Source organism: Gobio gobio, assembly GCF_949357685.1.
Source record: "Gobio gobio genome assembly, chromosome: 8".
NCBI classification, from domain to species: Eukaryota; Metazoa; Chordata; class Actinopteri; order Cypriniformes; family Gobionidae; genus Gobio; species Gobio gobio.
The window spans coordinates 51330357-51474535 of record NC_137114.1 but is presented as its reverse complement, the minus strand read 5'-3'; the positions used below and the strand labels follow the sequence as shown (position 1 = coordinate 51474535).

General features: G+C 41.0%; 4 protein-coding genes and 1 long non-coding RNA gene across 5 annotated transcripts in view; all 5 read right to left on the bottom strand.

The window, feature by feature from the left end:
- cwf19l2 (CWF19 like cell cycle control factor 2) overlaps nucleotides 1-49617 on the bottom strand; it is a 61942-nt gene extending 12325 nt beyond the window's left edge. The window contains 13 exon segments of the mRNA XM_079822832.1: nucleotides 4846-5058; nucleotides 18694-18831; nucleotides 25732-25947; nucleotides 26083-26185; nucleotides 29017-29783; nucleotides 31703-31818; nucleotides 33296-33389; nucleotides 33951-34070; nucleotides 38773-38883; nucleotides 39043-39144; nucleotides 39147-39167; nucleotides 41501-41611; nucleotides 49513-49617. Coding sequence (XP_079678958.1) covers nucleotides 4846-5058; nucleotides 18694-18831; nucleotides 25732-25947; nucleotides 26083-26185; nucleotides 29017-29783; nucleotides 31703-31818; nucleotides 33296-33389; nucleotides 33951-34070; nucleotides 38773-38883; nucleotides 39043-39144; nucleotides 39147-39167; nucleotides 41501-41611; nucleotides 49513-49605 — 2205 coding nt within the window. The 5' untranslated portion in view covers nucleotides 49606-49617.
- A 19734-nt stretch (nucleotides 49618-69351) lies between these two features.
- On the bottom strand, nucleotides 69352-84945 carry LOC307130822 (uncharacterized protein). Its single transcript, XM_079824036.1, has 4 exons — nucleotides 84908-84945; nucleotides 80869-80941; nucleotides 74819-75034; nucleotides 69352-71935 (listed from the first exon to the last, which is right to left on the bottom strand). The coding sequence occupies exons 3-4, from the start codon at nucleotides 74901-74903 to the stop codon at nucleotides 70980-70982; spliced, it is 1041 nt and encodes a 346-aa protein (XP_079680162.1). The 5' UTR covers nucleotides 74904-75034; nucleotides 80869-80941; nucleotides 84908-84945; the 3' UTR covers nucleotides 69352-70979.
- Nucleotides 84946-92867: 7922 nt separating this feature from the next.
- LOC307130517 lies at nucleotides 92868-99086 on the bottom strand. Its single transcript, XR_013817048.1, has 5 exons — nucleotides 99037-99086; nucleotides 98518-98599; nucleotides 98083-98133; nucleotides 94144-94378; nucleotides 92868-93883 (listed from the first exon to the last, which is right to left on the bottom strand). It is a non-coding gene; the product is annotated as an uncharacterized lncRNA (long non-coding RNA).
- A 7131-nt stretch (nucleotides 99087-106217) lies between these two features.
- LOC307130734 (uncharacterized protein) lies at nucleotides 106218-117249 on the bottom strand. Its single transcript, XM_079823864.1, has 5 exons — nucleotides 117218-117249; nucleotides 116660-116751; nucleotides 115933-115983; nucleotides 109927-110157; nucleotides 106218-107504 (listed from the first exon to the last, which is right to left on the bottom strand). The coding sequence occupies exons 4-5, from the start codon at nucleotides 110009-110011 to the stop codon at nucleotides 106618-106620; spliced, it is 972 nt and encodes a 323-aa protein (XP_079679990.1). The 5' UTR covers nucleotides 110012-110157; nucleotides 115933-115983; nucleotides 116660-116751; nucleotides 117218-117249; the 3' UTR covers nucleotides 106218-106617.
- A 2531-nt stretch (nucleotides 117250-119780) lies between these two features.
- LOC307130129 (uncharacterized protein) lies at nucleotides 119781-123495 on the bottom strand. Its single transcript, XM_079823024.1, has 4 exons — nucleotides 123439-123495; nucleotides 122717-122767; nucleotides 122320-122554; nucleotides 119781-121193 (listed from the first exon to the last, which is right to left on the bottom strand). The coding sequence occupies exons 3-4, from the start codon at nucleotides 122402-122404 to the stop codon at nucleotides 120427-120429; spliced, it is 852 nt and encodes a 283-aa protein (XP_079679150.1). The 5' UTR covers nucleotides 122405-122554; nucleotides 122717-122767; nucleotides 123439-123495; the 3' UTR covers nucleotides 119781-120426.
- Nucleotides 123496-144179: the final 20684 nt, after the last annotated feature.

Sequence of the window (144179 nt, the reverse complement as noted above, 5' to 3'; positions counted from 1 at the left end):
TGAGTGAGTGCGTATGTGAGCATGTGTGGGCACAAGTGTGTGTGAGCGAGTGTGTGTGTTTCTGTGTGTGTGAGAGCGTGTGTGTGAATGAGTGTGTTTGTGTGTGCGTGAATGAGTGTGCCTGAGTGAGTGCGTATGTGAGCGTGTGTGGGCACAAGTGTGTGTGAGCGAGTGTGTGTGTTTCTGTGCGTGTGAGAGCGTGTGTGGGCGCAAGTGTGTGTGAATGAGTGTGTTTGAGTGTGCGTGAATGAGTGTGCCTGAGTGAGTGCGTATGTGAGCGTGTGTGGGCACAAGTGTGTGTGAGCGAGTGTGTGTGTTTCTGTGTGTGTGAGAGCGTGTGTGTGAATGAGTGTGTTTGTCTGTGCGTGAATGAGTGTGCCTGAGTGAGTGCGTATGTGAGCATGTGTGGGCACAAGTGTGTGTGAGCGAGTGTGTGTGTTTCTGTGTGTGTGAGAGCGTGTGTGTGAATGAGTGTGTTTGTGTGTGCGTGAATGAGTGTGCCTGAGTGCGTGCGTATGTGAGCGTGTGTGGGCACAAGAGTGTGTGAGCGAGTGTGTGTGTTTATGTGTGTGTGAGAGCGTGTGTACGTGAATGAGTGTTCACATACACACGCGAGTGTGCGAGTGAGTGTATTTGTGTGTGAGTGCACGTGTGTGTGAGTGCACGTGTGTGTGAGTGTGCGTGAGCGTGTGTGTGCGAGTGAGTGTATTTGTGTGCGAGTGCACGTATGTGTGAGTGTGTGTGTGCGAGTGAGTGTATTTGTGTGCGAGTGCACGTGTGTGTGTGTGTGTGTGTGAGTGTGAGTGAGCGTGTGTGTGCGAGTGAGTGTATTTGTGTGCGAGTGCACGTATGTGTGAGTGTGTGTGTGCGAGTGAGTGTATTTGTGTGCGAGTGCACGTGTGTGTGTGTGAGTGTGCGTGAGTGAGTGCGTATGTGAGCGTGTGTGGGCACAAGTGTGTGTGAGCGAGTGTGTGTGTTTCTGTGTGTGAGAGAGCGTATGTGGGCGCAAGTGTGTGTGAATGAGTGTGTTTGTGTGTGCGTGAATGAGTGTGTTTGTGTGTGCGTGAATGAGTGTGTTTGTGTGTGCGTGAATGAGTGTGCGTGAGTGAGTGCGTATGTGAGCGTGTGTGGGCACAAGTGTGTGTGAGCGAGTGTGTGTGTTTCTGTGTGTGTGAGAGCGTGTGTGGGCGCAAGTGTGTGTGAATGAGTGTGTTTGAGTGTGCGTGAATGAGTGTGTTTGTGTGTGCGTGAATGAGTGTGCCTGAGTGAGTGCGTATGTGAGCGTGTGTGGGCACAAGTGTGTGTGAGCGAGTGTGTGTGTTTCTGTGTGTGTGAGAGCGTGTGTGTGAATGAGTGTGTTTGTGTGTGCGTGAATGAGTGTGCCTGAGTGAGTGCGTATGTGAGCGTGTGGGCACAAGTGTGTGTGAGCGAGTGTGTGTGTTTCTGTGTGTGTGAGAGCGTGTGTGGGCGCAAGTGTGTGTGAATGAGTGTGTTTGAGTGTGCGTGAATGAGTGTGCCTGAGTGAGTGCGTATGTGAGCGTGTGTGGGCACAAGTGTGTGTGAGCGAGTGTGTGTGTTTCTGTGTGTGTGAGAGCGTGTGTGTGAATGAGTGTGTTTGTCTGTGCGTGAATGAGTGTGCCTGAGTGAGTGCGTATGTGAGCATGTGTGGGCACAAGTGTGTGTGAGCGAGTGTGTGTGTTTCTGTGTGTGTGAGAGCGTGTGTGTGAATGAGTGTGTTTGTGTGTGCGTGAATGAGTGTGCCTGAGTGAGTGCGTATGTGAGCGTGTGTGGGCACAAGTGTGTGTGAGCGAGTGTGTGTGTTTCTGTGCGTGTGAGAGCGTGTGTGGGCGCAAGTGTGTGTGAATGAGTGTGTTTGAGTGTGCGTGAATGAGTGTGCCTGAGTGAGTGCGTATGTGAGCGTGTGTGGGCACAAGTGTGTGTGAGCGAGTGTGTGTGTTTCTGTGTTTGTGTGTGCGTGAATGAGTGTGCCTGAGTGAGTGCGTATGTGAGCGTGTGTGGGCACAAGTGTGTGTGAGCGAGTGTGTGTGTTTCTGTGTGTGTGAGAGCGTGTGTGTGAATGAGTGTGTTTGTCTGTGCGTGAATGAGTGTGCCTGAGTGAGTGCGTATGTGAGCATGTGTGGGCACAAGTGTGTGTGAGCGAGTGTGTGTGTTTCTGTGTGTGTGAGAGCGTGTGTGTGAATGAGTGTGTTTGTGTGTGCGTGAATGAGTGTGCCTGAGTGAGTGCGTATGTGAGCGTGTGTGGGCACAAGTGTGTGTGAGCGAGTGTGTGTGTTTCTGTGCGTGTGAGAGCGTGTGTGGGCGCAAGTGTGTGTGAATGAGTGTGTTTGAGTGTGCGTGAATGAGTGTGCCTGAGTGAGTGCGTATGTGAGCGTGTGTGGGCACAAGTGTGTGTGAGCGAGTGTGTGTGTTTCTGTGTGTGTGAGAGCGTGTGTGTGAATGAGTGTGTTTGTCTGTGCGTGAATGAGTGTGCCTGAGTGAGTGCGTATGTGAGCATGTGTGGGCACAAGTGTGTGTGAGCGAGTGTGTGTGTTTCTGTGTGTGTGAGAGCGTGTGTGTGAATGAGTGTGTTTGTGTGTGCGTGAATGAGTGTGCCTGAGTGCGTGCGTATGTGAGCGTGTGTGGGCACAAGAGTGTGTGAGCGAGTGTGTGTGTTTATGTGTGTGTGAGAGCGTGTGTACGTGAATGAGTGTTCACATACACACGCGAGTGTGCGAGTGAGTGTATTTGTGTGTGAGTGCACGTGTGTGTGAGTGCACGTGTGTGTGAGTGTGCGTGAGCGTGTGTGTGCGAGTGAGTGTATTTGTGTGCGAGTGCACGTATGTGTGAGTGTGTGTGTGCGAGTGAGTGTATTTGTGTGCGAGTGCACGTGTGTGTGTGTGTGTGTGTGAGTGAGCGTGTGTGTGCGAGTGAGTGTATTTGTGTGCGAGTGCACGTATGTGTGAGTGTGTGTGTGCGAGTGAGTGTATTTGTGTGCGAGTGCACGTGTGTGTGTGTGAGTGTGCGTGAGTGAGTGCGTATGTGAGCGTGTGTGGGCACAAGTGTGTGTGAGCGAGTGTGTGTGTTTCTGTGTGTGAGAGAGCGTATGTGGGCGCAAGTGTGTGTGAATGAGTGTGTTTGTGTGTGCGTGAATGAGTGTGTTTGTGTGTGCGTGAATGAGTGTGTTTGTGTGTGCGTGAATGAGTGTGCGTGAGTGAGTGCGTATGTGAGCGTGTGTGGGCACAAGTGTGTGTGAGCGAGTGTGTGTGTTTCTGTGTGTGTGAGAGCGTGTGTGGGCGCAAGTGTGTGTGAATGAGTGTGTTTGAGTGTGCGTGAATGAGTGTGTTTGTGTGTGCGTGAATGAGTGTGCCTGAGTGAGTGCGTATGTGAGCGTGTGTGGGCACAAGTGTGTGTGAGCGAGTGTGTGTGTTTCTGTGTGTGTGAGAGCGTGTGTGTGAATGAGTGTGTTTGTGTGTGCGTGAATGAGTGTGCCTGAGTGAGTGCGTATGTGAGCGTGTGGGCACAAGTGTGTGTGAGCGAGTGTGTGTGTTTCTGTGTGTGTGAGAGCGTGTGTGGGCGCAAGTGTGTGTGAATGAGTGTGTTTGAGTGTGCGTGAATGAGTGTGCCTGAGTGAGTGCGTATGTGAGCGTGTGTGGGCACAAGTGTGTGTGAGCGAGTGTGTGTGTTTCTGTGTGTGTGAGAGCGTGTGTGTGAATGAGTGTGTTTGTCTGTGCGTGAATGAGTGTGCCTGAGTGAGTGCGTATGTGAGCATGTGTGGGCACAAGTGTGTGTGAGCGAGTGTGTGTGTTTCTGTGTGTGTGAGAGCGTGTGTGTGAATGAGTGTGTTTGTGTGTGCGTGAATGAGTGTGCCTGAGTGAGTGCGTATGTGAGCGTGTGTGGGCACAAGTGTGTGTGAGCGAGTGTGTGTGTTTCTGTGCGTGTGAGAGCGTGTGTGGGCGCAAGTGTGTGTGAATGAGTGTGTTTGAGTGTGCGTGAATGAGTGTGCCTGAGTGAGTGCGTATGTGAGCGTGTGTGGGCACAAGTGTGTGTGAGCGAGTGTGTGTGTTTCTGTGTTTGTGTGTGCGTGAATGAGTGTGCCTGAGTGAGTGCGTATGTGAGCATGTGTGGGCACAAGTGTGTGTGAGCGAGTGTGTGTGTTTCTGTGTGTGTGAGAGCGTGTGTGTGAATGAGTGTGTTTGTGTGTGCGTGAATGAGTGTGCCTGAGTGAGTGCGTATGTGAGCGTGTGTGGGCACAAGTGTGTGTGAGCGAGTGTGTGTGTTTCTGTGTGTGTGAGAGCGTGTGTGTGAATGAGTGTGTTTGTGTGTGCGTGAATGAGTGTGTTTGAGTGTGCGTGAATGAGTGTGTTTGTGTGTGCGTGAATGAGTGTGCGTGAGTGAGTGCGTATGTGAGCGTGTGTGGGCACAAGTGTGTGTGAGCGAGTGTGTGTGTTTCTGTGTGTGTGAGAGCGTGTGTGTGAATGAGTGTGTTTGTGTGTGTGTGAATGAGTGTGTTTGTGTGTGTGCGAGCGAGCGAGTGTGATTGTGTGTTGGCGCAAGTGTGTGTTTGTGTGTGCGAGAGAGTGTGTGTGTGTGTGTGTGTGTGTGTGTGAGCGAGTGAGTGTATTTGTGTGCGAGTGCATGTGTGTGTGAGTGTGTGAGCGAGTGAGTGTATTTGTGTGCGAGTGCATGTGTGTGTGAGTGTGTGTTACTCATTATGGTAATTCTGTATGTACGGTAATGATGTGAACTAGAGATATAACAGCCAATAAAAGCAATTATTTTCACTATTGGAAATTGTTTAAAATGCAGCATGCAGAATTTTTTGTCATGAACTGTAATATATCGTGCCTTGTTCCCGACGGCTGCGATGAGATGTTTGGGCAGTTCAGGGCTGTCGAAACAGTGCCGGCATTTCTCCATCCGGCCGGCTAACCTCCGCGTCTCCTGCACAGCTTTATTCCTCTGCCTCTCCTCATCTTGACCCGCCCTTTCTTTCTGAGCCGCACTGGACACAAACATGTCATCCAGTGTGTAGTTATCGCCGTCCGTCTTCCCCATCATCTGCAAAACACGTCCATTAAAACACATGCACACTTTAACATTAAAGGTTCACTCGATCCTGCATGTCTGAGTTTAATCTTGATTTAAAGGCTGAAAGCTGGTTCAGGACGGAGGGATGAGACATGTTTTATGAGCTCTATAAACCTCCACTACTCTTGGACTTTAACAGTAAGACAAGTGCGTTCAGTAACAGTGTATCTGTATCTTTTATTAGGACATTCTACAGTCACATCCTCAATACTGCTCCAACATACACTATCTTGCAACCTTTACATACCATTTACGATATACTATGATTCATGGCACCCTAATTATTATCTTGTATGAAAATATGCAAATTAGGAAGGAGTGATGCTATTTTCAGGAGGAACAGAGGTCAGAAAATGAAGAAATTAAGTCAGCCATACATATTAGAATTGTAATTTTACAGCTGAAATGTCCAATAAAATTATAATTAATATAATTTCTCTTAAATACTTACAATTTCTTATTTAGATTTTTAGTCATTTATAAGAAGACCAGTATGCAAATATTACAATAACTTCATCACAGTTGGTTTATCATTCTATTCATGTTAGTCAAAAGGGGATTTTCAAACTTTAAATATATTGTAATTAAATCAAGAATTATAAAAAATTATTGTTATTGCTATTTTATAGCCATGTTGATATATAAATTGTGCAGCAAACATAGATTTTTTTAAAAATAAATGACATTTTAAATTGCAGTTGGAGGCACTATGACTATAACTAATGTTATAAAGACTAATGTCTTCAGGCCAGGCCACTTATCAAACGTGAAGTTTGAGGCAGATTGGACATTATATGCTTGAGTTACAACAACTTCCTGTTTCATGACGACAATAGCATGCTCAAGGACCCAGCTAAGTGTTGCTAGCACGCTTTAGAATGTTTCTAGCATCTATCGAGCCATTTTGTCACACCTAATTCTGAAACCCATATCAGATGTAAATTTTCGCCACTTCTGACGCCTGTGCAAAGTTTCATGAGTTTTCGAGCATGTTTAGGCCCTCAAAAATGTGATTATTTTGGAGAAGAATAATAGACCGAGCACCATCACACCAACGGTGCTCGGGACCTAAAAAGCAAAAAAAAAAAAGCAATTTTTTTAGATCTCATGACCTGTAGGTGGCGCTGTTCCCAAATTTGCCATGATCCCTCAAATCATGGTTCCGATGAAGCATACCAATTTTCGCTTCAATAGATCAAAGTTGGGCCGAGATGCAGCCTCTGAACCAATTTTGGGTCAGCCTCATTAAGTTGGCGACATTTAACTTTTAAACAAAGATGGAATACTGTACTTTTCAAAATGGCCACTACTGTAATGGGCGGAGTCTTAATGCAAGATGTTGACTGTGATCAGCATGATGAGAGGAATCATTTCTCTAGAACAAAGGGTTCAAAAGTTATAACCTTTGGAAAACTAGTGGTGGCGCTATAGGGTTGATCCTAGAGACGTCAAAGTTGGTCAGATTACTATTAATGACCATCTCTACAAGTGTGCCGATTTTCATCACATTCCTATGTTCCGTTGATAGGGCTGCCATTGACAACAGTAGAAAGGGCTGATTCGATTGGTCGGCAGGGATCACGTGATCAGATTGCACAGCTGAGGTCAGGTGCGGATTTACTGCTGAATGCCTGTAAAACTGCGGGTTATTATCTAGAGCAGAATCCAGAAAACAGCAGCAGATGTGACCAGGCCGCAGGGATTACGCTAACAGAGCGCGCTCTCTTCAGACACACCAACACAACACAAGAGGCTTAGCGGCGTGGTTCAACAAGCAGACAAAGAGGCAACGTATCCGTGGCAACGGGTGATCTGTGTGGGAGGCGTGTCTGTTCACACTGGCATGTTTGATTGACAGATGGAGAGGAGCCGAGGTGAGAGCGAGAGTGTTGGAGAGTCTGGCCGAAATCAGGCCGTGCTTCAAATTCTGCATTTATTCTCTGCCTCGCTGACGTGTGAATAAAAAAAACCCTAGACACAGCAGAGATCTTGAGCTTAGTGTGTGTGTGTGCGGTTCTGCTGGTAATCGTCCGGACTACATGTACAGCGGACAGGAGATAAACATAATTATTATCTCAAGGAAATAGTAGAGCTTGCATGGGAGCAAAAGAAAAGTTTCAGGTAAATGTAGGCTTTGGCACACGTCGACCGCTTGTGAATCGGCACTGTAAAGGCGACTATTAAGGGTTAAACAGATGCAAGGAAGCAGAAAAGAGCCATCACAAGATTTACGACAGTTTAAGTTGCTCAAAAAGTAATAAATGGATCATAACTATTCATATAAATAAAATGTATGGTGGGTTGCACCATTAATGATTAATCTTAAATCTAGATTAAATCAAGGTTTATCTAATAATTCTGTTGCACCAAACTTTTAACCTTGTTTAAAAATAAGCAGGCGTACATTTAAAAGAGAGGAGTATATTTAGCAGGATGATGAGGTGACAGGGCATATACAGAACTTCTTAAGTTGAATTTAATACCTTTTTTAATACCTTCAAAGTATTTTTTAACACAAGCGCGACTACAAGCTGCAACTATAGTAGCGTAAATGAAATATCTTTCCAAATGGAATAACATATTGCATCACAATGTAACGAGGTCATTATAACTTAACATCAATGAGAATAGAAATAAAGACAGCAGAGGAAGGAGACATCTTCATCATAGATCATTAGTCAGTAAGTCTGATGTGTGAGCAATCTAAAAGAGGTGGCCGAGAAGTAAGCACAGGTGTTATTAAAATAAATTCAGCTGATTCATTTAAGTAAAGCAGAGGGATTAATCAAGATGTCACAACGGGCCTTTGACCATAGTTTAAGTATCAGAATCAGTGTAATATAAGATATAAGAATCATAATATAAGAAATATAAGAATCAGTGTCAAAAAGTAACAATTGCATAACAATGTTGGACATTTGAATGAACAGCTACGCATCAAAATTTGAACCAAATTTCCAAATGGAAACAAGAGCAATTTTCACGGCGCAATAAAGATTTTTTTTCTTTTTCGTTTTAAATCATGAATGCGAGTCAGTGGATATCACACAAAAACGCAATGTGCGCGAGAGTCGGTGAAGTCTCAAACCTGGTCAATTATTCACTACAGAAAGTGAAAGTAAAATCTGACAAGCTTTCGGCGCATATTCTCACAGAGATATCTCGTTATTTATATAAATCTGCCTTAACATATGCTGATTATGTATAGCCTATAACGGTCTGAATTTATATTATTAATATTTCTCTTGTGGCCCATATTTTAAAACAAATTAGAAGAGAAATATAGGCCCATTTCGTGTTAAACAAGTTGTTTTTTAAATATAAAGCTGCTCTTACTTTCTGATAATACTGATATTATTGTAGTGTTCTGACATATTATAGACTGATAACCATTTTAATTATAGGCCTATAATTCCTTGTTTAATTGGGCAAAATGTATTTAAATAATGAGGAGTAAGCGAATCGATCTATTCTTTTATTATGCAGCGTGTCGGTTATCCATAGCCTGCATTGATGCATTATGAAATTATCACGGGGGCAAATTAAATGTAATATCAATTTAATAATAGAAGTAAGCCTACCCTAATAATAATAATAATCATAAATTGTAAATGCTAAATCCTCTTGATATCGATAGCTGATGCATTTGATAGGCTATCTCTCTGTTATAGGTTTTTTGCGCATATTTCACTCGTACAGTGAGCAGACAAGTCACGCTCGACGATCCGCACAGTGTGAGCACATAAACCGTGAGCTTTGGCTTTACATCGCTACCAGTGTGAGTAGATAACCTTGCTGAAATCGCACAGTGTATGCCCAGCTTTAAGCAACTTGCATATATCGAAACAGCTCTCCAATGCCATCGTTCAAATTGAAAGAGCAATTGAAGAACACCACAGCACCTCAGCTCGCAATGTAGCGGTGGTGATCGGGCATAGCGTCTGCTGTCTGCCACGCACCTGTTGATGAAGCTGCTAGGACTAACGTTAGGTTAGGTTAGGGTTAGGCTACTGCTGGCAGTGGTTTGAATCGGGAGAGCAGTCGGGGTTGAGGGCAAAGCAGTGAAGGTTGGGGTCGTTGATGCATCCGTAGCGCAGAACATTGATATGGGAAGCTGCTCGCTACATCCGCGCATCTTCCATATGCATTTTGACGCCATTCACCCCCACCCAGGTTATATTAATTGTCTTCTTGCAGATGTGGCATAAGCCTCGTGACTGTTGCAAACTACTAGCCTAAGCCAGTCTTTAAATCGTGAGTCCTCCAGCCAGAGGTCCGAAAACTTGCATTTGCCCATGCTTTAATTACTGAATGGAAGCGAGCTCGCGTACATGTTTGGCAACAAGCCAGCCGCGGACCCAGTGTGTTTCAGCGCGCGCGCGCGAACGAACATCACCTCACATGATATCGCGCAGGTCCTACTCTCAACATATAAATAAATCCACGTGAATTTTAGAAAAATAGGCCTGCAAATTGAAAATGTATCTAAAAAAAATTGGGCTCGAAAATGTAATACCTCGTCAGATGACGTTTATTACTTTTTAATACTTTTTTAATGCCCTTAATTTTGGCTAATTTCATTTACTACCTTTTACAACCCCGCGGACACCCTGGGGGAGCGCCAGTGATCGCGGCCGCGCCTTGTGTTTCTCATACCCTCTCAACTCGTGGCTGCTGCGCAGCGATCAAACGGGAAGAGTGGAGACAGTCACTCCGCCAATCATGCAGGTTGTTTTGTCATTTATACATTTTATACATTTATTTCCTTTATTGGCAAGAGCTACTCATGTTAGAGAGAGAGTTTCTAGTGGTCAATAAAGAAGGAAATTGAATATTAGTATTTTTGGTGTCAATGGCGAATCCATCATGGCGGCGAAAATGTATCGTAAATGGAGGTTTTAATTAGCCTGGCTCCGCCCTCCTATGTACTTCCGCACAATTTTCATTTTCCTTCAGTACTCTGTCTGGGTATGCGGTATATTCTCTGGTTTTCTCCGAACAAATTTTTACTGGTCCAATCTGCGAACAGAGGGAGTGGCTGAGAACGATGAAGTTGATGTCGTGCGCTAGTTTGAGTTGTAGTTCAGTAATGGCGCCGGAGAAAGATGCGAGCGAAGCCATTCGGTTCGTTGTGGCAGCGCTGCCGAATATCCAGAAGTTAAAGCCGGAGCAAGAACAATCTTTGCTGAGTTCTGTTGGTGGCCATGATGTTGTGTCCCGGGAAAAGTTTGATTTTCCATCTCGCTCTGTAAGTGGTGAAGGAGTTGCTGAAGCCCCGGTAATTGTTTCTCGTGCGATCATTTACAGGGGCTAGTCAGGGATTTTATTGCCGTTCGTCTCCCACCACCCGCGTAAAAATCCCCGGCCGAATGACCCAACGTTACTGTTTTAGACAAACACCAAGGTCGTGTGGTCATTTAATTACTGTCCGAATCCACATCTGAGTTTTCAAGAATATATCACTTCAAAATTCACTGTTTATATCTGCGCTTCACTGTCATTTGGATGCATTTCTAGACTTGTATTTCTTTAAATGCTGGCGAGTATTTACAAGAGCAATACATTTCATCAACGCTCAAAAAATAAAAGGAAGAAAAGCCCGTAAACGTTTGAATTGGGCCGTTATTCTTTAATTCTTAGCATTTATTCTTATCATACCAAGCATAAGACATTTTATTTACAGCAATCATGTTATGGACCACGTGAGCAGCGCGTTCCCGATCACAAAACTCTCCCCTCCACTGTGAATAAATCACAATCCGAATGCACAAGTTTTAGGTTTTATCACTGAGGTGGCTGCACAGTCAGTTTTTTTCACGGACTTCCATATGAGAAATAAAGGCGAACGGCGCATGACGTACGTCACAACCAAACGTTAGCGGTTGGTTATGGCAGATCCAGAGGGACTCTTGGCAGATCCAATCATTTTAAACAGAGTTCCCGCCTTCAAGGAAGTAAACGCCTGTCAATGAAGAGTGGCCAGACTCTCTGTACAAAAGAAATGTACGAGAGTCTGGTAAAACCAGGCTAGGTTTTAATCGCAGGTTAAATTCTAATCCCCCATTTGTTAATCTGGGTTTAAAATTAAGTGGTGCAAGTGCAACACAACTCGATTTAAAATAAAGCCTAGATCAACAAATCCTAGATTAGCTCTAAACTGTGCTTAATATAATCCTTGTTGGTGCAACTCACCCTTAGAACCATAAAATACAAAATATTAAATAAAAAACATTATCATCATTCATCAAAATCATTTTTGTTTGTTTGTTTTTTGACCACTACGTGAAGAGCACCAGCGGGTTAAGCATAATATTTAATAAAACAGAGACGACCACAAAGAAATGGATGCAAAAAAGGAGACCAAGCACATTTCAGAGCGCAATTTCAAGAGAAAATAAACGAAACAATGCGAGGTGAGTGTTTTAAAAAATGATCTGCCAAAGTTTGAATGGAGACTGAAGTTAAGCGGCTCCAGGTGGAATGAATGCACGTCAATGAAGACGAAAACTCTCCAAAATATCAATACAATGCTACCTTGTAAGAGAGAGAGAGAGACAAATGTTGCAAAATGTGCAAATGTTGTCACTTTCATATTTCTCGTCTCCATGGCGACCGTGACGTCTTGGTTTATTATAACAGATTTTAGCAGCCCTGCCTGGTTTAAAGTCTGAGAATCATATCGGAGGACAGACTGAGAGATTGATCACACGAATTCTGCGGCCTTCAGCGCGACCATCTGCTGATGCCAGTCTGGCCCGCGACGATAGATGACCGCAGAGGAATATAAGGCTGTTTGTGCATGCCTGTGCTTCAGAAACTCACTTATGATACACTTAGCATTTCAATTTTGTCCAGAAACTACGAAACACTCAAATAAGAACGAGTTTAGGCCTACATTTAAGAACTGAACTGCATATATAATTCCCATGCATAATCAAATTTTGTCAGTCATACATGCAGGGTTTTTCCTGGGTCAAAAATGGTCTTCGGTGGTGGCTGACAGACATGGTCATCCACACACACACACACACACACGGTAAAAAAAAAATACCATACCCACGTGATCTGCAAGCGCAATACTGACAATAAATTTGAAATAAATTCAAAGAAAGTTTGTAACTTTTGCTTATCTTATTTTGATACCTTGATGTTTGTTTTTGTTCCTCATTTTTACACTATTTACTGATAATTGTTTTGGTAATCATATCAATATTAAAAAATAGTATTAAAAAAATGAACAAATAGCCTAATTTTCTGCCTTATACAATCAGCTAGCTAACAACAAATTTGTTCTGGGTTCACCTCACTCCAGTCTAAACTAAATGATTTTAGGCTATTTATTTTACTACACATTGTCCACATAAATAAGCTGAAAGACTGTTGATAATTAAAAATAATTCTTACTATCCACTCTTGCTAAATTGGGTAAGCACACTTGTGTTCTCATTTCAGATGTTCTGAGTAAATGATTCGTGAGTTCAGTGTTGGACAGATCAGTTCTAACCAGTCGTTAAAATGATTCGGTTCAAAGGAGTCATTAGGTGGCGAATCGGACATTAGCAGACGCGTTGTGTGTGAATCCCGTCTTTAGAACATTGCGAAAGATTCGTCAACACACAGAAAACACTTCATAACCGGATAGGATTTGTTTCCTGTTTATTTAAAGTGTGCTTTATGTCAGCTGGTCAGAGAATCAGTCAATGTTTTTTGAGCGCATTTCACACCCAGCGGTAATTAAAGGAAGACGTCTGATACCCCTTTTCCACCAAAGCAGAGCCAGAGCTAGATCGGAGCCAGAGTCTAGTTTCAAATCGGTTCTTTGTGTTTCCACACCCAAAGCCCCAGCTCCGAGCCAGGAAAAGTGGTTCTTAAGTAGCACCAAAACATTGCTGGGCTAGAACAGGGCTAGAAGTAAGAACCGATTACGTCAGGCGCTGGGGGCGGAGTCAACAAGACCAAGGCTGTGTTCGAAATCGCCCCCTATACCCTTAAATAGGGCACTATTTGAGTGAACATCCATTTTTAATGGTGTCCGAAACAATAGTGGACGTCTTTGAGTGCACTTATTCAATCCCACCATGCACCGCAATAACGAGTGTACAGTAGATGTACGCGCTGGAGAATATGCTTGTTCGATGCCCGATCGGCGTATGACAGCAAAGTCCCGCGAGAGCATTTCGAGAGCAAACGAGAAACAACTCCTTATGCTTTTGAATCGTTCTCTCACTCAACCAGACGGTGTACTCTCAACGCACTGTGAGAGCCGCGCCCTGATGAATGAACTTACCTGTCCGATTCGCCCTATGTACCCTCATTCTCCATTACTCCAAAAACGAGCCAACAAGCTTAAAGTTAACCCTATAACTCTTTACTTGTGTGGCACTGAACTTACTTGGAAAGGGGAATAATAAAGTAACTAATAAGCATTTAATTAAAAAAAATATATATATATTTGTAGTAGGCCTATATATTTCATACTTTATAGTAGGCTACTATTAATATTATGGGCGTCAGAAGCAAAAAAAATGTTGGTGGGTCCTTTAACAGAAATATTTTACTGGAGTAGATGCAATTTACAAAAAATATATTTAAATATATCGGCTTGTTTAAACGTCTGGTTGAGGAACACAGACCTACGGAATACACAATCTTCATCAGCAGCAATAGTGTAGGGGTAAGAGGCTTGACGATAAGATTTGACGCAAATCGATCAGAGGTTCGAATCCGCCTTTTACCAAACTCGCACTGATCCTTTTTTCCATCATATATCAGATCGGAAAGGATTTTTTTTTCTATGAATATGAAGAAAATATTAGAAAAGTGAAAATAAAGCTACTAACGCGTTTAATCAGTGTTTATCAGGGTATGTAAACAGACGTGCTCAATTAGAGACGATACAAGTGAGTGGGCCCAATATCATTGGTCTTAAAAAGTGTGTGAGTCGATGCCATCTCCTGGCGAAACGCGGGAATTCATTCAATGCACGGTGCGACTTTCACAGTGCATTATGGGTATTCTCTAGCCGTCGAGCATGCATCGGTTGCAAACTCGTTATTGTGGTGCATTGTGGGATTGTATGAGTGCACTTAATAACGTCCACTATGGTTTCGGACACCACTAAATGGCTGTTCCCTCAAATAGTGCCCACAGCTGAATCAATCATCCATCCATCTTCCGAACCGCACTGGTCCAGCCCAATATCATGCATACAGGTATAAATGATCCTTTTTAAGATGATTATTATATTGTTTGATTAAGGTTACATGCTAGTTTCCGTAGCAGAGTTCAGGATAAATCTTTTCATTATTACTGGAGCTGCCAAACAGCAAGCACAAACTGCAAAAACGGCTGCCTTTCCGGCGACTTAGTGTCCGAAATCACTCACTCGTTTTCGAAGTGGACTATATCAGTGGACTAATGTAGGGAATAGTGAATGAGGGTATAGGGGGCGATTTCGGAAACAGCCCAACACAAACTTGAGATCCACCATTTTTGAAATAGCAGCTAATGGAGCTAAAAGCTGCTGCTCGTTTGTAATCTCCTTCTATACAAATTACGGCGAACTACATGAATGCGTTGGATTCGCTGTGTTTGCGTTGTGTTTTGATGCCGATGTAGGATCGTAAAGCCATGTGAATCAATAGTAACGCAACGTTTGCATTGTTGATGGAAGGCTTGTTCGCAGCGGTGCTGTGCAGACTGATCGCCGTATGATAACGAGTCCAGCGAGAGCATATGACTCCTTATGCTTTTGATTCACTCATGCCTTTTTTTATCATACGTGGATCGGTCTGCGCAGAGACGATGCATCTCGAACAAGCCTGGTGTGTGTGTGTGTGTGTGTTTCCCGCTGCCCAGGGTTGCCAGGTTTTCACAACAAACCCGCCCAATTGCTACTCAAAACAAGCCCAATCGCGTTCCAGGGGGGGATTCCCCAGTAAAAATCACATTTGGGGGTAAAATATGTGTTTTTTGGCACTAAAATTCGCATTCCCGGGGCTAAATATCACATCATTGGGGTCGCTTCATCCCGCGGACATGAAAAAACAGCCCGCGGCAAAACCACATACTTGGCAACATTGCCGCTGCCTCGCTAGCGTTGCTGAAAGAGATGAGACGTATACAGTGACGTAAGACTGGCTCTGTTGTGGCTCTCAGCCCCTTGGAAAAGCAAACCGGTTCTTAGAAGGCTCCTCAGTCGAACCAACTATGAACTGGGACTAGCTCTGGCTCTGAATTAGCTCTAGCACTGCTTTGGTGGAAAAGGGTAATGATAGCGCCACGTCTGATAGCGCCACATGCAACATGGATTCGGTCTTCCGACCTTTTGATTTTGATTAACGTAATATGTGAAACATTAGAAAGCTAAGAATGCTTATTTTGAAGACAGAGAGTGTGTGAGCGGGGTAGGAGCTCACTGGTCGTTCTCTCTGTCACTCAGTTAACTCAAGTGCAGCAGTCATCTGTTCTACATCACTCATAAATCACAATAACTGATCAAATAAGGCTTTGGCGGGACAAAAATTTTCAATGTAGGAAAAACCCTGACATGCATAAAACTGTAAGATTTCTGTGTAAAAGTACTAATAAACACTAATAAACTGTGTTTTGAATGCACAATAACCAGGTTTATATATTTATCGTCAATAAGTCAAATTTCTTTCAATCTCATACATTTTAACTGTATACTATATAAATAAATATATATATAAATGCATATTAATATCTTTAAATGACCAGATCCATGATGCTTCTATGCAATTATGATGATCTAATTAAAATCAAATAGATGCAAAAACAAAACAAAACACAATGTAGGGTTGTGCCGATGGACGATGGCTGACCGACATCACGATGGAGCGCCACCATCGTGATGCCACGCCCCCGTTGCGAGTCTGTTGTGAGTGCGACGCACACTAATCCTCTTCTATAGTTATAGTTAAACTAAAAACTTAGTAGGGATTGCTCTGTAAATTAATTTGAGAATGTAACTAATGCATATACGCCATTTTAAATACTGTAGTCTATGCCAGATATATGTATAGCCTACATTTTGAAATCATTTGAGACTGAAACATCCATAAGCATGCGTGTTTATTTTAGCACTTCCGTCAGTGAAACAACACAGCCTATTCAACATGTAAACGATTTTCAGTAAATAATGGTAACCTAAAGAATATAAGAAAATTAAATATTAGTTAGAAAAATATTTTATTCATACTATTTCCCCGCAAAGACGTACTCTGCGCTTTGAGAGGAATGGGACAAAAGCTGGATAGACACCTTTCAAATATATCTTCGTGTTTTCTCCTGATGTTGCAAGGCAACACTTGTTGTAAAAGGTCTGAAGAGCGGATTTTATCTTCCACAAGGTCAAGACATTTAGGCAATGTTTGATTATTCACAGCCAGAGAAAACGAAACTAAAATCACCGCGGCGTGTGTGTGAAATGCGCTATTCAAATAAACCAAACTTGACGCGCATTACCAAGTTTAAAAACAAGAACAAACTGTGTTAAATAAAGTTTGAAGTAAAAAGGTATTCGTCCCACAGTGTTTTTTATACTTTACCACAGTAAAGGATGTGAATAGTTATAATCAGGGCTTAAAAACGGAAAAAAATATCAATCGGTTCACTCCGAGCAGAATCGTATAGCGTTATATTATAAACGATTATAGCGTTTCCGTTTTTGCGTTCATCAATAAACATTACTGTTCCGAAAACGGTTTGATATGAAAAAATACCGGTTAATAACGTTATTTTAATTTAGCCTATACTTTAAACAAATATGTATAAATAGACTTATTTTCACTCAATAATAATATAACGCATGGTCATTAAACTTGAATATTTAATTCATAACATTTTTAAAACCAGAAATACTTGCATTAATTACAAAGCATAAACAGCGGACCTGTTTTAATGGAGCGTTAGACAATCTAAAGTGGCCTCTTATGCCGAATTATTTTCAGAAGAGTGATAACATTCTTTGTACATCACTTTTTTTCAACACGACTTGTTTTAAAAATTGCATGAATAAAGAATAAATAAACTGGATAACCATTGCTCTTTTAATGCATCGTCAACTGCTAATTTCAAAGCAAACACTGAGCAACACGTCCTTGCACATAATCAAATTCAGTCAGCTAATAAAAGCTTGATCATTTAATGCAATATAACATACCATTTAATACGAAGCATCAACCGTCTATATAGAAAACATTGACCTGTCCTGTATTGGCAATCTGAAAGACTATAGGAAAAATGTTTGATGGATGCTAGTAGCCTACTTGGGCAGGCTTAAACAAAATCCATAAACTAGCCTAAATCAGTCTATTTGAGCTTAAAGTCCGTACTGCTTATTTAAACGTTCGAAAAGAATGTCCTCCAATACCTGCGCTTTCATTGTAGACCTCAGCGGGGAAAGAAATGTACTTGAGGCATGAAAATGCGCGCTCTATACTGACGGTAGATTCATAGATGATGGTGCGCGGGCATTTCACTCACGCTTGATAAGTCAACGTCACATGCTGTACTAATCATTTCATGATTGGTCACTGCCAAATTAAAGAGAACGATAAAATAACGTTATTAACCGGTTAATGGTCATTTCAAATTAACGTTTCTGTTCAGAACGATTCAAATTGATTTTTATTTCGTTTCTGTTTTTGTTCCTCTTAAAATTTCGTTCGTTTCCGGTTTTCGTTTTCGTTCCTTGAACAGGTTCAGAGCCCTGGTTATAATAGACTTAATTATAAGCAAACGAAAGGAAGAAACGTTTATAACGTTAATCCCCTGCGAAAATGGCGACGTGAGTGAAGATTTGGGAAAGGAAACGAGATTTCCATGTCCATTGGGATAAAATGGACTAGGCCTTTTGTTAAAAATCACGGAAAATCGAATGACCAGATCCAGATTGCAAAACAGAATGAAAAAGTGCTATCTGACCATTATTTCCTTTCTAGGCTAAACAAAGCTTTGTGCTTCACTCCTGTGGTAATATTCACGTGAAACAGCATTCACATGCGAAACACTGGGTTAGTAAAATAACGAAATCATTTTTTTAGAGTAGAAAATAGTAGGCCTATTTTTGTAAAGAGATATATTAAAATAAAAAGAGCTCAACTCTTAAGTGGAAGGAACCTATTTTTTCCCCCTCACGTGCAAACTAGCAGATGAATCATTATTTGGGTTAGTAAAAATAACGAAATTATAGTTTTAAGTAGAAAATAGTATTTATGTAAAGAGATATAGTAAATTATCTACATGATTTACAAAGATGCATCACATTAAGTTCAGTAGTTTGTTTATATTAAAATTATATGGATGTAAATTTGATATGCAATTCAAATACATAAATTTAGACAGTGGGCCTAAAGGTTTATTGAGTGTATCTCACAGGAGGCAAATCAAATGTGTAGTCATTGCATTGCTGCTCATTAGCAAAAAAAGGTCAAGATTATTGCATCGCATCACCACTCTCATAAAAACAAGAATGACCTGCAGTTGCTTTTTCATGTTTTTCTGAGCGTCCCTTTAGAATTACACGCTGTCAATCATCAATGTTGTGTGTGTGAGAAGTTCCCAGAGGAGGTCGGCGCTCACCTTGGCGGCCATGCGTGAGTAAAGAGCGTTCTGATCTTCCGCAGTGCTCATCTTCTCCCGTCTGACCATCTCTCGCAGATCCATCCCATCATCATCCTCGAAATACCTCATGCGCTCGCCGTCCTGATGCGTCTCAATCTGAAAAACACAGAAGAGGAGAAAACGTCAGCTCATTTGAAGTTATAGTTTGCCAGTGTTAATGTAAAGAGGATCTATTATGCTTGTTTTCCATGTTCATCTTTCTTTTAGGGCTGCAGCTATCGATTCTTTTTGTAATCGATTAATCTAGCACTTAATCAATCGATTAATCGATTAATCGGATACATTTTTTTCCGTGTTTTTAAACAACCAAAACAAATAATGCTTAACGAAAATGAAAAGCAATTTAATTTATTAATATGCACAACAGGTTTCATGCTGTAATCTAGCGCTGACATCAAAGTAAATATCTTTTATGTAGATTTTTACACCTGCAGCATTTACCATTAGGCTACTAAAAAATAATATATCATATGTGGTGAGCCTATTTGCTATGGTAACCTAGCAACCTGTGTGTGTGTGTGTGTGTGAGTGTGTTTGTGTGTGCGCGCGTGCGTGAGGCTTCATTGCAGTTTGGTACAGCAGAAATACATACATTCATTTTTAATAGAACGCTGCATTTGGCTTGCATCACTTGCATAGCGGTGCATTTTAGGTGAAGCATCCGTTCGAAAAATCGTGTCACAACATCACGTCCCGGTGAATACAGTGAACGCATGCTGAAATTATTGTTGCGTGGCTACATAAAAGTTTAAGCATATGTGATGCATTGCCACGATTGGTCTGACTGGCGCGCGAGAGAGAGAGGAGGGTGCATGCGTGTGTGTGTGTTACTGATTTTCTACTATCAGTTCTGCGCTAATCTCCGCGCGCGATCTTCACGTGTAAAGAGTTCTGCCTTCAGGGCGCGCTCGTTGTCAAAGACGCGACACGGCTCAACTCTCCGTGTCACAGAAAAAAGCTGAGCACTGAACGGATAAGTTTTCCGTATTGTTGTTTTTGAATAGTGCACAACCGCTTCAATGTTCAAACTGGCAAGGCTTTAAAAGCATTTACTTGACAAACTTTATGAGGATGAAAGTGAAAGCGATCTGGCTTGCGCGCGCCGCGCGTGTGTGTGTGTGGCAGCTATAAGAACGGTAATCAACTTACATAAACTGTGTAAAACATGCAGTTACTATAGTGATTCTAAGCATCTAGAATCTAAACTAAATTCAAAATGTATCACGCGCTATGGTGTGCTTCCTGAACATTGAACAGCGGTCGGTGTGAATCAGATCCTGCGCGTATAGTGCACGTCATACGAATTTAACGAGGCTTCGAGGCAGAATTTTTGCCTCGAGGAATTTTTGTAATCGAGTTAATCGAGTAACTCGATGAATCGTTTCAGCCCTACTTTCTTTAGTGTGTAATGTTGCAGTTTGAGCAGGAAAAAGCTCCAGCGGGAGTTCTTCTCTACATCAGAGTCTGTTTCTGAACTCCTGAAACGCCTCCACCATGAGTTTCTTCTAGGAACGAACACGTCACAAAATTCCTCATTTAAATCTTTCATAATAAAAGGGCGGGGCCTGTTAAGTGAGTTAGTAGTGTGTTGAAAAACTGGAGATTATGGTAAGGGGTGGGGGGTTTCCCAAACACACTCAAAGCGCTTGACCAATCACAACACACTGCTCCAGCCGACCAATCAGAGCACACTGTGCTTTATAGAGACAGGAACAGGTTTCCCGTACAACGACGTAACTCGCAGTTTAACTACAGGGCTCGACATTAACGCTTGTCCGCTTGTCCGGGACAAGTGGATTTTTTTTTTTTAAGGGGCAAGTAAAAAACAATTTTACTTGCCCGACGGACAAGTATCCTGGTTAAAACGTCAAAACAAAAAATAACTAGGAAATCACCAAAGTGCAATAATGATTCTGCATTCATTAGTGTAAGTGGAGATCGATAGTGGATAATAATATAAAACGAACTGAAGTTAACAAGTTTGAGCTGTTGAGGGTCGCGCAGCCTCTCGAGGAGAAAATCGAAAACAAATGAGCGCAGCTCATACAGAGAAACTCAGTTAACATACACAGTTAAAATTGTGCAGTTTTTATATTTATAACATATGATACAGTTTAGCAACATTACACTAACAAGAGTGTTGTTTTCCTGAATACCATCACGACTGAAAATGACACTGATTTCATACGCCAGTTCCATAAACAATTTAACATTAAGTCACTTACATTTTAGAAGCAATATGGACTGTTTTTGTTCTACTTCAGCAGCGAAAATAGTTCCAAACAAATATCACAGCAGAACCGTAACGCATCTCACAGCAACAGTGTGTGTTAGTGAATGATTCAGCGTTTTAATGAATCGGTTGAATCAAAGATTCAATGACCTATTTGTAAACGACCGCCAAATTCTTGAATGATTCAGCCGTTTCACTGAATCGACTCAATGACTCGCTCATTAAGACGGTCACATGCTGCCACCTACTGGTGGTTTAGTTTCATCTTTCCAACATTTCTTATTTGTATATTCAAAAATATTTAAAATAATCTCATAACATTATTTAATGCAGTTGTAATTTTTCAGTGTAAATGATTTCATTTGATTGGTAACAGCCTATAATGTCTTATTCTAATTTAATTTATTGGTCAAATTTAAGAATATAAAAGGAAAGCCGAAGCATATCCTATATTTAATAAGATTATGGAAAAATGCCCTTTATAAAAAGGTACAAATATGCATATTTAAATATGTCAAAGCTGATTAAACACTGGTGAGAATATTGCTTCAGTATAGATTATATTTACAAAAAAAATCCGGACAAGCAAATGTTTTACTCGAACAAGTGAATGACAGATTTACTTGTCCGTAGGACAAGCGTGTGAACAGGCTTAATGTCGAGCCCTGAACTACCATAGTTACGATGCATCGTTGAAGAAATCAACTAGCTATAGTCACGACCGTTTCTCAAAACCTTACTGTCGCAAATTTTTCGTTCAACCACGTTTGTTGATGATATCATGCGCATGGTGGAGTAATAACTTATTTCAATTAATCATTTGAGATTGAATTCATGCTATAAATTAAGACATGTCATCAGCGGACTCATTTTCATTTTGCTTTATTTCCAGATTCAATCATAGGCTCGTTCTTACGTACTAGAGCACATGCACACTCTTCAAAAACGGCGCTTTAAATCTCTTGACAAACTAAAAGACATAAATCACATTTGTATAAAGATATAGATTGCACCAAAGTCTTTATATATAGGAAAATGGTGCGCTCCGATTACTTATGAATGGGAGAAATTGCAACGCCCAATTTGGCGAATAGAGACACGCATCATAATCTGAAAACCCCGCCCACCGGGGAGCAATCAAACCATCTCTATTGACTTTGTATTGCCTCTTATAACAAAAAACAGAACAATGTCTAAAAGCTGATATGTGACAGGGTGTACAGCAAACAAGCTAAAAAAAATCCAGTTTTTATAAGCTGTTGACCCAAAAAACGAGCGTATAAGGACACGTTTAAGTGGATACAGGCCATTGAGACAGAGCACGAATATGTTATATTACACTGAGAACTACACCCACTGGAGGGAAACGTCATCAGCGACAGGAAATATCACATATAAAACTGACATTTGGATATTTGACTTAACAGTGACTAAATGTTTACTGCACACACAGGCATACTGAGCGTCAGGATCCCAAAATTGACCCATTCTTCCTGCTGAAGCTTCACGTCTTATTGCCTGTATCCACTTTTATCTCCTTAAACGTTTGTTTTTTTGGGTCGACAGCTTATAAAAACTTAGTTCTGTTTGCTGTACACCGTCACATATCAGCTTTTAGACATTGTTCTGTTTTTTGTTATAAGTCAGAATAGGGCTGCTCGATTATGGAAAAAATCATTATCACGATTATTTTGTTCAATATTGAAATCACGATTATGTAACACGATTATTTCACATGACTTTGGGAATGTGTTGCATTTATTAAAAAGACACCTTTCAACAATTCAACTGAAATTGTAACATTTGTTGTAGTTTTTGAACTATTAAAATAAATAATATAACATATTCAAATCAAAGTATAAAAGTATTCAAGTAAAAATGATAACCACAAATAAATAAGATCAACAATATGGTTCAGCTAGATATGCTTTTCAGGTTTTTCAGGTACGTCTAACATTAGTTTTCAGCTACAGAAATGTATCAAATGTAAGATTAAAAGATTAATCCTATTAAACTTACAAAAGCTATTCAATCAAGAGCAGTGAGTGATGTCCATGTCTTTTGTTGACATTAAACAGACAGCAGTAAAGGCTACTGCCCCTTTAAGACCTAAAGCATGGATATGCGTCGTCTTTCTCGACTGTGTAGAGTTTACTTAAGGCATATACAGACTATGTCTGCTAGGATACTCATCAAGATGGACATGTTGATATACGTTTTGTGTGAGTTTGTCCGTTCAAGAGCAAGACTTGAAAGAGAACTCAATATTTGCGCGTGCTGTGCCTGTGAGACGTGTGCGCGCTTTCGGATGAGCGCACAGAGACACATTTTCTCACAGCGCGCAACTTCTCATTCGCGTCTTCTGGCACTAAACCTGGATGATGACGGCGAAAATGACTGGACATATTCGAACATACGGCAGCACTCGCATGCATTGAACAAAGTTTACAAAGAGAGAATTATTTGAAAAATATGAAGGAAAAAAAGGACGTTTACACGGCATCCCTGCTCTCGTCAGTTTTTGTTTCTATATTAGATTGTCATAGGTCACTCTGTGGTTAATTTTCAAGTGGTTAAACAAATTCGTGCTGTTCCCTTGCGTTGCAGCCACTACCATGTAGCAAATCTTGCACGTAGCATGTTTCTGCTCGTCGTCTGATTCCTCGAAGCCAAACTGTTCCCAGACAACGGAGTTGGTTTTGCCTTATTTGCTCACCAAACGCTGCTGTAACTGCCCATCTTTACTCGCGCCGAGTTTTTAAATTCCAGCGGATGATATGCACACGAGTCACGAGACTCATGACCTGAGAGAGCATAGATATCCATAATAAAGGCTCAGTAATGCCTTTATTATGGATATCTATGTGAGAGAGTTTGTGGCTTCGGGAGAGGTGGATGTGCGCGTGCGCGTTTCATTCAGAACGCAAGACAAAATAAGAGTGTTCTTGCAAAACTGAACATGGCAAAATAATCGTTTTTTCTCGATTGTACTATTTTGGTGATCGTTGGGAGCCAAAATCGAAATCGAAATTCAATTAATTGCACAGCCCTAAGTCAGAAATGACAAGGAGGCGCTTCACGCATTACAAAGTCAATGGAGAGCGTTGGATTTTTGTATATATTTTTTATATTTCTGTGAGTTTAGATATGTTTAAGGTCTACATTATCTGTCTTACTAAGGAGGACTCCTATTTTGAAGGGTATTATAGTCTACGTGTAGTGAAAGGGAGAGCTCGCACTCGCAGTTTATCTGAGCTGTTTTCAGATACAAAGTTTACAGTTTATTAGCACCCCTGAAAAGGCATACGGTCTGTATATGTTTGTTTACTGTTAGTAGTTGTATGAGTGTTTTTGTGTAATTTGCTGTGTATGTTAATGATAATGCAACGGAGAGAGAGAGTTTGTGAATGAGACGTTAATGCGCAATTCTGCTTTGTTTGTTCAACTCTTACGTTGATTTTTTTTTAGTGAAAAACGATGTAATAAACTTCATAAACCATCAGTAAAGTTCAGTAAAGTCATCGTGTCACTGCAGCTGCCATTAGAGGCTGCGGTTGCTAGACGCACGCTTAAAGGGTTAGTTCACCCAAAAATTAAAATTCTATCATTAATTACTTCGCCTCATGTTGTTCGACACCCGTCAGACCTCCATTCATCTTCAGACACAAATGAAGATATTTCAGTTGAAATCTGATGCCTCTGAAAGGCCTCCATTGGCTCAATGGTACTCTTCACTCTCAAGACCCTTAAAAGCTACTTAAGACGTCGTTACAAACTCCATCTCACTACAGTGGTTCTACAATAACTTTATGAATCGGCGACAATAGTTTTTGTGCGCAAAAAAACCCTAAATAACGACTTACATAGTGATGACGATTTCAAAACAAGGCCTCATGAAGCTTCGAAGCGTTATGAATCACTGAGCCGAATGATGATTCGGATCGCGTGCCAAACTGCTGAAATTTGGCGATTCAAACCGCTGAATCGACTCACTGATTCATAACGCTTCGAAGCTTCATGAGGCTTTGTTTTGAAATCGTCATCACTATATAAGTCGTTATTTAGGTTTTTTTGCGCACAAAAACTATTGTCGCCGATTCATAAAGTTATTGTAGAGCCACTGTAGTGAGATGGACTTTGTAACGACGTCTTTAGTACCTTTTAAGGGTCTTGAGAGTGAACCGTGCCATTGAGCCAATGGAGGACTTTCAGAGGCATCAGATTTACACTAAAATATCTTAATTTCTGTTCCGAAGATGAACGGAGGTCTGACGGGTGTCGAACGACATGAGGGTGAGTAATTAATGACAGAATTTTCATTTTTGGGTGAACTAACCCTTTAAAGGAACACGGCACTTATTTTGAAAATGGGCTCATTTTCCAAATTTTCTGTAGTTACATCGTGTACGAAGACCGACGGAAAATGAAAAGTTGCAATTTTCTAGACCGATATGGCAACGACGGGCATAGTTCAAATGACTCTGTAGGCAATTGGATAGTCCTCCAACCAATCAGACCAACGATCCATCGCTTCTCTATCTGTCATCGTGTTAAACCCGCCAATAGCGCGCCAGGTGGATAAGCCAGTTTGTGATTGGTCCCCGCAAATTTGTAACAGAAGCAGGATAGAAATATATACAGGTTTCCAGCCTGAGCTGCAGGGCGAAATCAAATCTCTAACAGACCGGGCTGGGTTTACCCAGTCTACTGCAGTCTGACCGTTGCTTTAGATCTGATGTTGTGCATGTGAGTGTGTGTCTCACCGCTTTTCTCTTCCTGCGTCCTCCTCGAGGCTCCAGCGATTGCGACGGGGCATTGACAGGCCAGGCTCGTCCCGATGCGTCGGTTCTGAACAGCACCACATCCTTCTCCGAGTCTGTTGGTGCAGACGCTTGTTTGGTCTGCTCTTTTCTTTGAGCTCGGCTCTCTTTGGCTCGACGGGCAGCATCCATCTGAGCTTTCAGTTTTTCCAGCAGGGCCTGCGGTTATTCACACATTTGACAGGTTTGACATCAGCAAAACATATTTCTGTTTCTGACTAGCACACAAGAGCAGTCTCAAACACTTCCCGTTCAGACAGCATTTTCTGTCCAGGAGGATTTTGATGAGCTCACCGTGTTTCCCATGAGCTCTGCCTTGACGAGTTTGGCTCCCAGTTTATTCATCTCTTCATCCGTCAGGATCAGCTCTTCCTCCTCCTCTTCCTCACTCTCTGAACTGGAAGATCAGCAAACCCAAAGTTAACAAAAGGAAGGGTAGAAATGTCTAGAACAAATTAATTACCCTGACTTCATGACGTTTCCAATGAATCGAATACTAGATACGAATTCCTAATAATCGTGTTGATTCCCATATACAGTAAAAAAAATATGGACGTAGTGTCCGTGACGTCACTCATAGGATCCTGAAGTAGGGATGTTAACCGATGACCGTTTGACCGATGGTTGACCGTATCAACGTTAACCGATCAAAGTTGTCGGTAAAAAAAAAAAAAGTGATCTCTAAATTAGGCTATTATAGACAGTGGACTAAACGCTACTACAGTTAGCCATCTCATTCCAAAATCTTTTTGTGTGAAGTGAAAAATCCCTCACACTCAATTTTTCATAACTCGACTGTTTGTACTTAATAAACCAATAAAAACATTTGGCGCAAGGTCACAGCGTTTGGGTTTGCACGCTCACAAGGTTTGCGGTTAGAGCCAGGGCAGACGACAGTATGAAGCGTGCAAAGAAAAGTAGTGTGTGGGACCATTTCAACAAAAAGAAAGACACAGATGTAAGTTGCAACTTGTGTGATACAGTGCTTAATCAGAAGGCACACAGTGAGTTAGACCTGCCTTGGCCGGTGCGTCTTTTACGCTTTCTGAAGGTGCCTGTTTTATCCATTGGCTTTATCGTGTTGCAGTCTATTAGACAACATTCCGCATAAGATGGGCTTACATTTGGACATATATTACATCTACATTTCAGTGGTAACACATAAGGTGTTGATCTTCATCTTTCTTTATTATTGTTAGCACTACCTCGAACTAAAGCGGCGTCTCTTCGGAGCTGTCATTTTCTTAAATGAGCCGCGGCAATGTTTCAAATGAGCTTCTAACGCTAGACAAATGCCTTTATTTTCAACGCGATCACCTTGTACCCAAACCATTTCGAAACTAAGGAGCCATTTGTCCTCCGATTACAAACAAGCTCCTCGGCGCCGCGTTTGCGGGACTCATGTTTCGCGCTGTAGGGGATTTTAAAAAAGTGATGTGAGTGGAAGGCAGGCGGCGGCGCCGGGACAGTGTGTGTGTGTGAGAGCGGGAGGCAGAGCGGCAATGAGATGCGACAGAGTTGCGAAATTGCAGGTGCGGCTTGCGGCTGTTATTTCAAATAGCGCAGCATATTTTAAACTTATCGGTTAACCGGTTTCAACCGGCTAATGAGGCTCGGTGGTCGGTCAAGAAAATTTTTAGTTTTCGCCATCCCTATTCTGAAGAGCAGTTTTGAAGCGGTAGGGTCGAGCTGGCCCCGGATAACAGAAAATGGGCAAAGAGGCGGGACGTGGGCGGAGCTGAGGTGACGTGATGACTAACAGACAGTAGACAAACGGCAATCACACCTGTCACTCAAAGTGGCAACGCCCTTAATTACGCAGAACTTTAAGGCTTTATATAATGTAAACAAATGAGTTATAAAAAATTCACCCCCTCACAGTCGTCATGAAGGGCAAAATTTGCCGTATAGACCAAAACCACAATTTGTCCCAGACTGTAAACATGTGTTCTTCTGCTGTAAAGTTGGGCATTTTAACATGAGCTCAATGAGATTCTGCTCCTTCTGGAGTCTGTCTCTAGTGGCCAGTCCATGAACTGCAGTTTAAGTCACTTCCGCATTGGCTTCAAGAGAAACTGCGAGAGGTGCCACTTGGTTGATTTATACAGATTTGCTAGCAAATTACTTTTAGAACATGTTTAACCAATTCACTGAAATAGGCCAATGACACAAATTAGACATCACTATGACTTCATCTAGCATGGAGGACGTTTTACTGCGCACAACAGCAACCTGATTATATATTTGAAAGCAAATCAAAACATTACAGACTTTTCTTTGAAATTCCTTGACATTTGTAGGATTATGGCCACACGTCCACCAAAGCGTTTTTATCCTGCTGAAGTGTCTCACTGTGGGCGCTTGAGAGCGTTTTGGCAGCGGGTTTTTTTTCAGTTGAGACTCTTTGCTTGTTATGATACGGAATATCTGCGCAAGTGTTACTATATACACAATATATAGTTTGTTTCTGTACTGATTCTATATAAGAATGCCGATACAATGTAAAGTATTTGCTCTGGCTCTTGTTTTAAATGGTTTTGTTATGTTATTATACTACTTGTTTTCATCTTTTGCCGTTGTACACGCATAATGTGGCGGTTGGTCAGTATTGTATTTGTCCGCTCCTCCACTGTGATTGGACGGCAGGGTGAAAAGTGACAGTGATGAGCGCTGAGTTTTGCTCAAAGTTGTACATTCTTCAACTCTCGGCGACCAGTAAAAAAAACGCTGAGCGCTTGAGCGTGAAATACTCGCTCAGCGCCTCGTTGCGCTCATGATGTTCAAAAAACGCTCCCATTGAAAACAATTGTATACGCCAGCCAGCCGCATGAAAAAACGCTTTGGTGGACACACGGCCTATGAATTCTAGAGCACTAGAGCGTTTTTTACTGGTCGCTGATGGTACTGGTAATGTTTTTACTGGTACTACAACACAGATGTAAGATACTCTCTGTGAATGTGCAAGACTTCCGATTCAGCAGCCGGATATTGCTAAATAACTAGAATAAAATAGTGCAGTAAAGGATTTGCACAACAAACCAGTGATTAATAATAATAATTTAAACAAAAAGTTTAAAATGATGACAATAAATTAAAATAATATGGTAAGAAACACACCAGCTTTCAATTTAAAGCAGTATAACCCGGAAGCCGGGCACATTCAGTTTACTTTTATGTGACAAATAAGGTGGAAAGAGTGAACCACTTGCTCCTGTTCTTCATTCTGACCTGCTCACTGGTGTTGTTGTTTTGCTCTCTTCCTGCAGGGCGGCGCTCTTCTCTGTGTGTTTCTGCGGGGTTGGCGACGCCTTTGAGTCCTGCGCAGCACTGCTCTTCCTCCAGGCAGCTACAGCCCCACTACCACCACCACCATCACCATCATCAGCGGGTTTTCTGAATCCTGCACTCTGATTGGATGAAGAGCCCACCCTCCTCAGCCCCCGCCCTCCGCTCGTATCCTCATCGGCATCTGAGGGTTTGAGGAACTTGTCCCTGAGGCTGGAGAGAGAGGAAGTGCTGCGTCTCTGAGACTGCGGATCCTCATCTCGATCGTGTTCATCACGGCCTCGAGAGCTCCTCTCAAAGTCTTGCTCTCTTTCTCTCTCAGCAGGTGGAGATCGGTTTTGTCGTCCTCTCTCCCTCCCTTCTTCTCTATCTTCTCTCCTCCATCTCTTTGTCCCGTCTTCCCTATCATCTCTCATCCATCTCTCCATCCCGTCTTCCCCGTCATCTTTCCTCGATCTCTCCGTCCCGTCTTCCCTGTCATCTCTCCTCCATTTCTCCCTCTCTTCTTCTCTATCATCTCTCCTCCATCTCTCCCTCCCGTCTTCTCTATCGTCTCTCCTCCATCTCTCCCTCCCGTCTTCTCTATTGTCTCTCCTCCATCTCTCCCTCCCCTCGTTTCGGTCTCCTCTCCTCTCACCCCTCTCTCCTCTTCTCTCTCCATACGCAAGCTCTTCCGCCTCTCGCAGTCTCTTCTGGAATTCTTCCATGGACTACGGGGGAAAGAGAGAACCATCAAAACACATCTTAAGGCCAGTTTCCACCAAAAGCAGAACACATTCACTGGAGTTTAGTACGGGTCACCCCCGGTGTGAAACGGTGCATTGGAAGGCACTGATTACATTAAAAATATGCATATGGGTTTTAAAGAGTCGGCTTCCAGAAGTTAAAATACCCATGAGCTCCATATGTCAGCATCATTTCAATTAAATTAAAATTATGAGCTACACTACCCAGGAATCCTGAAGTAAAAAAACATTTTATTTATTACATTTACTACAACACACACACAAACATGAATGTCATATGAATATTATAATATTATAAGAATATATTATTTAATGAATACACGGACTAATAAACCTGCTGCCATCTGTGTCATTACTGTTAATCAAAGAACAAAAGAAACAGAAAATCACTCACTGCTCTTGACTGAGTAACTTTCATAAGGATTAATCTATATTTTATAGATACACCGATCAGGCATAACATGAAGTGAATAACACTGATGATCTCTTCATCAGCTGTTAGTGGGTGGGATATATTAGGCAGCAAGTGAACATTTTGTCCTCAAAGTTGATGTGTTAGAAGCAGGAAAAATGGGCAAGTGTGAGGATTTGAGTGAGTTTGACAAGGGCCAGATTGTGACGGCTAGACGACTGGGTCAGAGCATCTCCAAAACTGCAGCTCTTGTGGGTGTTCCTGGTCTGCAGTGGTCAGTGTCTATCAAAAGTGCCCCAAGAAAGGACCAGTGGAGACCCGGCGACAGGGTCATGGGCGGCCGAGGCTCATTGATGCTCGTGGGGAGCGAAGACTGGCCCGTGTGGGCCGATCAAACAGACGAGCTACTGGAGCTCAAACTGCTCAAGAAGTTCTGGTTCTGATAGAAAGGTGTCAGAATACACAGAGCATCTCAGTTTGTTGTGTATGGGGCGACACAGCCGCTGACCAGTGCCCATGCTGACCCCTGACCCCGCCCAAAGCACCAACAGTGGCACGTGAGCATCAGAACTGGACCACGAGCAATGGAAGAAGGTGGCCTGGTCTGATGACATCACGTGGATGGCCGGGTGTGTGTGTGTGTGGCTTACCTGGGGAACACATGGCACCAGGTGCATTATGGGAAGAAGGCGAGCCGGTGGAGGCAGTGATGCTTTGGGCAATGTTCTGCTGGGAAACCTCGGGTCCTCCATCATGTGGATGTTCCTTTGACACGCTCCACCTACCTCAGCATTGTTGAGCCCATGTCCAGCCTTTCATGGAGACGGTTTTCCCTGCTGGCTGTGGCTCTTTCAGCAGATAATGCGCCGACACAAAGCACAAATGCTTCAGGAATGAGTTTGAGGAGCACATCAACGAGTTTGAGGCGTTGACTTGGCCTCCAAATTCCCCAGATCTCAATCCAATCGAGCATCTGTGGGATGTGCGGAACAAACAAGTCCGATCCATGGAGGCCCCGCCTCACAACTTACAGGACTTAAAGGATCTGCTGCTAACATATTGGTGCCAGATACCACAGCATATCTTAAGGGGTCTAGTGGAGTTAATGCCTCGACGGGTCAGGGCTGTTTTGGCAGCAAAAGTGGGACCAACACGTGTTATGCCTGATCGGTGTATAAAAAGAAAACTATGCAGTGTTATTTTACATGCTAATTTACTTATTTGTTCTTATTGTATTACTGCGCATTTCCTTGTCTTAAATAATGTTTGAATGTATATTAGTTAGTCTAGTTTATTAGTTGGTTGTTCTTGACAATATTGCATCCTTATTGGTTGCACTGAAGATACAGCATGACCAGTTTCATGAATGAACGGCTCTTCTTCAATCGCAGGGGAAGCAACCTTACAGTGTGTTGAAGTACAGAGAGATTAGCACTGCCGTGTGTGTGTGTGTGTGTGTGTGTGTGCTCACCCCGTATCTCTCCGCCACCACGCTCTCCACACTGCGCTGCTCTCTGTCGGCCTGCTCTTTCATCCTCTGATAGGACTTCCTGAGCCAGCTCACCCCTCCATCATTCACCACTCCAGCTGAGGCAGAGAGAAATCTGTGTAAAACATCTGTGAAATAAACACTTCCCGCTCGGCGTGCACAGAGCACAGATAAGAGCGACTGCACTGTCAGCTTATAGTCAACATGAAACGCTCCATTCTAATAACGTGACAAATTTCTGAATGAAACAGTGCATTGACATGACAAGAAGATGATGCAGGGAATCAATCATGAAAAATGAAAGAGGGCGAGAGCAGCTGGTCGGCTTTAAACTCTCTCTCCAAGAGTCACAGCCAACAAAGCTTTTAGCAACTCGGGTTATATTATTAGTTTCACATAGTGCAGTTTTAACTTGAAGTTTGGTCCAAATTGCAGCTTGTTTGTCCAAAAACAGATCTCTTACAAATCAAAAGGTTATCTGATCGACAGGGTTATTAGCGTTACAAAATAATATGAAATAATACAGAAAAAAGTTAACTAAACGAAAATGTTATATGTTGCCTTGGCAATAAATTAAGTTTAAGCACTAAAATGATTCAATGGAAATAAATTAAAATTAAAACAGAAATAAAAATAAATTAAACCTAATTAGCAATATTAAAAAAACAACAACACAAAAGTTCATAACAAAAAAATTACTAAAAATTTAACTAAAATTACATAAAAAAAATGAATAAAAGCCAATTCAAAATATTAATACAATTATAATAAAACATAAATAAACAACACTGACATCAATGTGCCTAAACATAGTTTTCATTTTGGTTCATATTCACTCATCTACTCGCCTGTATATATTTTGCATCATCAAAAAGGTGTAAACTGAATTTAATCTTTTACTATCACTGTTTTAGTACATTAAGGCACTTTAAAAGGTGTGTTGCACTAATTATTATTTAGTATTTATGGGTAGTTAATCTGTGTTTAAAATGAAGTGGTGCAACACAACTCTATTAAAAATAAAACCCAGATCAACAAATCCTTGATTAGCGTTAAACTTTGCTTAATTTAATCCTTATTGGTGCAACTCATGGAGCCCTGGAGGGCAAAACAGCCATAGAACTGCAGTACAAGCTTATCAATTTTCCATCTTAAAAACAAAAAGATGTGAACAAGATGCAAGTTTTGGGCACTTATGATCCATTTACAGCACCTGCCACAGTACTTCAATCACTAAAAACTGTGTGACGTTGTTAAAACGCTTGGTGAGTTGCACCAATAAGGATTAAATTAAGCAAAGTTTAACGCTGTATATGGTGACAAGTCCATTATATGGAGAAAAATCCTGGAATGTTTTCCTCAAAAAACGTAGTTTCTTTTCGACGGAAGAAAGAAACACATGAACATCTTGGATGAGATCGGGGAAATGTTCATTTTGTAGTGAACTAATCCTTTAAATTAAAGTGTTACCAAGCATTTTCATGTCAGTTTCTGCCTTTTAAAAAAATCCTGATTTCCTCACTTTTGATGTAAGGGACAATCCATGGCATTTTGGATCAAATCTAATCAAAATACCTCTTTTAACCGCAGTACTGGAGGTGTCCTGTGGGGGCAGACCACTTCCTCCATCCTTCCAGTAAGGGTTCAACTCTAACTTGTGAAGACCAGCCTGAGAGACAGGGAGACACGAGAAACACACACAATCATAAATGTGTCTAGAGCATCAAATCATCATATTAGAGTGATTTCTGAAGGATCATGTGACACTGAAGACTGGAGTAATGATGCTGAAAATACAGCTTTGATCACAGGAATAAATTACACTTTACTATATATTCAGATATGATAATGAGCACTCTGACCAATCACAACAGACTGGGCCGTCTGTCCAATCAGAGCAGCTCTCAGAAAGGCGGGGTTTAGAGAGACTGAATCTTTGAATGAACCGTTTCAGACACTGAGAGAAAAGAGCTGATGCTGCAGTGGAGATTATGAGAGAATTAAAGTGTTTTACGACCTTGGATGTATGGAAACCTGTTGTAGGAGAGGCCAAAACAACATTATGAGCCTTTAAAATAGCATAATAGGGCTATTTTAATTAAACATTACTTTTGAACATTACTGTAAAGGTGGATCTTCACCGAATAATAAAAACGAATGTGTCAGTTTTGAGTGCCCCGAATAGCATTGATGTCACACAGTGTTGTCTGAAGACACAAACGTCGCTCACCTGTTCAATAGACTTGGCTTTCTCCCTCTCCGCCTCTTTCTCTGCTTCTTTCTGCGCTCGTTTCTCCGCCACGGAGGTCGTCTTCATCGCCAGGAAGTCAAAGGTCATCCATTCGTCCCTCTAGAAAAGGTCAAACAGACAAAGACTATGAAAAACTATAATGCATTTTTATGCAATAATCCAATAACCAGATGCATCTTCAAAATAAGATTCTAGCGGGTGGAAAAGCATTTGTCATGCATCAGCTCTCAGTGAAAATGAATAACTTCTTGTTGCTTTGCAAATGGCTGTCAGTGTGACGCTCCTTACGGCTCAGAGAGAGAAGAAGAGAGAGCTCTTCAATTCCAGTAATAACAGTATTGAAGTTTCCACAAGTGGCTTTACTGTGTAGGACAACAATCACCCACTCTGACACACACACACACACACACACTCCTCTTGCTCTCTCTTATAATCTCAATGTCTTTCTGAAGACTGTGATTACAGACCGCAGCAAGGACGGTCATCGGATCACGTTAAACTTCTGTATGACAAACCGCCTCCATTACTACAAACCAGCACTGGAGAACACAAGACTCGGGTACGAATACGTATAAATCTGTCCTCAGCGAAAGCCAAAAACTCATAGCACATATTTCAGAGATTTTACTCACTAGGTTTTGGGATATTGGGGATATCTAGATCCCTATAAAATGCATTAGATTTTTTTCTCCGTTGTAATTGTTTTGGGCTCCATTTTAATGGTTAAATTACATTTTAATAATCAAAAAGCATGTCTAATTAATTTAAATCATGAAATGTATACAATTTCACAACTACTTACACATTTAGGAAATATACCCTATGAAATATGTATTTTTTCCTTCTCAAATTCGGTTTTATTTTTACCAAATTCTGTGTTTTCTGGATTCCATTAATCCATTTAATTAAATGTTTAATAATCCAAAAGCATGTCTAATTAATTGAATTCATATAAACAACCGTTTATATATTTATTTATTAAAATTCTACATTTCTATGAATTTTTCTATTTTTCTAAGGCATGTTTATAAAAGCCAAATGTCCTTATTGAACCTAATTGAAAGGCCTAATCCTTGTCTAAACCTATTATTAGTGTTCGTATTATTATTAGAGTTAGTATTATTATTACATTAAGATGTAGCTAAATTAAATATAACAGTAATATATTTCCATCACAATTTCCTCAAGTTAAACCGAACTTTTATTTTGACGGGTTGCCGTGAAGAGCTTTGAGTTTCTGTGTGTTTGAGATATGACTGATGAAGAGGTGAAGGGACTCTGGAGATGAAGTTCATGTGTTCATGTGCTCATATAGTGAGACGGCAGACGCTGAAAACACCACGAGCGTCATGCGTCGTCATGCGTGCTTCAGTGTGTGTGTGTGTGTGTGTGTGTGTGGAAATCAAACAATTCCTTCAGAGACACACAGAACATGCAGGATTCATATTTAAACAGTCTTTTGCCGTTTAATATTCACAGACACTAGTCTATATCGTGATTTGATTTAAGTGTACTGACTTATTTTTATTTATGGGTCAATGACAAATAAGAAAAATATATTTTTTTTAAGATAAAAAAAATAATAACTTTAAGCAAGAGTTTTAAAATGCATTTTCATTGCCAAAAAATGTATGGTGTTGATTCATATTGGTTTTTACAGCTTTTAAGACAGCATTAATTCAATATTAAACAAGATTTCTGATTTTACCACCCAGAAAATGTCAGGTGGTGCGACCATATATTAATTAAAAATAATATACATATAAAATATACATACCGGTATGAACTATTGTAAAATGCATATCACATGGTAAATTCCCTTTTCTATGTATTGCCCTTTTAGTCCAATTCATATAAACGGACACTTTTCTGTGTTCAGAACACAATTTTCCATAATGCTGCGTTCACACCAAACGCGAATTGAGCGTCAAAATCGCGTCTAGTTTCACGCGCGAACATTTTGAATGCATTCGCGCGTCTGCAGAGAATTGGACGCGCGTAGAAATCGAGCGTTTGAAGCGAAATTGACGCGCGTTCAAGGCACTCCAGGAGAAATATGTCATAAAACACCACTCTGCCTCTTTTCATTTTCATTAAACATATATATTAAGCATTAATAGCCACACAAATGTGGTCCAGGCAACTCCTACATCATCTTCAGTACATGTATATTTAAATATCCTTAAAATATAAAGTTATTAAACTTCTCTTTGCCCTCAGTCAAAACGATTTGGCAGACAACAAATTATAGATTCATGAGAGCAAAGCTCGCCCGTTAGATCTACACAAAACGAACCACTACAGGACATCAGAGCCAGCGGCAGACGCCAGAAGGACTGGCCGAGGAAAGGCTGCCTCCGCCGGGGTTATGAGCAGTGATTGCCCGGTGATCGCCTGGATCTCACAACTCCAAAAACACAAGATTATTTTTTTTAAATAGGCGCTCTCTTTATAAATAAACCACAGATTTGAGCTTTAAAAAACTACATTCCCACCTGAAAACGTCTTAAAACTACATTTTGTGACACAATAGTACTGTTTTTAATTTATGCAGGGTTTCTCATACACGTCACTTTACCACGTGACAGCAGCGAGCAGGCTCCTGATTGGTTAAGTGGGCGCGAATTGACGGCAAAGTTCAAATTTTTCAACTCGGGCGTCAGACGCGAATTCGCTTCAAACGCGTGAATGCACAAAAGCACCATTCGCGTGTAACGCGCGTATCGCTCAATTCGCGTCCAATTCGCGCCATTCGCGCGAACTGGACGCGCGAATGAAGCGGATTCGCGTCCTTCGCGCCGCGCGTAACGCGCGTAACGCGCCTTCCGCGCTGCGGGACCTCCAGACGCGCGTCAACGCGCCTTTCCATTGACTTAACATTGAAATCACTCGCGCCTGACGCTCAATTCGCGTTTGGTGTGAACGCAGCATAAGGATAATTTTTTATTATTATATATATATATATATATAAAATGGTTTACATTTATATTTCTTACTTAATTTTGCAATTGCAGTGGGAATTGATACTTATAAATGTAAATTTGCTGGTCGCACCACCTGACATTTTAGGTCTTTAATAAAAAAAAAAGAACTAAGTCAATTGGATTTAAAAATAAATGTAAAGAGTATCTTATAAAGGAAATATTGTAGATCAATTTGATATGTGACATGTATTTATAGTTTTGTTTTTTAGGAAAATAATGAATTCGGACACATTGTCATTGACCCTTATTCATCAAATTTTTTTTACAAATTCCATTAAATTATGCGTTATACAGTAAATTCTGTTTATGGATTGGTCTTTTACAACTGTGGCTTGTCAAACTGTACAAGCCTGATCCCCGCTGTGAGCCATGTCACACTGCAGGATCTCAGCTGTCATTAACGTCAGACCGTACGCCGGTCAAGAGATTTACATCAGCAATCCGTGACATGTTTGGTGACTGTGAGCTGCAATGCACTCAGGATTGAAATGGTGGCTAGAAAACAAAAACAATATCTAGTGTTCATTTTGATCATGGCTTTTCTTCAAATGAAAACTGGAAAAAAGACCCGTGTGTGTGTGTGTGTGTGTGTGTGGAGCAAGTGCTGGTTTGTTATCGTCTCACTAACTGTGTCATCAGGTTTGGCGCTCCTACTGGTTTTTGATTTGACGGTTGTCGTAAGAGAAGTCGCACTGCAGGACTGTGCCTTACATCTTCTGACACTGCTTTTTTGTTCGAGGTGAAATCTGATCTGGTCATTAAAGGGTAACTAAACCCCTGCTCAGAGCTTAACTCCACCCACTGGCAATTTTCAAAAAATGCTGGAAAAGTGGGCAGAGCCCGGCGGACACAGAGGGGACGAACCGAGGGCGGGGCTGAGCGGAGGGCGTGCACCTGAGACCCGCAGTGACGGATTGACTGACAGCTGTCAGACTCGCGAGTCGCAAAGATGGAGAATGACTGGAGTGACGCCAGCTTTGCAACAGAGCGGTCATTTCTCCTACCTTCACCTTAAGTGGAGGAGGGTGGATTGTCTGTAGACATAAACCCGGAGCCTTATCAATGCGAGCCGCTGCTCAAACTGCGTTAACTCCCGATGCCGACGATGCAAGTGAAGCAGCCGCGCAAGAGAACCGACCTAATCTATCTGCGTCCGTGGCAACCACTTGCGTGTCAGGGTTTGAAAGCGCGTCTCATGTATGAAAATTATCTGTACACATGACGGGCGGCAATAAAATCGCAAGAAAAGCCTGACGTGTACTGACAACTGCATTATTTAACCGTATTTTCTTCAATACAATGTTAAAGCAAGAGTCAAGTCAGTTTCATTCATAATGTTTCTACTTCATGTAATATGACAGTTCATACTGGAGTGAAGCCGTTCTCCTCATGTGATTGGGGAAAACACTTCTGAGGGCGTGGTGAGCTCGCGCTAGGGGCGCGGATAGTGAGCCGTTGGAAGTACCATCCTACGTCACGATGTACCACAACGTCCAATAGGAAAATTCAACTGCAGTAGCCACCGTTCAACCTTAAGAGGGCAGCACTTTGGCGGTTTTACACCATATTTTATAGAATTAAAACACTTTATACTCAAATGTCAAAACATTTACTCGAATCAATGAACAGCATTAATAAAGCCCCAGTATTACAGATCATTAACTAAAAAAAGTTGGTTTAGGGTTTAGTTACCCTTTAATCGGCTGTCTAATATCAAAGACTTCAGATTTCAGGATCAGAGGAATCTTTTAGGATTCACAAACTTTGTCCGAATCGCGTGTGAACGCGGCTTAGGCAACAGTAGAGTAGGATCTCACTTGGTTAGTTTTGGCCACGGTAGATGTGGGTGTGGCTTCAGGCTCCGCCTTCCATGCCTTGTCTCCGCCCCCTGAAGGAAACTGGGCCTCCACCCACTCGCCCTCCGAGTCCTGAAAACAAATAAGGATCAACACAGGAAAGAAATGATTTTGTACGCTACCACAACTTGCAAACGCAATCAAAATATACTGCAACGTTTTAGTCATGTGACCTGAAAAAACTGCTCAACACAGGATTAAATGTGGCAAAAGTAATGTTAAAGCTCATACTTCAGAGCTGTCACAAGATGCGTCTCCCTCTGCATTTTTCTCTTTCTTGGCTTTCTTCTTCTTCTCTTTCTTACTCTTTTTGGCTTTCTTTTCCTTTTTCTTTTCTTGTTTTTCACTGCATGCTCCTGTGTGGAGACAAACGAGAGAGAGAGAGAGAGAGAGAGAGAGAGAGAGAGAGAGAGAGACAGAGACAGAGAGAGACAGAGACAGAGAGAGAGAGAGAGAGAGAGAGAGAGAGAGAGAGAGAGAGAGAGAGAGAGAGAGAGAGAGAGAGAGAGAGAGAGAGAGAGAGAGAGAGAGAGAGAGAGAGAGAGAGAGAGAGAGAGAGAGAGAGAGAGAGAGAGACTAAATGCACAATCTCACCATGTATTGGTAAAGACAACATGAAGCTTCTTTCATAGCATTTTAACTTCCACAAAATGATACGTTATGATCCAGAATTTGATTGGATTGTGAAATTTAGAGAGAACGACCAGTGAGCTCCTACCCCGCTCACACACTCTCTGTCTTCAAAATAAGCATTCTTAGCTTTCTAATGTTTCACATATTACGTTAATCAAAATCAAAAGGTCGGAAGACCGAATCCATGTTGCATGTGGCGCTATCAGACGATGTTTTCCTTTAATTACCGCTGGGTGTGAAATGCGCTCAAAAAACATTGACTGATTCTCTGACCAGCTGACATAAAGCACACTTTAAATAAACAGGAAACAAATCCTATCCGGTTATGAAGTGTTTTCTGTGTGTTGACAAATCTTTCGCGATGTTCTAAAGACGGGATTCACACACAACGCGTCTGATAATGTCCGATTCGCCACCTAATGACTCCTTTGAACCGAATCATTTTAACGACTGGTTAGAACCGATCTGTCCAACACTGAACTCACGAATCATTTACTCAGAACATCTGAAATGAGAACACAAGTGTGCTTACCCAATTTAGCAAGAGTGGGTGTAAGAATTATTTTTAATTATCAACAGTCTTTCAGCTTATTTATGTGGACAATGTGTAGTAAAATAAATAGCCTAAAATCATTTAGTTTAGACTGGAGTGAGGTGAACCCAGAACTAATTATTTGTTGTTAGCTAGCTGATTGTATATGGCAGAAAATTGTATATGGCAGAAAATTAGGCTATTTGTTCATTTTTTTTATACTATTTTTTAATATTGATATGATTACCAAAACAATTATCAGTAAATAGTGTAAAAATTAGGAACAAAAACAAACATCAAGGTATCAAAATAAGATAAGCAAAAGTTACAAACTTTCTTTGAATTTATTTCAAATTTATTGTCAGTATTGCGCTTGCAGATCAAGTGGGTAGGGTTTGTTTTTTTTTACCGTGCGTGTGTGTGTGTGTGTATGGATGACCATGTCTGTCAGCCACCACCGAAGACCATTTTTGACCCAGGAAAAACCCTGTTACTCCCTTAAAAAGTAACTAAATGAGTTACTTAGTTACTTTTTTAAGAAAAGTAATGCGTTGTGCTACTTTTGCGTTACTTTTTCTCACCTGGGCTGGGCTTGTTTTTGTTTTTAACAAAAAAGTTATATTTTTGTGCAACGGTAAAGACCTCTTCATCCCAAAATTTAAATAATAAGTGCAAATAAATGCAAATTGACGCATGGACAGTAGAGGGCGCAGCTCTGCTGCCATCTGGATAATGGTAGAATAGGATGCAGGAGAAAAAAGTGTTACCAATAAAAACAAAAAATCTGGTAATTTTCATCATCAAAGGTAGGTAAATTAAATATAAAAGGTAGATTAAATACATAAAAATTGTTGTTTTATTTAACATTTAATTATTGGAGGTTTGCATAGTAAAAAGTAACTCAGATATTTTGTTGTAAATTTGAAAAGTAATGCGTTACTTTACTAGTTACTTGGAAAAAGTCATATTATTACGTAACTCAAGTTATTTGTAATGCGTTACCCCCAACACTGTATATGATATTATAATATTGCTATTAAAAATGTAAGTGTCAGTATTAAGCTATGTTAAGAAATTAATACTTTAAGGTATTAAAGGATGCATTAAATTGATCAAAAGTGACAGCAAAAGCATTTATAATATTACAAAAAAAACGCTTATTCAAATAAACGCTGTATAAAGTTCATCAAAGAATCCTGAGAAATAAAATGCATCCGTTTCTACAAAAATATGAACTGTTTTCAACATTGATAATAATCATAACTGTTTCTTGAGCATCAGATCCTCATATGAGAATGATTTCTGAAGGATCATGTGACACTGAAGACTGGAGTAATGATGATAAATTCAATATATTCCCACAAACCAGTTTTTGAAATAGTAATAATATTTCAGTTTTTACCGTATTTAGACTCTTTCTAAAACATGTTTTAAAAATCTTACCAACCTGAAGTTATTTTATGAATCATCCCCAACAACAAAAAACTAAATTTCTTGTCATGTTTAATGAGTTTGACCTCTGACCTGGCCAATCTGCTGCAGTCGCAGGTCAACATCCGGAAGCATCCATGTGTCTTCACCCCTGGCCTTCCTCTCGGCCTTCCTCTTCTCCTCTCTCTCATACTTCTCTTTAGCCTAGTGAGAGAGAACCAAACAGAGATGGTGATTTCAGAAAGGAGATTAAGGACTACACACTGTTTAAATTCTGATTACATATTTGTCTGCGGCCTCCGTCCGCTACACATGCGCCGGGTGATAAAGGTTTCTCAGGTTGTGTCCTGTTGTAATGTGTGCACAGAGAAAACCTAACACAGATGGCAGAGTGCGATGCCACCAATCATGATTTTACACGGCCGATTCGGATACCGTTTTTTCTTTCTTTGCTTAAGCTCATTTATTTGTTGTTTATTTGCTCTAGCTAGCCTTAAATTAGCCTTGAAATTAGAGGCAACCACTGCATTTTAATCACGATCCAAACAAAGATGCTACAGGCATCTAACATGAGCAGTGGTTTTTAGGGCTGGGTATTGACACCAATTTCACGATTCGATTTAGATTCGATTCGTTTCGATTCAATTCAATGTCGATTATTTTGGATATGTTTCAGGTATAATACATGGAAAATTTTCTCAAGGAAAACTAATTTCTGAACTAATGTTGTAAACTATGGGAGTCAGTTGATACTACATTAGCCTACTAATATTGAAGGTACAAATTAACAGATTTGTATACAAACACTTAAATGACACTAAATTATGTTTTTTTATTGATATATATATAATAATGTTATAATATTAACTTTACAATTACATAATCATATTTCTACTCCAATTAGGTTTTTGAAATATAATCATTTAAATGGTGGCTGCATAAAAACTTGCCAGATTTATTCATAGGCCTACATATGCATTAAATATTGAAGAACATTGACAATGAATATCCTATGTAATGTGGTGCATATAATTAGCAAAAGGCTTCTCTCTAGAGTTAATTTTTCTAGCGGACTAACGAGTTTATGGACTCTGGATATGGTTTTTCTGAGGAAAATGTGACGTTACGTGACATTGTTTACAAACCGTTTTACGTCTTTCTGTGGTTGAAACACTGATTGAGCGATTCTATGTGACATGATATGGATTTCGGTAAGTTGTCCTGCTTCTTTTAACACACTTTCAGAAGCTCATTCGTGTTTATTTCGTGCTGTTACTGGTATAAGGCAGAAGAGAAGATCTGTTCATGTTTGAGCTGCGGCAGAGCGATCTCACGCCACAGCGGTATTTATGTTTTTGAATTTCGTCAAAAAATAGACGTAATTTGAAATCTAAGACTTTGTTTCATTTCAATAGTAATAAAGCACAAAGATTACTGTGATTTATTGGATGGGAGGTGCGCAACAATGTTTATTTCATTTATAACTGAAAACAGGATGACTAATCGATTCTTGGGATTTAAGAATCGACATTGTTTTGTAAAAGTGAGAATCGATTAAAATTGAGAAATACATATTTTTTACCCAGCCCTAGTGGTTTTGGATTTAAAGGTGGGGTAAGTGGCATTTCAAAACTGCTTTAGTAAAGGGTCTCGGGCCGAGTGCCAAAACAAACGTATAGCCAATCAGCAGTAAAGGGCGTGTCTGCTAATAACAGGGAGAAGAGAGCACTCAGTGCACGTTAGGGCTGTACGATTTGGGGAAAATATCCAATTGCGATTATTCTGGATAAAATTGCGATTGCGATTTAAAATGCGATTACTATTATTTTTTTATTTTTACAAATGAAAAGTGTGTAGATAACATTTTGTGTTTATAAATTAATATGGCTAATAATAATTATGATTATTATTATTGCTCAGTAAAAATAAGAAATATTACTATTACAATAACATTTTCATTATTAAAAATTTTAAATAGCATTTAAAGGGTTAGTTCACCCAAAAATGAAAATTCTGTCATTAATTACTTACCCTCATGTCGTTCGACACCTGCCAGACCTCCGTTCATCTTCAGAACAGAAATGAAGATATTTTAGTTGAAATCTGAAAGGCCTCCATTTGCACAATGGCACTTTACACTCTCAAGACCCTTAAAAGGCACTAAAGACGTCGTTACAAAGTCCATCTCACTACAGTGGTTCTACAATAACTTTATGAATCGGCGACAATAGTTTTTGTGCGCAAAAAAACCCTAAATAACGACTTACATAGTGATGACGATTTCAAAACACGGCCTCATGAAGCTTGGAAGCGTTATGAATCAGTGAGTCGATTCAGCGGTTTGGATCGGCAAATTTCAGCAGTTTGACACGCGATCCGAATCATGATTCGGCTCAGTGATTCATAACGCTTCCAAGCTTCATGAGGCCGTGTTTTGAAATCGTCATCACTATATAAGTCGTTATTTAGGGGGTTTTTTGCGCACCAAAACTATTGTCGCCGATTCATAAAGTTATTGTAGAGCCACTGTAGTGAGATGGACTTTGTAACGACGTCTTTAGTACCTTTTAAGGGTCTTGAGAGTGTAAAGTGCCATTGAGCCAATGGAGGCCTTTCAGAGCATCAGATTTACACTAAAATATCTTCATTTGTGTCTGAAGATGAACGGAGGTCTGACGGGTGTCGAACGACATGAGGGTAAGTCATTAATGACAGAATTTTCATTTTTGGGTGAACTAAGCCTTTAAGGGAAAAGCGCATTCAAAAAGTGTAAAAACTAGCACGGCCAAGTTCACGTGCGCATTCGCGTCCTTTTATGCTGACGCAAGTAGTTACACTGATTAATCTAATATAGGGTGCGATTGGTTGAGTTTATTAACCTGCTAGCAAAGCTATGTAGGGTGCTGCTTATTTACAGTTTCAGTTCAATTACAATGATATGACATATGAAAACATCAAAAAACAAAATAACCATTTATGCATCATAATCTAGCAGTTATTTTTTCTAGTCATATGTTCATGTTTTCATAGACATGTGATGTTTGTATTTGTCAACATGAATTTTCGTAACACTCTTAAAATGGTTTCATATCTCCATAACGGAGACGCCCCGCCCCCCACACGAGCCCCACCCCCAATTACTCGAGTACTCGTTTTTGAGACCTATCGATGATCGAAATGAGAAATTGACAGAAATTCCCATCCCTAGATTAGACATGTTTATTGCTCATGGTTAGTTCATGTTAGTTAATGCATTAACTAACGTTAACAAATGGGACCTTACCGCTGGAAGTGTTACCAATGATTTTTTTAAGTTTTAGTTAACAGAAAATAAGGAAATAATGTTGAATTACATGGCAGCAACTTTTTAAAGCACAGGAAATAAATCAAATGGAAGTAAACAGAAGAGCTGCCCGTGTGTGTTATCAGGTGGGGACAGAGTTTCCCAGTGTTTATATTCATCAGACATCAGGAGGAACAACACCAACCCTGACATTACAGAGAGACAAAGCTCTAATAGGGTTTCACCTGCTCTTCTAATCAGGTGAAACTCCAACATCTCTCCTCAGTAACAGTTGGGCTAGCACCAACCGTGATGATTGACTGACGACGTTCAACTCGCACTCATTATCCTCAAAATCTGTTGTTTCTCTTGACACACTCACTAATTTGTGTGTTTTTATTCTGTTTCTTCTTTCTTTTTCAGGACTGCTGCTTCTCTCTCGTCATCTCTCCCGCTAAGCTCCGATCATAGGGCGGGGCTAACTCTACGCTCTCCTTATTCAGTCCCTCCAGAAAAACGCGATTATGCGATCGCATGATTTAATGCATAATCAGCCAAAGTCCGCATATTTATGCGGGGGCCGCATTTTATCAAATACGCGCTACTTTCACCGCATAAATTGCCTAAATATGCGGGGCTAGCATGATTTCATAATCCCCGCATTTTCGTTGCAAAAAAGTCATATATATTAGCAGAAAGTTGAAAAATGTTAATTTACTTCACACAAGAGCCGCCATTTCCCCCTATTGCCATGGGAACGTTTTGAAGTGACGTAATTACCCGACGCGAACGTCAGCGAAAAGCTGCAAACCCCGTGGAGAAACCATAGATATCGGTGAAACCATGATGAAGCACGCAAACTCCCATTTGCCAACAAAAATAACACCAAAAGACCACGCAAAGCAGTTTCCCGATGTGTTGACCGATTTCAAAAAACAGCATCATGAAGCTTCGAAGCGTTATGAATCAGTGAGTCGATCCAGCGGTTTGGAGCGTTATGAATCAGTGAGTCGATTCAACGGTTTGGAGCGTTATGAATCAGTGAGTCGATTCAACGGTTTGGAGCGTTATGAATCAGTGAGTCGATTCAGCGGTTCTGAGCGTTATGAATCAGTGAGTCGATTCAGCGGTTCTGAGCGTTATGAATCAGTGAGTCGATTCAGCGGTTCTGCGCATTATGAATCAGTGAGTCGATTCAGCGGTTCTGAGCGTTATAAATCAGTGAGTTGATTCAGCGGTTCTGAGCGTTATGAATCAGTGAGTCGATTCAGCGGTTCTGAGCGTTATGAATCAGTGAGTCGATTCAGCGGTTTGGATCGCCAAAGTCACATGTTTTAGCAGTTTGACAAGCGATCCGAATCATGAATCGACTCGCTGATTCATAACGCTTCAAACCGCTGAATCGACTCACTGATTCATAACGCTTCGAAGCTTCATGATGCTGTGTTTTGAAATCGTCATCACTATATAAGTCGTTATTTATGTTTTTTTTGCGCACAAAAACTATTCTGGTCGCTTCATAAAGTTATTGTAGAACCACTGTAGTGAGATGGACTTTGTAACGACGTCTTTAGTAGCTTTTATGGGTCTTGAGAGTGTAAAGTGTATTGTGCCAATGGAGGCCTTTCAGTGGCATCAGATTTACACTAAAATATCTTCATTTGTGTCTGAAGATGAACGGAGGTCTGACGGGTGTCGAACGACATGAGGGGAAGTCATTAATGACAGAATTTTCATTTTTGGGTGAACTAACCCTTTAAGAGATTGGACTTTCTGCATTGGAAGCACTCAAATGTCTGTTTTGTATAGCTACCTCTGTAAAACAGGAAGTTATTTATTCATTTTTTCAGAAGTTGTAGCATATTCCTTTTGTAAAGCTACAGAACTTGTTTGACTCAATGTTTTGTAAATTTGAGCCATTATTAAGGTCTTCAATAAAACAAGATGAGAACTTAAATATCCCCGGCACTTTCTGTGATGTAGTGCTTTTTTTCTCTTTTTCATCAAACCGCAGTTTTTGCAAGTTCCCGCAATTTTATCGCATAAAATTGCATAAATATCCCGCATTTTCCATCACATTTTTTTAAGAAAACGTGCCGCATAATCAAGGATTTCTGCCTGCAACAATCACTAAAAAAAGCCTTTTCTGGAAGGACTGCTTATTGGTCCAATCTGCACTTTGTTTTATTTAAACATCAACTTTTCAAATGAATTTTATTTCTTTTTTAAATGTATGCATTCTCTATTTCTCAAATGCTATTAAAATAAAGTACTGACTTTACATATTCACAAGTGATATAGTTTTTATTCCCTTTTCTACTTTACATTAACAGGGCTCTGGGTTACAGAAGCATTGCATTTTCAGGTGATGGCAAACTTAAAAGTGATGCATACCTTTTTTTTTACATTAAAATGATTACAGAAATAGTTCACCAAAAAAAAAAAAAATCTGTCCGTATTTACATATTTGAAAGACTTTCTTAAAATCAGAGAGCATCAGAACGTATACTGTAAAGAGGAGAACCCTTTTGTTGAAAGCCCTTCTTCTACTTTTGAACCCTTTCATAACAGCTTATATCGTTTAACATAAATTGCAAAAATTGCCAATATGTTGATTATTAATTTAACATAATTTGGACTTCTGGATGACTGTGTTCATCAGCTAAAATAATAAACATGTCTGTAAATGCACTATGGACTGATAGCGCCCCCTGGAGGACCAGCTCAGAACTAACTACTAACATATCAGGGGGGAAAGTCATAGATTTAAGAGTTTTGTTCCTATAGTGCAATGTTTCTCAAACGTTTTCTACCATTCCCCACTTTGGAGGTAGGCAAGGGTTCCGAGCCCCACATAATTGGCCTCCATTCAATTCATGAATTGGTATTTGAATTGACTCCGCCCCACAGGAAGTTGCATTGGAATGACAGGAAGTGGAATTAAACTCATGGCAATTCAAAGAAATCCCACACAGTCACACAACCGAACGAATGTGGTTTGGATTCCTTATTATCGATGCAAAGCAATTTCCTTTTAATTTGATAAGTAACTAATTGAATTACACATTTTCAACTAAATACAATGTAATTTAATAACAATTTCATTACACGTAACTAGTCACTCCTCAACCCTGCGTACATGTTGTTCTAAAATATAGATAATGATCCAATTCTTGAAATAAATGACCCCCTCAATGCTGGTGAATTAGTTTTGTTCCAATGTTATTTTCATTTCAAAGTAATCAAATTACACAAAGTCGTTGTAAATGCAGTTCTCATTCATTCCTATGCAAAACTCACTGAGTAACACGGTTGCGTCTAATTCTCAATTTGGTTAAGTCTGACGTCCAAACGCGCTCTCATACCACAAGAAAAACAACAAATGGTGCTAATATACACACACATTGTGGTGTAATACTACAAAAAAATATATATCATAATACCAATTTATCTCTATACCAAAAATCCAGATGGCCAGACAGTGATTCATCTTTTATAAATCGTTAAAATATTAATGTCTGTGACGCTGTGAGCACGGATACTGTTGTGTAGACTGTAAGTATTTAAAATGTTTAACTTTTAAAAATGTTTAACATGAATAAATAGCGCTCATAAACAGCCGTCGATGGCATTCTCAAGTGAAACATTTCCTGTTAATATAATCTGACAAGTAGTTTAAACTAATATCATTTATGGAATATGTAATGCAATCATATCTGACATATACTGAAAAGCTTCATTGATAAACACTTCACTTAAAATATGTATATGAATGTCTTTAAATTGTATTTCTGCTTCCTTTAATTCAAATTCGAAATGTAATTCTAGATCCTGTTTTTGAAATCAATTCAAATTCATGTATTGTGCACAAGCCTGCAACTAAATAGTAATAAACTAGGCTTTAAGTTTAACTGTTAAAATGTATTTTATTTCACATTTTAACCCTTTAATGCGTACGTTTAAAATATTCTCTATTCAAACGCCTGCTTTATAATACATTTAATTCTCTTTCTTTGTAGGTTTTACATTCATACATGTAAATTCTCGAATTGTAAACATATTTTTGTAGTATTCTTACAAGAGATAAAACATTATTTACTTACAATTTCACTCTCACTTAACAAAATAAGCTCTCAGAACATGTACAGTTTGCACGGCCTACCAACTTTTCACTGTACTCAAAGTGTACTTGTTATTAATTTGTGTAATGCCCTCTTCTTTCCTTTTATTTTATTTGCTATTTGGTTCTACTTTGAGCTATGGTATTGGCTATTCATGTTTGTTTTTTCCCCTCTATTAATGTTATTCGTAATTATTGGTATTTTCTCATTTTGTTGTGCCATTGTGCAAACTGAGTGTTCAAAGAAAGCATTAAAAAAGTTTGATAAGCAAAGAACCAAAAACGCATTTTCAATATTATTTGGTAATTATGAAATATTTTTGGGGCTTAGCCATCTTTTTTTAAAACGAATGACTTTAATATTATTTCTGAAATTACTAAAAGTGCTTACTAAATTAAATAAATATATAATAATTATGTATGAATGAATTTCACGGCATCTACTAGTAGATGTACATAATTCATGCAGCAAAATATTGACAAATATGATTCATAAATGAGCTCAGATGTTAAAATGATCATTTATGAAACCAGCTTTAAGACATTTGGACAAAAAACATGGTATACAAAGACATACATTCAAAATAAAACGTAAGATGAATGTAAACAGATCAGTTAAAAACAACAATCCTGACCGTTTTCAAGTCTAAATCCGACTGAACCAATCATTAGATGTTAGTTTAAAGTGTTTATTTGCTTTACCTGTTGTAAAACGTGCTCTCGTTCTTCTCTTTTGGACTCTTTTCTAGATTTAATGCTGTTTACGCTCTCAAAACTCACACCGTTCGCTGCCATGATGCTGCCGCAAACACGTTCTCCACTACTGTCGTAAACATCTACCGTAATGCGACAGGTGCGACTCGCTTGTTTCCCTCCAGGGGGCGCCGCCACTGATTTCTCAAACCCTGTGGGCGTGCATTAAATATCAGGACGTTTTTAGACATTTTAGTATAATCATTTAAATACAACGGTTGAGAACTGTGTGAGATACAAACACAAATCCATGTATTCTTAAAACGCTTTAATAATAAAAAAAAATCCGGCGTATTACGGTAGGTTTTTACGACAGTGGAGAGCATTAGCATTATGTGATTTTAAATCGCTAAAGGCACAACATCGGAACGGGAGACGACAGAGAGAACAACTGTAATACTATAAAAGGTAAAACAAATAAACACTTTAAAAGAACATTAATTATATCTGCGTGTCTTCATCTGTTTTCATACAACATCTCAGCTCTATGCAACATTTATCAGAATCAGCTTAATTAATTATATACGTGTAAATTGAGCCTTTTTGGGTTAATATCATGAAATTAATTGACTCATTTATTATTATGATTTATGCGGGACTGTGTTCGCTTTTAATAATCATCAGCATCATAAATCATGACTAATAGTATCACTTTTTAAATCTGTTGTGTTAAAATATTTGCATGTAAAGTGTATTATAGACATCATATATTATTTATTATGTGGATTTAAGCCAAATGGAGAAACAAAAAAACGGAGAAACTAAGACAATAATGCAAGGACTGTAATAAAATTGGAAAATGAAAGACTTGTGTATTAACTTGTGTTATTTTTGACTTTTTGCCAGACAAGATCATACCTCAACTGTCAAGCGAGGAACAAACAAGCAGGTGTAACAAGTTAAATATATGTACTATGTATACTATAGTAAAGACAGAGTTTGTCGATGAGGAGATTGAAGACATGAGTGATCCAGAATCATCCAGAATGAAACATGAAGAGCCTGAGGAACAAACAGGTTGGCGTCCATTCTTGATTCTTAATTATTGACGGTGGAGGAACATTAAGGTCACAAAGCATCAGTTCTTCATTTGGTGGCTGTATTTAGATAATCATAGGCATGTTTTTGTAAAGATGAAATTTCTCTCACCCTCAAGTTCTAAACCTGCATGAGTTTTTCTGCTGAGCACAAAGGAAGATATTTTGAAGAATGGGGGTAACCAAACAGGCACTTTGACTTATATAATGAGGGGAGGGCTCAATGGAAGTCAATGGGGTCCATCCATCAACTGTTTGGTCACCAACACCCTTCAAAATATCGTGTTCAGCAGAAGAAAGAAACTCATACAGGTTTGGAACAACTTGAGGAGTAAATGCTGACACAATTTTTATTTTTGGGTGAATTATTATTAACTAGTTGGGTGAATTAGCCTTTGCTCCCCACGTGCATCAATGAGCCTTGGCCGCCCATGACCCTGTCGCCGGGTCACCACTGGTCCTTCCTTGGAGCACTTTTGATAGAGACTGACCACTGCAGACCGGGAACAGCCACAAGAGCTGCAGTTTTGGAGATGCTCTGAGCCAGTCGTCTAGCCGTCACAATCTGGCCAAAACTCGCTCAAATCCTTACACTTGCCCATTTTTCCTGCTTCTAACACATCAACTTTCAAAATGTTCACTTGCTGCTTAATATATCCCACCCACTAACAGGAGATGAAGAGATCATCAGTGTTATTCACTTCACCTGTCAGTGGTCACAATGTTTGGTTGGTGTAGTTGCATAAAATGTCATTTCCCCTCAATGATCCAATAGCAGCCTTCAAATACGTGAACAGAAGTTGCTTTGCATTTCAGTTTATCCTTGATTCTAACTTCATTTGCCTCACGAAACTAACTGTAAAAGTATGTTTTCATTGAAATAAGAATTGCATGAATGACATAATGGATATTTTATATGTAAAATACATTCAGAAACTGTATCTGAAATGAATAATGATCAATACATACTTTTAACTAGTGGTGGGCCGTTATCGGCGTTAACGTGCTGCGTTAAAGTGAGACTCTTATCGGGCGATAAAAAAAATATCGCCTTTAATCTATTCTCAAAGTTGGGTTGGGAGCTGGGTCTATACTACGCAAGCTATGATGACTTTCACCTTGATATTTTAGCGCGGATGTACACCTAGCCGAATTGCACTGTAGGGGCGAGAGAACGAGTCTTCGAACCTGTGTGTATGCCTACTAGTGTTGTCAAAAATATCCATATTTCGCTATGTATCGATACTGAAATATCTGAAACGATACGATACTCATTTTCTACAGTATCGATATCAGCTGTGCTCTCCCCTCCGACCGACAGCGAGTTGACACGCACCCGCCTCATTCAGTCCGGTTAATCCTCTTAACACGGCGAACGCGTGTTCTGCTGGATTTTTCCTCATGACAGCGTGTTAGTATTGGTGTGACCGGTAGGGCTGCACGATTAATCGAAAAAAAAATCACGATCTCCATTCAAACATAAATGTGATCTCATTTCTTAATGTTGATGATTCACTTCCGTGTATTTCCCTCAGATCATGCTGTGTTCACGCGTTATTGGTCACACCAGAGCTTGTGACACTCACACAATAACAAAACACTAACCAATCATAAATCTCCACTTCTCTCCTCTCCCTCATTGGCCACGTTCCGCTGTTACTGACGTGTAACAAGGCGGCAGACTTAAACGGAGTCAGATTTGTAGCGGTAAGAGGTAAAAATGTAGCCTGGCGTGGCCATACTCAATTCTAGTCAGAATATGAGTCTGGTACCGCTCCATTGAGCTTTGATTATGGGGCGTGTTTCAACCGAGCCAGGAAAGACCTCAATTGGATAGACCCACAACCAATCAGAGCAACGGAGCGACGCGTAACGTTAGTTGTCAAATGTCAACAGAACTCAACTGCACTGTGTTGCCAAGTCCGTGTTTTTCTCCATGTCCGCGGGTTGAAGCGACCCCAATTATGTGATTATATAAACCCAGGAATGCGAATTTTAGCAGGCAACCTTGCCAAAATAACATATTTTGCCAACCAAACGCCATTTTTTTCCGGAGAACACCCCGGAAAGTTATTGTTTTGGGCTATAGTTTTGAGTAGCAATTGTGCGCGACATTGCAAAAACACTTGGAAACCCTGTCTGCACGCACGCTGGATTAAGTAACGTTACAAGAAAAAGATGAGTGTAAATGATCTTTGCCAGTAATAAAATTATTTAAGGATACACAGAGTACTTACCAACACGATCATCGTTTCTGAGAGAAATAGTGAAGGTGAATGCATATACGAACAAGTTCTCCGTTTAGGATAAGAGCAAATTCAACCCAAGAGCCTTCGATGACGTGGATGATTACGTTACTGTTTATCATCTGTCCATCATCGTCTAAAGCCCGCCCTGACAATTTCATTGGTCCGAACAGTTTCTGTTCGGGCATAATTACTCCTCTATGGAGCGAGTCCAGACCGAATTGCCCGAGGAAAAAAAATTGTGGGCGGGGCTAAATTCGACTGGCATCCAGGCTAGTAAAAATGAATCCCAGTGTGGAAAATCCCGGTGGCGACGGTGAGAGTGAGGATGTTGTAACAACATTGGTACAGAAAAAAGGAGCACATTCCACCGTGTGGAGCTTTTTCGGGTTTAAACCTGAAGACGATGCGCAAAGAGTTATTTGCAAACAGTGCTTTTGCATCGTCGCAGCACCGCAAGTAACACCACTAATCTATACAATCACCTCAAACGTCACCACAAACTACAGTACGAGTTAGCCATGAGAGAGCCACACCACAAAATACCAGCCGCCAGACCACGCAAACTTCCATAACTCAGACGTTGTACGGAGCATCGCCATACCCTCCAAGTTCCCAGCGGCACAAAGATATAACAAAAGCCATTAGGGCTGTCACTTTTTATTCGATATTCGAATATGCATTCGAACATGACGTGAAATATCCTTAATCGAACTATAAATAAACTATCCAGTTTTTAAAGTGCCATGCAGAGCGGGTACCCGCGAATATTGCTGAAACGAGTGAAAAACATCCCAACTGTGTCGGATACGGGTGCGGGTCGGGTCGGACAAGGGAGAACACGGGTTTTAAACAGTCACGTGCAAACAAATATAAAAAATATATGCCGAAATATAAGTTACCGAACCGTGCACATATGGTTTTATTTTTACCAACTGAGAACTCACGAAGAGCTCATAAAATGTTCAAAACATTCAAAACAGCACCAGGATTTCCTCCATTGTATGCAGAAATGAAGATCTGCACTTTACCTCCTCGTTGCTCCACGTTTGCCCTTTACTCATTTTGGATACACCGATCTTTCCGCGTCGTCAAATTAGCGGACTTATAGCGTCGCATCTTGTGACATCACGTCCTGTTTTTGGTTGGTTTACATGTCTTTGGTCCGTGTTGCATTCATATATCAATCGAACCGCACCAGAGTTTGTTTGGAAGCGGACGGAGACCCATCTTTTTAGCGGCCTCGGTCCGCTTGTTTGGTGCGCACCAGGGTTTGTATGGCAGCGTTCACATATGTTCAAATGAACCGCACTAACCGAGCAATCGCACCAGGGTTCGTTTTAATCGAACCAAACATGACAAGTGTGAACGCACCCTTAGTGCTGTTTAGATCAAAACTGGTGCAAACGGACCCAGATAATTCTGAACAAATGTTCTATTAACATTACTAGAAGAACGTTTGTTCACAACTTTGAGAGAACCTTTCCGGAACGTATGCTAAATTTCTAAAAAAATTCCTTGTTAGCTAGTTAAGTGAAATAAAAATATATTTAAATGATTTTAACATAGATTGGATAGTGTTTAGCACATCAAATACATGATACATTTGTCTATTTAACTGATTTGATAACTATTATGTGTTTGTGTGTTCATTGTAGACTTGACAGACGTAAAAGAAGAAAGTGAAGAACTGAATGAGGTGGAAGAGAAACATCCATATCAGGAGTCTTTAATAACCGAAGCAACGTGTTCAGAGAACAAAACTCAAACAGAAGCCAAGAACTCCTTCACGTGCCCTCGGTGTGGAAAGAGTTTCACGCGAAGAGACAGCCTCAAGGAACACTTAAGAATTCACACGGGAGAGAAACCTTTCGGCTGCCACCATTGCGGAAAAAGTTTCACGCGCAAAGAGAGCCTGAAGTATCACTTGCGAACTCACACTGGAGAGAAACCATACATGTGCACCCAGTGCGGAAAGAGTTTCACGTTTAAAAACAACCTCAAGGTTCACGTAAGAATCCACTCCAGGGAGAAGCTGTACATCTGCCCTCAGTGCGGAAAGGGCTTGACGTGTAAAAAAGGCCTTAGGGATCACATTAGGGTGCACACTGGAGAGAAACCGTTCAGATGCCATCACTGCGGAAAGACGTTCAAGTGGGCGCACAGCCTCAATAATCATCTGCACTCGCATTCTGGGTTGAAGCCTTTTAACTGCGCTCACTGTGGTGAAGGTTTTACCTCATCGTCCATTCTGAAAAACCACCTGAAGGTTCACACGAACGAGAGGCCGTATGTGTGCTCGTTGTGCGGAAAGAGTTTTATATGGTCGGGCAATTTTAAAGAGCACCAGAAAAGGCACACCGGCGAGAGAGACCATGTGTGCTTTGAGTGCGGCAAGACTTTTACCACAGCTAAACGACTCAAGGAGCACCAGAGAATTCATACGGGAGAAAAACCATACAAGTGCACGCATTGTGACAAGAGCTTCACTCAGTCTGGATCGCTGAAAGTTCACGAGCGAGTTCATACGGGAGAGAAACCATACCACTGCCCATCATGTGGGAGGAGTTTCTCTCAATTGACAAATCTTGTCACTCATATTAAAAAGCATTGCAAGAAATCATCTCAGTGAGATGGGATTTTCATGTGAATCACGTGGGATGAACCGAACATGTTTCTCCCAAGGCAGTTCTTTACAGTGTAAATAAGGTCGTTTTCATGAATCAAAAATGTTTTTGCTTCATCAATGTCATGAATATATTTAACCTGTTAACTGTCACCGCCTTTTTGAGCACACACCTGAAGTTAAAGGATTAGTTCACTTTTAAATAAATTGTTGCTGATAATTTACTCACCCCCATGTCATCCAAGATGTCCATGTCTTTCTTTCTTCAGTCGAAAAGAAATACATTTTTTTGATGAAAACATTCCAGGATTGTTCTCCATATAATGGTCTTCAATGGGCTACAAACGGTTCAAGGTCCAAATGACAGTTTCAGTGCAGCTTCAAATGGCTTTAAACGATACCAGACGATGAATAAGGGTCTTATCTAGCCAAACAATCAGTTTCTGCGAGAAACCCAGCAGTATTTATGCTATTATTTTACCTCTTATCAGACGAACATGATCGTCTCTGAGCTCCGCCATAACTTCCACTAAGTGAGGTCAAAATACGAGCGTGGTCATAGATGTATACGTAGATGCCTCATTAGCGTATTTTGACCTCACTTAGAGGAAGTTATGGCGGAGCTCAGAGACGATCACGTTCGTCTGATAAGAGGTCAAATAATAGCATAAATACTGCTGGGTTTCTCGCAGAAACTGATTGTTTGGCTAGATAAGACCCTTATTCATCATTAGGTATCGTTTAAAGCCCTTTGAAGCTGCACTGAAACTGTCATTTGGACCTTGAACCGTTTGGAGCCCATTGAAGTCCATTATATGGAGAACAATCCTGGAAAGTTTTCATCAAAAAACTTAATTTCTTTTCGACTGCAGAAAGCAAGACATGGACATCTTGGATGACATGGGGTTATCAGCAAAAGTTTATCTAAAAGTGAACTAAGTAATCCTTTAAATCATTGTAAGTCAAGAATGCTTTGGTATACAGACCTAAGCTTGGTCTCTCTAAAGAAGACAAAAAATGGCTACAAAAAATGTAAGTGTAAAAAAGTTATAGAGACAGAGGGATAATCCGATGCTCTCCATTGACTTTGCATTGCGTGAAGCGCCTCCTTGTCATTTATGACTTAGCAGCTTTTAGACATTGTTCTGTTTTTTGCTATATGTGACAGTGTACAGGAAACAAGCTAATAAACACAGAACAAAGTTTTTATAAGCTGTCGACCCAAAAAAACAAATGTTTAAGGAGACAAAAGTGGATACAGGCAATAAGACGTGATGCTTCAGCAGGAAGAATGGGTCAATTTTGGGATCCTGACACTCAGTATGCCTGTGTGTGCAGTAAACATTTAGTCACTGTTAAGTCAAATATCCAAATGTCAGTTTTATACGTGATATTTCCTGTCGCTGATGACGTTTCCCTCCAGTGGGTGTAGTTCTCAGTGTAATATAGCATATTAGTGCTCTGTCTCAATTGCCTGTATCCACTTTTGTGTCCTTAAACGCTTGTTTTTTGGGTCAACAGCTTATAAAAACTTGGTTTTGTGTTTTCTAGCTTGTTTGCTGTACACTTTGTCACATATCAGCTTTTAGACATTGTTCTGTTTCTTGTTATAAGTCATAAATGACAAGGAGGCCGCTTCACGCGATACAAAGTCAATGGAGAGCGTAGTCCTGTCGCAATAATCAATATATCGATATATCGCACAATATTTATTTATTATACAATAATTATTATGCTGTTATATTAGGATTATATATTCAGTGGCATAAAATAGTCTTAAAATGACAATGATATCGTTTATCGCAAGTATTTCTAGGACGATATATCGGAAAACAAAAAGTAGTTAGCGTGACAGGCCTAGGAGAGCGTTGGATTCTTTGAATTAAATAATTTGGACTCTAAAATCAAAGCCATATGTCTCACCAAGTTGTACTCCAAATTTGAAGTTGATATCACACAAATTGGGCCAAGGTTTTAAAATACTATTGGTATCAAAATGTCAATTTTGACTGTTTATGCTTTCGAATAATATCTGAATTATGATGATTACAAAAATATGTGATAGGGAAAGGGGAAAAGTGCGGGACTAACAGGCAATATTTAGCAGCTAATGTGTTGTGTAAAAATGTACATTAGAATTAAAAAAGGAAAATCATGCAAAATTGAGTGTCTTTTGAGAATATTGAGTGACCTGCTTACGAATTCAGCAAACAAACTAAAGGTCCGTTCACACCAGGGATGATAACTATAACGATAATGATAGTTCTAAAAATACATTTTAGAGTGGTCTTTTATTGTGGCCAGCCTAAGGCACACCTGTGCAATAATCACGCTGTCTAATCAGCTTCTTGATATGCCACACCTGTGAGGTGGATGGGTTATCTCGGCATAGGAGAAGTGCTCACTAACACAGATTTAGACAGATTTGTTAAAAAACTGGACATTCATTAAACAACATCATTTGGAGTCAGTATTATATCCAAGAGATATACTAATAAAAATGTATAACAACTGATTATTGAACTACTGGTGTGTGTGTTTATATATAGGACTATATTTTTAAAAAGAAAAACATATAGTTAAAGCAAGATATTTAACCAATAAAACACGAATTAAGGTACATTTTTCCATTAAAATGTAATTGTGATGAATGAGGGAATGAAGATGGACCGATTTCACGGCTCATTTGTACACATTAAGGTGGAAAAACACCTGTATAAAAAAATATACATTTTTTATTTTGATCGAGACAAACCAAGGATCGAACAGAATTTTAAATCTACAAGACACATGAAGTTCTAGTAGAAGAAATCTGCAAAGAAAGAAAAAAAAATCCCACAAAAATTACATGTTTCTGTCTTTTGTCTTAAAAAATAATCAGGGCCGTGCACAGACATATTGAAGGGCAGTGGCCCAAACCAAAAAAAGGGGCATTGGGGACTAGGATTGGGTGCTTGTCCATACAAATGATCCATCTTACTCTTACTAGTCAGTCAAAACCGATCTAATCTTGATCTGATGTATCTATCGAAAATAGTGATATATGACATTGTATTATGTTGAATATCAAAGTTTTTGTGTCTATTTGCTAATGAATGATTTGTGGACACAATGTTTTTGGCTTTGTGGAGTAAATGTTATAGCTTTTATTTTAAAGAAAAAAGATAAAATTAGACTCTTGGGGTAGGATGACCCAGCATTATTTGGCACAGAAGGCCCCAAGTGGCATGTTTTTACTGGTGTTATTGTTTTTAAATGTAATACTTATTGGAATTAACGGGGCTATTATTTAATATTTTCATGAATTAGATGTACATTTCAGGCATCTTCACTTTTATTAAAACCTATAGGTTAATTAAGTGATTTCTATTATGACAAAATCTATTATGTTTTTTTATTTTTTATTATGACATATCTTTAATTAAAATATGGGCAATTAAATAAGTAAATATTGATATGCTTGGACATAAGTCATACAAAAACTTACCTTTCAGATGATTATATTTTACTGGGATTTAGATTATTAGTCATTCAATTACTCTACTAAATTGTCAAAATAAAATTAAGAAGAATATTTTTTGTATTTTACATTAATGACACGGAAGATATATAAATAGTAATAAGAATTATATATCAAAAGTCAAAATCTAAATGTATATATTCTGTAACAGTTTATGGGTTATTATATGAAATTAGGCCTATATATATTCTACAAAGTGTGCCATCAACAGCAAAGTTGGTGTTATTTATATTAGATCAGTTCTGGTACGAAAACTTGATTAGACAAGAATTATAATTCTCTTCCAAGAGCAAGTATTTTGTACAAGTTGTTAGTGCTATTAGAAGATCAGGAGCAAAATAATACAGACAGAAATACAAAAACAAACTACCAAATTACTAATTCCGCGGATTGTAATGCATACTGTTAATGCGACTGTCGTCTCCACTTTCCAGATTTCCGTGCACAGACCCAGTGATGCTGGGGAGCAAGCGGGAAAACACAGGAGCGGATTGGCGGTGGATCTTTAGCGGAGGGAGAACAGAACACTTTTAGCGGGGATGGGTAGCTCTAGCCACCGGGCCACCCCCCTGTGCACGGCCCAGCAAATAATATATACAAATAATACATAAAATATATATATACGTCATTCCCAAAACCAAGTCTATGAAATTCAATTTTGTTAGTGTCCAATCAAAAAATGACACTTGAGGTCACCATGCACTTTTATAGTATATGGGGAATTAATAACTACTTTCATATTACTATTATTATTATTATTATTACATCTCCTAGAGTCTGAATACACTGCACAATTTTCGGCTGTCCCAGACGAAAGATTGCCATCGTGAAACAATCGTGAGGATTTGGTCGTATGTTGTACAGTGAGAGAGGTTCAAAGACGGCCTTGCGACCAAAGATAACCTACGACATTTTTCTGACAGTGTCAGAAATTCAGCATGATCTGCGCACAGTGTGTTTGCTTCTACGGCCTACGTATACTGACCAGCCAATGAAAATGAGGCATGAAATCAACGCAACATGGCGCTAAAACTTAAAACTGCTTACCTCAAGCTCTTTCCCTCCCTCTTTTTCCGCGTCCTCTTTTTTCAGCACACATAAAAACTACAACTGCTGCCCATTTTTTGCAATGTGTCATTCCCACCCTCCTTGATGGTTGGGGCCTTTAATATTTAAAGGGAACATGGCTTGGTTCCGGTTGGCCAACTAAACATAGACAACCATTTTGCATCCTTCACTCAACTTCAAGAAAGATTTGACCTTCCCAACTCCCATTTATTTAGATATTTTCAGATACAGAATTTTATTCATAAGCAGTTTTCTAACTTTCCCTTTTTGCCGCCTAAAATGTACTTGAAGATATATTAGACCATCATACATCCTTGAAAGGGGCTATTTCTAAGATTTTTACTGTAATTAACACAAAACAATCCCCCTCAATCCGTCCATTGAGGACACTAAGGAGGAGGAGCTAAACCTGACACTGGAGGAAAATATTTGGGATTCATTGCTTGCCCGGATACATTCATCATCAATTAATGCAAGACACACTTTGATTCAATTTAAAGTAGTGCACAGAGTTCATTGGTCCAGAACTAAATTAAACGAAATATTTCCTAACCTTGACCCAACCTGCCTTCGCTGCATAACTGAACCAGCCACACTACTGCACTGTTTTTGTACCTTTCCCAGTCTGATTTCTGGGGGAAAGTCCCAGTTTTTCTGTCATTTTCTCTTCAACAGTAGACCCCAGTCCCATAACAGCACTGTTTGGTATTTTGCCAGAATCTGTTAAATTAAACTCATTAGAGGCTGACAGTGTAGCCTTTGCAACTTTACTGGCTAGACAACTAATTCTAATGAACTGGAAGTCAGTAACAAGGAGAGCAGTAGCGAGGGACAGAACGAGAGGGTGTCTGTGAAGACTGTGTCTGCTAAAAGTTGATAAATAAATAAGTTCTTGGCAACAAAGTCGTTGTAAGTAAGACTTACCGTATTTGACAATATACATATTATTTTATTGGTAAATATCATTGCGTTTATGTATGCATATGTATGTGTGTATATATTACTATATATGTTTATATATTATTTTACCATTGTAACTATTATTTGTCAATCCTAAACTGAACAAAATAAATGGAAAACAAACAAAAAAAACTACAAAACTGCCAAAGTGTGATTCATCATGGTCTTTTTGTTTACTAGCACATGCTGATGACGTTTTATTCTTCTATAGAAACGTGCATCGTAGCCAAGCCTACGAGTCAATAGGTGTCATCATTGTACAGTCTACATGCATGTCATACCCAAGTTTAATAGATCCACGTCGCACAGTGTGATTTGTAATGTTTCTTATAGGATTGCTAAAATCGTGCAGTGCATCGCAGGTTTAAAGAAAGAAAATTAAACTAGCAACACGTAAGATCTCTGAATTAAAGGGATAGTTCACCCGAAAATGAAAGTTCTGTCATCATTTACATCACCAGGAAGTAACTGATGACAGAATTTTCATTTTAGGGTGAACTATCCCTTTAAAGGTGAACAATGTAGGATTTTTGCAGTAAAATATCCAAAAACCACTAGGCCAGTGTTATATATTTTGTTTAGTTGAGTACTTAGAATATCCCAAATGTTTCCAACTATTTGTAAATCGTGAGAAATTGCTATTTTAACCAAGGAACCGGGACGTGTGAGCTATGCGTGTGAGGGAGTCGCCTGTCGATTGCGTCATATCTGCGTCACCCTCAGTTTCCGGTTTTATTCAGTGAAACACTTTACTCTCACTGCAGTGTGAACAAGTGTCATAGCAGCCGCCGAGCGAACGTCATAACTTCCTTTTCAACACACTCAGATATATCTAATACGATAAACAGTTGCGTTACCTCACACTCATGACTGGAAAAGAGGAAGTGGCGCCGGCGACCATGTCATAATAAAAGTCCCACCGGCGACCATGCCATAATAACAGTCCCGCTCTTCAATCGCTCCTGCGGCCTTGCTCAGCTCCACAACACTCGGTCCTGCTCTGCTTCACTACAGTAATGTTAATAATCGCATCCATAAACATGATTTCTGCCCGAGTCCTATCCTGACTCTTTTCCACCGGCTGTGAGGTGAAGACCACATGTCCCAAGATTCTGCTCTCAAACGTGGCGTTATCAAACTACGCCTTTGTTTTGAACAGGCGACCTCTAGTGGACGGAAAAGTTACAATGTGCAGCTTTAATATGATTACTTCACCTAAATTTCCTTTGATGAATAACCCTGACTCCACACTTGGCTTCACACTTGCACTCGGCTTCTCTCCAGTATGAACTCGCTCATGTGCTCTCAGGCATCCCGCTTGGCTAAAACTCTTCTCACAATGGGAGCATTCGTAAGGTTTTTCTCCAGTATGAATTCTTAAGTGCGTGTTTAAATATCCGGCTCTTCCCACACTCCAAACACACAATCTCTCACGCCGATGTGTGTTTTCTGGTGCTCGTTTAAATGGCTCAGCCGTGAAGATCGCTCTCCGATGTGAAGTCTTGTTTGGTAGTCCTTCAGGTTATTGCAATGTTTGAATCTCTTTCCACACTGAGGACAGGTGTATGGTTTCACTATAGTGTGAACTCTTAAGTGTTCCCTAAGGTTTCTATTGTGTGTGAAGCTCTTTCCACATTGACGCTCTCCAATGTGAACTCATATGTGACTGATAAAACACCCTTTTCGCGTGAAACTCTTTCCACATTGAGGGCAGGTGAAGGCCTTTTGGCTTCGGTTCTGTCCTGAAAGCAATTGTTTTCAATCTGTGACCACATTTTTCCATTCTAATGTATCTTCTCCACATCAGTTGATTTTCCTCATTCACTTCATTCAGGTCTAAAAATTAACATTTGAAATCATTAAAATCAAAAGAGAAACAAAAGGGGAAAATGTTAATAGCGTAAAGCAACAGAAGTCAGATATCTATCTGTATGTAATCTTTGATGTGATGTCAATCATATTTAACGTTACATTGCATTACACTAATCGTTTCAAAACAGCTTTACAGAAAATGCATGTTTGGAAGCGAATGACAACGGAAGCGCCACTCTAACGTTAAAATAAGATGGATCATGGATATAGAACCTTTGAAGCTGTCTTTGAAATGTGGTCTTGGAAGGACAGCTGGTCATCAAAGATTACACCAAGATTTCTGACCGACCCTGAGGGAGTGATCAGAGATGAACCTAGCTGGATCGTGTTGTAATTAAGTAATAAAGTAGTTCCAGGCAGGTCTCGACCGCAAGACATATCTTATAGTCAACTGCTGTAAGTAAGGAACAAGTGTGCCGCACATGTCCTGAAAGGTGAAGCCAAAGCATCTTGATCGCAGCAGGTGGCAAGTCCCAGTATACACTGTATTGTCAAAAGTTTACATGCACCTGAACTTGCAAAATAGTAAAACCAAAATGAAAAAAAAATCTTAATAAAATCATTATTTTCCAGAAAAAATTTGGGATATGACATTTTACGACACTCAGTGATTTGAGGTGTGCAGTGGAGTAGTAGCATGTGTAAATATGGTCCAAATGGTTACCTGATTTGTGAGTAGCCACGGTAGATATTCGCTTTAGGTCAAATGGGGCAAGCAGAGTGTGGAAATCAGCAGCCTGAGTTTTTTCTAGAAACCTTAATACAGGAAATCATTGTATTTGGACCCTCCAATTCTTTGACTGCTCCCAATCCAAACCTTGGTGGGTTGTCCTCATTTGTTTAGCAATGTGTTTGATGAAAACCTGAAGTTTTATAGGCAGATACATTTTGTGGTCAAATCATACTTTTTTCTAAAGTTAAGTAATTTCTTTCTTTTAAAAACTTTGAGAAAGTGATACATGCTTTTATTACTTCTTAACCTGACTAGTGTAACTCACGTTATGCTGGGATTTCTCAAACAGCTTTGTCCCGATTACAATCTGTTCAAAATGCGGTAGCTAGACTTCTGACAGGGATTCATAAATTGGATCATATACTCTGGTTTTACGGTCCTTACACTGGTTGCCTGTGCGCTACAGAGTAGATTTTAAAATTTGACTTATTGATTACAAATCACTGAATGGTATGGCTCCTTCATATATCGCTGATTTATTGATTGAGCACCATGTAACCAGATCTCGCCGGTCTTCTTACCAGAGACTCTTGGCTATCCCCAAGACGAGGCGGAAGTGCAGGGGTGATCGCGTCTCTCTACAATTACCCCAAGACTCTGGAATGATTTGACCATTTGTATTAGAATGGCTTCTTCTGTGACTATTTTTCTGTGACTTATCTGTTCGATAAGGCTTTTAATTCTGGCTGAAGCACTCTTGTCCTTGTCTTATGTTTGCTGCATGTTTATTATGTTATGTTTTATATTTGTATCCTTGAGTTATTGGTATTTTTAGTCATTTTGTTGTAAAGCACATTGGTCAACACTGGTTGTAGTAAATAGTGCTATATACAGTGCATCCGGAAAGTATTCACAGCGTTTCACTTTTTCCACAAAAAAATCCAAAATGGATTCAATTTCATATTTGTTTCCCTCAATTCTATAAACAATATCCCATAATGACAACATGAAAGAGGTTTGTTGGAAATCTTTGCAAATATATATTTATAAAAATCACATGTACATAAGTATTCACAACCTTTGCCATGACACTCAACATTGAGCTCAGGTGCTCCTGTTTCCACTGGTCATCCTTGAGATGTTTCTACAACTTGATTGGAGTCCACCTGTGGTAAATTAAGTTGATTGGGCATGATTTGGAAAGGCACACACCTGTCTTTATAAGGTCCCACAGGTAACAGTGCATGTCAGAGCACAAACCAAGCCATGAAGTCCAAGGCATTGTCTGTAGACCTCCAAGACAGGATTGTATTGAGGCACAGATCTGGGGAAGGGTACAGAAAAATTTCTGCAGCATTGAAGGTCCAATGAGCACAGTGGCCTCCATCATCCGTAAATGGAAGAAGTTTGGGGCCACCGGGACTTTTCCTAGAGCTGGCCGCCCGGCCCAACTTAGCAATCCAGGGATAAGGGCCTTAGTCAGGGAGATGACCAAGAACCTGATGGTCACTCTGACAGAGCTCCAGCGTTTCTCTGTAGAAATAGGAGCTCCTTCCAGAAGAACAACCATCTCTGCAGCCCTCCACCAATCAGGCCTGAATGGTAGAGTGGCCAGACGGAAGCCACTCCTCAGGAAAAGGCTGGCTAGTTTGCCAAAAAAGGCACCTGAAGGACAAAATTATCTGGTCTGATGAAACAAAGACTGAACTCTTTGGCCTGAATGGCAAGCATCATGTCTGGAGGGAACCAGGCGCCGTCCATTACCTGGCCAATACAGTGAAGCATGGTGGGGGCAGCATCATGATGTGGGGATGTTTTTCAGCGACAGGAACTGGGAGACTAGTTCAATTCAAATTTCAATTCAAATGTATTTGTATAGCGCTTTTCACGATACATATCGTTTCAAAGCAGCTTCACAGAAAATGCATCTACATTACAATTTAAATTGATTTGTACATGTTATGCATTTCAGAATTGCACATATACAAGCACACAGATTAGCTAACTATCTATTATTAATCAATATAATAGCTATGGCATAGAAATAAGAATACATGTTGTTAATGAATAGGTATAGATGAGCATGAGTGCGTGTTGATGCAGAGATGCGTCATCTGAAGTCCTCGCAGGAGTTGAGTCGTCTCTTCACAGGTGATGGTCATCTGAAGTCTTTACGAGAAGCTGGTTCCAGACTGGAGCTGACGGACTCTCTAGTTACCTCGGGATGGGCGTCCAGAGATAAAACAGAACAGAAAAATAATTAGCGTAGCTGCTGTTCTAGGCATTAAGCAAAGACAATCATGTGCATTGATATAACTATAGAGTAAAAGGTTAGGAGAAGCATCATGTGTATGCCTGGCTAAAGACATGCGTCTTTAATCTAGATTTAAACTGGAGGAGGGAGTCTGAGCCCCGAACATTATTAGGAAGGCCATTCCATAGTTTAGGTGCCAAATATGAAAACGTTCTCCCTCCTTTAGTTGACTTAGATATCCTCGGTATTACCAGAAGCCCAGAGTTTCGTGATCTTAAAGATCGTGATGGGTTATAAGGTGATAGAAGATCAGTTAAATACACAGGAGCTAAACCATTTAGGGCCTTATAGGTCAGTAGCAATACTTAATAATTGATACGAAACTTAACAGGTAACCAGTGTAGAGATGTTAGAATTGGTGTTATGTGATCATATTTTATTGACCTAGTAAGAACTCTAGCAGCTGCATTTTGGACTAATTGTAGCTTGTTTATTGAGGAGGCAGGACAGCCAGCTAGTAGTGCATTACAGTAATCTAGTCTTGAGGTCATAAATGCATGAACTAACTTTTCCGCATCAGAGACAGATAGCATGTCTCGTAGCTTAGCGACGTTTCTGAGGTGGAAGAAGGCTGCTTTTGTAGTATTTTAAATGTGATTTTCAAGTTGCTGTCTAATATAACACCCATGTCTTTAACAGTAGCAGATGATGTAACAGTACATCCTTCTAAATGTAAGTTATAATTTAAGAGATTCTGTGTACCAGTTTTTGGTCCAATAAGTAATACCTCAGTCTTAACTGAATTTAGTAGGAGAAAATTACAGGTCATCCAATATTTTATATCTTTAACACACTCTGTTAGCTTGGATAATTTAGAGATTTCATCTGGTCGTGCTGAAATATATAACTAAGTATCATCGGCATAATAGTGGAAACTAATTTCATGTTTTCTTATAATATTACCAAGCGGCAGCATATATATTTAGAATAACAGAGGGCCTAACACAGAGCCTTGCGGCACTCCATAATTTACAGACGTTATCTTAGATTGTTCCCTGTTTAAATAGACAAATTGGTAGCGCTCTGATAGATACGATCTGAACCACTTTAATGCCTGTCCCTGAATACCAGTGTAATTTTGTAGACGATCTAAGAGCAGACATCCCAAGTCTCCCGGAAGTTCCGGGAGTCTCCCGCATATTTATAGCGGCTCCCTGATGCCCGCAAATTAGTTAAATTCTCCCGCAATCTAGAGCGAGCGAGCAAGAGCGCGCATGCGAGACACAAACTGTGCACGCGCGCACGGCTGAGAGCGAGAGACCTTGCGTTTGTGTGCTAGTGTGCACCTAATGAAGCGCATGTAAGACGCAGAGCATCCTGATTGGCCTGTTTCGGTAAGTCAACCAATCAATTGTCAGTGTGGGCGGACTTTTATCTCTTCTCCCGAACCGAATTAATCAGTTCAGTGTATCTAGAACAGGGATTCTCAACCCTGGTCCTTGAGGGCCACTATCCTGCAGAGTTTAGCTCCAACCTTGATCAAACTCACCTACCTGTAGCTTTCTAGTAATCCTGAAGAGTTTAATTAGCTGGTTCAGGTGTTTTTGATTAGGGTTGGAGCTAAACTCTGCAGGACAGTGGCCCTTGAGGACCAGGGTTGAGAACCCCTGATCTAGAAACTGGAGCGCCATGGCAGAGGGAGAGTGCCCCAAAAAACGAAAGTATAAATAAACATAATGACAATCTTGCACGCTGTACAGTTTGTAACTGACATGTTATGGTTGAGTTAAACAAGTTTCATTTCATGTGCATATTTTTTCAGGTCGGCAAGTTGCCAAGGCTACATGAAAAAAACAAACTCCTTAGACCTGTTTAAAGTTGCAATGAAATATAAATAAAAACAGTTTACATAAATAGTATAAGCAGCTTATGTAGTAAAAGTAGTAAAAGTGATCTACATCATTTTTTACGAATAATTGCATAGGCCTATAGAAATGATATATTAATGATATATTATATTATACTATACAAGTAAAGTCATGTTCTGTGGTGAAATTCGGGTTACCTTTCCTCCTTTCATGTTTTTTTTTTTTGGGGGGGGGGGGGGTTTGGAGAGATACCTTCCTAAAATGACTTTTTTCAGGTTGGGAATGGGATGTCTGTAAGAGTATTTTATGATCTATGGTGTCGAATGCTGCACTAAGATCAAGTAAAACTAGTATTGAGATACAGCCTTGGTCAGCAGCTAAGAGTAAGTCATTTGTGATTTTAACGAGCGCAGTTTCTGTGCTATGATGGGCTCTGAATCCAGACTGAAATTTTTCATAGATATCGTTTTCTTGTAAGAGCATAATTGAGCAGACACAATTTTTTCATGTATTTTAGACAGAAATGGAAGATTTGAAATAGGTCTGTAATTTGCCAATTCATTTGGATCTAGTTATGGTTTCTTAATGAGAGGTTTTATAACTGCCATCTTGAATGATCTTGGGACATGACCTAGAGTTAAAGATGAATTAATAATATTGAGAAGAGGCTCTTCTGCTAGTCAGGATTGAGGGAAAGATGAATGCAGCAATTTACAGAAACATCCTTGATGAAAACCTGTTCCAGAGCGCTCTGGAACTCAGACTGGGGTGAAGGTTCCTCTTCCAACAGGACAGCGACCCTAAGCACACAGCCAAGATAACAAAGGAGTGGCTTCGGGACAACTCTGTGAACGTTCTTGAGTGGCCCAGCCAGAGCTCAGACTTGAACCCCAATCTCTGAAAATGGCTGTGCACCGACGCTCCCCATCCAACCTGATGGAGCTTGAGAGGTCCTGCAAAGAAGAATGGGAGACACTGCCCAAAAATAGGTGTACCAAGCTTGTAGCATCAAACTCAAAAAGAATTTAGGCTGTAAATGGTGCCAAAGGTTCTTCAACAAAGTATCGAGTAAACGCTATGAATACTTATGTACATGTGATATTTAATTTTTTTTAATAATTTGCAAAGATTTCAAACAAGCTTCTTTTACGTTGTCATTATAGGTTATTGTTTGTTGAATTGAGGAAAAAAAATAATAAATTTTATCTATTTTGGAATAAGGCTGTGAAATAACGAAATGTGGAAAAATTGAAGCGCTGTGAATACTAAAATATTCATTTTCTAGGTGGATGTTGAAATCATTAAGAACTACCATTGTTGATGGGCTATCCAACCCAACCACCACCTTGCATCAATGTACAATGTCTGTTTGTATAATATAAACAACAAAAGAGCAAAAAAAAGCAGCACAAAAAGCATCTTTGTCTCATTCCACAATAGTTCCCGTTTCATTTAATTTAATAAGCGGAATTAGAAGTTTTAGAACATTTATTATACAGAGCCTAAGGATGGCAATTAGTCAACAATATTCTTTCACAAACCTAAAGTGAACATAATAAATTTTTTAATTTATAAATAATGTCTATGAACAAAATCTTTAATGTATATATTGAAATGAAAGTGACAGTCAGAAAGTTACCACTCAAAAACGACATCCACAAAACTAATGTCACAGAACAAAAGTTTATTTCACTTTACATTTACTTAATCTGAATCTCATGTTATTTACAGTATTGGATCTGTGGGTAACGTTTGTTCACAAAATCACACATTGTCAGAGAAATGGTAATGAGTTAACTAACTACACATTTACTTTAGGTGAATCTCACATGTTCCCTTTCGAAGGGAACTCGCACTGCGTTCTAAGATCCAAAACGTTCAAGGAAATCGTTCTCAGGTTACGTATGTAACCTATGTTCCCTGAGAACAAGGAATGAGACACTGTGTCCTAAACGCTATGGGGAAACAGCTCAGGGAAGGGCTGTAACGATTTGACCAAAAATAAAAACCTAGATTAATTGAACATTTTACCTCGATTACGATTAATGAACGATTATTGTGCTTTTTTTTTCTTTTCTCGTAAGGTTTTTGAGTAAGTTCCTGATAAGGTTTGTACTGTAAATATTTTCTACTATTAAAGGTGGAATTTTTTTTTTCTAATGAAAGTGCATTTCTTTGTGATTTTAAAACACTTGAAGGAAACTTTCAGCAGTTATTGTCTATGGGGCAGATTTCTGTTTGTTGTACATCAGATACAGATAAATTGACACAGTAGGGCTACATTACATTTATTTAAAAGCATTAATGAGTGATATTGTGTGTGAATTACTCATATTCATTATGAAGCTGTGGTTTGTACTTACTTCAAAGGTATTAAAATATATGCCTATAACAGTTGAGTTTCTAAGCTACTTTAGTGACTTTACTTTAGTCACAGGGCAGCGTTGACACTGCGTCTCTGCGCGCAATCTTCACGTGATGTGTTCGTTGGTCAGAATATATCAGGTATTAGTTCAACATAATACACATCTGATGGTCTAAACTCGCTTTAATGTTCAAACTGGCAGGGCTTAAAACACATATAAATGACAAAGCTTTGTGAGGACGCAGGTGAGAGAGGTCTGCCTTCAGGACGCGTGCGTTGTCAGAGACGCGACACGGCTCGGCTCTGTTTCACAGAAAGAAGCTGCAGCACTGAACGGATACATATTGTTGTTTTTGAATAGTGCACAATGGCTTTAAATGTTGAAACTGGCAAGCCTTTAAACGCATTTACTTGACAAACTTTATGAGCAGGAAAGGGAAAGCGATCTGGCTTCGGGGCTTGCGCTGAAGTGTGTGTGTGTGTGTGTCTCAGTGGCAGCGCGTATAGGCTATAAGAATGGCAATTAACTGACCTGTATATAAACTGTGTAAAACATGCAGTTCCTATTGTGATTCTGGGCATCTATAAACACAGATAACCGCTCCTGCATCTCTCCGTGTGCCTGCAAACTGCACTTGATGTGACTGACGGGGCGGAGTCACGTGAAAACCGAAATAACCGACATGGGAAAAATATGTCGGTTAGAGGTTCTTAATGTCAGTTTCGGTTATTTTTCGATTAATCGTACAGCCCTAGCTCAGCGTGACAGGTGTCTGAAACTACTATCGAATCACGGCAATCCTATTGACCGGTGACAGCCTGGTCGCACATTGATGACATCATGGGCTGTCACCGGTCAATAACCTCATTCCTACGTAACCTGAGAACGATTTCCTTGAACGTTTTGGATATGAAGAAAACATTTGCTCACTGTGACATAGAACAATGCTTTACAATATGATTCACTAGATTCTTTGATCGGGTGAAACTCTTCCCACACAGAGTACAGTTGTGCAGCTTCTCTCCAGTATGAACTCGCTCATGTGATTTCAGGTTTCCAGAATGAGCAAAACTCTTGTCACAATATGAGCACTTGTAAGGTCTTTCTCCAGTATGAAGTCGCTCGTGTGATTTCAAGGTTCCAGACTGAGCAAAACTCTTCTCACAATATGAGCACTTGTAAGGTTTTTCTCCAGTAAGAAGTTGCTCATGTGATTTCTCGTGCAGTTTAAAACTATCCAGCCGTGCAAAACTCTTTCCACAGAGAGAACACACATGAGGCCTCTCATCTGAATGAACTTTAAGGTGTTGTTTTAGATTTGATGATGAAATAAACTCTTTACCACACTGATCACAGTTAAATGGTTTTTCTCCAGAGTGACGGAGCAGATGATAATTGAGCTCAGTTAAATATGTGAAACTCTTTCCACACTGAGTGCATGTATACGGCTTCTCTCCAGTGTGAATTCTTAGGTGTGTTTTAAGGTTTCCTTTTTGTGCGAAACTCTTTCCACACTGAATGCATGTATACGGTTTTTCTCCAGTGTGAATTCTTATGTGTTCGTTAAGGTGTGTTTTATGTGTGAAATTCTTATCACACTGAGGGCATGTATACGGTTTCTCTCCAGTGTGAATTCTCATGTGTTTGTTAATGTCTCCTTTATTTTGGAAACTCTTTTCACACTGAGTGCAAGTATACGGTTTCTCTCCAGTGTGAATTCTCATGTGTCTATTAAGGTCTCCTTTATGTTGGAAAATTTTTCCACACTCAGTGCAGGTGTGCTGCTTTTTGGCTTTTGGTCTTTGAGTTGTAAAGTTATGATGTTCCTGTTCCTCCTCCTCCTCCTCCTCTTCATTCAGTTCTAGTTTCACTTCCACCTGGTCTAAAATACATATCAAGTTAGAATCAGTTCAAGTGAACCCTGATTTAATAGCAGAAAGCTACAGAGATCAGGTATCAGATCTTTCATGAGGCAAAGGTTTGTTCTGTCATTCACTTGTTAATGTAGTTAAAATATGTTTGACAACTGCTATACAAGGTTACAATCATTTAGATGCATTTCTCTCTACCATTTATCATCCATACACTCAGGGTTGCCAACTTTTAAGTTCAGGTTGTAGTGAGATGTGTGTGTGTGTGTGTCTAACATATCAACTTTGTCCTCAAAGTTGATATGTTAGAAGCAGAAATAATGGGAAAGAGTAAGTCTGTAGGTGACGTTCAAGTTTTGATGGCTTCATGGACTCCTTTGCTAAGACCTCACCACACTCAACACACTGTGGTTTTTCGTCCGACGCAGTGATAAATTATTGTGATAGGACAGTTTAGAAACAGTGTTAGAAAGTTACGGCACTAATGATTCAACATAAGACATTCGAAAAAATTAGAACACAGAGAAAGTCTCGCGACCCCCTATAGAATAATCCGCGACGAACTGGTTGAGAGACACTGTGCTAGCTGACTGGGTCAGAGCATCTCCAAAACTGCAGCTCTTGTGGGGTGTTCCCGGTCTGCAGTGGTCAGTCTATATCAAAAGTGCTCCAAGGAAGGACCAGTGGTGACCCGGCGATAGGGTCATGGGCGGCCAAGGCTCATTGATGCTCGTGGGGAGCGAAGGCTGGCCCGTGTGGTCCGATCAAACAGACGAGCTACTGGAGCTCAAACTGCTCAAGAAGTTAATGCTGGTTCTGATAGAAAGGTGTCAGAATACACAGAGCATCTCAGTTTGTTGTGTATGGGGCGGCACAGCCGCAGACCAGTCAGGGTGCCCATGCTGACCCCTGTCCACCGCCCAAAGCACCAACAGTGGCACGTGAGCATCAGAACTGGACCACGAGCAATGGAAGAAGGTGGCCTGGGCTGATGACATCCCGTGGATGGCCGGGTGTGTGTGTGCGTGGCTAACCTAGGGAACACATGGCACCAGGATGCACTATGGGAAGGCAAGCCGGCTGAGGCAGTGATGCTTTGGGCAATGTTCTGCTGGGAAACCTTGGATCCTGCCATCCATGTGGATGTTCCTTTGACATGTACCACCTACCTAAGCATTTTTGTAGACCATGTGCACCCTTTCATGGAAATGGTATTCCCTGGTGGCTTTGGCTTCTTTTGGCAGGATAATGCGCCGGACACAAAGCAAAAAAGGTTCAGGAATGGTTTTAGGAGCACAACATGAACAAAGTTCGGGAGAAGCACGTTCAGATAATTGACACAGGTGGAGAGCACTCAGCTAATTAACGATAGAGGTATATATACACGCAGCAGTCCTACCTCCGTTTGTTGACAGTTCTCAGCAACCCTTCCACCACCCCTTCGCCACACCTTTTACTCTAAAACCACTTACATATACGGGGGTACTCTGGGTTCGGGCCTAATTCCGAGCTTGAATCCCTCCCCCCGGACAGCACGCCAAATACGCATTGAATTACTCTCTATAAATTATATGTAAGTGCGAACTTGTGAACGAGTTTGAGGTGTTGACTTGGCCTCCAAATTCCCCAGATCTCAATCCAATCGGGCATATGTGGGATGTGCTGAACAAACAAGTCCAATCCATGCTGTTTACAGTTAAATATTTCTAAAACAGTGTGCATGTTTGTTACCAAAACAAATAGCTCAATTGTAGTGCCAGATGTTGTTATATCAGGGGAAAGGACACAAGTTGTATCTATAAACAGGTAGCTTGGCGTTGTAATCGATTCTAGACTCTCTTTTAAGGCTCGTATCTGGGTAAAATTTAGGGTTTTTTCACACTTGGGTCCTCTTTAAAAGAACCAATCTCAGACTCTTTTAAGTGGACCAAGAGGTGAACCAAGTGAAAAAGGACCCAGTTATCTTCATGTTCACACTGTCCCTGTACCTGAAAGAGGACTCGGATCCTTTTTTGGTCCACTTTAGTAGGAATGTGTCACATGTCTGTCTTGTCTGGTGTAAGCACATGTTTTGTATTTGTCATTTCTGGCCATGTTCTTGTCATGTTTGGTCTGATGTCATGTCTCCGATCTATTGTCAACCCCACCCATCTTGTTATCTGATTATTGGTTTATTTGTCCCACCTGTTTTCCCTCATCACCTGCCTTGTTTGTTCACGTCGGGTGGTTCTACGTCGCCTCTACGTCGTGCATTAAACTCCTTTAATGTATGGCTAACCGTGGATTATCCCTTACATAAGATATGAACAAATAAGTTGTAGAGATTTGCCAGAAGAAGCAGCCATGATGAACAGCCGATTTACAGAGGCATCAAATGACCAAACTACATTGGAGTTCGCGAATAGAAAAATCAAGTAAGCCCAGAACGGTTTGTGTTCAGATTGCGTGTTTTTAGTGAACCGTACCAGAAGATGAGATCGAACTGTACCCAGACCACATCCCGAGATGATCTTGGTTTGCTTTGCTTTAAAGGAGTCTGGGATCGTTTAGAGTGTTCACAAATGGGCCAAAAATCACGCGAACCACGCTCAGACCCCTAAAAAGGACCAAGTGTGAAAACACCCTTAGTCTGTCAAAACTATACAAACTATATGACTGGCTTTAACTGAGGCGCTACTGCGATCTGTTATGCCATATTAGGTGCGGCGAAATGGCATTTATTGTTTAAATGTTATATTAAAACGTAGAAAATTCGAAAGCTGTGACTTATGAGACAGAGCCTGAAAGTGTGTGTATCGCGCCAAATGCGTGAGAGTTGGCAACCCTGATATACTGCATAGTAATCCATATCTACCAAAGCAGTCAACAATGAAGAATCAAGAATGGACACCAACCTGTTTGTTGCTCAGTATCTTCATGTTTTATTCTGGATGGTTCTGGGTCACTCATGTCTTCAATCTCCTCTTTAATAAACTCCATCTTTAACAGTCACACAGATTTCAGCTGCTACACCTGGAGTTTGTCCTTCTCTTGTAGGATGATGTGGATATTCCCAGTATTTATTGGTTCTCTGTTTTCACCTCATTCATTATGGTGACGTCTGAGATCTTCTGTAAATTGGCACATTAAGCACATTTTATTGGGGTCAACAGGCTGGCACAAACTACAGGATCATCACCTTATCACTTCAGTTTTTGTCTTTACTCTTTCACTTCCACCGGGTCTGAAATATTTTTATAACATTTTTACTGCCAAATTTACCAATGCTTTAACAATGAGAGGAGTGGGACATGGGCGAGGGAGAGGAGTGGGGTGAGGGAGAGGAGTGGGACAAGGGCGAGGGTGAGGAGTGGGACATGGGCGAGGGAGAGGAATGGGACAAAGGTGAGGGAGAGGAGTGGGACATGGGCGAGAGAGAGGAATGGGACAAGGGCGAGGGAGAGGAGTGGGACAAGGGCGAGGGTGAGGAGTGGGACATGGGCGAGAGAGAGGAATGGGACAAAGGCGAGGGAGAGGAGTGGGACAAGGGCAACGGAGAGGAATGGGACAAGGGCGAGGGAGAGGAGTGGGACAAGGGCGAGGGTGAGGAGTGGGACATGGGCAATGGAGAGGAAAGGGACAAGGGCGAGGGAGAGGAGTGGGACAAGGGCGAGGGTGAGGAGTGGGACATGGGCGAGAGAGAGGAATGGGACAAAGGCGAGGGAGAGGAGTGGGACAAGGGCAACGGAGAGGAATGGGACAAGGGCGAGGGAGAGGAGTGGGACAAGGGCGAGGGTGAGGAGTGGGACATGGGCGAGGGAGAGGAATGGGACAAAGGCGAGGGAGAGGAGTGGGGCGAGGGAGAGGAGTGGGACAAGGGCAACGGAGAGGAATGGGACAAAGGCGAGGGAGAGGAGTGGGACAAGGGAGAGGAGTGGGACATGGGCAAGGGAGAGGAATGGGACATGGGCAAGGGAGAGGAGTGGGACAAGGGCGAGTAGTGGGACATGGGCGAGGGAGAGGAATGGGACAAAGGCGAGGGAGAGGAGTGGGGTGAGGGAGAGGAGTGGGACAAGGGCAACGGAGAGTAAAGGGACAAGGGCGAGGGAGAGAAGTGGGACAAGGGAGAGGAGTGGAACATGGGCAAGGGAGAGGAATGGGACAAAGGTGAGGGAGAGGAGTGGGACAAAGGCGAGGGAGAGGAGTGGGACATGGGCGAGGGAGAGGAATGGGACAAAGGCGAGGGAGAGGAGTGGGACAAGGGCAATGGAGAGGAATGGGACAAGGGCGAGGAGTGGGACATGGGCAAGGGAGAGGAATGGGACAAAGGCGAGGGAGAGGAGTGGGACACGGGCAAGGGAGAGGAGTGGGACACGGGCGAGGGAGAGGAGTGGGACAAAGGCGAGGGAGAAGAGTGGGGCGAGGGAGAGGAGTGGGGCAACGGAGAGGAATGGGACAAGGGCGAGGGAGAGGTGTGGGACAAGGACGAGGAGTGGGACATGAGCAAGGGAGAGGAATGGAACAAAGGCGAGAGAGAGAGGAGTGGGACAAGGGCGAGGGAGAGGAGTGGGACATGGGCGAGGGAGAGGAGTGGGACAAGGGCGAGGGAGAGGAGTGGGACATGGGTGAGGGAGAGGAATGGGACATGGGCAAGGAATGGGACAAGGGTGAGGGAGAGGAGAGGGACAAGGGCGAGGAGTGGGACATGGGCGAGGGAGAGGATTGGGACAAGGGAGAGGAGTGGGACAAGGGTGAGGAGTGGGACAAGGGCAAGGGAGAGGAATGGGACAAGGGAGAGGAGTGGGACAAGGGTGAGGGAGAGGAGTGGGACAAGGGTGAGGGAGAGGGACAAAGGCGAGGGAGAGGAGTGGGACAAGGGCAAGGAGTGGGACAAGGGTAAGGGAGAGGAGTGGGATATGGGCGAGTGAGAGGAGTGGGACAAGAGCGAGGGAGAGGAATAGGACATGGGTGAGGGAGAGGAATGGGACAAGGGTGAGGGAGAAGAAATGGGACAAGGGCGAGGGAGAGGAATGGGACATGGGTGAGGGAGAGGAATGGGACAAAGGCGAGGGAGAAGAAATGGGACAAGGGCGAGGGAGAGGAATGGGACAAGGAGTGGGACAAAGGCGAGGGAGAGGAATGGGACAAGGAGTGGGACAAAGGCGAGGGAGAGGAGTGGGACAAGGGAGAGGGATGGGACAAGGGCAAGGAGTGGGACAAAGGCGAGGGAGAGGAGTGGGACAAGGGAGAGGGATGGGACAAGGGCGAGGAGTGGGACAAGGGAGAGGGATGGGACAAGGGCGAGGAGTGGGACAAGGGAGAGGAGTGAGACATAGGCGAGGGAGAGGAGTGGGACATGGCCGAGGGAGAGGAATGGGACATGGGCGAGGGAGATGAGTGGGACATGGGCGAGGGAGATGAGTGGGACAAGGGCGAGGGAGAGGAGTGGGACAAGGGCGAGGGAGAGGAATGGGACAAGGGAGACAAGTGGGACAAGGACGAGGGAGAGGAGTGGGACAAGGGAGAGGAGTGGGACAAGGGAAAAGGAGAGGAATGCCTGGATGAGGACAAGGGAGAAATTGAGGAGTTAAAATGCATGGTGGTGCTCAAAGAAGGGCCAGAATTAGGGAATTAACTGATGAAATAAGAGCTACCATCATATACCATGTCATATACCACAGGCTATCAAACAGAGAGGCTGGTGAACAAGAACAGCCAATTCTCAGCCGGGACAGTTTGTATTAGACATATTGTATAAGGGCTTCTCCTACTGCAAAGTGTACATACTTTTACCATATGTTACAGAGACTATATGCCTTTGGTTTCTAATATGTAATTGTATTTTGTCTATCTAAAGATTCAACCCCTCAGGGGGCAGAGGAAAGCTTCTAAATGAAGAACAGGAACTTGCTTTTGTCAACATGGTGATTTCTGATAACGAAAATGTGGAGAGGCTTCAAAAGACAAAATCTGTTATCATTAAAATATACTGTCTATTGTATAAGGGCAGACCTGACACATAAAATAATGCAGTTTCTGTAATTCCATCTAGTGTTAGTGTTTTTATGACATTGTGCTATGATTGACTACATGTTCCAGTTGGAAGAGAACATGTGTTAGGGTTTTGGTAGACATGGTGTATTTTGTTAGTGTACTGTTGAATTTTGAATATTAGTGTTGGAGTTTAGTTTATAATCTGTGATTTTGAGACACAATGTATTATTAGCTTATTTTTTCACAGATCTTATGATTGGTATCTAACAATATATATAAACTAAACCAAGACAGTGATCAACATGCATTTAAACTTTAGATTTTTTTCATACATTTAAATTTAGATTTTTTTTTGTGTGGAAATTAATGTTTTGTGTACGGATAAGGTTTATCGATACTTTAGCGCTATTTTTATCGGTTCTTTTTTTTGTATTTTTTAATTAAAACAACAACAACAAAAAACGAATTGAGAACATAATTAGCATTGCCTTACAATCTGAAATGTAAAATATCTATAGCAAGAGAAACAGCATTGTTTGAACAAAGTGAATATAAAACATCTATTTGTAAATGCACCAGTGTGCAGACGTTATTTGTGTCTTATAGCGCTTATAACGCTTGGTATAACGATGTGGCAGGGACTGAGGACTATCTGTGCTTTTGGAACTAAATCCTCTGCAGAGGTGAGAGCTGATCCGTTGCTGGTGAATGAGTTAAACTCTTTCTACGCTCGCTTTGATGGTAATCGCGGCAGCGCGACTCCGGCGAGTGACGCGTCAGAGAGAGTCCCTCAGAGCAGCAACGGTCACGTGATCTCTGTCTCGGAGGACGAGGTTCGGAGGGCACTCAAACGTGTGGATGTCAGGAAAGCTGCTGGGCCGGATGGTATTTCAGGTCGTGTTCTGCGGTCCTGTGCTGATCAGCTCGCAGGGCTCTTTACATCCATATTCAACGAGTCCCTTGCTACATCTGTTGTCCCCACCTCCTTCAAACGATCCTCCATCATCCCTGTACCTAAGATCAGTAAACCCTCTTGCCTAAATGACTATCGTCCAGTGGCTCTCACATCTTTAGTCATGAAGGTCTTTGAGAGACTCATTAAAAACAACATTTGCTCCTCCATTCCTGACACTTTGGACCCTCTTCAGTTTGCCTATCGTCCCAATAGATCGACTGAAGATGCCATCTCTCACGTCCTTCACTCCTGCCTCACTCACATCGACAGCAAAAGTGGGAACTATGTCAGGCTGCTATTTATTGACTATAGCTCAGCCTTTAACACCATAGTTCCCATTAAGCTAACACACAAACTCCTGGATCTAGGCCTGAATTCTTCTCTCTGCCTCTGGATTGAAGATTTCCTCACTGGCAGACCCCAGGCGGTGAGAGTAGGCCAGTTCACCTCCACCTCCATCACCCTGAGTGTTGGAGCTCCACAGGGCTGTGTGCTGAGTCCCCTGCTCTACTCTCTCTACACCCATGACTGTTTGTCCACACACAGCTCCACCTCGATCATCAAGTTTGCTGATGATACTGTTGTCCTGGGTCTCATCTCCAACAACAATGAGACGGCATACTTGGACGAAGTGGAGCAACTGACATCATGGTGCCAGGACAACTGTCTCTCTCTGAATGTTAACAAGACCAAAGAACTGATTGTGGACTTCAGGAAGAGACAGCATCGGTCATACTCCCCTCTCATGATCAGCGGGACACCGGTAGAGAGAGTGAGCAGCTTCAAATACCTGGGTGTGAACATCTCCGAGGATCTGACCTGGACTACACACATCCAGACACAGGTGAAAAAAGCCAGGCAAAGACTGTACCACCTGCGCCAGCTGAGGAAATTCAGGGTTTCACCAGCCATCCTGAAAACTTTCTATCGAGGGGCGATAGAAAGTGTCCTGACTCAGTGCATCACAGCGTGGTACGGGAACAGCACCAGTCACGATGGCAAAGCCCTACAAAGAGTGGTGCGCTTATCCGAGCGCATCTCAGGCTCAGCTCTCCCGTCTCTGCAGGACATCTACACCAAACGCTGCAGAGGTAGAGCTACTAAAATCATCAGAGACATTAATCACCCTGCAAACTCTCACTTCACCCTGCTGCCATCTGGTAAGCGCTTCCGTAGCCTGATGGCAAAGACTGAAAGACTCAGGAGGAGTTTCTTCCCCCAGGCCATCAGACTCCTGAACTCAGTCACGTGACTTCACTTCACCCCGCACACGCATAAACATACAGTTTTTTAACATTAACATTCACATACTGCCATTGCACTGCACTTTACTTTCCTATTGTTACTGCGTAACAACCTGTAATAAACCTTGCACATTATACTTCTTTATATATACATATATATATATTTATGTTAACCACTTATTTCTAAGTCTACAGTTTATCTCACTTATCATATCCACTTATTTTTTTATATTTTTTATATTTTAATTTTTATATTTTTATTTTTATCTTATTTCCTATTTTTATCTTTTACTTGATTTATTTATAATTCTACTTATGTTAATACTTTTTATTCTAATTTTATTCTATTTCTATTTTAATTTCTTGTAACTGTTATTTGCACTGTCCATGGAGCGGACCTGTTTACATTTCACTGCCAGTTGTATATTGTGTATATAACTGTGTATGTGACAAATAAAACTCTTGAATCTTGAATCTTGTACGGCTCGGCTTAGCTTGCTTAGCTTTTCCACTGCGTGGTACGACTCGGTTACAGCAAATCATAGCACTGAAACTGCACCATTATGAGTGACAAATAACTTACTGAAGGCAGATGATGCTGGTGAATGTTCAGTTTTAATACTATTAGGTTTGACTAATGCCTTTGATACAGTTGACCCTTCTATTTTAATTAATACATTGAAAAAAATGGTTTGGGGTTTCAGGGAGGGTGCTGGATTGGTATGTGTCAAATATGACATTTGTAGTGTGAGTTGGAGATGAAGTATCCCACCGTTCTGAAATCAGCTGTGGTGTTCCGCAGGGTTCCCTGTTGGGACCAATTGTTTTTCTGCTTCCTCTTGGCTCTGTAATTCAAAAACATGATATTAATGTTCACTGCTATGCAGATGACTTATATTTATCTCTGAGTTCCAAGGATCTGAATAGTCTGGATGTCCTTCAAGCATGTTTAAAAGATATATAAAAATTGGATGGCCTCAAACTTTCTGCAGTTAAATACTGACAAAACTGAGGTTGGTCAGAGCTTGAGTAAAAATCTGATTGAGCTAGCTCTTAATAGGTCTGTTCCAAATATTAAGCAGGTAGTTCGAAATTTCGGTGTTTCTTAATCTTAATTTTGAACAAGAAGTTCTCGATATAAAAGTAGTCGCTAGTGGCAGCCCTATTTGAATAACTCATGTTTGTGATCCGATGTGGATTGTGATCACTGTATAAGGCAGAAATAGGGATGCAAAAGACTATTTGCGCCAACCATTACCATAGTAAATATAGTAAATCGCTTGAAGAAATCAAACCATATAGGCTATCACAATCAAGTATTTATTTAATCTGTCAGTGCGTCTCGTCTCTTTAATACAGGACTATCTGATATCCATATTTAGCTCTGCATCTTAAACACGTCCGGTTTTTCGGGAGCGTCCTCGGTTTCTGACTGAAAATATTGGGACTGTCACTGCAGAGAGTACTAAAGCTGCTCAGGTCATATTTTTGTTGGAAAATTTGTAGAAATTAACATTCTTTCTAAATGTGACAAACATACTGTCATGTGACTACACAGAAACAGAAACAGACACGACTGAATATGTAGGCTACTTGTGTCCTCTTTCTTTTGTGAAATAACGGTAAATACCACTGTGATGAGCAGGGCGAGCGAGAGCCGTGAGAGCGGCGCGAGGCCGGTGAGTGATTGATGATGAGCACGGAGGAGTGACGGGATCATAAAAGGAGGAGCGACAACAGGAAAGGAGGAGAGAGAGCCAGGCCTGGATTTTATGTTGTGTTTTGTGTGAGATGGTGGTCCAGTGGGTTAAACCATGGAACTGATACGCAGAAGGTTGCTGGTTCGATCCCAGCGGTCACCACCAGTGTGTCCTTGAGCAAGGCACTTTACTCCATGTTGCTCCAGGGGGATTGTCCCTGTAATAGGGATGTGACGGTGAGGAAATTTTCCCACCGGTTAATTGATGTGGTAATACCGGTATCACCGGCGGAGGCTTTTAAATCACTAATTCTATCTAACCGAAAGTAACATGCACAAGACCGCTCTGAACTGAAAACGCGCCAGTGCGCACACACCATGAATGACAGGTCGTCTGTAAATGCGCGCTCTGTGAGGCCATGGGTGCGTCTCAATCAGTTCCTTAGTTCATTAGTCAGGGCACTGATCAAGCATTGATCAGTCTATGATTGAGATGCATGCCATGAATGAATAACAGTTTGTCCGTAAAGCCTCGTTTATACTCGACGCGCCAGCACGAGCGCGAGGGTGCGCGCGGAAAAAATAAATGCGCGCAGTCAGCGTGGCGCGGAGGCTCGCACTGCGGAGCCAGGCGAAATTAAACAATGCGCGCTCTTTGCGGCCGTGCACATTTTACTTTCGGTTTTGAATTAGCGCCAATTCGGCTGTGGGTTGCTTGAATTGTGGGTTCATTAGCCTATTATTTTTAATGAAAAACACAACAACAAAACAAATGACAAACGCCCTTAAATAGGCGCTTTTACGTTTCGCTTTGAAACCAAATCTTCCGCGATCATCTCAGTCAGCTCCTCACTCTTAAATCTGATGAATGACTCCTGCCGCTGCCGAGACTCACGGTCGGATCCTGCTTTATTAAGCAGATACATTCAGTTTTTATTTGTATTGTCTTTTCTCTAACTGAACTAAATTATTTTATTACTATAAAAAAATCAAAAAGATGGTGTGCGGTGCCACGGTGGGCAAGTGATGTAACCGGTGTTGAGTCTGGACACCGGTAACACCGACTATCGTAGCAAGCCTACCCTGTAATAAGGGCACTGTAAGTCGCTTTGGATAAAAGCGTCTGCCAAATGCATAAATGTAAATGTTTTGTTTACGTTTTGTTATGTGTGTGTGCGCGGCAGTTGTCCGTGAGGGTTTATTTGATTGAAATCTGTTGAACGTTCGCCGGTTCCTGCCTCATCCTTCCCATATCAACAAACCGTGTTACAACCACTTTATTTATGTGTGACTAATGTGCAATCTCGACTCAAATTAATTCATTATGATCAATGTACCACTTATTATTGTAAAACTGTGGTAAAACATCGATGCTTGGTTTTTTTATATTTAAGTAAACAACAAAAATTGCCGTTTTTATAATGTTGGTTTTGCTATCTCGCTAGTTTCCAGTGATTTCTTTCTGATAAAACTTCCATTTATTGGTGAAATTATGGGTTTGTGCAACGTTGTTTCAGAGAGGTGTGTTACGGGCCGGTTTTGGCGAAGCACAGCGGAGCTTCTGGTCCGACGGTGGAAACGCCACATGGTTTTGGGCTCGGTGCAACAGGTCCGAGGCCATTAGCCCAGCCCGGCCCGATGGAAGCCCTGGCTCGACAGTGGAAACGTGGCTATTGGTTCCCTGTTTATATTAGGATCGACAATCGATTTTATTGTTGACATATAAAACATTAAATGGTTTGGGCGCCTATGTAGTTGAGCTTTTTAGACCTTATGAAACAGTGAGATGTCTTGTAACATATTGTTGGCTGTACCTAGAACCAAATATAACACTAAAAGAGACAGAGCAAGGGCTCCAAAGTTATGGAATAGTTTGCCAGTGGATATATTAGATCTGCTTTAAATGTTGCTTTAAAAACGTATTTGGGTAGTTGACAAATAAGCAGTAAAAAAATGCTTCTTTTTTTTTGTAAAATACCACTTTTGAAGAAAAAATGCATAATGTTATGTAGTGTGTGGTCTGATGTTTGAGAATAAAAAATATTTTATAAGGGTCACTAACTTTGTCAATCCTTTCACTGTTTTTGTCACACTGTTTCTATGTGACATAGAAAGAATTAAGAATATAGGGATGACGCACCAAAGGACAACAGAAATGAACAGTTTTATAGTGGTTCCAATTTTTTTATATATATTTTAACAAAACTGAGACAAAATCTTACCATGTGCACATGTCCTGGGCTTCACAGTAACATGACTTTGAATCGGGTCCTTCAACTAATTAAACTTGTCAGTGGAATTGCCCGATTTAATATCAGGATATGGTGTCACACCAGAGGACATGGTTTTCAGTGACAAAACATATCAAGTTCCTATGCTTTTAGAAATATATGGATGCAAAAAATGATTGTCATTTACTAAAATAGACACTTATAAAATGATGCCAGAGGATTTTATTAACATTTGTATGCTTTTGTTTTAAATTGATAAAAGTTGTAATTTATTGAACCATGCTTGAGACAGTCACACCATTGAACAATTTTGAGATTTGGCCATAAAAAAAAAATAATCTAAAGACAAAGCAGTTTTATATGAATAGCATTTTAAATGATGAAAATACTAATTATATAAATTTTTATCTTATGTGACAGTGAAAATGCAATATCATATCGACAACCCATGTGTATAAACATGGTTTTAGTCATTTGTGATGTCGTTTGTGTGTTTTTGTATTACATTTAGTTTGTTAATGTGTTATTATTGTGTAAAGCACTTTGTATGTTGCAGCTATAAACGTTTACTTACTAAATAATACACAGGTCACAGATACGAGTATATACATACATTTTAACATCAAAATGAAAGCTATACTAAACGACATTTGCACAAAAGTATACGTTGAGAAATGTAAAAACAGGGAAGACCCCGCGATCGGCGCACAGGCGGCCACACAAAACAAACAATGCGTGAATAAATCTCCAAAAATACATCGAACTGTGGGCAGAAAACGCATACATAAACTTGTTCCGGTGTTATGTCGCTTCTACAATTACTATTTACTCGAAAATGCATATAATACAGCATATTTTCACTCTTTAATGCAGAGACCTACCTGAACGACTCTCTCCAGTCACGGGCTGTTCTGACTGCGCATGCGCGACCAGTCATGACTACTGACGTCACTCGCATAACGAACTCAATACATTATTTATTAACAAAAATGTATGTTTTCTCTCTGTCATGCAGAACTGAATAAAGATGATATACATGCAGTAAAATAATATAAACATATAATTAATTGTTTAAGAATCAATTTTACCAATTCAATAATAAAAACATAAATGCACGTTTGCTGGAACAGGAAAAAACATCTCAACACTACAAATACATAATATTTGTGCAAATTTGCAAACTTAATGCAGCGGTTTTAATGCAAATCAAGAAAACAACCAACTCTATTTTCAGTATGCCTGTAACGTTTTACATTTATAGCTATTATATTATTATTATTATTATTATTATATAACTACAGCAAATTACTCTTGTACAATCAGGAAAGAATATAGTAAATATTCTCAGCATATGTTGTTTGATCTGACAAAATCAGTACTATTGTATGTATATTTAATGTTTTTATGTATAATAATTCACACATTTAGTATATCAGTTTTACTGATTTTTATTTTGTTTTATCCTTAATTTATTTATGACAATACTGGAACTTTTATTAAAGTCAGTAAAGTTGACAGTATACAGATCCCTCAGCAAAATAAATAAATAAATAATCTTTTGTGTGGCAAAAATAAAATGTATGCCACAGCAAATGTATCTCCGCTACACATAACACAAATTCAAATTAAATCAATAATGACTAATTGGGACCTACAAAGTTTCTTTTCTTCTTAAAAAAATATTTCAAAATACAGTGAATGAATGAATGGATGAATGAATGGATGGAAGAACGAACGAATAATGAAGCTCATGGCTTCAAAAAAAATTAATTAAAGTTAAAGTTAATTAAAAAGTTACAGCTAAATGAAGTCAGAAAGTTACAACTCAAAAACAACTTCCACAAAACTAACGTCACAGAACACAAGTTTATTTCAATGCACATTTACTTGACCATTCGTAAATAATATATGAGTAAATTCAGAGTAATGCAGACCGTCCCGAAGATTCACAAACGCTTCGTAAACATCAGATTTTATAGTTAAATGTGTGCATGTTAATGAATTCCAATCATTCTTAAATTAATGGCTTTATGAACGATTTACACAAAAATTTGTTCTACTCGTGTTTCATAAATGAAGTCATGGCTCATTTTATGTTCTGTGGAATACTTGATTCTGATTGGTCAATCGCGTAATCCAGCAACAACCAGTAAAAAAAACATAGGTCCTCCAGATTCACAAACGGTTCAGATTTGATAGTTTAACAGGGGTGGGCAATTCATTTTCCCAAGGGGCCACATGAGAAACTGGGGCGGTTGTAGATGGCTGGACCAATTGACTTCAGTAAATAAATCTTTATTAGTTCATGCCTTGTTAAAAACTTCACATTCTGCATAATTTTTTTTTTAATGTTAGCTAACATATTTAAGGGCTAACAGCAAAGCTTTCTTGAAAGCTGTCCTACATGATCGTGAACACATTTGAGTGAAGGTGCAAACAGTTTCTGTAAAATAAAAATAAAAGCAGTGTGGTTGTATTGCGTGCACCTAATTATTTGCCTTTGACTTTTAATTTACTAATTACAGGGCTCAAAGCTGAGGATTTTTTCTATTGGCTCTGTGTTTTGACGTTTTAAACAAAAAAATGTTTAATATTGATATTTGAAGTTATTTAAAATACAAAAGATACTTTAAATGTGAAATTAAAACCGCCAGTAGGTGGCAACTAGTCACTGTTAATGTGAGATTCAACCGATTCATTCAAGAATGAAGGATTTCACTGCATAAGAGGGTCATTGAGATTGCCGTCTTTCCCGTCATGTGTTGCTCAAAGACGCAAAACAGTGCTGTGATATTTTTTTGGAACTTCTTTCTTTGGCGAAATAAAGCAAAAACAGGCAATATGGTGTCTAAAAAGTAGGTATCTTAATATTAACATTAAGTCTAACATGCTAGAGTACATCACAGAGCGTTTGCACGCTCTCTATAGGTGTGTTTCTGTTTGGCTTTTGTAAAGTGAGGGAAATACTCAATGTCAGATCATCAAAACAACACTTACGATTTTATCGTAGACAGTATACACTGAACAAAATTATAAATGCAACACTTTTGTTTTTGCCCCCATTTTTCATGAGCTGAACTCAAAGATCTAAGACTTTTCTATGTACACAAATGGCCTATTTTCTCAAATATTCAAATCTTTGTTAGTGAGCACTTCTCCTTTGCCGAGATAATCCATCCACCTCACAGGTGTGGCATATCAAGATGCTGATTAGACAGCATGATTATTGCGCAGGTGTGCCTTTGGCCTTTTATTGTGGCCAGCCTCTCTAAAATGTAGTTTTATCACACAGTACAATGCCACAGATGTAGCAAGTATTGAGGGAGCATGTGTAACAGAGGCCAGTTAGTAGTTGCTGTGCAAGTAAAACTAGCTAGGGGTTGCTCCTTGTCAGCACGTCCGAATCTCATGCCGGCAGACCAGGGTTCGGGTCCCACTCGGAGAAGGTGGTTTGAACAGGAGGGGTTACATTGGTGCCGTGACCCGGATGGGAGTGAGGTTTAGCGGGGTGTGTGTAACAGAGGTCAGCTAGTAGTCGCTGTGCGAGTAAACCTCACTCCTCTGATCTCAAGAGATGCTCTAGCGACTGACACTAGAGGTTGCAGCCTTTAGCCTCCTTGTTAGAGCGCCCAACTCTCATGCCGGCGGACCCGGGTTCGAGTCCCGCTTGGAGAGGGCGGTTCGAACAGGAGGGGTTACATTGGTGCCGTGACCCGGATGGGAGTGAGGTTTAGGGGGTGAGTGTAACGGAGGTCAGCTAGTAGTCGCTGTGCGAGTAAACCTCACTCCTCTGATCTCAAGAGATGCTCTAGCGACTGACACTAGAGGTTGCAGCCTTTAGCCTCCTTGCATCCGACTCTCATGCCGACGGACCCGGGTTCGAGTCCCGCTTGGAGAGGGCGGTTCGAACAGGAGGGGTTACATTGGTGCCGTGACCCGGATGGGAGTGAGGTTTAGTGGGGTGAGTGTAACGGAGGTCAGCTAGTAGTCACTGTGCGAGTAAACCTCACTCCTCTGATCTCAAGAGACGCTCTAGCGACTGACACTAGAGGTTGCAGCCTTTAGCCTCCTTGTTAGAGCGCCCAACTCTCATGCCGGCGGACCCGGGTTCGAGTCCTGCTTGGAGAGGGGGGTTCGAACAGGAGGGGTTACATTGGTGCCGTGACCCGGATGGGAGTGAGGTTTAGGGGGTGAGTGAAACGGAGGTCAGCTAGTAGTCGCTGTGCGAGTAAACCTCACTCCTCTGATCTCAAGAGACGCTCTAGCGACTGACACTAGAGGTTGCAGCCTTTAGCCTCCTTGCATCCGACTCTAATGCTGACGGACCCGGGTTTGAGTCCCACTTGGAGCGGGTGGTTCCAACAGTAGGGGTTATACATGCAATTGGCATGCTGACTGCAGGAATGTCCACCAGACCTGCTGCCCGTGAATTTAATGTTCATATCTCCACCATAAGCCATCTACAAAGGCAGAGAATTTGGCAGTACATCCGACCGGCTTTACAACCGTAGACCACATGTAACCACACTAGCCCAGGGTCTCAACATCCAGCATCTTCACCTCCAAGATGGTCTGAGACCCGCCACCCAGGGAGCTGCAGCAACAATCGGTTTGCATAACCAAAGAATTTCTGCACAAACGGTCTCAGGGAAGCTCATCTGCATGCTTGTCGTCCTCATCAGGGTCTCGACCTGACTGTAGTTTGCGTCGTAACCGACTTGAGTGGGCAAATATTAAGATGGATATTAAGATGGCGCCGCCGTGCTCGGTCGCCGTTCAGGTCGCTCCGCTAAGACTTTGCTTTTATTTATTATTCTACTCTCTTTTACTCTCTATTTTTTCCAACGGATCATCTGCTTTGATCTGTTACGACAGCAAAACACTTCTGGAAATTGGTTACCGCTACACTGACCTGTTTCAGGACACTTTCTCCAATCTTCCATCTGAGATTCGCCGGGACGCCGAGTTGAACAATGGCCACTCGAGTCGACGGCGAAGATTCAAAAAACACCGCGGGAAACGCGCTGGGATCCGCAACAGACTGAGAAAAAGAGCATTCAGTCCTCCTCTCCCGAGCATTTTGCTCGCAAATGTCCAATCCTTGGAGAATAAGATGGACGATCTTAGAGCCAGGATAAGTTTTCAACGGGACATGAGAGACTGCAACATCTATTGTCTGTCCGAAACATGGCTCACGCCAGCGGTCCCGGATACAGCCGTGACGCCGTCCGAGAACTTCTCTGTTTTTCGGATGGACAGAACAGCCGAGACCGGGAAATCTAAAGGCGGTGGAGTGTGTTTCATGATAAACAAGAAATGGTGCGATCCTAGGAACATCTCCATTCTTTCGCGATCCTGCTCGCCTCACTTGGAACATTTAACTCTCATGTGCCGGCCTTTCTACCTGCCGAGGGAGTTTTCCTCGGTCATCGCCACTGCCATTTATATTCCACCACAGGCAGACACGGGGCTGGCTTTATCTGCCCTCCATGATGTGACCAGTGGCTTCATAAACAAACACCCCGACGCTGCTTTCATCGTCGCGGGTGATTTTACCAAAGCTAACCTAAAGAAAGTATTGCCAAACTTTCACCAGCATGTCTCCTGTCCCACACGAGGAGCAAACACACTGGATCATTGCTACTCTCCGTTTAAGAACGCCTACAAAGCTCGTTCACAGCCAGCTTTTGGCAAATCGGACCATGCCGCCATTTTCCTCACACCGGAATATAAACAAAGGCTCGTTCAAGAGCCCCCGGTGAGGAGGGAAGTCAAACGCTGGTCATCCCATTCAGAGATCACGCTACAGGCAGCTCTTGATGACGTCGACTGGGACATGTTCCGCGCGAGTTCTGAAGACGTCAGCGAGTTCACAGAAGTGGCGCTCTGCTTTATCAACACACTGACAGAGCAAGCCACACAAACAATAACTATAACGTCCTTCCCTAATCAGAAACCATGGGTGGACAGTTCAATCCGCACTGCAGTTAACACGCGCACTATCGCGTACAATGCCGGTCTCCAAACGGGGGATATGAGGGTGTACAAAGCTTCATGTTACGCCCTCCGGCGCGCCGTTAAAGCCGCAAAACTCCGCTATAAAGACCGAGTGGAATCTCATTTCCAACTCAACGACTCCCGGCGGATGTGGCAGGGACTGAGGACCATCTGTGCTTTGGGAACTAAATCCTCTGCAGAGGTGAGAGCTGATCCGTTGCTGGTGAACGAGTTAAACTCTTTCTACGCTCGCTTTGATGGTAATCGCGGCAGCGCGACTCCGGCGAGTGACGCGTCAGAGAGAGTCCCTCAGAGCAGCAACAGTCACGTGATCTCTGTCTCGGAGGACGAGGTTCGGAGAGCACTCAAACGTGTGGATGTCAGGAAAGCTGCTGGGCCGGATGGTATTTCAGGTCGTGTTCTGCGGTCCTGTGCTGATCAGCTCGCAGGGCTCTTTACATCCATATTTAACGAGTCCCTTGCTACATCTGTTGTCCCCACCTCCTTCAAACGATCCTCCATCATCCCTGTACCTAAGATCAGTAAACCCTCTTGCCTAAATGACTATCGTCCAGTGGCTCTCACATCTTTAGTCATGAAGGTCTTTGAGAGACTCATTAAAAACAACATTTGCTCCTCCATTCCTGACACTTTGGACCCTCTTCAGTTTGCCTATCGTCCCAATAGATCGACTGAAGATGCCATTTCTCACGTCCTTCACTCCTGCCTCACTCACATCGACAGCAAAAGTGGGAACTATGTCAGGCTGCTATTTATTGACTATAGCTCAGCCTTTAACACCATAGTTCCCATTAAGCTAACACACAAACTCCTGGATCTAGGCCTGAATTCTTCTCTCTGCCTCTGGATTGAAGATTTCCTCACTGGCAGACCCCAGGCGGTGAGAGTAGGCCAGTTCACCTCCACCTCCATCACCCTGAGTGTTGGAGCTCCACAGGGCTGTGTGCTGAGTCCCCTGCTCTACTCTCTCTACACCCATGACTGTTTGTCCACACACAGCTCCACCTCGATCATCAAGTTTGCTGATGATACTGTTGTCCTGGGTCTCATCTCCAACAACAATGAGACGGCATACTTGGACGAAGTGGAGCAACTGACATCATGGTGCCAGGACAACTGTCTCTCTCTGAATGTTAACAAGACCAAAGAACTGATTGTGGACTTCAGGAAGAGACAGCATCGGTCATACTCCCCTCTCATGATCAGCGGGACACCGGTAGAGAGAGTGAGCAGCTTCAAATACCTGGGTGTGAACATCTCCGAGGATCTGACCTGGACTACACACATCCAGACACAGGTGAAAAAAGCCAGGCAAAGACTGTACCACCTGCGCCAGCTGAGGAAATTCAGGGTTTCACCAGCCATCCTGAAAACTTTCTATCGAGGGGCGATAGAAAGTGTCCTGACTCAGTGCATCACAGCGTGGTACGGGAACAGCACCAGTCACGACTGCAAAGGCCTGCAAAGAGTGGTGCGCTTATCCGAGCGCATCTCAGGCTCAGCTCTCCCGTCTCTGCAGGACATCTACACCAAACGCTGCAGAGGTAGAGCTACTAAAATCATCAGAGACATTAATCACCCTGCAAACTCTCACTTCACCCTGCTGCCATCTGGTAAGCGCTTCCGTAGCCTGATGGCAAAGACTGAAAGACTCAGGAGGAGTTTCTTCCCCCAGGCCATCAGACTCCTGAACTCAGTCACGTGACTTCACTTCACCCCCGCACACACATAAACATCCAGTTTAAACATTAACATCCACATACTGCCATTGCACTGCACTTTACTTTCCTATTGTTACTGCGTAACAACCTGTAATAAACCTTGCACATTATACTTCTTTATATATACATATATATATATTTATGTTAACCACTTATTTCTAAGTCTACAGTTTATCTCACTTATCATATCCACTTATTTTTTTATATTTTTATATTTTAATTTTTATATTTTTATTTTTTATCTTATTTCCTATTTTTATCTTTTACTTGATTTATTTATAATTCTACTTATGTTAATACTTTTTATTCTAATTTTATTCTATTTCTATTTTAATTTCTTGTAACTGTTATTTGCACTGTCCATGGAGCGGACCTGTTTACATTTCACTGCCAGTTGTATATTGTGTATATAACTGTGTATGTGACAAATAAAACTCTTGAATCTTGAATCTTGAATCAAATGCTCACATTCACCGGCGTCTGGCACTTTGGACAGATGTGTTCTCTTCACGGATGAATACTGGTCTTCACAGTACATTGCAGATGGCAGACAGCATGTATGGCGTTGTGTGGGTGAGCGATTTGCTAATGTCAACGTTGTGGATCGATTGTCCCATGGTGGCGGTGGGGTTAAGGAATGGGCAGGCGTATGTTATGGACAACGAACACAGGTGCATTTTATTGATGCCATTTTGAATGCACAGAAATACCGTGACGAGATCCTGAGGCCCATTGTTGTGCCATTTATCCATGACCCCATGTTGCAAGGATCTGTACACAATTCCTGGAAGCTGAAAACAGCTGTTGCACTGTGTGAGGCAAATGGTGGTCCCACCAGATACTGACTGGTTTTCGGAGCCCCCAATAGCAGTAAAGTGGCCTTTTATTGTGGCCAGTCTAAGGCACACCTGTGAAATAATCATGCTGTCACCTGTGCATCTTGATATGCTACATCTGTGAAATTATCTTGGCAAAGGAGAAGTGCTCACTAACACAGATTTGTGAACAATATTTGAGAGAATTAGGCCTTTTGTGTACATAGAAAAAGTCTTAGATCTTTTGAGTTCAGTTCATGAAAAATGGGGGCTAAAACAAAAGTGTTGCGTTGATAATTTTTTTATTATTTCGTATATTGACAAATAACTGATTGTTGTTTTTCTTACATTTGTTTCCAGTCTCTTTTAATTGGTATTTCTGAGTAAGCGTCCAATCAAAGAATAAATAAATCATTTTCTTCTTGTCCAACATATAAAACACAAATCTTGTGGCATTTCACAGCAACGTCAGTTTATTAGGTAATAAACTGCACGTTTACTTTATGTGAATCCATATGATTTACAAAAAAATTTGCTCACTGTGACACAGAACAATGCTTTTTAATATGAGTCTCTAGATACTTTGATTTGGTGAAGCTCTTCGCACACTGAGTACAGTGGTACGGCTTCTCTCCAGTATGAAATCGCTCATGTGATTTCAGGAGTCCAGAATTACTGAAAATCTTATCACAATATGAGCACTTATAAGGTCTTTCTCCAGTATGAATTCTTTGGTGCCAATTCAGACTTATAGCTCTAGTAAAGCTCTTCCCACAGTCCGAACACACATGATCTCTCACTTCATCGTGTGTTTTCTGGTGCTGTTTAAAATTATCCAGCCTTGAAAAACTCTTTCCACAGTGAGAACACACATGAGGCTTCTCATCTGAATGAACTATCAGGTGTTTTTTTAGCTGTGATGATGAAATAAACTCTTTACCACACTGATCACAGTTAAATGGTTTAACTCCAGAGTGACGGAGCAGATGATAATTGAGCTCAGTTAAATATGTGTAACTCTTTCCACACTGAGTGCATGTATACGGTTTCTCTCCAGTGTGAATTCTCATGTGTGTGTTAAGGTGTGCTTTTTGTGTGAAACTCTTTCCACACTGAGGGCATGTATACGGTTTCTCTCCAGTGTGAATTCTCAAGTGTTTGTCAAAGTCTCCTTTACTTTGGAAACTCTTTCCACACTGAGTGCAGATGAGCAGGTTTTTGGCTTTTGTTCTTTGAGTTGTAAATGTATGTTGTTCCTCCTCTTCATTCAGTTCTTGTCTTTGCTGTTTCACTTCCACCTGGTCTAAAATACACATAAAGTTAGAATCAGTTCAAGTGAACCCTGATTTAATAGCAGAAAGCTACAGAGATCAGGTATCAGATCTTTCATGAGGCAAAGTTTTATTCTGTCATTCACTTGTTAATATAGCTAAAATACGCTTGACAACTGCTATACAAGGTTATGATCATTTAGATGCATTTCAGATAATTTACCATCCATATGCTGATTAATCCATATCTACCAAATCAGTCAACAATGAAGAATCAAGAATGGACACCAACCTGTTTGTTGCTCAGTATCTTCATGTTTTATTCTGGATGGTTCTGGATCCCTCATGTCTTCAATCTCCTCTTTAATAAACTCCATCTTTAACAGTCACACAGATTTCAGCTGCTACACCTGGAGTTTGTCCTTCTCTTGTAGGATGATGTGAATATTCCCAGTATTTATTGGTGAATTGTTGTGGGAGGGGCTTCACTGCAGGTGTGAACTGTGATCACTGTGTTTTGATTCCATCTGCATTTAAAAAGTACAGGCCATAATGTTTAACTGAGCTGCTGAAAAGCCAAAAGTTCACTCTTTTCACATAATTCTGTTGTTGTCAAAAGTATAGACTCCGGTACCTAGTCGGTACTGAAATTTTAAAACGGGGGATCTAACCCCACGTAGAAGGGGACGTTTTCTAAATGTGATGAAAATATCGAACCTTCATAGTCAAGTCCAGTCAACTTTATTTATATAGCAGCTTCACAGTGTTAAACAGCGAAATAATGCAACAGAATTTTATTCGGCCGTATAGCCGTTCTGGAGAAAATGGTGATGTCATCAGTTCATTTCAATTATCATACAGTGACAATGTGGGATTTAGATCAGTAATTAAGTTTATATGGTTAATTTAGTTTAATAATTAGATTTATTTGGATATTTAGTTGAAAAATGTAGTGTCCCCAACTGAGCAAGCCAAGCCAGAGGCGAAAGCGGCAAGGAAACCAAAACCCCATCAGGTGACCTAATGGATAAAAATAAACCTTGGGAGAAACCAGGCATAGAACATTAGGGATGTTCCTAAAATGTCCGGTTTTGGTTATGAACATGCTGCAGTACAAGGTTCCTGATATGACTTTAGTGGGATGTTCCATTTTGGTTATTCTATGGTAACACAGCAACATTACAAAGAGGACATTTGGGACGCTAACAGAACGTTCCCACATGGTCCTCTGTTGGTCATGTAATATCGTTCCATTTCGGTAATTCTATGGTCAGACAGCAACGTTACTAGGGATAGGGCGATTACCGGTTTCACGATAAACCACAATAAAACGTAATGACGTTTAGTATTATCATTTAAAATTTAATTATTAGGGGTGTGACAAGATCTCTTGCCGCGAGACTAAACTGTGACAAGATTTCTTGTCGAGCTGAAAAGTTAGGATAGAATATGCCAACGCTATGTTTAGGCCTCCACTCTAGTTTTGCTTTTTATAGAAATAAAAACTATTTAATTCAGGTAGATAACAGTCGCTTTAATTCCATCAGCTGAGCTGTTCGAGTCGTACATAGTTCGCAGCACTGATCACGCGACGAGAACAATGAGCGAGTGTTATGAGTGTTACATGTTAGTAAAGCGCTCACATTGAGCATGTGTTACGAGTGTGTGTTACGTGTTTGTGAAGCGCTCGCATTGAGCGTGTTACGAGTGTGTGTTACATGTTAGTGAAGCGCTCGCATTGAGCGTGTGTTATGAGTGTGTTACGTGTTAGTGAAGCGCTCGCCTTGAGCGTGTGTTACGAGTGTGTGTTACATGTTAGTGAAGCGCTCGCATTGAGCGTGTGTTACGAGTGTGTGTTACGTGTTAGTGAAGCGCTCGCATTGAGCATGTGTTACGAGTGTGTGTTACGTTATAGTGAAGCGCTCGCATTGAGCGTGTGTTACGAGTGTGTGTTACGTTATAGTGAAGCGCTCGCCTTGAGCGTGTGTTACGAGTGTGTGTTACATGTTAGTGAAGCGCTCGCATTGAGCGTGTGTTACGAGTGTGTGTTACGAGTGTGTATTACGTGTTAGTGAAGCGCTCGCCTTGAGCGTGTGTTACGAGTGTGTGTTACATGTTAGTGAAGCACTCGCATTGAGCGTGTGTTACGAGTGTGTATTACGTGTTAGTGAAGCGCTCGCATTGAGCATGTGTTACGAGTGTGTTACGTTATAGTGAAGCGCTCGCCTTGAGCGTGTGTTACGAGTGTGTTACGTTATAGTGAAGCGCTCGCATTGAGCGTGTGTTACGAGTGTGTGTTACATGTTAGTGAAGCACTCGCATTGAGCGTGTATTACGAGTGTGTATTACGTGTTAGTGAAGCGCTCGCATTGAGCATGTGTTACGAGTGTGTTACGTTATAGTGAAGCGCTCGCATTGAGCGTGTGTTACGAGTGTGTGTTACATGTTAGTGAAGCACTCGCATTGAGCGTGTATTACGAGTGTGTATTACGTGTTAGTGAAGCGCTCGCATTGAGCGTGTTACGAGTGTGTGTTACGTGTTAGTGAAGCACTCGCATTGAGCGTGTTACGAGTGTGTGTTACGTGTTAGTGAAGCACTCGCATTGAGCGTGTGTCACGAGTGTGTGTTACGTGTTAGTGAAGCGCTCGCATTGAGCGTGTTACGAGTGTGTGTTACGTGTTAGTGAAGCACTCGCATTGAGCGTGTGTTACGAGTGTGTGTTACGTGTTAGTGAAGCGCTCGCATTGAGCGCGTGTCACGAGTGTGTGTTACGTGTTAGTGAAGCGCTCGCATTGAGCGTGTGTCACGAGTGTGTGTTACGTGTTAGTGAAGCGCTCGCATTGAGCGTGTTACGTGTTAGAGAAGCGCTCGCATTGAGCGTGTGTTACGAGTGTGTGTTACGTGTTAGTGAAGCGCTCGCATTGAGCGTGTGTCACGAGTGTGTGTTACGTGTTAGTGAAGCGCTCGCATTGAGCGTGTGTTACGTGTTAGAGAAGCACTCGCATTGAGCGTGTGTTACGAGTGTGTGTTATATGTTAGTGAAGCGCTCGCATTGAGCGTGTGTTACATGTTAGTGAAGCGCTTGCATTGAGCGTGTGTTACGAGTGTGTGTTACGTGTTAGTGTACTGGACCCTGGCGGAGGATTGCGCAGCAGAAGTGTCAGATTTATATTTTAAAATGTGCGTTCAGCACCACCGCTCCCTATTCACAGTGTATGCACGATTGCGAAATTGAAAGTGAAAGTAAACGGGAGCTGACATTCAAAGTGACTTCAATACATTACCGCTGTTTGAAAGCGGCTCTCTGAGGCACGCAAAGCCATCTCGTTGCAACCATCTCTTAGCTCTGTATCATGCTTTATGAAAATGTGGTCTCTATTTGCACTTTGAATATTGAGTACTTTGATTATGGTTTTATGGTTATTGTTTGCACTTAATATCTATGATCAGTTTGTGGGAAGGAGTTCAGTTAGGAGGTCAAAAGAAGCTCATGTGCAGTTCTAAGGTCTGAACAGACAACCATACAGGAGCCAGTCAGTTGAGTTTGTGGAAAAACTTTAACAGTACTTGTTGTCTTAACTGCATATTTTTATGCAGTAAAGTTTTATGCATATTTCATTTTAAATACAATTAAAAACGGAGATGCAAGTTAACAGCATGTTGCATTTGAATGAAACGAGAGCGCACGTTCGTTTTGATGCATGGATGTGTGCTGTTATAATGCGTTGCTATTGATGATGGCCATTATAAGGAAGGAAATGCCACAGAATAGAATCTTGCTTAAAAAGTGCATAGAGCTTTATTTGTTTTATGTTGATTTTCAAATATACACTGAACAAAATTATAAACGCAACACTTTCTTGTCCCCAATTTTCATGAGCTGAACTCAAAGATCTAAGACTTTTTCAATGTACACAAAAGGCTTATTTCTCTCAAATGTTGTTCACAAATCTGTGTTAGTGAGCACTTCTCCTTTGCCGAGATAATCTCACAGATGTGGCATATCAAGATGCACAGGTGACAGCATGATTATTGCACAGGTGTGCAATACAATAATTTGCTGGCCACAATAAAAGGCCATTTTTTACATTTCAGTACTTGGTACCGAAGTCAGTACTTTTGACAACACTACCTCATTCATTAAGGAGATGTCTGAGAACTGCTGTAAATTGGCACATTAAGCTCATTTTATTGGTGTTGACAGGCTGAAACAAACTAGAGGATCATCACCTTTGAAATTTCACTCCAGTTCTTGTCTTTGCTTGTTCACTTCCATTGGGTCTGAAATAAAACATATTAAGTAGAATCAGTTCAAGGAGGATAAATGTGAAGATTCAAGTGAATCCTGATTTTAAAACAGAAAACAAGTGCGATCAATGTGTCTGTCTATCAAATTTATGATGAGCCCAATGTTAGTTCTGTCATTCTCTTGTTAATTGTCAAAATCTGAATAATAACTGCTGTACAAGATTATGATCGAAGTGCATTTATGTCATATATCCCTGGATTATTTGCTCATTTTTCACAGCTCTTATGATTGGTATCTAACAATATACATAAACTTAGCCAGTGATCATCACGGATTTAAACAATTCATGTCAGACATAAAGGTAAAATAGAATTAATCAAGATAATCTAGTGATTCGGATCATTCAAATTACACACCAGTGAATGCTGTCAAAACATGTTTGTCTTGTAAATATGTAGTGGATTTCACCACAGACACCAGGATCTTCTGGGACCACGTCTGCAGTTTATTGAGGGAGAACAGACAATCAACACACACACACACACACACACACACACACACACACACACACACACGTTAAGTCCCGTTCTCCCTAACAGTAACTGCAATTCATCTAACACACAGGTCACAGATAAGGCTATTAACATGCATTAACACCACAGTGAAATATACACACATTTACTACACTAAACGACATTTACACACACTCAATCCATCAAAATTATATGTGGAGAAATGTATTAACAGGAAAACCGAGCGCTCTAATTCGGCGCGCGGGCGGCAACATAAAACAAACAATACATCGAACTGTTAGCAGAAAACACGCATAAACAAACTTCCGTTTTTATGGCAATTCTATAATTAATACCAACTCCCAAATTCACTTAATACAGCATATTTTCATTATTTAATGCAGAGACACTGCTGAGACCTACCTCTCCAGTCACAGGCTGTTCTGGCTGCGCATGCGCGACCGGTCCATTACAAATGACGTCATTCACAAAACGAACTCAATCCATTTTTGATAAACAAATCTTGCCTTTCCATGTCTCCCTAAGGTGAAAGAACTTCATTTTAAAATAATAAATGATATATACCCATCTAAAGAATTTATCAAATCTAAATTTGATATTGACGAAAACTCTTGTCAATTTTGTGAAACTGATATTGAAATCACTGAGCATATCTTTTTGTCTCAATTATATAGTAAACTGTCATGTATTAAATTTTGTGTACTTAAAAAAGATTGTTCACAATACTTTTTGATTAATAACCTGTTTGAACTTGGTAAACACTTCATTCATAAATGTAGATTTTTGAAAATCCCGCCCTCTTTCCCTCATTTTACTAAGTTTTGCAAAGTTTTTGCTACTTCACTTCATACACTTTCAAAAGCAGAGTTGCTGATTTCTTAAATGAGCTTTGTACAATATCTCCTTGTAACTACCCCTTGCAAGAACCTACTTTTTTTCTATAAATGTTAGTCTTTATTTTTTTTTCTTTTCAATAATCTTTATTTATTTTTCTGACCTTTCTTGATGGTTTGATTTGAGAATTCATTGCTGTTACATGTAATTTGCATCTATGTCTGCTTCTTGGAAATTTGTTAATTGTTACTGCTTGTTTATGTAATTATATATTTTTGTTTATCAAAAATTATTATTTTTTCGCTGTCTTGCAGAACAAAATAAATACGAAATACATAATGTAAAATAATATGAACAATTAATTGTTGAACACATAATTAATTGTATCAGAATCTTTTAAAAAAATTAATGGGAAAACAGGCATTCTTAAAAAAAAAAAAAAAAAATCTATTGATATTGTTTATAATGAATTGATTGAGGAATACTAAGAAGGTTGATTTCTAACAAAAAATATATAAATACTAAAAAATGTATGAGGAGGAGGGTAATAATAGACCCTTTTCACATTTCCGGGTTTCTCAGAGCGGAAGTCATCATAGTTGGGTTAAATTTTATAGCAGTGAATGAGCGAATACATTAAATATATTTTTTGAGTGCCCATTTGCTCAAATAGCAAAAGAAAAACGCCACAATAGTGACCTTACTCATATTTAAACAACTATTGCTTTGTGTTGTTGGTCAGATAAAATGACAGAAAAGAAAAATGGACATTAGATCATTTTTCAGTGCACCAAAACGCCAAATAAGTACAAAATGTTTTTTTTTGTGGTACACATATCCTTACATATACGATTTTAGCTGTATTATTTGTGTCCCCTTCAAAAATTGCTCATGAGAAATGTTATGTTTATTGTCCCCCCCCCTAGCCTGGGAAAACCCAGACAACTTCCGGCAAATTTGGTCTGGTTTTAACCAGGCTAGTCCCCCCCAACTTGTTAGATGAAATTTACGCCCTTTTTCTAGGTATGCATTTAAGGGTTATTATGAAGATCCGTATTGTAGGGGAATATACAGGTGTGCATATACAGACCAGATGTGATGAATGAAGATCCGGAGTCGGAGTTTAAATTATAAGAAGAACATTTTACTGAAGATAGTTTGTCGTTTCATCAGCAGAAGTCCGCTTCAACACTCACAAGATGCCATGGTGGTTTCTACTTCTTGCTCTCCTCATTTAGAGCTAATGACTGTAAAATGCTGACTCTTCTACATATCGTGGGGCTCACAGCGGTCATCATAACGGCTGTTTATGTCCCACAGAGCACTAACGTGAAGGAGGCAATGTCAGAGCTCTACAGTAACATCAGTGAGCAGCAGACCATCTTGACGCAGCTGGAGATTTCAACCAGGCAAGTCTTACTATTGTCGTCGCATCGTAAAATTATTGTAGAGTCACTGTGGTGAGATGGACTTTGTAACGACGTTTTAAGTGCCTTTTATGGGTCTTGTGAGTGTAAATGTACTGAATGCCAATGGAGGCCTATCTGAAGCCTTTCTCAGCATCAGCTTTACACTAAAATATCTTCATTTGTGTCTGAAGATGAACGGAGGTCTGACGGGTGTCGAACGACATGAGGGTGAGGAATTAATGACAGAATTTTCATTTTTGGGTGAACTAACCCTTTAAATTTGTTCTGCCTTAATTCTATCAGCACATGAACATTGCTACCAGGGGGAAGAACACACTAGATCTGGTGTATACAAACATTAAGCCCCCCTCCCTCACATTGGCAACTCTGACCACCTGGCTGTTATGGTAGTACAACCATATAGACCCAGGGTGAGACAGGCCAAGCCAGCGGTCAGAGAAACTAGAATGTGGTCCCAAAAAGCCACTTCAGCACTACAAGACTGTTTAGAAACCACACAGTGGGACATTTTTTAGAGAGGCAGCAACACAGGGTGGCGTTACTGACCTACAGGAATATACAGAGTCGCCATGTCAATTGCATAGATGATGTGACAGTGGTCAAGGCCAACAAGAGGTGCGCCAATCAGAAATCATGGCTAACTGGAGACTGTGTTGGACTGTACTAAAGCATAAAAATACCAAAATATCTTTGCAGATATTTAAGAAACATGCTGAGTTCACATACCGTTTTTCTGAAAAACATGGTATCGGAAATAAATGCATAGCCCAGAGTGAGAGATTATCTGACCAAAAGTCCATTCAATAGGAGCAGTAGAGTAAAAAAGCAGCAACCAAAGTACTCCCTCATGGAACGGCACACCAAGAAAACCACGTCAAACTGCACCTCGAAGCCACAGAGTCCAAACGAGTGCAAACTCCAGGACCTTGACTCAGAACACGACAACAACGTCCACCACGCCACAAAATACTCGACACTCCATCTGCAGCATCCACACCACAAACACCACCAGGTAGATAGACCGACAGGTTAAGGTACAGAACACAGGGGGAAAGACAGAGCCAGACGAAGACGAAGATGTAGGCAGGTCGACCGACTGACCAAGGTGAAGCCGGACGGATGAGGGAGCCCGGAGAAGTACAGGTAGGGGATCCTCCAGGCAAGATGGAGCTGATGGCCTGAAGACACTTGGCAGGTTCTTAAAGGACAACTCCGGTGAAAAATAAACCTAGGGGTAATTAACACATGGTTACCGAGTAGATCGTTCTCTGAGATGCGTTTTCATGAAAATCGAATGTAAAGAGTTTTATCTCTAAAAACAGATTAGCTTATAATGCTAGTATATGGGGCATATAATAAGTAAAATTAAATCGCTAGTTAATACTACTAACAAGGCTCAAAACAGCCTCACACTAACACAGTAGCATAATGAGGGTCTCTACATGCAAAACGAAGCATTGAGAACTTTGTAAGTGTACAAACAGTTTAATAAGAAGATACTTTAGAAAGACAGTACATTACGCGTATACAGACAGGAGCCATCTTGGAAAACAGTCTTGACAAGTCGAGCCACGATTGAATAATCCGCCATCTCTTAAGTGTGTATCCTTTGGAAGCACTAGTCTCTGTTGGGTTCAGTTTAAAAAAAAAAAAAAATCTTTTTATTTATTTATTTTCTCTGTTGCGTTCAGTGCTTTCTTCCGTAAACAACGGACCATATGAGATTCCAAGTCACAGTTCATCACTTAGCACAGCGTTCGTGACTCGACTTGTCGAGACTGTTTTCCAAGATGGCTCCTGTCTGTATACGCGTAATGTACTGTATTTTTAAAGTATCTTCTTATTAAACTGTTTGTACACTTACAAAGTTCTCAATGCTTCGGTTTGCATGTAGGGACCCTCATTATGCTACCGTGTTAGTGTGAGGCTATTTTGAGCCTTGTTAGTGGTATTAACTAGCAATTTAATTTGACTTATTCTATTCCCCATATACTAATGTTATAAACTAATCTGTTTTTAGAGATAAAACTCTTCACATTCGATTTTCATGAAAACGCATCCCAGAGAACGATCTACTTGGTAACCATGTGTTAATTACCCCTAGGTTTATTTTTCACCGGAGTTGTCCTTTAAAGGAACACGCCGACTTTTTGGGACTTTAGCTTATTCACCGTATCCCCCAGAGTTAGATAAGTCCATTCATACCATTCTCATCTCCGTGTGTGCCATAACTCTGTCTGACGTGCCCACCGCTGGCCTAGCTTAGCACAAAGACTGGAGGTAAACGGCTCCAGCTAGCCTACTGCTCAATAAGTGACAAAATAACGCCAACATTTTCCAATTTACGTTGTGATGTCTATAGTCACATCGTGTACTAAGACTGATGGAAAATTAAAAGTTGTGATTTACTATACTATACTCTCATTCCTGCGTAGCAATCAAGGAACTTTGCTGTACCATGGGTGCAGCGGCGCAATGATATTACACAGCGGCTGAAAATAGGCTAACTTCCGTCAACATCACCAACGTGACAACCTTCTTACACAGAGAGCGTGCTGGGGACTATTTTCAGGCGCTGTGTAATATCATTGCACCACTGCACCCATGGTACGACAGCAAAGTTCCTTGATTAGTACGTAGTGGGTGGGTGCGTCAGACAGAGTTATGGCACGCACGGAGATGAGAATGGTATGTATGGACTTATCTAACTCTGGGGAATACGAAAACTGGCTGTATGAGGAGGTGGGAGAGGAAGGCTGGGTGGGTGTTTATTCAGGTAATACAAGGGACATTGGAGATGCAGAGGAAACAAGAATCACCTCGCCAAACCAGTCTATGAGGCTCTCCTCAAAAATGTCCTTCAGTTCCTCATAATAATAATTGCCAGAGTCCATGGGCATCTCATGGTAGTACTGTGAGCGATGGTTTCCTCCCCACCTTCACAAGCACTCCTTCTGTGACACTCAATGTTACCGCCTATTGCATTGGATCCAGTTAGTGCACGTCTCTACTTTACACAACTCAGCATCCGGAGCTTTGCATTGCACTTGGTGATGAAAGGCTTGGATGAGCTGCTCGGCCATGGAAACCCATTTCATGAAGCTCTACACACTGTTCTTGAGCTCATCTGAAGGCCGCAGAAGTTTGGAGGTCTGTAGCTCTTGACTCTGCAGAAAGTTGACGACTTCTGTGCACTGTGACCCTTAGCATGCGCTGACCCCGCTCTGTGATTTAACTTCGTGGCTGAGTTGCTGTTGTTTCCCATTGCTTCCACTTTGTTATAACACCACTAACAGTTGGGCGTGGAATATTTAGTAGTGAGGAAATTTCCAAAATGGATTTATTGCACAGGTGGCCACCGATCACGGTACCACGCTTGAGTTCACTGAGCTCCTGAGAGTGGCCTTTCACTAATGTTTGTAGAAGCGTCTGCATGCCTAGTGCTTGATTTATACACCTGTGGCCATGGAAGTGATTGAACACCTGAATTCAATGATTTGGAGGGGCGTCCCAACACTTTTGTCAAAATAGTGTATGTTTTTTGTACCTTATAAGGCTTTTTCTTTTTAAAATAGGGAAATTAGCTTGGTTGTACTGCTCAGTGCCTTGCGAAATAGTAAAACCAAAACCAAAATTGCCATATTGCCCACCCCTAGGAGGAAGTGATCTGAGGTGTGCAGTGGAGTAGTAGCATGTGTAAATATGGTCCAAATGGTTACCTGATTTGTGAGTAACCATGGTAGGTACTCGCTTGAAGTCAAAAGGGGCAAGCAGAGTGTGGAAAACAGCAGCCTGAGTTTTTTCTACAGAAACCTTAATACAGGAAATCATTGTATTTTGACCCTCCAATTCTTTGACGTCTCCCAATCCAAACCTTGGTGGGTTGTCCTTATGTGTTAAGCAATGTGTTTGACTTATGACAAATTTGACTTATTGTTTAGAAATCACTAAATGGTATGGCTCCTTCATATGTCGCTGATTTATTGATTGAGCACCATGTAACCAGATCTCTCCTGTCCTCTAACCAGAGACTCTTGGCTATCCCCAAGACGAGGCGGAAGTACAGGGGTGATCGTGTCTCTCTACAATTACCCCAAGACTCTGGAATGATTTGCCCATTTCTATTAGAATGGCTTCTTCTGTGTCTACTTTTAAGTCTAAGTTAAAGGGTTAGTTCACCCAAAAATGAAAATTCTGTCATTAATTACTTACCCTCAAGTCGTTCGACACCCGTCAGACCTCCGTTCATCTTCGGGCTCAGAAAGGTCTCCATTGGCACAATGCACTTTACACTCTCAAGACCCTTAAAAGGTACTAAAGACGTCGTTACAAAGTCCATCTCACTACAGTGGTTCTACAATAACTTTATGAATCGGCGAGAATAGTTTTTGTGCACAAAAAAAAACTAAATAACGACTTATATTGTGATGACCGATTTCAAAACAATGCATCATGAAGCTTCGAAGCGTTATGAGTCGATTCAGCGGTTTGAATCGCCAAAGTCACGTGATTTCAGCAGTTTGGTGGTTTGACACACGATCCGAATCATGATTCAACTCGCTGATTCATAACGCTTCGAAGCTTCATGATGCGTTGTTTTGAAATCGGTCATCACAATATAAGTCGTTATTTAGGTTTTTTTTGCGCACAAAAACTATTCTCGTTGATTCATAGTTATTGTAGAACCACTGTAGTGAGATGGACTTTGTAACGACGTCTTTAGTACCTTTTATGGGTCTTGAGAGTGTAAAGTGCATTGTGCCAATGGAGGCCTTTCAGAGCCATCAGATTTCAACTAAAATATCTTCATTTGTGTCTGAAGATGAACGGAGGTCTTACGGGTGTCGAACGACATGAGGGTAAGTAATTAATGACAGAATTTTCATTTTTGGGTGAACTAACCCTTTAAAGTCTTTTTAAGTCTGCTCAATAAGGCTTTTCTGGCTGAAGCACTCTTGTCCTCGTCTTATGTTTGCTGCATGTTTATTATGTTATGTTTTATATTTGTATCCTTGTGTTATTGGTATTTTTAGTCATTTTGTTGTAAAGCACATTGGGCAACACTAGTTGTAGTAAATAGTGCTATATAAATACAATTGCCATTGTCATTTTCTAGGTGGATGTTGAAATCATTAAGAACTACCAGATGAGTACCATTGTTGATGAGCAATCCAACCCACCTATGGCCCAGCATCAATGTCTGTTTGTATAATATAAACAAGAGTGAAAAAACAGCAGCACCATTAACCGAGCAGCTAAAAAGCAGCTTTGTCTCATTCCACAATAGTTCCAGTTTCATTTAATTTAATAAGCGGAATTAGAAGTTTTAGAACATTTATTATACAGAGCCTAAGGATGTCAATTAGTCAACAATATTCTTTCACAAACCTAAAGTGAACATAAGACATTTTTTAATTTATAAATAATGTCTATGAACAAAATCTTTAATGTATATATTGAAATGAAAGTGACAAAGTCAGAAAGTTACCACTCAAAAACAACATCCACAAAACTAATGTCACAGAACAAAAGTTTATTTCACTTTACATTTACTTAATCTGAATCTCAAGTTATTTGCAGTATTGGATCTGTAGGTAACGTTTGCTCACAAAATCACACATTGTCAGAGAAATGGTAATGAGTTAACTAACTACACATTTACTTTAGGTGGATCTTACATGAATTCTTTGAATGTTTTGGAACTAAAGAAAACATTTGCTCACTGCGAACAATGCTTTAGAATATGTTTCACTAGATTCTTTGATCGGGTGAAACTCTTCCCACACAGAGTACAGTTGTGCAGCTTCTCTCCAGTATGAACTCGCTCATGTGATTTCAGGTTTCCAGAATGAGCAAAACTCTTGTCACAATATGAGCACTTGTAAGGTCTTTCTCCAGTATGAAGTCGCTCATGTGATTTCAAGGTTCCAGACTGAGTAAAACTCTTGTCACAATATGAGCACTTGTAAGGTTTTTCTCCAGTAAGAAGTTGCTCATGTGATTTCTCGTGCAGTTTAAAACTATCCAGTCGTGCAAAACTCTTTCCACAGAGAGAACACACATGAGGCTTTTCATCTGAATGAACTTTAAGGTGTTGTTTTAGATGTGATGATGAAATAAACTCTTTACCACACTGATCACAGTTAAATGGTTTTTCTCCAGAGTGAATGTGCAGATGATAATTGAGATCAGCTAAATATGTGAAACTCTTTCCACACTGAGTGCATGTATACGGCTTCTCTCCAGTGTGAATTCTTAAGTGTGTTTTAAGGCTTCCTTTTTGTGTGAAACTCTTATCACACTGAGGGCATGTGTACGGTTTCTCTCCAGTGTGAATTCTCAAGTGTTTGTTAATGTCTCCTTTATTTTGGAAACTCTTTTCACACTGAGGGCATGTATACGGTTTCTCTCCAGTGTGAACTCTCATGTGTCTATTAAGGTCTCCTTTTCTTTGGAAAATCTTTCCACACTCAGTGCAGGTGTGCAGCTTTTTGGCTTTTGGTCTTGGAGTTGTAAAGTTATGTTCCTCCTCCTCCTCCTCCTCCTCCTCCTCCTCCTCCTCATCTTCATTCAGTTCTTGTCTTTCTTGCTTCACTTCCACCTGATCTAAAATACACATCAAGTTAGAATCAGTTCAAGTGAACCCTGATTTAATAGCAGAAAGCAACAGAGATCAGGTATCAGATCTTTCACGAGGCAAAGGTTTGTTCTGTCATTCACTTAATAATGTAGTTAAAATATGTTTGACAACTGCTATACAAGGTTATGATCATTTGAGCGAGTTTGACAAGGGCTTTGTGATGGCTAGACGACTGGGTCAGAGCGTCTCCAAAACTGCAGCTTGTGTGGGGTGTTCCCTGCAGTGGTCAGTCTCTATCAAAAGTGCTCCAAGGAAGGACCAGTGGTGAACCGGTGATAGGGTCATGGGCGGCCAAGGCTCATTGACGCTCGTGGGGAGTGAAGGCTGGCCCGTGTGGTCCGATCAAACAGACGAGCTACTGGAGCTCAAACTGCTCAAGAAGTTAATGCTGGTTCTGATAGAAATGTGTCAGAATACACAGAGCATCTCAGTTTGTTGCGTATGGGGCGGCACAGCCGCAGGCCAGTCAGGGTGCCCATGCTGACCCCTGTCCACCGCCGAACACTAAGATCCAAATGTATGTGAATGACACCATAATTTATATACAGTGGGGCAAAAAAGTATTTAGTCAGCTACCAATTGTGCAAGTTCTCCCACTTAAAAGATGAGAGAGGCCTGTCATTTTCATCATAGGTACACTTCAAATATGAGAGACAGAATGAGAAAAAAAGCACATTGTCTGATTTTTATAGAATTTATTTGCAAATTATGGTGCAAAATAAGTATTTGGTCAATAACAAAAGTTAATCTCAATACTTTGTTATATACCCTTTGTTGGCAATGACAGAGGTCAAACGTTTTCTGTAAGTCTCCACAAGGTTTTTACACACTGTTGCTGGTAGTTTGGCCCATTCCTCCATGTAGATCTCCTCTAGAGCAGTGATGTTTTGGGGCTGTCGCTGGGCAACACCGATTTTTCAACTCCCTCTAAAGATTTTCTATGGGGTTGAAATCTGGAGACTGGCTAGGCCACTCCAGGACCTTGAAATACTTCTTACGAAGCCACTCCTTCATTGCCCGGGTGGTGTGTTTGGGATCATTGTCATTCATCTTCAATGCCCTTGCTGATGAAAGGAGGTTTTTACTCAAAATCTCACAATGCATGGCCCCATTCATTCTTTCCTTTACACTGATCAGTCGTCCAGTCCCTTTGCAGAAAAACAATGTTTTTCCACCTCCATGCTTCACAGTAGGTATGGTGTTCTTTGGATGCAACTCAGCATTCTTTCTCCTCCAAACACGACAAGTTGAGTTTTTACCAAAAAGAGTTCTGTTTTGGTTTCATCTGACCATATGACATTCTCCCAATCCTCTTCTGGATCATCCAAATGCTCTCTAGCAAACTTCAGACGGGCCCGGACATGTACTGGCTTAAGCAGGGCAACATGTCTGGCACTGCAGGATTTGAGTCCCTGGCGGCGTAGTGTGTTACTGATGGTAGCCTTTGTTACTTTGATCCCAGCTCTCTGCAGGTCATTCACTAGGTCCCCCCGTGTGGTTCTGGGATTTTTTGCTCACGCTTGTGATCATTTTGGCCCCAGGTTGTAAGATCTTGGGTGGAGCCCCAGATAGAGGGAGATTATCAGTGGTCTTATATGTCTTCCATTTTCTAATAATTGCTCCCACAGTTGATTTCTTCACACCAAGCTGCTTACCTATTGCAGATTCAGTCTTCCCAGCCTGGTGCAGGTCTACAATTTTGTTTCTGGTGTCCTTTGACAGCTCTTTGGTCTTGGCCATAGTGGAGTTTGGAGTCTGACTGTTTGAGGTTGTGGACAGGTGTCTTTTATACTGATAATGAGTTCAAACAGGTGCCATTAATACAGGTAACGAGTGGAGGACAGAGGAGCCTCTTAAAGAAGAAGTTACAGGTCTGTGAGAGCCAGAAATCTTGCCTTTTTGTAGGTGACCAAATACTTATTTTCCACCATAATTTGCAAATAAATTCTTTAAAAATCAGACAATGTGATTGTCTGGATTTTTTTTTCTCATTCTGTCTCTCATATTTGAAGTGTTTTTTGCCCCACTGTACATGGGAGCAGTGTATCAAGTCTTACAAAATCTTTGGATAATGTCACAGCTTGGCTAAAACAATGCTGTTTACAGTTAAATATTTCTAAAACAGTGTGCATGTTTTTTTTTTTTTTACCAAAACAAATAGCTCAAGTGTAGTGCCAGATGTTGTTATATCGTGTACCTTGGTCTTGTAATTGATTTCGAGATTTTCTTTTAAGGCTTAAGTTAAATAGGTTTGTATCCGGGTTAAATTTAGTCAAATGTTAGAGTTGTTAGAGTCAAATGGAGTTGCGTGAGAGTTGGCAACCCTGATATACTGCTTATTAATTCACCAAATCAGTCAACAATGAAGAATCAAGAATGGACACCAACCTGTTTGTTGCTCAGTATCTTCATGTTTTATTCTGGATGGTTCTTGATCACTCATGTCTTCAATCTCCTTTTTAATGAACTCCATCTTTAACAGTCACACAGATTTCAGCTGCTACACCTGGAGTTTGTCCTTCTCTTGTAGGATGATGTGGATATTCCCAGTATTTATTGGTTAATTGTTGTGGGAGGGGCTTCACTGCAGGTGTTGTGATCACTGCGTTTTGATTCAATCTGCATTTAAAAAGTACAGACCATAATGTTTAACTGAGCTGCTGAAAAGCCAAAAATTCACTCTTTTCATCTAATTCTGTTGTTGTCAAAAGTACCGACCTAGTCGGTACTGAAATTCTAGTCTAATGTTATTTTATGCATTCTGACTTATTTTACACTGTTAAAGAGTTGGATTCCCATGCTAAACATGGCCAAAGTTTCAAAAAATTAGTTGGACGTATGACGGAATATTTGTCTGAATAGTTATGTTTGTCTGGCTATCACCAGACCAAGCTCAATCTTTTAAGATTGAACATTGGTCTGGGGAGTCTGCTCTCTATTTTTACAAGAGGCGTGATCAACGGATATAGTTCAAATGACACTGTACGCAATTGGATAGTCCTTCAACCAATCAGACCACAAGAGGCATGATCAACTGATATAGTTTAAATGACTCTGTACGCAATTGGATAGTCCTTCAACCAATCAGACCACAAGAGGCGTGTCAATATGTACAGGTTTCCAGCCTGAGCTTGCAGGGCGAAATCAAATCGCCGGCAGATCAGGCTGGGTTTACTCAGTCTACCTGTATGTCATAATAGAGGGCGGAAAATCCTTGTATGAACACTTCTTCCACAAAAGCGCTCACACAGACCAACCAGAGCAGGAGAGAGCACGCCCATCTTTCGGGTACTCGGTACATCGATGTATACACAAAATGAATGTCTTAGTTTCTGTATGTGCTAACGGGTGATATTGTTTCTAGTCATGAAACGGGTTTGTGTTGCCTGAGTTTGGCATATATCTTCAGCTGCAGTATTAATAATATTACATGTTTTGTCTCTTAAGGTGCTTTCACATCTCTAGTTTAGTTGATTTGGTCCAAACCAAGGGCGAACAATTATACATTGTAGCATTTTTCAGCTTTTTTGGTTCCTTTTCACACCACACTGATTGCTTTGGTCCGAACCAGTTGAAACTAACCAAAATGCAGACACATGACAACATCCACATCACTCATTGGCCATGGCGTATTTCCTAAACTGCGACTACGCGGGCTGGTTTTGTCCCTGGCCATAATCTATTACATTGTTTGTATACACCACAATATGCAAACAATAAATGTCTATAATGAAGCACGGATGCGGCTTGAAAACAACGTTCTAATGCTCTGCAAACGGCGAGCGCGCATCGCTCGTCACTTCAAGCGAAGATCGCGCTGTTCTTGTGAGTTTTCGAAAGTTGGGTCCTAATATGGTCTTCAGACCAAATTTCTATGAGGCTCCGCACCTCCTCAACTACTCAGTACTCACTACTACCGCGAGCTGCCATGCTAAAGTTCAAACTGTCAGCAAACACTTCATCACATAATGCACAGTACAGCTGACTACGGCAGCTGGTTTAGTCCAAAAATGATCAGTACTTTTTGCAGTTGGGTCTGTTCGAGGTCGGATCGCGTTCTCACCACAAACAAACCGCTCCAGAGTTTGTTTGAAAGCGTACCGAGACCACCTCTTCAAGGAGCTTAGTCCGCTTGTTTGGTCCGCTTTTGGTGCACACCCGAGTGCGATTGCTGCTTTCACACCTGACTAGAGCTGCAACTAACGATTATTTATTCTGTCGACTAATCTAACGATTATTTTTTTGATTAGTCAACTAATCTAATTATTTTTTTCCAGATTAATCTGATTATTCTTTTATACTGATTATTGTATTTCAAAGAGGGTAGTGAATTTGTATATTATTTTAAAGGATAGTTCACTTTTAAATAAACTTGTGCTGATAATTCACTCACCCCCATGTCATCCAAGATGTCCATGTCTTTCTTTCTGCAGTCGAAAATAAATTAAGGTTTTGGATGAAAACAGTCAAGGGTTTTTCTCCATATAATGGACTTCGGTGGGATCCAAACGGTTCAAGGTCCAAATGACAGTTTCAGTGCAGCTTCAAAGGGCTTTAAACGATACCAGACGATGAATAAGGGTCTTATCTAGCGAAATGATCAGTTTCTGCGAGAAACCGAGCAGTATTTATGCTACTATTTTACCTCTTAACAGAGGAACACGATCGTCTCTGAGCTCCATTACTTCCGGAGAGTGAGGTCAAATTAGATCGTGGTTATAGATATATCGATAGTAGATTCTTCATTCTACTGATCTGTGCAGTCGCTAATGAGGCATCTACGTATACATAAGGATAAGGATAACCACAGTTAAAAACACACATATAGCTTTTCACTACCCTGGTAAAATGTATCTAGGCTCTATGGTTTCTATGGTATTTGTATGAAAAACATTTAGTATAAATGCACAAATTCTATAGCTCAATCACAAAAAAATACTGTAATAATATTCTATTACTCCTTTAATACATTTAATAAATGTCTACATTAATAATATAATACAATTCTATATGAATATCCCACATTTCTGCCAAAGTACCATGGTGCAGTTAGTATCACAACAGGACTGTATCATTGCGCACAGTGTTTAGTGTTTGTCAGCGCTGTTCCATCTGGCTTTAAACTAGTATAAATCACAGAGACATTTGTGTTTTTCGTTGAATGCAAGCGCATCTCACAGCGCTGTTTAGTGTTCGGGTGACCGATCAGAGTAAACAGGTCTGCTGTAGTGAGCTCGTGCTGCCGTTTGGACTTTGACCCGAGCGGATAAACGGTCTGTGTGATGCGGTTCAAATGAGTAACAGTTCGTGCTACCTTTTATCAACAAATTCGTCGTCTTTGGATGATGACTCAAGTCGTTAGTTTCACTTTTGATTTAACGTTTGTCGCCGTTTCCACTCAATAAAGTTAAGAGCTGCACGCTGACTGGCTGTTGTCGCATTTATTTCTGCTGTGTGATTGGGTGTTATATCGAGTAAAAATGTCCCGAGCTTATCATCGTTATCGATATGAATTTTATCGCGATTCGATATGATATCGTTTATCAGCCCAGCCCTAGATGAGGTAATGCAACGCTGACTTATGTGGCGTTCACACCGGACGACGGCGAAGGTGGACGCGTGTACATTTTGAGTTTACTTGCGCGAATCGCGCGTGACATTCACTGCACAACAGATGCGAATTCGCGTCATGGGCGGGGCTTCCGCCAGCAGCTCGTCTCGTTGAGAAATGGCTGACATGGGCTGTGTTTACATGTCTTTTTTTTTGTTCATATCTACTGTTAATGTGTGACAAAACGTAGTTTTAAGACTTTTTCAGTCGATAATGTAGTTGTTTAAAGCTCAAATCTGTGGTTTATTTACATAAACAGTGCCTATTTGAACATTTTATCTGCCGTTGTCAGAGTTGTGAGCTCCAGCGGACAGCGCGCTCAGCGCACGTGAAAGCCGGCGAGGGCAACCTTTCCTCGGCCAGTCCTTCTGCCGTCTGCCGCTGGCTCTGATGTCTCTGTGGTGTGTCTCGAGCTGTAATTCGTCTTGTAACGGCCGATCTTTGGTCTCATGGATCTATAATTTGTTCCCTGGCAAATCGTTTAGGCTGAAGGCAAAGATAAGTTTCATTACCTTATATTTTTAGGCTATAACTGTACGTTGCAGTTGTAACGTTAGCCTACTAGCACTGACTTTGAATGTTTGACTGCATTGTTTGCTTTATTTCATGTATAGCTTGTTATACATTACTTATACTTTTGTATTATTGATCATACATAAACTTGCATTTAACAAAAAGAGACTGGGTTGTGTTTCATGTCATTTAATGTTATCACAGTGATAATCATATTGTCTGAACCAGATATTAATATACAGATTTTCTCCTCATTGTTGTCACTACTAGAGCAAGCTCCTGATTGGTTAACGCGGCGCGAAAAATCCGCCAAAGTTCAGATTTTTCAACTTGAGCGTTTCGCGGGAATCGCGCGTTCAAAACGCTCAATTCGCGTCCTTCGCGCCGCCTCAATCGCGCGAATCTCGCCGCCTCATTCGCGCGAATCGCGCCGCAGAATGCCATTTCGCGTCTCTGCATTGACTTAACATGTAAATCACTCGCGCGAATCGCGTCCGGTGTGAACGCACCATTATGGTGCGTTCACACCAGACGCGAATGACTCGATTAGGGCGAACGATTTACATGTTGAGTCAATGCAGAGATGCGAATAGGCATTCTGTGGCGCGATTCGCGCGAATTTAGCGTTTTGAATGCGTGACGCGAATTTAGCGTTTTGAACGCGCAAATCGCTCAAGTTGAAAAATCTGAACTTTGGCGGATATTTCGCGCCGCGTTAACCAATCAGGAGCTTGCTCTAGTAGTGACAACAATGAGGAGAAAATCTGTATATTAATATCTGGTTCAGACAATATGATTATCACTGTGATAACATTAAATGACATGAAACACAACCCAGTCTCTTTTTGTTAAATTCAAGTTTATGTTTGATCAATAATACAGAAGTATAAGTAAAAGGTATAATAAGCTATTCATGAAATAAAGCAAACAATTCAGTCAAACATTCAAAGTAAGTGCTAGTTGGCTACAACGGTAACTTAAAGTTATAGCATAAAAATAAAAAAGTAATGAAACTTCACTTTGCCCTCAGCCTAATTGATTTGCCAGGGAACAAATTATAGATCCATGAGACCAAAGATCGCCCGTTAAATCTACACAAGACGAATTATAGCTGGAGACACCACAGAGACATCAGAGCCAGCGGCAGAAGGACTGGCCGAGGAAAGGCTACTCTTGCCGGGGTAAACAAGCGCGGAACGCCGCTGATCCACTAGAGCTCACAACTCCGACAACGCCAGATAAAATGTTCAAATAGGCACTCTTTTTATAAATAAACCACAGATTTGAGCTTTAAACAACTACATTATCGCCTGAAAAAGTCTTAAAACTACGTTTTGTCACACATTAACAGTAGTATTTTAACAAAAAGGCGTGTAAACACAGCCCATGTCAGCCATGACGCGAATTCGCGTCTGTTGTGCAGTGAATGTCACACGCGAATGAAGCGAATTTCACGCGCGTAAACTCAAAATGTTCAAGTGTCCAACTTTGCGCGAATAGCGCAAATTATTTGCGTCAATCGCGTCCGGTGTGAACGCCACATTAGGCTACAGTACAATGACAGTTGAACAGATGTGTGTGTGTTGGGAGTTGGGAACCGGAGAGAAAATAATGTCTGGTACCCGTCCGATAACTTTACCAGTAAAATAATATTAATTTAGTTCTTCTTAACTGTTCCTGAACAATGTAACTAACAGCTGCCAGGACCCGTCTACGTGACTAAATCAGCCATCAAATTTAAAAAATACACCTGCCACAGTGGCTGGTGGTCAAATAAAGTAAATTTAATAACTCAAGATAAACCTGAGATTGGCTAAAACTGTGTGTGTTACCCCCCCCCCCCCCCCCTTTAAAAAATGTGATGCTTTGAGCAGGATCGTAAACACCTCTGACTGGCCATTGTGCTCATGCGCTCATCAAATATCTGTGATTTGCTACAATTTTCAGCGCTTCAAATCTTGCACCGATACACACGGGAGCATTTGAAAGCAGGCCAGTCCATTGAGATGCCAGCTTGTGCTTTCAAACGCTCCTGTGTGTTGATCATTGTAATCACAGATATATCCGTTGAGCGCGTGAACACAAGGGCCAATCAGAGGTGTTTATGATTCCACTCAACAGCACTCAAAGCTTCAATTTTTTTTTTAATTTCAGTACTTTTGACAACACTACCTTATTCATTATGGTGATGTCTGAGATCTTCTGTAAATTGGCACATTAAGCACATTTTATTGGTGTCGACAGGCTGAAACAAACTAGAGGATCATTACCTTTGAAATTTCACTCCAGTTCTTGTCTTTGCTTGTTCACTTCCATCGGGTCTGAAATAACACATATTAAGTAGAATCAGTTCAAGGAGGATAAATGTGAAGATTCAAGTGAACCCTGATTTAATAACAGAAAACAAGTGAGATCATATCTATCAAACATAAGATTTATGATGAGCCAATGGTTAGTTCTGTCATTCTCTTGTTAATCAGTCAAAATGTAAATAATAACTGCTGTACAAGATTATGATCGAAGTGCATTTGTCATATATCCCCAGATTATTTGCATATTTTTCACAGCTCTTATGATTGGTCTCTAAAAATATATATAAACTAAGTCAAACAGCCAGTGATCATCATGTATTTAAACTCATTAAAACTATTCATAAATATGGCAGACATGAAGGTAACTATAGAATTAAAGTGTGTATATGACTTTCCTCTTTATATTTATTAACCCCCCGGAGCCGTGTGGAGCAGTTATATGATGTATAGATGCACTTTTATGGACTTTTAAAAAAATGACAACCATTCACTGCCATTATAAAGCTTTGAAGAGCCAGGACATTTTTAATATAAAGATTTTATTCATCTCAAAGAAGAAAGTCATACACCTAGGATGACTTGAGGGTGAGTAAATCATAGACTATTTTTTTCCTTTTTTAGTGAACTAACCCTTTAAACAAGAGAATCTGGTGATTCGGATAATAAATGTTTTGAAAATACACACCATGAATGCTGTCAAAACATGTTTGTCTTGTAAATATGTTGTGGATTTCACCACAAATGAACCACAGACACCAGGATCTTCTGGGACCACGTCTGCAGTTTATTGAGAGAGAACAGACAATCAACACACACACACACACACACACACACACACACACACACACACACACACACACACACACAAACAAACAAACGTTAAGTCCCGTCCTCCTTAACAGTAACTGCAATTCATCTAACACACAGGTCACAGATAAGGCTATAAACATACATTTAACATCACAATGAAATATACACACATTTACTACACTAAACGACATTTACACACACTCAATCCACCAAAATGATATGTGGAGAAATGTATTAACAGGAAAACATCGCGATCTAAGTTAATTCGCCGCGCGGGCGGCAACATAAAACAAACAATACATCGAACTGTTAGCAGAAAAATGCATAAATAAACTTCCGTTTTTATGGCAATTCTATAATTAATACCAACTCGCAAATTCACTTAATACAGCATATTTTCATTATTTAATGCAGAGACACTGCTGAGACCTACCTGACCGACTCTCTCCAGTCACGGGCTGTTCTGCGCATGCGCGAACAGTCCATTACAAATGACGTCTCTCACAGAGCGAACTCAATACAGTTTTGATAAACAAAAACGGTTTTGATGGCCTTTTAAACCATCTGCAAATCTGAGAAAACCACCACCTATATTTTTCAGTATGTTTAACATTTTACAGCTCCTATTATTTTCTAGTTACAGCGACTGACTCTTGTACAATCAGGAAATAATATAGTAAACATTGGTGAATAGGTCAATTAGCCTACATGAATATGTCTTATTCAAGTAATTACCCAGTAAGGAAAGATAAATATAATTATTGACACTGCAAGAATTATTTTCTGAAGCTTCAAACACCACCTTTTGGAGCTTGTAAGGGATTAGTTTGAGCAGATGTAGCAACAATGTTTTATACCATCACCCCAATAGCCTACAGATTAATGTGGTTTGGAATTGGTAAAATGTGCCTGGAAAAAAATATGATCAGAAAATCAGCGTGCCTAATAGCCTACATGATTATGTCTTATTCAAGTAATTACCCAATCAAATAAAGTAATCAAATAAAGATAGCCTACATATAATTATTGACACTGTAAGAATTATTTTCTGAAGCTTCAAACACCACCTTTTGGAGCTTGTAAGGGTTTAGTTTGAGCAGATGTTTTATACCATCATCACTGTCCTCGTCAGAGCTCTTCTCCCAGTACATTCAGCATCTGGCTCATATTCGCCATCTCAAAACTTATTCTCAAAACTATCATCTTTAAAATCAATATTTTGATCAATGGCAGATTCGCCATCAAGTGACAGTAATATTTGTTTGCATTCAGTACTTGCTATGCAGCCATTTCAGGTTTTGCTGATGATTCCTATTCTTTTCTTTAATTAACGTAAATCTCTGAAATTCTGACGCCTTGCACTTCTGGAGACTCCAGGTAAGTTGCAGTTCTGGAAAATGGTGGCGCTGGAGACTAAAGGGTTCCTGATGGTTTCACCCTTCACCACCTGTTTTTGTCTGACCATGCTGACCCAATGAGCATTTCACGGTCCAACTGGCATGCCTTAACTGCAATGTCTAGTATCGCATTAGTATTGTATCCTTCCCATGGGCATTTAATACTTTTTGACTTTTCAATCCGAGTTAAATTTCTTTTTTGGCTAATTTTATCAGTAAAAGAAAACGTACCTAATAATTCTGCACACCTGAACATAAGGTGTTTTTCATTTCCAGCCTTCATGAATAGTTATATATCACTTATAAATGATTAAATACAAAATTAATAGTAGTTATTAAGATTAACGTGGTTTTGAATTGGTCAAATGTGCCTGGAAAACAATATGATCAGAAAATCAACGTGCCTAATAATTCTGCATGCAGTGTATATTTTTATGTTATGTTAGTGAAGCATCGTTGCTAAACTGTGTGAGTCGAATGTTGGTGGTTTTTTTTGTATGAGATTTAATTTATTCTGATTTAGTGTATTTTTGTATGTATCTTTTAATGCACTGTAAACACTAGTGAGGAATGGCATTTTGTTTGTGTATGTAAATACTCAGAGGAATGACAATTCAAATGAAACTATGAAACACTTTGTAGATGTTTTCCATGTCTGAGTAGAAAAAGGGCGTGGCACTACTTGACCCGCCTCTTGTTGATAGGCTATACAAACCACCCACGGACCTGCATTAATGTACAATGTCTGTTTGTATAATATAAACAACAAAAGAGTGAAATAACAGCAGCACCACATTAAAGGGTTAGTTCACCCAAAAATAAAAATTCTGTCATTAATTACTTACCCTCATGTCCTTCGATACCCGTAAGACCTCCGTTCATCTTCGGAACAGAAATGAAGATATTTTAGTTGAAATCTGATGCTCTGAAAGGCCTCCATTGGCTCAATGGCACGGTTCACTCTCAAGACCCTTAAAAGGTACTAAAGACGTTGTTACAAAGTCCATCTCACTACAGTGGTTCTAAAATAACTTTATGAATCGGCGATAAGAGTTTTTGTGCGCAAAAAAACCCTAAATATCGACTTACATAGTGATGACGATTTCAAAACAAGGCATCGTGAAGCTTCGAAGCGTTATGAATCAGCGAGTCGATTCAGCGGTTTGAATCGCCAAATTTCAGCAGTTTGGCGGTTTGACACACGATCCGAATCATGAAACGGCTCAGTGATTCATAACACTTCGAAGCTTCACGATGCCTTGTTTTGAAAGCGTCATCACAATGTAAGTCGTTATTTAGGGTTTTTTTGCGCACAAAAACTATTATCGCCGATTCATAAAGTTATTTTAGCACCACTGTAGTGAGATGGACTTTGTAATGACGTCTTTAGTACCTTTTAAGGGTCTTGATAGTGAACCGTGCCATTGTGCCAATGGAGGCCTTTCAGAGCCATCAGATTTACACTAAAATATCTTCATTTCTTTTCCGAAGATGAACGGAGGTCTGACGGGTGTCGAACGACATGAGGGTAAGTAATTAATGACAGAATTTTCATTTTTGGGTGAACTAACCCTTTAAAGGAGCTGCTGGAAAATTTGTGAATTTAAATGAATGACGTTTATGAAAAAAATCTTGCATTTATATATTGAGATGAAATTGACAGCTAAATGACAACTCAGAAAGTTGCAACTCAAAAAACAACTTTCACAAAACTAATGTCACACAACACAAGTTTATTTCACTACACATTTGCTTTATCTGAATCTAATTGTTCATTTGAAGTATTGTGTCACGATCACCAGTGAGAGTGCCCCGTGGTTACCACTCCGCCCCGGACTGTCACTCCATCACAAACTACATTTCCCACAACTCACTGCTCCTCATCATCCCTGATTACATGCACCTTGGTCTCATTACCCTGTTTACCTCACCCTATAAACCTGGTTATCTCAGTCATTCATGGCGATGTTTTGTTTAGTGTAACAACTGCATCTCTGAGCGGTTTCCCTGGTTTCTTGTCTCTTGGTTTTTGGATTTCTTGCCTGTTCCGTGGATTACCCGTTTGCCTGTCTCTCCTGTATTGTTTGCTTGATTGGACTGATAACCTGTTATGACTTCTTCCCTATTTGTTGAAGATGAGTGTGGATTACCCTTTAAAATAAAGCTGTGTTTAGATTCTCAATCTTCGGTCTCAGAGTAGTTATGTTACATATTGGATCCTTTTGGATCTGAAAATAACATTTGCTCACTGTGACACAAAACACTTTTTAATATGAGTCATGAGACTTCTTGACCGGGTGAAACTCTTCTCACACTGAGTGCAGTGGTACAGCTTCTCTCCAGTATGAACTCGCTCATGTTCTTTCAGAGATCCAGGCTGAGTGAAACTCTTGTCACAATATGAGCACTTGTAAGGTCTTTCTCCAGTATGAATTCTTTGATGCTGTTTCAGATGGTCAGCTTTAGTAAACCACTTCCCACAGTCACAGCACATATACTCTCTCACTTCATCATGTGTTTTCTGGTGCTGTTTAAAACCGTCCAGCCTTGAAAAACTCTTTCCACAGAGAAAACACACATGAGGCTTCTCATCTGAATGAACTGTCAGGTGTCGTTTTAGAATTGATGATGAAATAAACTCTTTACCACACTGATCACACTTGAATGGTTTTTCACCAGAGTGAATGCGCAGATGATACTTGAGAGGAGATAAAAATGCGAAACTCTTTCCACACTGAGTGCATGTATACGGTTTCTCTCCTGTGTGAACTCTCATGTGTATGTTAAGGTCTCCTTTTTGTGTGAAACTCTTTCCACACTGAGTGCATGTATACGGTTTTTCTCCAGTGTGAATTCTTATGTGTGTGTTAAAGTTTCCTTTATGTGTGAAACTCTTTCCACACTGAGTGCAGGTGTGCAGCTTTTTGGCTTTTGTTCTTTGAGTTTTAAAGTTGTGATGTTCCTCCTTCACTTCATTCAGCTCTTGTCTTTGCTGTTTCACTTCCACCTGGTCTAAAATACACATCAAGTTAGAATCAGTTCAAGTGAACCCTGATTTAATAGCAGAAAGCAACAGATATCAGGTATCAGATCTTTCATGTGGCAAAAGTTTGCTTTGACATTCACTTCTTAATATAGTTAAAATATGTTTGACAACTGCTATACAAGGTTATAATAATTTAGATACATTTCTCTATCATTTATAATCCATATACATATACTTAAAGGGTTAGTTCACCTAAAAAATGAAAATTCTGTCATTAATTACTCACCCTCATGTCGTTCGACACCCGTAAGTCCTCTGTTCATATTCGGAACACAAATGAAGATATTTTTGTTGAAAGCTGATGGCTGAGAAAGGCTTCAGATAGGCCTCCATTGGCATTCAGTACATTAATACTCCCAAGACCCAGAAAAGGCACTTAAAACATCATTACAAAGTCCATCTCACCACAGTGACTCTACAATAATTTTACGATGCGACGACAATTATTTTTGTGCGCAAAAAAAATCAAAATAACACCTTTATCCAGCTTGTTCTTGTCTTCCGTGTGTGCCTCCACGACGCATGCGCGAGAATATGACGCAGATCCGGCGTTCGGGAATCCATGAAATGCACACTTTAGCCCCATTTTGAGAACTACGCCGAGACCTAAAGCACGATCAATGTAGAATTCAACAGCTGAGATACACGCGTCTTCCTCTGCTTGTAAACAAATCGATTCTGGGTCATCTGTCCGAACGCCGGATCAACGTCATATTCTCGCGCATGCGTCGTGGAGGCACACACGGAAGGCAATAACAAGTTGGATAAAGGTGTTATTTTGATTTTTTTTGCGCACAAAAACTATTGTCGTTGCATCGTAAAATTATTGTAGAGCCACTGTGGTGAGATGGACTTTGTAACAACGTTTTAAGTGCCTTTTATGGGTCTTGTGAGTGTAAATGTACTGAATGCCAATGGAGGCCTATCTGAAGCCTTTCTCAGCCATCAGCTTTCAACAAAAATATCTTCATTTGTGTTCCGAAGATGAACGGAGGTCTTACGGGTGTCGAACGACATAAGGGTGAGTAATTAATGACAGAATTTTCATTTTTGGGTGAACTAACCCTTTAAGAATCAAGAATGGACACCAACCTGTTTGTTGCTCAGTATCTTCATGTTTTATTCTGGATGGTTCTGGATCACTCATGTCTTCAATCTCCTCTTCAATAAACTCCATCTTTAACAGTCACACAGATTTCAGCTGCTACACCTGGAGTTTGTCCTTCTCTTGTAGGATGATGTGAATATTCCCAGTATTTATTGGTGAATTGTTGTGGGAGGGGCTTCACTGCAGGTGTGAACTGTGATCACTGTGTTTTGATTCAATCTGCATAGTACAGGTCATAATGTTTAGCTGAGCTGCTGAAAAGCCAAAAGTTCCCTGTTTTCACCTCATTCATTATGGTGATGTCTGAGATCTGCTGTAAATTGGCACATTAAGCACATTTTATTGGTGTCGACAGGCTGAAACAAACTACAGGATCATCACCTTTGAGATTTCACTTCAGTTCTTGTTTTTGCTCTTTCACTTCCATTGAGTCTGAAATAAAAAATTGAGTATTTAAAACCAGTTCAAGGAGGATAAATGTGAAGATTCAAGTGAACTCTGATTTACCCGTATAACCATGGTTTTATTATCGTAAAAGTGTAGTAATCATGTTTGTTTGGCTAATTGATTACCATTTATATAACCAGTTTTACCACAAATACCATGGTTAAACTATGGTTAGAGTAGCAGAGCCATGGTTAATTTGTAGTTACCACGGTTTAACTATAATAACCAATTTTATTTTTTTATTTGTAGTAAAACCATGGTTCATTTTCATATTGGTAATAACAGAAAACAAGAGATCATGTGTCTGTCTATCAAATATCAGATTTATGATGAGCCAAAGGTTAGTTCTGTCATTCTACAGTCAAAATGTGAATAATAACTGCTGTACAAGATTATGATCTAAGTGCATGTCATATATCCCTAGACTATTTGTTTATTTTATCACAGCTCTTATGATTGTTATCTAACAATATTATATGAACTAAGTCAAACAAGCCAGTGATCATCATCCACAAAACAATTCATAAATATGTAGATTTACAAACATTCACATCCAACTGTTATTTGTGTTATCAACATATTTAACTAACCTTACAAATCTATTAAATAAAAATTGACTGAATCCCTTATAAGACGTTAGTTGTGTGTTTGTTTACCTCTTGTAGTTTGTCCGTTCTCTCGTGTATCTTCACTTTTCACTCTCCAGCTGCCGCAAACGCGCTCTCAGCTGTCGTGAACACCTGCCGCACGCATTGAGCAGCAAACGTTACTCGCTTGTTTCCTCCAGGGGGCGCTCGGTGACTCGAAATAACCGAGAGAAATAACAGCAGCACCACATTAACCCGAGCTGCTGAAAACATCTGTCTCAGTCCAGTTTAGATCCAGTTTCATTTCATTTATCAAGCTGAGACAAACCTTTGAAACCTATGTTTTAAAATCTGTTCCCGCCTCAGAATTATAACTATTAACTGTATAATTATTATACAGAGCCTATGGATGGCACAAGTCCACAATATTCTTTCACAAACCTGAAGTGAATGTGAGGCGTGTTAATTTATAAATAAATTACATCTGTGAAAATTTTTTTTAATGTGTAACCAGTGGTTCCAGTTATGAATGTAGATTTATGGATTTATACACGGGACAGCAGGAAGCAGTTTTACTTTATCTTTTATTCCTCTAAGAGAGTGAATCGCCCTTGTTCCCTTTCGAGAGTACTCTCATATTGCGTTTGCTAACGCTAGGGGTATTTCCTTTCCTCGAGATTTTTAAGCAAATTTTTATCCTAAAAATACCATGTAAAACGCAGTGCAGCTGCACAGCTCTCAGCAGGAAGCAGCTGCGTGCTGATTGGCTGTGCCGCTGCAACTGCAGGAACTTATGGCCAGAGCCATATAGAGAGAGAGTTGCGACAACTCCATAGACTCCAATGGAACGTTTTTTTTTACAGCAATGGCGGCTCACGGAGACTCTCAATAGTTCCCGGAAGTAGCAGCCACGCCATAGAGAACAGCAGAACAGACCGTTTGTGATGCACTTTTAAAAGGTAAGACGTTTAATCAGTAAGATTTTAAATGATCAGCACATTTTAATCAAAATAACTTGTACATTAAAGCCTGCTTGTGTAGATTATTCATCATTAAAAAAATATATATTTTAAAAACAACATCGCTGTAACTACATACTCATGCTACATACACAAGTCGATGTGTAATAAAATTATTGAAAATCAATGCATTTATTGACTATTAATTACCAAAAAGCGCAGTTCTGTCACTGTGACTATCAATTTGAATTGCCCGTCAAAGCACTTCCTGGAACTATTCGAGGTCTACATGAATCACGTGACTATCAAGCGTTTTGAACTTCCGTTGTCGCAACTCTCTCTCTCTATGGCTCTGCTTATGGCGAGACCGCTGGGTGGGAAGGACCAATCAGGTCCCTCTAATATTCCCGCCACAAGGGGCAGCAGAATTTGCATAGCCAAGGGTATAAAAGACCCTGTCTCGCCAGGTTCATCAGATTATTTCTTCTTCAGCGACTCACCTCGCTGAGCTCTGGATTGAAGCCCGCCGTCGAAACGGTACCAGCGGAACTCCCTGCAGCCCTGAGGACGCCGGATTCCCGCCTGGTCTCCGCCTTCAGCCGCCTGCTGTTCCAGCTGCGCCATCCGGCATTAAAATATCCTTTATACTATGTCTATGTGTGTGTGTGTGTTGCCGCTGCTTCTAAGAGCTTAAAGCTCTCCCCTCTCTTCTCTTGAGTCCGCCGTGTTTGTGAAGCGCCGCGGACAGAGAACGTCATGCTTCTGCCGCGCTAAATAGTGCCGCAGACATACGGAGCTCTCTTCTTCTCTCGCTTCCGTCGCGCTGATAAGCGCCGCGGACAGAGAATGCTATACTCCCGCCACGTTAATGGCGCAGCGGACATACGGAGCTCTCCTCTTCTCTCGCTTCCTCCCGCCACGCTGATAAGCGCCGCGGACAGAAGACGAGTGAACTCAAGCATAAGCTCTCCTCAATTTTCCTCCTTTCTCGCTTCCGCCGCTCTGAAAATGGCCACGGACAGAGAATGCTATACTCCCGCCACGCTGAGAAGTGCCGCGGACAGAAGACAAGTGAACTCAAGCCTACACTGTTTAAAAAAACCTGTCAAATTTACGGTAAAATACCGGCAGCTGTGGTTGCCAGGAATATACCGTGAAAAAAATGTGGAATCTGTAAAAGATAATACGGTATACTGGTTTTGTAACCCTAAATTTTACAGTAGACAACGTATTTTTTTACCAAAATCATAGTAGAAAAAGACAAATATATTTGTCAATTATACAGTAATTTTATGTAAAAAATGCAACTTTCCATAGCTTTTTACGGATATTTACAGTTAAAAAAACGTTATAATATAATAATATATACAGTGATTTGTTGTTAATTTAACAGTAATAGGATAGACTCTATTATGGTAAATAACTGTAAAAATAACAGAAATATGTTAAACCTTATTAAAACCTTTGACAGTAAAAAACACAGTGAAATTGTATAACAAATTACAGCATTTTATTTTGACCAGATATATTTTACGGTAAATTCCTGGCAACCACAGCTGCTGGTATTTTACCGCTAAAAATACAGTACAATATGAGGAACATAAATAGTTTACCGTACATTTTACATTTGCAACCGCTAAATATAGAAAAATCTAAAGATGCCCATATATAACCACGGTAGTGAATATTACTGATAAACAATGAGAAATTGACATACCATTTGAAATCAGACTAAACATATAATTTTCTCTATTCCTACCAAACAGCATAGATCTTGAGAATACAGCATGTGTCCATACATATGGCTGGTAATCCATGGAGGAATGAATAAACATGAAACAAAAAATGACCTGCCCCTGACCGATCAACAGTAATGAGTCACTGGGTCCTGCCTTGGTGAAGGAAAACACTCAGTGGAGTTTCTAATGCGCATTGTGTCGACCTTTTAAACGTAATTGCGTATTACGTGACGTCACGAACGCACATCACAAAACAGCAAGGCGAGCATTTGTGCTTATAAAACTTAAACTGTTTTATTTATTTTTTAAATGAGCGATCATTTCGCTAGATAAGACCCTTATTCATCGTCTGGTATCGTTTAAAGCCCTTTGAAGCTGCACTGAAACTGTCATTTGGCCCTTGAACCGTGTGGAGCCCATTGAAGTCCATTATATGGGGGAAAATCCTGGAATGTTTTTATCAAAAACCTTAATTTCTTTTCGACTGAAGAAAGAAAGACATGGACATCTTGGATGACATGGGGGTGAGTAAGTTATCAGCAAAAGTTTTTTTTAAACTTTAAATCAACTTATGTACATTGACAACGCAGCCCTAATCACAATCATAATTTGTTGGAAAACATTGTATTTATTAAGTTTCCTATTGATTTATCATAGAACTTGAAGTTAATGACTGAATGCATGGTGATGAGACCTATCATTCAATCTACATTTTATAGCGTCAGTTTCCTTCATCGTATGAAACTGCTCACCTGGACATGAACCTGAGCTCGGCTGATTAAGATTAGTGTCTCCTGTCCATCTTTCTTTTGCAAAACTTGAATAATACCACTGCTTACCTCTTATTGAATCTTTGGGTGCAGACTTAATTGAAGAGCCTTGTATAAGCAGGGTGTGATGTTTAGGGAAACCAAAGAATACAGGTGCCATCATTTCTGCCAGAAGACTCACAGGGGGGCAACGAAGCTTTCATTGAGGACTGGCTAGATCCCTTCTGCATTCAGAAAGAAAACAAAAAGGGCATACACCATAAATAATAATAACTGACAAAAATAATGAGACAAGAAATTAAAGTAACAAGAAAATAAGTGCAAAACAAGTTTCCCTGTGTTGCAGTGTAGCTGAATGTTTTTCAACAATTTGATTTACGGTAAAACACATACCAAATATTTCCAGCCAAGGTTTGATTCAATCTTCAGCATGCTTTTCCTGCCATTGTCTTGAAACTGTTTCACCTGTCACTCTCATTTGATGCTGTTTACAAAAACAAAACAGCAATATTGTAAAGGGACAAAGGAAAATTAATTTAATGAGAAAAAAAAAGAAAGAAAAAAAAGAAAAGATTATGACCTGAAATCTCACCATTTCCTGAGTCACAGGTCCTTCGAGTATCCTTATGGTTTCTGCTCAAATTCAGTGTCTGAAAAGGGCAGGAACAAAAACCTTTTTAATCATAATAAAAGACAAAATAAGATTTAGAGACAACAGAGAAATGTGTAAAATATCTTCTAGAATCTGTTTACTTTACTAACCTTGAAAGAGACTCTCGGGTCTTAGCTGTGTCACCACCCTTAAACCTTAAACACATGCATCAGAAAACCACTGCAACAAAATCTCAGATGTCCTTCACTGACATTTTTATTGTCTTGAACATATTTTGACCTCCACACACTTGCTGCTAGTCAAATATATTGCTTTAAACAAATAAAGGCAAAACAAGCATCTAAAGCTTCTCCTGGCATTATGAAAAAAGAAAGCCAAAACTGCTTAAGCTCTAAAAACTGCTTAAAACAGCTTACGCTCTGAAAACTGCTTAAGCACTAAAATCAACTAACAAATGTATATTAACCATTTTCAGGAAAACATGAATTACATGAATTTCCTGAATTCTTTTAGCAAAAACAGAAAAATGACTGCCTCAATGAATGACAAGAAATGCAATAGCATCATTTTTAAAGTATGACTTTACATAAGTAATCAATCACACATGCACATAAGCTTGTGACATCAATTTTGCAGAACCTTACAGCTACAAAATGCTATAATAACAGTTAAAGTCAAGTAATGTTTGTAACAGACAGTGCTGTTTAAATTTCAATGTTAACAGTTCAGTTCTACACTTAACTTGTTTGCCAATTAGGGCAATACAAAATTCAAATAGTTTAAACTGTTGTATAGAATATAGAACATCTCAGAAACATCAAGAGTACAGTTCTCAATAACAATCCATAGTTAGAGGGATTGTTTAAAGATCTAAGATCAAAACCTCTGAAAAGCATGCCTGTGATAACAGAAATCAGGTAAGAGTACTCAATATCAGCTGGGATAACTAAAAACAAACAACACAGTAGTTCCCAGTCAAGGTACAGTTAAGCTGACTGTAACAATCTGTTCAAAATGTCTTTAAACGGTCTCTCGCCACTCGTGATCAGAGAGATCGGCGATGAGGGTGAGTACTCTTGGGTTCACATGCAGTGTCTTCTTCTTAGTTTTTTCAACTTTTGTTCCCTTCTCTGGGTTAATGTTGAAGAAACACCTTGATAAACACAATAATCCACAATAAAACACTATACAACGAAAAAAAAAGAAAAGGGAAAGGCGAGGGAAAAGTAAAAAAATTACCTCTGAAGGAATTCAAGTGTGGAGCCAAGTTCCAGTGGATAGTGGATGTTCAGGCAGTAGTAGCTACCAAGCATCAGACAGATTGCAGAGATGAAGTCAGTTATTTGGTCATTCACGACTTTGTGGTCAATGCTGAGCATGAACAGTCTCGATGCAAAGCAGGAGGATCCTTGGAATGAAATACAAGTGTAAAAGAATTAACTGTACAACCCCCTTTACCATTCAAATGTGTCTTAAAATAGTGAAAGCGCAGACATTTAATATAGCGTATCCTTGCATTAGCTTAGGTTCTGTGCAGTTGTACTGATTTCTAACTCACCACAAACAATGATACATGGTGTCACAGGCAGGCTTTCCACATGGACTTCTTTTGCCAGACATGTTTCATCAACATAGTGGAAGAGGGTCTCCTCTTTTTCATCGAAATAGGAGAGGAGGAGGAGCATCATATCTTTCACGTCTTCTGAGCAGCCCTTCAGCTGTCCTCTCTGCATTCGAAGCTTTATGACAGCCTCCAAGACACGCTTGCACTTGTCTGCACAAGTGTTTTTCAGAAAGTCCAGAAGCCGTTTTCCCTTCTTTTCCAGACTGGTGAGGAAAGTCTCTTTCAGCGGTACCCCAGTAAGTTCTTCAAAGTGGACTGTCATTCCAATCGCCTGAAACAAAAAAGGCCACTCTTCTATGATGGTTTGCATGTCTGCTCCGCTATTTATTGCTTTGCGCTGAGAGTAGTAAGTGCATTTCATTAGAGTTTTTACTTCTTCATGACTGAAGCTTGTCTGTTCACTGAGAATCTTCATACGTTCCATCTTCTCCTTCTGAGTTTCCAGTGTCTCAGTGACGGGCAAAAACTTCATGTCCCACTTTATGCAGCCATATGTGTCTTGAACAGATGCTCGCTTTTCAGGTGTGACTTCATCGGTGTCATCTGATCCTCCCAGGTTTGCGCTTCTGTAACACTGGTGAAGTAGACCTCTTCACATTTTCAATTCGTGCCTGAATCTGTTTTACCAAAGAGTGGTACCCCTGTCCTACCACATCCCCCGCGATGACATCCTGCAGTGACTTGGGATACATCACAACCAGTTTTTTTGCAATTTCAGTCGAGGCTCTTCTAGTTGGAGAGGCACAAGCTTTCATCATCTCCTTCACAATGATGCAGATCATCTCCCTCCGCAATCGAGGCTTTGGTCTTTTCTCTCTCTGAAGACACTGGATCAAGTCTTCTGGAAAATCTTCACATGGAATTCTAAATTTATCTACCCAGTCTAGAGAATATATTGGACTGGGTGAGGGGGAGGCAGAAAATGAGGAGCAAGAAGATGGAGATGATAGGCTGGCCTGGCTTGAAATGTCCGTATTTGGTGCTGTAAAACAAAATCACAACCGATACGATTAATTGTACTTTTTGGACCTTGGCCAAAGTATAATAGAAAAAACAGAAAGCCCTTCATGGCTATTGTGCAATGAAATCATAATACTTACTGGTTTGTTTCCAGGCAGCCAGCAGTTTTCTTGCCTGAACTGGTCTCAGGAAAGAGTTCAGATCAGTCTCACTGATGAACTGCAAGTCCTCAGATGTCTCCACTCCTAATGATTGTAGTGCCTCCAGTACAATTTCAAGGATTGAGGCAGACAGGTCCGGCAGCACCTTAGTAATGGAACTTCTTATGCTGTCCCCCATTTCCGAATAAAGGTCAATTTACACCAAGTGGTACCTTTGGTGTTAAAATATGAAGCTGATCTCGCTTAATACTACACTTTTATACAGTGTTTCGTAAGTACCAAACTAACAGCCCCATTATTGTGACAGCACACAGTGTTTCAATGGAACCATCTGGTACCCATACTTCATGTAAGATGTTAATGGATAGAAATCAATTAAGTCAGTGATGTTCACACACTGCATCTTTTCTTTTTCCTTTCTCACTGAGTGCAGATGATACTGAGAATGGTATTCTGTTACGTGCACCGACACCAGAAAATAAACACTGTCATTCTTAATCAAAATGAGAACTACTTCACCAAACTCAACAGAGTCAGAGCCCCCTGTGACAAGGAAGTGTCCTTTCTTGTACTGTGTTCCCTTGTACATCATTTCTACTGTGACCTTTGTATTGGTTTCAGTAAAGTCAAACATTTGGACAGCATCTTGAATGGCTTTACTGTACAGCACTGAGTGAAATGGAGAACCATCTTTGACTTTCAAGACAGATTGACACAATGAACCTGCTGCTAGATAGGCCTGAAACATCTGATGTCTTTCAGAGAGTGTATGGCAGAGGTTTTTGAAATTTTTCAAATTTCTGGCACATCTCTTGAAATAACTGTGCTTACTTTCAAAGCGCATTGTCCATAATCTTATCAGTGGGCCAAATTTCAGAATCAGTGCTGGGTAATGGCGTAGAAAATGGTGTTTTGGTCTCAGGTTGCATTCTGGGAACAGAGCTTTTCTTGACTCTAAATATTCTTGAATAAGAATATCAAGATATGCTACCTGAGCCACTGAAATTTTCTGAGCACACACCATGTCTACAATATCTTTCAGCTGCAGAGTTAAGTTCCACACATCATCTGTGGGGTCTGTCACTATGTCTCCAACTATGAGAGGCAGCAATCGGAGGAAGTTCCAGTTCTGTACAGCCTGTCCTGAGAGTTTAGCTGCTTGAGGGCTGACCTCAGATGGCTTTGTAGAAGCATCAGAGGCATGGTAACTAAACTGTTTGATGCGTCGGTTCAGAGTGGAGTAAGTGAACCATGCTTTTTTCTTTATGAAGTACTTCAGATACAGTGCCACATCATAAGCCAAAACTCCCTCAAAGATATCGTGACCTAGACATGGTGGCAAGCCTGGGATACAAACGTTGAAGTATTTGAGTGAATTGAACACTGACCTGAACTTCACTCCTTCGACGTCTGGTGTATTGTCAATCTGGAGGCGATCAACAGCAGAGTTGTAGTTCTCTTTGGTACGTTCTGGTCCACACAGATTTGGGTCAGTACCCTGAAATTCAGATTTCGTTATCAGGCAGTACCTGCAGAAGTACTTTGAAGAACTAAAATTTTCAGTGAAGCCACCAATACAGTGAGAACCCAGATTATCACCAGCGATGCAAAACAAAGTTCCTTTGACTCTAGTTTCATCTGATGCAACAATCCCACTGTCCTCCAATTCTTTCAAGTCTGTTAGTAATTCAGAGAACACATTAGCATGACCAAACTCTTTAAAATCTTTCTCCCTGCACAGTAAGACAAGAGACATGTGGTCTGTGTCTGAGCGTACATGAAGTGGCAAGTTTGCCACTGATGCATATACAGCTAATACCTTGTGTTTTTTCCTTGCAGAGCCTAAAGGGTTAACGACTTCAAAGGCATCCTGGTAGAGTACTAGCTTGAGGCATGATGGGTTTTGACCAAAAAAATAATTTGATTTAAACAGCTTACTATCACTTATGTCACACAGAACATCAGCAGGAGGCTCAGTAGAGGGCTCTTCTGATTTCTGCCACAGATCAGACTCTAGCAGACATCTCAAAGTCTCTCTTAAAGGCACATAATAGGCAAACCTATCTTTTCTGTTTTCATCTCTCCCTAAAAATATTTTCTTTGGTTCCACATAGTTGAAGGCTTTTTTAAAGGTCTGAGCTCTGGAGTACACTGTCCTCAATGGCCCGGTATGACATGCAGAAAACAGATCATAGCTTTTGACAGACTCGCAGACTTTGTTGATGTCCTCCTCTGATAATGATGTGTCATCTTTTAATAGTGATGCAAGTTTACCCAAAATGTATGTCTGTCCCAACTCATGTATGTTCTGCATTTCCTCCACAATGTTCTGTATGGTTGAAGCAGGCAGTAGAAACTGACCCTGCAATTTTAAGTAGAATTGTGAAACGTTTCTCAGAAAAAGATCACAGAATTCAGGGGACATTTCCATGTTATCTTCATCTGTAATAGGCCGTGCAGCAAGAAATCAAGGGTACAAAGTCATCTGATGTGGTTGGAACAGATGATGATTGACATGCAGACTCTCTATATAAATCACCAATGCTGCTGTCTGAAAACTCTCTGTGTTTACGTGACATGTGGGCAGTAAAAGATGATTTAACTCTAAAGGTATTTGTGCATCCTCTTACTGGACAAGTGACCACGTGTCCTTCCACAATATGGCTCTTCAGATGAGCTATTAACTCTTTAGAGTTTTGACACTAACGTTCACACATCGCCATTGCACATGTAAACGCAGAAACCACCGCCACACCAGTGACATGGGTAACTTTAGGGGCAGAGTGTCTTCGGTAAAAATGAGCCTTAAACGCGCCATACCTGGTGTATGTCTGCTTGCAGTCTGCTTCAATACACCGAAAGAAACAACGTGGCTCATTCCGATGCACTTTACAATGAAGCACGTAGCCCCTTGATGACTGAACTACCTTACCACAGAAATTACAGGTTAACATATCTCCATGTACTTGGGTAATTCCTCCCTAGCAAATTAAGCACGCCAAACACAGAAGCTAATCAAGAGCAATGCTTCCCTCGCCACAGTAATGCAAACTAAATTCACAACCTCACTCATAAAAACGAACTCCTAAAATTATCTATAAAAGCTGGGCTGGTGGGTTTTTATAACAGAGATAACTTGAAGTTGCATGTACTCTCCTCATCTCGAATTTTGTAAGCTGCCAGGATGTTGTCCAAGCAGCTAAAAATGGCGCCGAGTTCAAAACTGCGTCCGTTTGCAAACCCAACAAGTCTCCTGCAAGAAAAAAAAAAGCGCGTGGCACACAGCTCAGCAGCGTCATTTTCAAGTGACGTCATCCCGCAATGTAATGTCGCTCTTTGTTTCTTTAGGAGGAGGTTTGATCAGAAGTCACATCTGCAGACCGCAGAAGCCACATCTTGCCTTGCTTCCCCTTTTTTGGGTGAAATGGTTCGCTCATACTGCACAATGTTGCTACCAGAAAACATTTTTTCTCTGCAATTCGAATGTAAAACGTCTGTACACAGTTTACCAGCAGCCAATCAACAGCGATCACACAAACTCAAAATTTAAGGCGGACCCACTTGAGGTGGTCTGATAATATGGTGTGAAACAAAATAAAGTTGTTTTAAAATAATAGTTAAAAAAGATTATTGAAATAAATTTTATTCACATCCATGAACTTTATTTTAAACATCTTCTTTTGCTGTGGATTTTTTTTTTTTTTTTTAAGAGGGTTAACAATGATATACTGCAGGCCTAACTTTTAATCTGTATATCAGTATCTGAATTTTAAAATAAAAAATACTATCAATTTTATTGTCTTTTACTGCTGATATTTGCCTTTTTTATGGTATTTACTGGTTGTATTACGGTGGACCCTATTTTTTAACATCTTGCTTCTGTAAAAATGAATGTTTTTGTTTGCTTAAAAATCTACAGATTTATACTGTGAATTCCAATATGCACAACCCCAAAAGATGTAGTTTTACCGTAAATACCGTAAAATCTAAGGTTTTCAGACATTTTCAACATTACAATATTTAATTGTAAAATGTATGCATATTTATTTGTTTTCACAGAAAATATTTATAATTTCAACATTTTATTACAGTAAAAACAAAGTTTTATCCAGTCTCACAATTAACGGTTATTCAATCTATTTAATACAGTAAAAGGACGTTTTTGGTTTTACGCTCCATTACCGTTGGAATTTGACGTGTTTTGCTGTATATTTTACTGACTTTTTTTACAGTGTAAGCTCTCCTCACTCTTCCTCCTTTCTACTCTTCTTCTTCTCTCGCTTCCGCCGCTCTGATAATGGCCGCGGACAGAGAATGCTAGAGTAGACGAGCGAACTCAGGCTGCTGGATATATCGAGAAGGCGCTTACGTCACAGCCGTTCTCGCTGCAGCGCGCGCTTGCTGCCAAGGGAGTTATAAAACTGCCTTATGGCAGCGCGCGCTCTCTCCACAGCGCGCGTTCGCCGATTAGAGCGCGTCCTACGTCATAACAGGCGCTCTCCGTCTAGCGCACAAAGGTGTCGTAAAATTGTGGCCAAGCCTGCACCCTTTTTTCACTATATCACTTCTCCCAGTCCCCTCTATTCAGGCGGGCTGGAGTGGCTCAACACTGTAGGTAATGTGTCCACTACATAGTGTGCACTCCTGCATAAGCACTGTTAATTCAGCGCCACAAAATCACTCAATAAATCTGATATTCTCCCAGTTCCCTTGGTTCAGGTGACTGGAGATGTAAATATTGCAATTAACTAGCCTGTGGTCAAACATGCTCCGTTGCACATTAACGCTGTTATGCGTTTACCTCTGTGAACTCGCTCGCCGGCGCACACCGCGAGTACACTAATGTAAGTGGCGCCCACTACACAGTGCGCGCCACCACACATTACTTACAATGAATCAGAGCTTTTTCTAGTGGCCAGGCAGACCTGCGCCTGCCAGTGATGCGCGGGTCAATGTATAAACAACCCGCACCCGACCGACGTTTTCAACTAACCCGCCCGCAACTCGGACCGCAAAAAAAAAAGAAGAAAATATTGTACCCGACCCGCTTCCTGACCCGCATTTTTTAAAAGTAGTAAATGCTCATCGTAGCTCATTGGGCCATTGAGAAAATGTTTCAGGCCCTGGCGTGGTGTGCTCAGAGGTGCAGCAGCGAGAGCAGGAAGTTCTTGCGGCGGCCCATCATTTTCCATTTCAGCTCCAGATGCATATTATTGATGAACGCGATGTTTATGTTTCGACCCGGCTTGAAGAATTCATCAGCCCACATTTGGAAAACATTTGGAAAAGTGTGAAAGCCCTTAGGAGCGCAAACTGTTATTTTTCTGAATGCTGTATGATATAGCCTAGTGTTATGTAATACAGGCTTGATTTATTCATTTATTTCGTTTAATTTTCTTAACAATTAAGATGCTGCATGTGTTTATCCAGTATAATCGAAGTGTGCGTCTCTCCCCCGACTTTCCCAACAAAAATCCCGCCCCCTCTCAGAAAATACATAAAACTGACTTTAAATGCGTTTAAAAGTAGCCTATTAAAATGGTACAATGGCATTGCTCAGTTCAACGTTTTGGGAAATCGGGCATTTTGTCCCGCGTCAGCATTTATTCAAAAGTTAATAACGCTCAACATTCAAAAGGTAAATAAGGATTTATTGACGATCCGACCGACCGTGACCATTATCATTAAAAATATTTTTGGATGACTCGTAACCGCGGGTAACCGCGGGTGGCCGCGGGCACCCGCTCATTTTGGATCAACCCGCGCATCACTGGCGCCTGCAGAGCACGCACTATCCATGACTGCCAGAGCCCTGCCACTGAGTGTGCACGTGGACTAATCTTGCAAGAATGCGTCCACTTTACAGTAACACTATCCTACACAGTGTTACCAGTTCATCTGTAGGCAGTGTGCCAACATCAAAGTTGTACCCTTACACTCAAGCTCTTCCCTATGTTCCCCAGCTCCCTGCACTCAGGCGGCTGGAAACATAATTCCCACAGTCGACGAGCCTGTAAACAAACGCGCTCGCCTGTACACAAGCACCATTTCCCCGGCGACCCAAATAAAGCGTTCGCTTCAAAACTGTTAATAAAGGGAGCGGTGGAAACCATGCACCCCTCACAGAGCGAGTCAGGCTTTTACAGTCGCTACTTCCTTGTACCAAAAAAGGGCGGTGGTCTCAGGCCATTCTAGATCTCAGACATCTGAACAAGGCCCTTATGAAGCGCCCGTTCAAAATGTTGAAAATTAAACAAATCCTCGCGCACATTTGCCTATGAGATTGGTTCTTCACTGTAGATCTAGAGGATGCCTATTTCCACATCCAAGTAGCCTCTCATCACAGGCCATTCTTGAGATTCGCCTTCGAGGGGAAAGTTTACCAATACAGGGGGCTACCCTTTGGTCTATCTCTGGCTCCCCGCACGTTTACGAAGTGCTTGGAAGCGGCGCTAACCCTGCTGAGGCTTCGGGGAATGAGAATTCTCAACTATCTTGACGACTGGCTCATAATAGTTCAGTCAGAGATACAGTTATTAAACCACAGATCTTGGCTTCTCAACCATTTGAAATGCTTGGGCCTCAGAATCAATGTGGCAAAGAGCTCATTGTCTCCCACACAGAGCGTTTCATTTCTGGGAACAGTGTTAGACTCACTACAGATGAACGCGCGACTGACGTCACAGCACGCGCTCTCTGTTCGGAACTGAGCGGTTTCCCTCAGGTCCAGTGTATACACTCCTCTCAAACACCTTCAGAGGATGATGGGTCTCATGGCCTCGGCGGCGCCAGTCCTCAGACTAGGTCTGTTACACATGCACCCTCTCCAGCGCTGGCTGAATTGCCACGTTCCAGCTCACGCATGGCTCTTGGGTCGATTACAAATCAAGGTAGACCACAGCTGCGTATTGGCTCTGGTTCCTTGGAAAAATCCCGTCTGGTATCAGACGGGCGTGAGCTTGGGCACTGTTACGAAGTGGAAAGTTATCTCGACAGATGCATACAACCTTGGTTGGGAAGCCCTTAACGAGGGCAGGCCAGTCTCCGGTCTCTGGTCAGACTCAGAAAAGAGCCTTCACATAAACTGTCTAGAGATGAAAGTGGTCACGCTATCGCTAAGAGCTTTCCTTCCGTACATAAGCACCACCATGTCCTGATCCAAACGGACAGCAGGTCAGTGGTCAAAAGTCAAAGTGTCCCCAGCAGAGTGGTCTCTTCACCCACAAACAATTCAGACAATTTGGGGCATGTTTGGCGAGGCAAAAGTGGATCTTTTCGCCTTTACAAGACAATTCTCAATGCCAAATATATTTCTCCAAACACAAGGACGCGCTGGCCCACGAATGGCCCAGCCTTCCTCTTTATGTTTTTCCCCCAATATCAATGTTACCTCAGGTCATAGAGAGGATCAGGGAGAGCGAATGCGCTGTGCTTTTAATAGCCCCGCCCTGGAGAAATCAACCATGGTTCTCATAGCTAAGTTGGGTGTCAGATACAGCCCGTGGCCAATTCTGCTGAGGAGAGACCTCCTCATGCAGGTGAAACGGCAGATCTGGCATCCCCGTCCCAATTTATGGGCGCTTCATGTCTGGCCCATCAACGGGTACACCAGAACCTCTCTGAAAGTGTATTAAACACTATTTCTGAAGCTAGAGCCTGTAAGAGTGGACTCCTGCAGATAGTTCAATCTGCAGGGTTGCCAGAAGACTAAAGAAACGTTATCAGAAAGATGGAAGAAAACTGTACATTTCTCGTCTATTTCCACCCACTGCAACTTATACCAATGATGGAGATAAGCGCAGTTACAATAGCAAAATATGTGGGAGAGCGTTGCTATAAGGTGACTATATTGTATTGCAATAGGGAGCACTTCAAAGTCAATTCCAAATCAAAACTAGTTAGCACAGTATTCATAATAGAAAGGATTTAATGACAAAATCTGGTTATGGTTACACTTAAAATAGTTTCAAAATGGATGTATGAGATGATAAACTTATACCATTAATCGTACACAGCATGAATACAATGTTACCTGAGAGAGAGAGAGAGAGAGAGAGAGAGAGAGAGAGAGAGAGAGAGAGAGCGAGAGAGATCAAGAGAGGGAGAGAGAGTGGGGGAGAGAGAGAAGAGAGCAAAGAAGAGAAACCCCCAATGACCTCAAGAGCCAGAGAAAAAGAGAGCTAGAGAAAAAGAGAGAGAGAGCCACAGTTCCAATCCTCTTTTATCTATTCCTTGACCATGTGACTGAAACCAAATGTATTTCTTTCAAACTGACCAATCAGACCAAACTCAAACATAACATTCAAACTGACCAATCAGACCAAAACTCCCCCACTGTAAAGGTGGGACCCCATGTGGCCTACAGGCCTGTCTTTTGTCTTCCAGGTGGCCCTTCTGATAAGCAAATGGGATGACAACAGTAAAGCAAATTTCTTTGTTGGATTTCAAATATCAAATATCTTTGATTATTTTCAATTCCTTCAAGCCCCCGCGACCAGACGGCTCTATTCAGGCAATGGTCAGTCTTTTCGGACTGGTGTAAAGCACTAAGTCTGATCCCACATAATTGTGAAGTGTCAGAAGTGCTCACTTTTTTACAAGAGCTACTGGATGCGGGTCGTTCCCCCTCTACGCTCAAAGTTTATGTGGCTGCTATAGCAGCGTACCGCACTCAAGTGAATGGACTGTCACTGGGGAAGAACGATCTTATCGTGCACTTCCTCAAAGGGGCTAGAAGGCTTCACCCACCTCGCCCCCCTTCAGTCCCTATATGGGACCTGTCCACGGTCCTGGATGCTATGAAAGGCTCAACATTCGAGCCTTTGCATTTGGTGAGCTTAAAGCTCCTATCACTCAAGACCACTTTTCTGCTAGCAATCGCATCAGTTAAGCGAGTGGGTGATCTGCGCGCACTCTCAGTGAGCGCCTCTTGTCTGGAATTTTGGCCAAACGACTCTAAGTCGTCCTCAAACCAAGACATGGATATGTACCTAAAGTGCTCTTGACTCCGTTCAGAGCACAGGTCATTTCACTTTCAGCACTCTCATCATCGCTAGATGAGGAAGATGCTAATTTGCTCTGTCCTGTCAGAGCGCTGATAATATACATAGAGCGTTCCTCTGCTTTCAGGCAAACTGAACAGCTCTTTGTGTGCTTTGGTGGCTGCACCCGTGGGTGCGCGGTTACAAAGCAGACCTTGTCACGATGGATAGTGGATGCTATCTCGCTGGCTTATGAGTCCAAAGATCTCAGCTGCCCTATAGGCATCAAAGCCCATTCTACTAAAGGGCATGGCCTCGTCATGGGCTTGGTCTACTGGCATTTCACTGGATGATATCTGTGCGGCGGCAGGCTGGGCCTCCCCGTCCACTTTTATCAGATTTTATAATTTGGATGTCCCTGCCTTACAGGCTGGGCTTCTCGCCGTATAATACATATTAACCCCTTACGGCCTGATAGTCCGGTCTGGGTTAAGTATTTGTATAAGTCATAAGCACATTCCTTACATGACACGATGTATTGGCCCGACTCTGTCTGGTCTATATATATATATATTATATTTATATACATATATCTTGTGTGATATTCTCATTGATATAGCCCGACTCAGGTCTGGCTCATATTGGGGACTTCTACGAATATCATATTTACCGGCCCACTTAGGTCGGCCTGGGTATGGTTTCTCCAGGCTATCAGAGCCGTTAAGCGAGCACGGCGTTTTGCATTGGGTCCCTAGCGTTTAGCAAAACGCAATACGAGAGTACTCTCGAAAGGGAACGCTTCGGTTACTTACGTAACCTCGGTTCCCTGAGTTGAGGGAACGAGTATTTCGTTTGCTTGCCGTGCTTCGCTTGCTCAGGGAATCGCTTCAGTCGATTAACCTGATGAACCTGGCGAGACAGGGTCTTTTGTACCCTTGGCTATGCAAATTCTGCTGCCCCCTGTGGCGGGAATATTAGATGGACCTGATTGGTCCTTCCCGCCCAGCGGTCTCGCCATAGGTTCCTGCAGTTGCAGCAGCACAGCCAATCAGCACGCAGCTGCTTCCTGCTGAGAGTTGCAGCTGCACTGCGTTTTACATGGTATTTTTAGGATAAAAATTGCTTCAAAATCTCAAGGAAAGGAAATCCCCCATAGCGTTTAGCAAAACGCAATACTAGTTCCCTCATCTCAGGGAACCGAGGTTAAGTAAGTAACCGAAGCGTTTATTAGTTTCACATGATTTCATGATTTACATTTTTGATCAGAAGAAAACATTTGCTCTATGTGTGTACAGCGGTACGGCTTCTCTTCAGTATGAACTCGCTCATGTGATGTCAGAGATCCAGACTGAGTGAAACTCTTGTTACAATATGAACACTTGTAAGGTCTTTCTCCAGTATTAATTATTTGGTGCTGTTTCAGATGGTCAGCTCTAGTAAAGCTCTTCCCACAGTCAAAGAACATATAATCTCACACTTCATTATGTGTTTTCTGGTGCTGTTTAAAATGATTCAGCCTTGAAAAACTCTTTCCACAGTGAGAACACACATGAGGCTTCTCATCTGAATGAACTGTTATGTGTTTTTTGAGATTTGATGATGAAATAAATTCTTTACCACACTGATCACAGTAAATGTTTTTTCTCCAGAGTGAATGCGCAGATGATAATTGATATGAGATAAATATGCGAAACTCTTTCCACACTGAGTGCATGTATATGGTTGCTGCAGTGTGAACTCTCATGTTTTTGTTAAGGTCTCCTTTTTGTGTGAAACTCTTCCCACACTGAGTGCATGTATACGGTTTATCTCCAGTGTGAAAGTCTCGGTTACATATGTAACCCTCGTCCCTGAGGAGGGAATGGAGACGTAACATTAGTGACTAACGAATGGGGGTTTCGCTTAGAAGCCAATTACCTTCGAGGAGTCTAACAGCACCCAATGGCAGTGCCAATGCCATGGGCATGCGGAATTTGCATGCGTAACTCCGCCCCACCTCGTGGGTATATAAGGAAGTACGCTGGCAATATCGCATTATGTTATCTGCAGTGGAGCAAAAACTGAACTCTGAGCGTTCCAGCAGTACAGCCGAAGTGGCAAAGGGACGTTACGTCTCCGTTCCCTCCTCATACATATGTAACCGAGACGTTCCCTTTCGTTCAGTCACTATGATGTAACGTTAGTGACTAACGAATGGGGGTCCCAATACAGTGACGCCACTCGGCTGTCTTCCAGTGCCCTGCGTAAGTGTGAGTTCCCTGTCATAAGACTAGTACGGATGAAGGACTCCCACTTATCACAGGAATACCAAGGTACACTGGGAAGCATATTCCAGTGGAGATATGCCAAATATGCCTACCTGTAGGGAGTACACATATGACCCGCTAAGGGCTGCATATGGAGAACTCTGGGGTACCAGCCAGAGGGTGGATTTTTAACCCCAGGGGCGGCAGGGACTTGCCAAGGGAAAGACACCTGCTCACTGAGGAGGCTTACGGTGGAAATACACGTGTGGGGGTTGCCAGAGGGGAACCATGCACACAGCGCACCTGGCTGAACACGAGGGTCTGGATCGAGAGAGGGCAGACTGAACTGGTGTCAGTGTCAACAGTGCTGGAGGAGCTCAGGGCTTTCTGGAAGCTCACCTGAGGAGAATATCGCACGGATCCAGTCCGTGAAGTGGAATGGCGAGCAAGTGAAGACACCTGAGCTTGGTCCATTACCGGCCACTAGTAGAGGTGAGTACATAGTTGGACACTGGCTCCACTCTGAGATTGTAGAATCTGGCAAATGTGTTCGGTGTCGCCCAGCCTGCAGCTCTGCAGATGTCTGTTAGCGAGGTGCCATGCGCTAGAGCCCAAGAGGAGGCCACACTCCGGGTGGAGTGAGCCCGAACCCCAAGGGGACATGGTCGACCTTGCTGCTGGTAAGCCAAAACAATGGTGTCCACTATCCAGTGAGACAACCTCTGTTTCAAGAGAGCTCTTCCCTTCCGCTTTCCACCATAACAGACAAGGAGCTGGTCTGAGGTCCTGAAACATTGCGTCCTGTCTACGTAAGCGCGGAGAGCGCGTACTGGACAGAGCAATGCCAAGGCTGGGTCTGCCCCCTCCATGGGCAGTGCTTGCAGGTTCACCACCTGATCTCTGAATGGAGTGGTGGGAACCTTGGGCACATATCTCCAGGCACGCTTCGTCAACCGAAAATTGCAGGTCCCCTACCCTCTTGATGGAGGCTAATGCGGTCAGTAGCGCTGTCTTCATAGACAAGAACATAATATCGACCGACCGCAAAGGCTCAAATGGAGACTTCTGCAGAGCATTTAGAACTACTGAGAGGTCCCAAGAGGGTACGAGGCGAGAGCGAGGAGGATGTAGTCTCCTGGCTCCCCTTAGGAACCTGATGACCAGGTCGTGCTGACTTAACTTTTTGTCCCCAAAGAGATCGTGGTGGGCAGATATTGCGGCCACATAAACTTTAAGGGTGGAGAGAGACAGCCTTCGCTCCAACCCTTCTTGGAGGAACGATAGCATGGACCCGATCGGGCATTTCCAGGGGTCTTCTTGGCGGGAAGAACACCAGGTGATGAAGAGGTTCCACTTCAACGCATAGGCATGCCGAGTGGACTCTGCCCTAGCGGAAGTGATGGTAGCCACCACCGGAGGTGGTAGGGTACTCAAACCTGCCGTGTCCCGTCCAGGAGCCACACGTGGAGTTTCCAAAGTTCGGGACGCGGGTGCCAGAGGGTGCCCCGTCTCTGAGTGAGAAGGTCTTTCCTCAGAGGAACAGGCCAGGGAGGGGCTGTTGCAAGGAGCAAGAGTTCCGAGAACCAGGTCTGGTCGTGCCAGTATGGGGAGACCAATATGACCTGCTCCTTGTCCTCCCTGATCTTGCACAGTACTCATGCGAGAAGGCTCACTGGGGGGAACGCATACATGCGGTTACCGGCCCGGACGTGGGAGGCGTTTGGGCATCCCGGTGTGGGGGCACGGTTAACGGCTGCGTCCTGACAGAGGAGACCAGGGAAGGACGTGCGTTCCACTGGGGTCTGCTCTGAGAGGAGGCTGGCGACAGAGTGGGACGAGAGCGGCGTGGCCCGGGGGCGGCGCACACTGCCGTCACCAGTCTCTAGGGGCTCAGAGATGGGAATGTTAATTCTTTCTTTAACCTCTTAACCTGCGCCCCTATTTTTGAGAATTCTTTGAAAACGATATACCCAGATGAAAATGTCAGCAGCTCTTAAACCATATGGTCTATATTCATAAATCTGGTCTTATTTTAAACTATACACTTGAAATGTTGCTACCCAAGAGTCATAATAACTCAAAGTAATATGGGAACAGAGTAATATACATGTAAATATACATGTAAGTGACTCACGTTTTTTTTTTTTTTTTTTCACTTAGGGAAAAAAAATATTATAATTTAATGTTAAGAGCCTGAAAATAACTTAAATATAAAAATGAATGTCTAATCATGTCATGATTCAAATATGAGGATGATTCTCTCAGTAATGTAGCTTCTGTAAGCTTTTATGTCAAGAAAAGTCTAGGCGTCCTTTCAAAAAACCATTTATTTCAGAACATTTGCAATTGTAAAGAGTAGTTTTTCATTCAAATAAATCTGCAATAAATTGCAATAAACTGCTAATTATAATGGATAAACAGTTACTGAAAAACTAAAGCAACTATTTACAGAGATTACAAAGTGTAAAAAACTCATTTAGCTGATAAGAAGTGTCAGTCAGAGTCTGCGCGCTCCACTACAGTTTCTGCCCTAAACACTGGCAGGCGCCATGAGAAACGCGTGCCGGTGTGATGAAAGCCTAAGCACTTACACTAGTAGTATTCACCAAAGCCTACTTACGTAAACTGAGCAAGATAATGCCTTTTGATTGGTTACTAAGTCCATCAATCAAACTTTTGTTGGAAAGGCATTGGGTAGGCACCGAGTGCCTTTATCCAACGAAAACCATGGGCGCCATGATTGACAGCTCACCAAGC

Excerpts from the sequence above, each read along its gene's own strand:
- LOC307130734 (XM_079823864.1), bottom strand. The coding sequence starts at position 110,011 with ATGGAGTTCATTAAAAAGGAGATTGAAGACATGAGTGATCAAGAACCA. Across the intron at positions 107,505-109,926 it reads AGATACTGAGCAACAAACAG|ATCAGGTGGAAGTGAAGCAA; the intron begins GTTGGTGTCCAT and ends TGTGTATTTTAG.
- LOC307130822 (XM_079824036.1), bottom strand. The coding sequence starts at position 74,903 with ATGGAGTTTATTAAAGAGGAGATTGAAGACATGAGTGACCCAGAACCA. Across the intron at positions 71,936-74,818 it reads AGATACTGAGCAACAAACAG|ACCAGGTGGAAGTGAAACTA; the intron begins GTTGGTGTCCAT and ends TATGTATTTTAG.
- LOC307130129 (XM_079823024.1), bottom strand. The coding sequence starts at position 122,404 with ATGGAGTTTATTGAAGAGGAGATTGAAGACATGAGTGATCCAGAACCA. Across the intron at positions 121,194-122,319 it reads AGATACTGAGCAACAAACAG|ACCAGGTGGAAGTGAAACAG; the intron begins GTTGGTGTCCAT and ends TGTGTATTTTAG.